The sequence below is a fragment of the Staurois parvus genome, unplaced genomic scaffold, assembly GCF_062004578.1.
Source record: "Staurois parvus isolate SC_StPar_1 unplaced genomic scaffold, SC_StPar_1.0 ptg000009l, whole genome shotgun sequence".
In the NCBI taxonomy this organism is placed as follows: Eukaryota; Metazoa; Chordata; class Amphibia; order Anura; family Ranidae; genus Staurois; species Staurois parvus.
In genome coordinates, this window is record NW_028317805.1 from 599789 (window position 1) to 743967 (window position 144179).

The window sequence follows — 144179 nt, forward strand, 5'->3', positions numbered from 1 at the left end:
GTTTTGTGGCCCCCTATAGTCCTGCATAGCCAGTCAACACACATTTTCCATACAGAGTTGCGTTCAGGAGATAGTAACCAGTCCTTGAGCTTGGTTTTTAAGTTTTATTAGGGGTATTGAATAATTTGGATGGGGTAAGGGGTGTATGTGATTCCCAAGGGAACAGCAGCTGAGGATAATCTTCCTGGAACTATGTACAAGTCTCTTTGAACAGCAAAAGAAAAGATTATCTTCTGTAGAGCTAGCCAGCCTCTCCTAGTGTACCACCCCAGACCCTAGATATTCCTCTATCCAGCTGTCTGAAGTAATCCCTGGGCACAGGATCCAGTGCCTGTCACTTTAAATGTAAGACAATCCCAGGTAGAAAGCTAATTCAGTTTCCCACTAGAGTGCTCCTTCCCCTTACTGGCCCAGGGGGTGTAGGTGTACTTACTCAGTCCCCTGTCAGCTGATGGGTCGATGACTGCTCTCAGGCCTTCTACTGGGCCGCTCCTTCCCTGCTGCACAGGTGGTCCTCGCTTTGGGGACCAATGAGGTCCTGAGCTTTCCTCCTTTCCAGTTTCACTGCCTGTAGGTGAGCCCCTTCACATCTTGGCCCCCTCACAGGCTCCTGCTCCTCAGCCTCTGATTTCATCTTCCACCCGAACTATCCTGCTGCTGAGCAGGCTCTTTCACATTTAAGGGCTACCCTGGTTCCATGCCAAGCCTTCTACTTGGGGATTGGCCAGGGTCCCCTAAGTGTGTAGACCAGCCTCTCCTCACCCCCGCCACTGGTTCTAGAATATTCTCCAAGATTCCAGAGCAGGGGGATGTATCAGGGAACTGACCTGCATAGCTTCTCAGCTCTGAACAAAATTTGACCCGACTAACTATCACACCCAGGCTGCTACTCAGCCTTCCTAACTGAAAACTGAAATCTAGCTCCCCCTGGCTATTTAGAGGGGTGATACATTATGTATGTATATGGAGGCAGCCAAAGGGTTGTGATCCTTATATCTTATGTTCATAGTAGTCAGAGAACATATGATTTTTGCCTAGGTTTTTGGTCACATGATAGAGCTCAGGTATGTTTTTTTATTTTTCATGGTAATGAAATGGTTCTGAAAATAAAAATGTAACTTGCTAAGTTGACATGTCCTACTGATTTAGATGACGTGTGAATTGTAATGATAGGCTCTTGGTAGCTGGAGTTCATGTGATTTAGGTTGCCAAGACTGTAGTCACATGACAGAGCTCACAGCCAAGTATTGCTTTTATTCATATAAAGTAATTAGTACCTTTTTACACAAAATTGTAATGTGCTTGGTATTCCCAATGTGATCCCTGTTGATTCACCTGAACTGTACATTTTTTATAATAGGTTCATTTGAAATAAGCCTATTATTGTGTAGTAGCCCAAAAGACACACCAGCACTCTCCAATGATGGGAATCCAATACTTAATATCCGATGAGTACTACCCCTACTCCACCATTTAAATCATCATGATATCATTTGTTCTATGAAGGAGGATAGGATTTGTATTGAATTATATTTGCAGTTGTTATAATGCCAAAATCTGTTCTGGAAACTAGGCTTCTAGAAGGAGCCATCTTCTGTGCCATCTTTCTACACACCCTTTACTGAACCAAACCTGCCATAACTCAGAATATTCTGAGCAGATGACCAGATGTGGCAAAGCTGGGTAGGTGGGTAAAGTAAGTCCCTAATGACTTCATACATTTTCATCTATCACATGGCTAAGCCCAGTGGACATATGTTCCCCTTGCTGGATGTGGACCTCTAGTCTGCACACCTCTGCTATCTAGCTCATCTTTTTTAGCATCATCAGTATAATGGTTAGTTCACAGAGGGCTGATAAGTAGGTGGAGTTCCCAGAACCCCAAAATTTGAGGGGATTTCCAGAATTTTCACTAGGGCCCTTTCCTGAGTAAGTGCTCTACTGCCAAATGCCAGTTTGCATCCTTATAAATATGGCTTTTATTTCAAAGGCTGGAAAGGGGCTTACTATAATGCAGAGTGCCTTGAGCAGATGGCCACATTGGGCAGAACTGTGTAGGGTAGGTCCCCCATGTCCCCTGAGCTTGGTCACATGACACCAGATCACAGAACTAAGCACAAGGGGAGTACTTGTCCACCTTGCTAGACCTATAGATTTCCTGCTCAGTTTTGCTATCAAGTTCTGTTTGGCACTGTTGTAGAATAGACCTCAAAGTCAATATAAGTAGGAAGAAATGTGGTTATTATAGTACGGCCAGAGGCACTTACATTGTGATGCACCACACACCAAGTCTAGGGAATCCCTGCACAGATTTAATACATTAATATTCTACATACATTGCTCTCCCATTGATGCAATAAACTAAGTTTCTACATTCTAATACAATTGTACATCACCTATAGTAGCATTATTGCTTAATGACAGTATATTACCACATTGGTAATAAATCTTTTCAGGAATCATTCTAAGACATGTGTCCCCTTTTCTGAAGGTCTTTATCTGCAAATGGCTCCTACGGTAAGATGTCACACACCATATGCAGAACATGAATTTGTTGATTCTGTATTCTTGTTGTCATCTGCTGAAGAGGATAGGGAAAAGAGATAGAATGAACAATATTGCTGCCTTTGAGAAAATCAGGAGGATACACCGTGTCAGATGAGTGTGGGTGTGACGTCATCACGTGGTGGGACAACTGCATGATGCACTGAAACTGAGACCTGATACACTAGCTGAATGGAGTGCTTTTAACATGCTATGATTTATCTATAATTGTGAGTGCAATTATTTTAATTAAATAAAATGAAAGGTGCAGCGCTAATATGTTCAAATGGTGAAGTATTAGAGTAATCTAATGAGAATACCACACATAAGAGTTCATAATAAATGCAACAATAAAAATGCAACAATAAAATTCCAAAGAAACAGTCAGACGTGAAGTCTGGTGAAGAGGTATCTAATGCAAGGGTGATATGTTTCCCAAAATCGTATGGTGATATTAAATAATAAATTGCGCACTCACCAGATGCGCAAAGTTATAGCACATTTTGAGAAGATAATCTCTCAGAAGATCAACTGGGGTGTCATTAATCGGGCCTCTGTGGATTCTTCCCTGGATGGCTCCTGGGTAACAGCAGCTACACTCTCTCCTTAATGAAGAATACTGTGGATGGATGGACTCATAAAGAGTCCAAAAAAAGAGGAGACCACATAGCGTGATACTGCTTCAAAAAACTTTAATCCAGTTACAGGTACAGATGAGAGGCAAAAATGAAATAAAATGCAGAAAAAGACACTAACCAGTGATGTAGCAAGATGGCTGCCGGACCATCACAGGGTCTCAGCAGCGTGACGTCACAGCGTTGTAGCTCCTCACTGACGCGTTTCGTGCTAAGCGCACATATTCTTAGGGGGTATGCTCTTTTTTTTAAATTATTTTAATTACTTTCTAGATAAACAGTGAGCACTATGAATTCTCTTTTATGAGCCATACTCTGTACTGAAGCAAAGCGGTTATGTGAGGCTGATGTGGCTGCTGGGGAGGAGTCCTTTGGAGGCTTTTTAAATTTATGCTGTATATGACCTCTCTTACAGTATACACTGAGGTCCATCCAAAGGGTTCAGGGTATACCTGAAGAACACTGTGGTGTTGGAAGTGGTTAATTGATGTAAGAAACACTGGATGCTATTCTAATAATGTGCGCAATTATTTCTGCAACTTTTTTTAGCAGTTTTGAGGATTTTGGAACCACTTTGGGATGATCACTTGAATTGTGCTATGCAAGTTCCTTTGCGGTTTTGCACTAGATATAATTTTAATTTGCTATAAACCTTTTTTACCAAATGTTATTTCACTGTATAAACTTTGAACACATGAAATTTCTGTGTGATCAGTATTTTATTCACTGGTATGTTATGATTTTGCATATGAGTTAATTCACATATTTGATTAATAGGAGCAGTGCACATATTTATTTACATATTCTTTACATAATATAATAATTGGGCAAACAGATGACTAATTTGTCTTAAACCACCATTTCGTATAGTACCTCTTATATAATGGTAAGTTCACAGGGAGTAGTTAATACTTGCCCTCTGGAGGGACAATTGTGCGGTCATGCAACGCTGCCCCCAAATTAAATTTATGTCCTTTTTTTCCCACAGGTTTTTTTTGTTGGTTTTTGATTTTTTTGGTGGTTGGAGCTTTTTATTGGTGGTATTTGATCACCTCTGCATTTTTTATTTTTTGCACTATAAACAAAAAGAGACTGACAATTTTGAAAAAAAACAATATTTTTGACTTTTTGCTATAAAACATATCCAGTAAAAAATCTAATTTCTTAAAAAATTTAGGCAAAAATGTGTTATGCCACGTCTTTGCTAAAAAAATCCCAATATGTGTAAATTAATTGATTTATGTGAAAGTTATAGCGTTTACAAATGGCGGTATATATACTGGAATATTATTTTTTTCTTAACTAGTAATGGTGGCATTCAGCCACTTTTTGTGGGACTGCAGGACTGCGGCGGGCATTCTGACACTGGGGGGAACTAACTAACTGCCACTGACATCCCCAATGACACTGGTAAAAAGCACTGACACTGTACTGACACTGGACAGGAAGGGGTTAACATCTGTGACGATCAAAGGGTTAACTGTGTGCTGTTTTACTATGTGTGCTGTGTACGTTTTAGTATGTAAGCATGCTGCTTTGTATTGCTCTGCTATGCAGAGCAGTATAAAGCAGCATGCTGGTGCTGACAGGGGAGAGATCTGTATTGTTTACATACAGACCTCTCTCCTGTCAGTGTTCCTCAGAGATTGCCGGGTTCCGGTAGGGAATCTCCTGCTGGGATCCGGTAATCAACAGCTGATGGCGGTGCGTGTAGGGCAGCGCACACTCTCACCTACCCGGAAATACAAAGTCAAGTATATATGTGTGATTTTGTGCAGCCCTGCCACCCTGTAGCAGTAGTTCTGTTATATGGCAGCGGGAATGCGGTTAAAGAGTAACTCCACTTAAGTGGGAAAAAAATTAGCAAATAAAAAAAAACGTGAGTAGGCAGGCTGTTTATCTGCAATAAAATAAATATACCTGCCTGCTGATATTCTTTCTTAGAATGTACATTGAGCTGTGCATGCATGGCTCAGTATACATTCTGGCACTGTGCCTTTGTGCCTGGATTACTGAACTGCTGTGCCTACTCAAGAGTTCATTCAGAGCCAGCCAATCAAGATGGCTGATGACCAACACCTGGTAGAAGCCAGGGAGAATATGCCAGCACTGGGAAGGAACCAAGCAGGTGTTCAACCACTGGAGCTATGGCAAGGGTCTCTTGCTCTAATTCCACTTTCATTCAGTTGAAGCCTGTAAGTGGAACATCACTCTCTCTCAATCAACATTTACTATTTGTAATCCTTGTGCTGCTAGCATTAGTAAATAGATAGAAAAATATATCATATTTACTTGTGTAGCTCTACCTCCTTAGGGGCCGCTCGATTTGATTTGGGTCCCCCTATGCTCTGCACGGCCAGGCAACAGCATTTTCCACACCTTGCACACTGGAGTCAAAGAACAGTCCTTGAGCTTGTTTTGTGATTTTATTGAGGGGTTAGGAACTTAGATGAGGTCTAGGGGTATATGGGATGCCCGAGGAACTGCAGAACTTGAGGATGAACTCCTTAACAACCGTGTACAAAAGATGTGGATAGTAACAGTCTCTTTCCTTGAAGAGCCCCAAAGACTCTTCTTAGTGTACCTCCCCAGACCCCAGATGATTCCTCCTCTTCACCCAGCTGCACTGAAGGTATTCCCTGTGCAAGGGGGCCAAGAGCTTATAATTTAGAAACAGTTCCAGATGAGAAGCTAGTTGGGTCTTGCACCTGACTGTCCCCTCCCCTTATCCAGCCCCGGGGATGTAAGAGTACTCACACTGTCCTCTTCTGTTAGCTTGGTGGGTTGGTGGCTGCCTTCAGGCCTTACGCTGGGCTGGCACCTTCCCTGCTACACAGGCTGTCCTCCCTTTGAGATGCTGAGTCAGTGGAGATCCTCCTTTCCAGTGACCTGCCTATAGATAGGCTCCCCTCCATGGGGCCCCCTCCCAGGCTCCACATTCCAGCTTTCCAAAAATCCACCTTCCACCTGACTGCACACCTCTTCCCAGGCTCAAAAAAATCTGAAAAAAAGAGAAAAAATAAAACAGTTGATCTCTCCTTTTAGCCCCCAAATCCAATCACTGTCCAAATCTTGTTGACTTCTCTAAAATTTGCCCTTTTTTAATTAATGAAACCACCAAGCTCCTAATTCACTCATTTGTTATTGCTCGCCTTGACTATTACAAATCTCTTCTCATAGGTCTACCTCTCCATAGGCTAACCTTCTTTTGTCCAACATGAATGCTGCTGCCAGACTCATCTACCTTACCAACCACTCAATATCTGCCACCCCTCTCTGCCAATACCTCCACTGGCTTTCGATTGTCTAGCAAATTAAATAAAAAATATAAAGTCCTTCACAACTCTGCCCTGAGCTACAGTACATCACCATTCTTGTCTCCAAATATCACCGAAATCATCTCCACTCCCCCTAAGACCTTCTGCTCTCTATTTCTCTTGTTTCTTTCTCCCATGCTCATTTGCAGGACTTCTCCAGTGCCTCTCCCATCCACTGGAACTCTCTACTTACTGGTTGTAAGGGCTTAATTCTATGCATGAAGGTAAAAACCTTCTGTGTGCAGCAGCTCCCCCAGCCCCCTCAATACTTACCTGAGCCTCATCGCAACCCAGCGATGTGAATGACAGCCTTGGCTGTCCCGGGTCTCTGCCTCTTCATTGGCTGAAACAGAAAGTGGGAGCCATTGGCTCCCACTGCTGTCAATCACAGCCAGTCAGACAATGAGGAGAGAGAGGGGGCAGGCCCAAGCCATAAATGGACACACAGAGCAGCAAGTGCCCCCATAGCAAGCTGCTTGCTGTGGGGGAACCAACAGACAGGAGGAGCCAGGAGAGCCTGTGGGGGACCTGAAAAAAGGAGGATCCGGGCTGCTCTGTGCAAAAGCACTGCACAAATAAGGTAAGTATTGCAAAAAAATTAATCTTTAGAATCACTTTAATCTGTCCAACTGTCTCTAGCTCTGGCCAGCTTTAGGTGATCCCTGAAAACTCATCTCTTCAGGAAAGCCTATCCCACCTCCAACTATCAAATGAACATTTAATTCTTCCATCAGCTCCTACCCCACAGTTATTACCTTTTGTACCACTTGCCCCACTCTATTAGATTGTAAGCTCTTATGAGCAGGGCCCTCTTAACCCTCATGGATTTTCTTGTATTTTAACTGTACTGTCTCCCTTTATATTGTAAAGAAAACATTTGGCACTATATAAATACTGTATAATAATAATAATATAATGTGTGGTATGGGCACATCCGTGGTTACAGCACAATGCAGCTGCTGGTGTGTACAATCCCTAATAAATGTGGCAAATTCAATTAAGAAGTTCAAATCTTCATTCTATTAATAGGCCAAGAGCAAGTTAAGATACTTTGTAGCAAAACATCTGCTTAGCCCACACAGCTCCCCCCCCCCCCCCCCCCCCCCTTATTCTCCAGTGAGCCCAGGCCCCCTGGTCCTCCAAGATTCTGCAGAGCTGCCTGTGGACTAATCCGGCACTTGGCCAGCAGGGGGCGCTCCAACACCAATTTCTTCCCTTTATTTCTCTTCTCAAGAGCCACTAAAACGTACAAATTCATGGCTGTTATTTTTGATTTTTATGAGTTATTTACCTAGTGCCCATATTAAACAATACTGTTAGCGTTTGAAAATTCGTTTTAGGAAACATTTTTCGTTCTAGAGCATCCATAAAAATGTAAAGAACTCCTACACACAAGAGGAAGGCATTCTTTGTGCTGTGTTGTAATAGAATTCGCCTATAAAAAGAACGATTTGGATTCCGAGAAGATTAAACGGCGCAGACATTTCCATACCATGGAGGGGATAAAACAAGCATTCCAGGGAGAACATTGTCATTCTTCCCGGCCCCAATGCTGTGTATGGATGGGGTGCCCCCAGAATAATTCAATCATGATCGCGAGCAACTGAGAGCCATTTATTCCAGCAGCCCGAGCATCTGTCACCCGAGTCCAAGCCAAAATCACTTTGTTCCTCGAGATCTGTGCCAATCCATAACATTCTCTCTGCAAACAACACTTCTTTTAGAGAGGGAGGGATGGATAGGTGGGTGGATGGATGGATGGTTGATAGACAAGAGAGAATGGTAGATAGATAGATAGATAGATAGATAGATAGATAGATAGATAGATAGATAGATAGATAGATAGATGTAAATATTTATGATAGATATATAGGTAGATAAAATAGAATGACAGATATAGATAAATAGATAAGAGATAGAAAGATAGACGAGAGATAATGGGAGATAAATATAAATAGATACAGAGATAGATAGATGATAGATAGATAGATAGATAGATAGATAGATAGATAGATAGACAAGCAATAATGGTAGATAAGGATAAATAGATAGCTAGATAGATAGATTAGTCAAGAAATAATTGTAGAGATTTATGATTAATATACAGATAAACAAGAGATAAGGGGAAAGAAGGAAAGAAAGAAAGAAAGAAAGAAAGAAAGAAAGAAAGAAAGAAAGAAAGAAAGAAAGAAAGACGCGAAGGGGTATTAATTAATAGTCGTGTAAATGTATAAAAAGCTGATAGCAATAGTCATAGGGTACATAAAGTCATGAAAAGTCAGGAAAGTCATGAAAAGTCAAAAGTGAGTCTATGTATGCGGATAAATAGATAGATAGATAGATAGATAGATAGATAGATAGATAGATAGATAGATAGATAGCTGAAAGAAAGAAAGGTTGACAGTTGACAATTATTAGTAAATATGGTTTCCTGTAAAGAAAGGATATAAGAGATGTGAACATACTGGATGGATAGATAGATAGATAGATAGATAGATAGATAGATAGATAGATAAAACAGTAAGCGAAAGTCATGGTGTTTTATTGGAAGAGAGATGGGTTGGTAGATAAATGATACAAGTGAGAGACTTGCTATACTGACACATAGATAAAGTCAGGGAATCAGAGATCGTTTCTGCTTGGAAGGGAAAAATTGATAGATGCAACGATTTACCTGGATAGATAGATAGATAGATAGATAGATAGATAGATAGATAGATAGATAGATAGATAGATAAAATTGAGGAAAAAAAAGATTGACCGATTGATTGATTGATTGATTGATTGTAGACAGATGAATACGCGCATGTACGTGGATGGATATATATCTATACAGGTAGACGGGTGGATGGACAGGTGGAGAGATAAATGGCAGACATCCATTGCTGGAGCTCCACAGATCATCGCATTCATTCATCAATGGATTGTTCCATGGGATGGGTATATGAGGGATCCCTGTGCCAGTCTGGAATGGCATCACACTCTCCTTCTCCTCTCTGATCATCCTCAGATTTCTCTGTCACCCTAGCTGTCACTGTGTCACATACACTTCAACTGGGTCTTCTCGGTATTCACAAACAATGCAATAAAAGTTTGTTAAAAAAAGCAATGACTTTGAGCCGGGTGAGCAGAGACTGAGGAAGGTCTGATCCCTGAGGACGAATTACAGGCACTGTCTCCACAATACTGACATTCATCCATCATCAGCTGGGTGACCACAGACACTTTCACTGATCTGCAAATGTTCTGAAAGATGTGAGCACAGACAGATCTCTGACTCTCACTAAGGCTCAGGGAGACCCAGGGCAAGACAGATATACCTGAACAGGACAAAAAGACCAATAAAGGACAAACAGACAAGGGCTGGATGGACAGACCAGGGTAGGACAGACAGACCAGTATAGACCAGGAAGACCAGTACAGGACAGGCAGACAAAGACAAGACAGTCAGACTAGTGCAGGACAGGCAGACAAGAACATGACAATCAGACTAGAGCAGGACAGGCAGACAAGGACAGGACAGTCAGACTAGGGCAGCAGAATAGTGCAGGGCATGCAGACCCGTGCAGGACAGGTGAACAGGGCAGGCAGGCCAGGACAGGAAAGGCAGACTAGGGCAGGACAGGCAGACAAGAACATGACAATCAGACTAGAGCAGGACAGGCAGACAAGGACAGGACAGTCAGACTAGGGCAGCAGACTAGTGCAGGGCATGCAGACCCGTACAGGACAGGTGAACAGGGCAGGCAGGCCAGGACAGGAAAGGCAGACTAGGGCAGGACAGGCAGACCAGTACAGGACAGGAAGACAAGGACAGGACAGTCAGACTAGTACAGGACAGGCAGACAAGGACAGGACAGTCAGACTAGTGCATGACAGGCAAACAAGGGCAGTCAGACTAGTACAGGGCAGGCAGACAAGGACAGGGGAGGCAAATTTGAGCAGCACAGGCAGACAGAGTAGGACAGATGACCAGTACAGGACAGGGAGACAATGGCAGAAAAGGCAAACAGACAGACCAGGGAATGTCAGGTACACAATGGCAGTAGAGAAGGTACATTGCAATATGGCCAGGCCAAGCTGATCAGGGCAGGACAGACAGACCAGAACAGGCAGATTAAAGCAGTAAAGACAGAACAGAGTAAGGCAGAGGACTAGTGCAGGGCATGCAGACCAGTACATGGCAGGTGAACAGGGCAGGCAGACCATTACAGGAAAGGCAGACCAGGGCAGGACAGGCAGACCAGTACAGGACAGGCAGACCAGTACAGGAAAGGCAGACCAGGGCAGGACAGGCAGACCAGTGCAAGACAGGCACCTCAGTGCTGGACAGGCAGACCGGTACAGGACAGGCAGACCAGGGCAGGACAGGGAGACCAGTGTAGGACAGGCACCCCAGTGCTGGACAGGCAGACCAGGGCAGGACAGGGAGACCAGTGCAGGACAGGCACCCCAGTGCTGGACAGGCAGACCAGTTCTGGGCATGCAGACCAGGGCAAGACAGGGAGACCAGTACAGGACAGGTAGACCAGGGTAGGACAGGTAGACCAGTACAGGACAGGCAGACCAGTGCAGGACAGGCAGACCAGTACAGGACAGGCAGACCAACACAGGACAGGCAGACCAGTGCAGGACAGGCAGACCAGTACAGGACAGGCAGACCAGGGTAGGACAGGTAGACCAGTACAGGACAGGGAGACCAGTGCAGGACAGGCAGACCAGTACAGGACAGGCAGACCAGGGTAGGACAGGTAGACCAGTACAGGATAGGCAGACCAGTGCAGGACAGGCAGACCAGTACAGGACAGGCAGACCAGTACAGGACAGGAAGACCAACACAGGACAGGCAGACCAGGGAGACCAGTACAGGACAGGCAGACCAACACAGGACAGGCAGACCAGGCAGACTAGTGCAGGACAGGCAGACCAGTGCAGGACAGGCAGATTGGGAAGGACAGTTAGACAAACACAGCAGGCAGACCAGGGCACGATAGGCAGACCAGTACAGGACAGACAAACAGGACAGTGCAGGCAGACCAGTAAAGCAAGGACAGGACAGGTCTGATTTTTCATACACCAGATCCATTAGATCTTCAGTTAAGAGGTCTGCTAGAGACCAGCTCTGTATCATATCTGTTGGAGTCCAATAACCAGTCCATAGCATTTATTTTAATTATCCAGTACTGCACCTCATTGGAGCGTTTTTTTTCAAGCTTTTTTTTCAGGTGTCTTTGAGCATTTTTACAAGCAGATTTGCAAATATCATAGGCGTTTCAGGTGTTTTTGCTATGGCCAATAGAAACAGCTGCTGTTTGAGCTGAAAGCGCCTGAAAAAAAACACTCCAAAAAATGCTCATTCCCACTGTTCAGGTGTTTTCCACTCGAGTCTATGGGGACAAAAAGATCAGATCTGCCTGAAAAGTAGCACAAGTACTTTTTTGAGCCACAGGTGTTTTCCTACAGGTGACAGAGTGCTTAAGTGTGAACAGGGGCTATTGGAAATAATGGAATTTTACTTGTTGAGCGTTTTTGAGTGTTAAAGCTGAAAAACGCTTAAGTGTGAACGGAGTCTAAAAAGGCACAAAAAATAGGTCTAGTGGGATGAGATTGAAAAAGGGAATGTACTAAAAAAAAACAAAGTGCTGAGAATCCTGACTCTGCGTTAGAACGCATTCCAACTGATCTGAGCGCATTTACACAGCGTTTCTTCTCAGTGTAGGAAAACGATTATTAAATGAGATTCATTATGTAGCAAAAGCGAAGTGATCAGCAAGTTTATTAATTGCTTAACTACAGCAAATTTATGAGTGTGAGAAGGGGCTCGTTTGATTTTATTTAGGTGATAAATTGGTGAGGCCGGGGGTGGGGAGGCTGATGATGACATGTGGATCGTTCTACATTTCCCTCCTCCAGATGATGATGAGGATGAGCAGCATGGAGGATGTACAGAAAACTTCTCCAACACTCAGAGACGTATCGTGTGTCTTGTGGCGCTTTCCTAAAGGCAATATCCTTTTTTTTGGGGGGGGGGGGGGTTAATAGCCCTTTCCTCATTTGCTGCCTAATTGAACTATATAAAGCCAATAAGAGGCGAGTTGTAGCAGAGTGAGTGAGTTGGAGTGGCCTGCCGAGTCCATCCCTGGTCCCTCCTCTGTTCCTCCACCTCCTGCTCCTTTCCCCTCTCCCCTCTACTCCTCCTCCTCCTCCTCTCTCCTGTTCCCAGTTGCTGTCATCCTCCTCCTCATTCAGTTCGCTGACTCTGACTTCCCGGATGGCTGTGTAAGTTGGTCACCTCAACCTGATGTCTACTGGCCTTCCCCATGTGGCTTTTGGTACCCTAGCCTGAGTCACCTTGCCTCCTCCCTAACGCCTCTCCTAGCTCTGGATTTGGGGGTGCCACCTGGAAAACAAGTGCTCAGTCAGCTTTTTTTTTTTTGGTTGATGATTCCAGCTGCTGTCAACCATGCCTGAAACTGGACAAGAAAGCAGCACCACCCCAGCCAAGGAGTCCCCCTTCTCCATCAAAAGCCTCCTGACCTGTGAACCTTCCAGAGCAGCCAGGCCACCAAAGGCTCTCTTCACCCCAATCAAGGGGACCTTGGATGGAGCAGCTTTTGCCCTGTCGCCATTGACTGACCTGTCCTTCCCTCGGCTGGAGATACCTACCCAGAGGTTCGCCTTACCTGCACATTACCTGGAGAGATCCCCAGCTTGGTGGTACTCGTACACCTTGACCCATGGAGGACACACACACAGGACAGAAGGTAGGGGCTCCCTCATGGACCACCATGAAGTTTGGGAAGGGGTTATCTAGACACCTACTTTATAACTTTTGAACATACATACCACCATGGCTTGCAGGTAGCAGTTGCTATTCAAGTCCTGGGACTTTTAGTTCTACTAAAAAATATAGATGACCATCGAGGAACATTCAGTTTTTATTTGTGCGCAATTGCAACCAAAAATAAAAAAGTGCATGCTAGGGAATTGTTTTAGGATATTTAACACAAGACATGTGGGGAAGCTGAATTTGTCATTTGGAATACTTTTATATTGTAGAAAAGACACTTCAATTAGCAGTGACTGCGATGACTAGACATAGGCTAATGTACTAATGGACAGGTGTATTAATAGGGATCACAGAGCCTTTTGTCGGAATAGTTTGATGGATGAAAAGAGAGATAATTAGATAAATAGGGATCGGAAATTGAACGATTTTGCAGCTCAAATTACCTTTTTTTTGGGGGGGGAGCAGATCTACCAATCTCAAATTGAGAACAAATCTAAAAATCATTCGAGAGTGCAAATACATCAATGTCTGCCTTTAACGTTGTATATCAAATGATCTTCTACCAAAAAGAATGAATACAAATACAACACTAGCCAAATAAAGAACGAATTGGCACACAAGGTATCAAATTGCCACTTTTTGTATCCTGGTCTTTATGTTAGCTCCTGGCCAGTATACAAAGGCGGTGATCTGGTGTATGTAAATGTCCAGCTAGCTTGGATAATTGGAGCTTTTTTTTTTTTGTCATTGAATGTAATGATGACAGTGATCATGTTATGGTGACAGTGACTGATGACTCGTTATTGCTTGTCCTCTTTAGTTCCTGAGAAGAGCCTGCTGCTGGGCCCCGCTTCCCCGGTCTCTGGGGGTGAAAGAGACTCTCCAGAGCCCCTCCACAGCCTCAAGCAGGACCTGGATCCCAAAGAGAGCGACTCCAAGAGCCCAGAGGAGATCATCCTAGAGGAGAGCGAACCTGAGGAGTCCAAGAAGGATGAGAGTGGTGAGGACTGGAAGAAGTTGGACGACTCCTCAGACAAGAAGCCCTGCAGGAAGAAGAAGACCCGGACGGTGTTCTCCAGGAGCCAAGTCTTCCAGTTGGAATCCACCTTTGACATGAAGAGGTACCTGAGCAGCTCCGAGAGGGCGGGACTTGCGGCCTCTCTACACCTGACTGAGACCCAGGTGAAGATCTGGTTCCAGAACCGCAGGAACAAATGGAAAAGGCAGCTGGCTGCAGAACTGGAGGCTGCCAACCTCAGCCACGCCGCTGCCCAGAGAATCGTCAGGGTGCCCATCTTGTACCATGAGAACTCCTCCAGCACAGAGAGTGCCAGCTCTGGGGCCAACGTGCCAGTTAGCCAGCCCCTACTGACATTCCCCCATCCTGTCTATTACTCTCACCCTGTAGTCACTTCAGTGCCCTTACTCAGACCAGTGTGAGGATTGGAGGACTCCTTTAATTAAGCTCCAAGGTTAGGGATGGACTCGTGTCAGGAGAAGCCACCTTGGTTGGGTGGAAAGGACAATCCACCAGACACCTAAAGCTGCAGGACTTGAAGAGAACTGGGCCCCTAGGGGCCACGCCAGAGCAGTGGTAAAAAAAAGAGGACACAATACAGGTCTAAACTCACAGCTTCTAAGTGAACAAAGCGCGCAGGTATTTGTCACTCCCCGTATTATTTTTAATTTTTCTTAAAAAAAGGGCAAATATTAAATATATTTACTGTTCAATTTGCCAAAATAAAATTTAAAAAAAACTTAATCCAATGACAAGAGTCACCCCAAACATGTCCAACTTCAATACTGTAATATTTTTGTTTTCTAAAAAAAAAATATATAAAAAAAAATGAAAAAAAATTGCATCATTTGTAAAAAAAAATACACATAATTGTTTTGCTCAATTTTGTAACTCCTGTTTCATGTGTTTAATTATTATTAATATTATTATTATTTTTTAACACTGACTTATTTATTATAAAGTCTTTACAGGACAGGTCCATGGTCATATTTTATTCCCAGTTTCCCCTCCTTTTCCAAACGGACATTTTGACTTGAAACAAACTGTACATTTCATTTTTTTTTTGTTTTAATTATTTTATTTGAAAATAACTGTGTTGTAATATATTTCTTGGATTGTGCAATAGGAAAAGGCAATTGTTAGCCCTTCGCTGATTCCCTTGTTATCTGTGAGCATTTACCAATGAATTAAAAAACAAAACAAAACAGTAAATATAAGACTATGACAACATAGAAAACTAATAACATAAATTTGGCAAAAAGTAAAAACATAAGACAAAACGTTAAAAAAAAGAATGACAGGGGTGTGGAACATGAGGGTGTCCTATTCCTTGAGAACTGAAGCTGGGCTTTGTACTAAAGGGACAATCAATGATGTAATTTAAGTTATTTTGTTAATGTACAGTATGTATACATGGTGGGAGTTGGGACTTTCGGTGCTACCTCCAGGATCCTGGCATAGCGCAGGGCACCATCTCCCCTCTTGTATCTGGGACAAAACTGCAACCATTTTCTTTTGGTTTTCTTTTTAAATGAGATATATTTGTAAAAATTAATGTTTGTTGTGAAAATGAAATAAAAATACACTTTCCTTATTCCTTAGTCTCTGTTTGATTCTAGCACGGGGCTGCCCGTTGTGCGCAAAGGTCAGGGCTCTCCAAAATTCTACAGGAGGTGTCTGGGATTCAGCCCCCTTATTTCTGCCTAATTAAATTCAAGATTTTTTTTTTTATTACAATTTGATTTATGTAATTTAGACAACATAGTGGATGAAAATGTAAACTATCAATAAGTAAAACGGATCAATAAATTAGTCCTTATTTTTATACTATATTTTTATTATGATTATTGTTATTATTATTATTATTATTAGTGGTGGTAGTAGTAGTAGCAGTAATATTAATATTTTCACTATTGTCGTTTTTAGTCTATGGGGTGTGCAATAACTACAAATATGATAATTGTACACCTTGTAGAATTTTCAGCATGTATATAGAACATTTTGCACCTTACCACTCCCGAGCCACCCCACATAAATGTATCCTCGCCTACTCCCTTCAATATTCCTAATTTACTGAGGCGTTGAGTTCAATAGCTGTGCATGCCGAAATTGAAGACATAAAAATATATAAGCCATTAGATCTGAATTTGGAGATGGATTTGAAGTGGAACAGGCGTGCCAGCTACAATTTAACGCATCCAAATAATAATAATAATGAAAAAAATACCATCTGCTGTGAATGAAAGAAACCTTTTCTATTCCACCTTAGACATTTTATTTTTAATAAATGGGGAGGTAAGTAGCTCTGCCCAAAATTCTGTGCTATGAGCCAAAGCCTCAAAATTAAAGGAAAAGGGGAAATAAAAGGATACTGTGACTCCAAAGTAATAGATAAAACAATAAGAGCTTCAGATGTCCAACAACAGAATATTGTGAGTAAATATGAATATATATATATATAATCATCACAAAAATACCTTTATTCTAATGGCTGTGCCCCAGACCTTTATCCAGAAGTTAAAAGCAAGTGAAATATGCTACCTATTGCCACATTTCCAGGAAGGAACCGATGGCAGATGATGTAAAGATGTAGACATTTTTAGCACTTCACTAGCACCTAACGATTTACTTTAGTATACTTTGAAGAGGTGAGCTTTTTAGGTGCCAAAATAAAAATGGACTTCTACATCCCAATGCAATGCAATACACTGAGCCTAGTTAATAGTTGTTTATGGAATATATGTGTATATATATATATATATATATATATATATATATATATATGTGTGTGTGTGTTTGTGTGTGTTCCATAAACAACTATTAACTAGGCTCAGTGTATATAGATATATAGATATAAATATATTTATATATAGATATAGATAGATGGATTAGATTGATAAATAGATAGATAGATAGATAGATAGATAGATAGATAGATAGATAGATAGATAGATAGATTTTTTTTAATCCACAAAACTATTAATCTCCCCTAAAACGGGCAGAGCCCACAAGTCACACCACTCTCTCCCAAAAGGCAACGACTTTAATATTGGATGAGCCTAATATATATATATATATATATATATATATATATATATATATATAACTTTTTTTAATCCACAAAAAATTGACCTGTCCTAACATCCTAACAGCAAAAAAATCTGGCGCATGGATGACATTTTGTTTCCTCTCCTCAACTTGTGTTTTCTGTACACACTTTAAAAGGTGTACGTGTGTGTGTGTGCAGTTGTCTACAATCCTTGTCCTATTACTCCCAGCAGTTCTAGTAAATACCGGTGCCTGTTTTCACGTTGTGTCATCCCCTCTGCTCCTGGCAAAGCATTTGTTATAGCAAAAAAAAAAAAATGCCATCAATTCTGCTTGATGGAAAAACCCTTGAAATAATTGGAGTGTGTATGTTCTGGTTAAATGTTTTCACAATAGCCCCAAATCTTTTTTAAAAAATGAAAAAAAAATCAAAGTTTATTTGCAGGGAGTTTGAAATGAAAACCTTGGCATGTGACCTAAATGGAAAAATAAACATTTCGAGTCAAACTATGTCCCCTGTGTGTGTGCTCACAACATTGGGATGCGTCCGTTTGTTTGCAATGGCAACTTTTGTAGAAGTCAGAGAGCGCTCATTAAATTGTGTCAATCCCAAACAAGCGTCAGATCGAACCCAGAGATTCCCATGTTACCAAATCAGAAGAAAATAACTTCTTTATTTGGGGTTTGTGTCTTCTTGACTCAGCCAGTCTTCACTAGTAAAGGGTGAGGATGGTGGAAGGAGGACAGGCTGTGCCTTTGTGGCCTCTCCTGTAGCAAATTGGATTGTTACTTTTAGCGCAGCGCTAGGACACAAAGGCGGTTTATTGCTTCAAACCGGTTCCAGAACTGAACACAGAACAATAAAACAGACCCTGCTCAATCTGCAGATAAACTGTACACTGTATTTATCTACAAATAGCTTTAATTCTTACAGGTGTCCTTTGTGTTAAATAAATGTTGTGAATGACGCTTGTATGTATAAACACAGTTTATAAAAAAAAGAAGATAAAAACGTGAAGAAATAAAGCAGGAGAAGTAGAGATGATGCCCGCAGGAGTCAGGTGAGTCGGGTTTGATCTGACTCCCAGGACTCCTGATAAACACGCGCTGCTCCGCGCCACAAGATGCATCATGACGCTTCCCTTTATCTTCTTGACTTTATTTTATTTGTTATTTTTATTATTATTTTATTTTTGCTAGCTAAATATTGTAGGATCAGATGCCCAGATTATAAAAAAAAAACCAAAAAAAAGTAAATATTTTAAGATTTCTGATCCACCTAGGCGATGCTGTGACATTTTGTGATATCCCATTTATGGAGGAACAATGTACTGGGATAGAGAATCTCATTTACAGAGTAATATTCTGGGATACAGAATCCCATTATTGGGGGGGCAATGTACTGGGATACGGAATTCCATTTATAGAGGAGCAATGTATTGAGATGCAGAATCCTATTTATGGGGGTGTAATGTATTTGGGATGCAGAACCCCATTTATGGAGGAGCAATGAGTTGGGATATAGAATCTCCTGTATGGAGGAGCAATGTGTTGGGATATAGAATCTCCTGTATGGAGGAGCAGTGTGTTGGGATATAGAATCTCCTGTATGAAGGAGCAGTGTGATGGGATATAGAATCTCCTGTATGGAGGAGCAGTGTGATGGGATATAGAATCACCTGTATGGAGGAGCAGTGTGATGGGATATAGAATCTCCTGTATGAAGGAGCAGTGTGATGGGATATAGAATCTCCTGTATGGAGGAGCAGTGTGATGGAATATAGAATCTCCTGTATGGAGGAGCAGTGTGATGGGATATAGAATCTCCTGTATGGAGGAGCAGTGTGATGGGATATAGAATCTCCTGTATGGAGGAGCAGTGTGATGGGATATAGAATCTCCTGTATGGAGGAGCAGTGTGATGGGATATAGAATCTCCTGTGTGGAGGAGCAATATAATGGAATATAGAATCTCCTGTATGGAGGAGCAGTGTGATTGGATATAGAATCTCCTGTGTGGAAGAGCAGTGTGATGGGATATAGAATCTCCTGTGTGGAGGAGCAGTGTGATGGGATATAGAATCTCCTGTGTGGAGGAGCAGTGTGATGGGATATAGAATCTCCTGTGTGGAGGAGCAGTGTGATGGGATATAGAATCTCCTGTGTGGAGGAGCAGTGTGTTGGGATATAGAATCTCCTGTGTGGAGGAGCAGTGTGGTGGGATATAGAATCTCCTGTATGGAGGAGCAGTGTGTTGGGATATAGAATCTCCTGTATGGAGGAGCAGTGTGATGGGATATAGAATCTCTTGTATGGCGGAGCAGTGTGATGAGATATAGAATCTCCTGTATGGAGGAGCAGTGTGATGGGATATAGAATCTCCTGTATGGAGGAGCAGTGTGATGGGATATAGAATCTCCTGTATGGAGGAGCAGTGTGATGGGATATAGAATCTCCTGTATGGAGGAGCAGTGTGTTGGGATATAGAATCTCCTGTATGGAGGAGCAGTGTGTTGGGATATAGAATCTCCTGTATGGAGGAGAAGTATGATTGGATAAGGAATCACATTTATGGAGAAGCAATGTATTGGGAAATAGAATCTCATTCAGGGTGGAGCAATATTCTGGAATATAGAATCCTGTTTATGGAGGAGCAATGTTCTGGGATTTAGAATCTTAAATGTATTGAGATGCAGAATCTAATTTATGAGGGAGTAATGTGTTTTGGATGCAGAACCCCATTAATGGAGGAGCAGTGTTTTGGGGCACAGAACCCCATTTATGGAGGGGTAATGTTTTTGGGCACAGACCCATATTTATGGAGGAGCAGTGTGTTTCGATATAGAATCTTATGTATGGAAGGAGCAATGTGTTGGAATATAGAATCTTTTTTATGGAGGAGCAATGTATTGAGATACAGAATCCTATTTATGGGGGGAGTAATGTATTTGGGATACAGAACCTCATTTATGGAGGAGCAATGTGTTGGGATCTAATTATTTATGGAGGAACAATTTGTTGGGATATAATTATTCATGGAGGAACTATGTGTGGGGATATAATTATTTATGGAGGAACAATGTGTTGGGATATAGAATCTCATTTATGGAGGAGCAATGTGCTGGGATATAATTATTTATGGAGGAACAATGTGTTAGGATATAGAATCTCATTTATGGAGGAGCAATGTGCTGGGATATAATTATTTATGGAGGAACAATGTGTTGGGATATAGAATCTCATTTATGGAGGAGTAATGTGTTGGAATATAGAATCTATTTTATGGAGGAGCAATGTATTGAGATACAGAATCCTATTTATGGGGGAGTAATGTATTTGGGATACAGAACCCCATTTATGGAGGAGCAATGTGTTGGGATATAATTATTTATGTAGGAACAATGTGTTGGGGTATAATCATTTATGGAGGAACAATGTGTTAGGATATAGAATCTCATTTAAGGAGGAGCAATATGTTGGGATATAATTATTTATGGAAGAACAATTTGTTGGGATATAATTATTTATGGAGGAACAATGTGTTGGGATATATTTATTTATGGAGGAACAATGTGTTGGAATATAGAATCTCATTTAAGGAGGAGCAATGTGTTGGGATATAATTATTTATGGAGGAACAATTTGTTGGGATATAATTATTTATGGAGGAACAATGTGTTGGAATATAGAATCTCATTTAAGGAGGAGCAATGTGTTGGGATATCATTATTTATGGAGGAACAATTTGTTGTGATATAATCATTTATGGAGGAACTATGTGTTGGGATATAGAATCTCATTTATGGAGAAGCAATGTATCGGGTTATATAATCTCATTTAGGGAGGAAGAATGTGTTGGGAAATAGAGTCTTATTTATAGTGGAACAATGTCTTTGGGATGCAGAATCCCACTTTTGGAAGAGCAATGTCCTGGGACATAGAATCCAATGATAGGAGGAGCAATGTCTTTGGGATGCAGGTTTTGGCATGGAATTCAGTTCTATTCTGGCTGCATTATGCTGTACGTTAAAACCTTTTCTATATTAATGACCCTGCAATTAGGTGCTGGAGTGTCATGATTAAATGTGTGCGGCGTGCTTTTAATGCAATAGTGCAGATTGGAAGGTAGTCAGGGATGAGGGATAGTCATGATACAAAGTCTAAAAAAAGATTTTTTTGTATTATTTCCAGATAAAAGACTCAAGTCAGGAGCCCACATTATACCACCTGTGAAATTTTCGAGGTAAATACCCGGCCCCCTGAATAAGCAAATTAAACTATTAAAGGGGACAAAGGGGAGCAGAAAATGAAGATCTTTGTGTCCAGAGCGCAGAGCCACAAGTGCGTTCCTGTTTATTATACTGACAGCTGCCTTCTTCTAGAGCAATGCAATTACAGGGCTGGGATAAGGACTCTTCTCCCTTGTCCCTTGCTTGGATATGGTGGGGGGGGGGGGGAAGAAGGCTGTGTTCCCCCCAGAGCAACCCTTTCCAGATTTTGGGCAGACTGGCATGGCACAATCAGAAGGTGGCACACGTTCCAGGCTGTATACCTGGCACATATAACTACTGTATACTGTGATTTGCAGTATTGCCCACCTGCTTATTGAATTAAACAGGCATGGGGGTGCTCTGTGTCATCCTTACCAGCTTCCCCAGGATTGTGATTGCCAATCATTCATCTGCGTTATGGAGTGGCACAACTGGCCCTTGGCACAGAGACTGGCACATGGTGATTGGATGGCACATATCCTAAATAGAGTCCAGGGTGTAAGGTCAAAGTGCTATAAGATGATAAGGGCAGAGGGTCAGGGCTACTAAATATCAAGGGGTGGGAGGGGTTGTTAAAGAGTGCCAGGGGGTGCTATGTGCCATCCTTGCCAGTTTCCCCAGAATTGTGACTGCCACTCATTCATCTGCGTTATGGAGTGGCACAACTGCCCCTTGGCACAGAGCCTGGCAAATAATAATTGGAGGACACAGATCCTTAATAGAGGCCAGCCTGAAAGGTCAATGTACTATAAGGTGACAAGGGCAGAGGGTAAGGGCTACTAAATATGGGAGGTGGGAGGAATTTATTAAAGAGTGCCAGGGGCTGCAGTGGTGCCGGGTGCCAGCAGCTGCATGTGCCAGGAAACGCCAGAAAGAGTAGAATAGGAAGGAATCTTTATTCTGGAAGGCAGGTCACCATGGTCAGTTGAGTAATGATGACCCTGGCACAGAGAAGGCATCCCTGGCACAGTGCAGGGCGCATTTGTCTCTGGGCGCCCCATGCAGCCGCCTCCTCCCTTTATGGCTGAGCGCCTGGCTCTCCCACTCTTTGATCAGGGCAATCCAGATAACCTGCCCTGCTTCCCCTCCCAATCTCTTCTTAAATCCCCGGCCACTTGTGATGATTCCTGAGGTTGGCTTCTCAATCTGTGCGTTTGTTTCCAATTAAAGAGATGGAGCCAGGGCCAGTGTCCAGTGTTTTGAATCAAGCTGAGCAGATCTCGCTTCGCCTGTTTGTATTAACAACACACATGTATTTCTTTTATTTGATAGTAAATACTCCGCGTCTTTGTATAGCAAACAATGGCAGAAATATATAAACTTCCAGACAAGCAAGGTGTGCTCTGCACTCAGCCAAGAGACCGCATGCTGCTGCCAACAGGCTTCTCAGCCAACCCCCAGCCAACCTCACCCGCCAGCACTCCTTGGGCTCACCCTCACCTGGACAGGTCAGTGACTGCATGGGCCATACCAACCGGGGATGGGGGGGATTTAACCTCCTCTCTGCTGCAGCTCTCACTAGTGCCACCGGGATGGCCAGGATTGGTGCTGCAGCAGATGCCAGCTATGGACCATTCTCTGTAGGAGAACTAACAGCTGATGGTGGCCACAGCAAATTTCTGGGGGTGCTTTGTACTTTTTGCGAGACCCTCTTACATGGCACATTGTATTTGCAATAGCAAGCCATAAAGTAAGCCACATTTTGGGGGACATACAGCCTATGGCGAGTCCTTTACATCTTACAGGGGGTTAACTCAAATATATATGTTACATTTTACAGAGAATAGAGCAGCATGTCTTTTCTCTTCTTGGTTCTCTGTTGTCTGAGCTTCCAGCAGTCTTGCTGGAATTTGGATCTTAAAAAAGAAATCGAAAAGGTGATTTTGTTTTCCTATAATTCATTAAAAATAGCAGCACAAAGGCTAAACTGTATATTTTATTATAGTGTTTTATATGTAATTGTAGCTAATTAAGGGTTATGGATGATGTGATTGTTCCTCCTTTGCAATTTATTAGGGCTCATCAGAGCAGGAATTTGGGGAAGTATTTGTTAAAGAGAAACCCCACACATATCATTCATTTGCAATACTTGTATATGATTGATATTATATATATATATATATATATATATATATATATATATGTCTAATTATAATTAATTCAAGGGTTTACTGGCTAAGGCTGCCTCTCCTTTGTTAGGACTCACTAGAGGAGGAATTTGTAAAATAGAACCCCTACATATGTAAGTCTCTCTCTCTCTCTCTCTCTCTCTCTCTCTCTCTCTCTCTCTCTCTCTCTCTCTCTCTCTCTCTCTCTCTCTCTCTCGTGTGTGCATATATGTATATGTATATATATATATATATATATATAATCTATTTATTTTATTAGCAGCTAATTAAAGGGTATGTATGCTAAAGCTGATTCTCATTTGTTAGGGCTCATCAGAGGAGGAATTTGTAAAAGAGAGCCCCTACATATATAAGTATATATATGTCTCCTAGATTGTAAGCTCTAAGAAGCAGGGCCCACTGTTTCCTCTTGTACCACATTATATTGTAACTGTTATGTCTACCTTCACTTTGTAAAGCTCTGCGCAAACTGTTGGCACTATATAAATCCTGTATAATAATAACAATAATGATAAATATAAATATATATATATAATTTTATTTTTTTTTACAGCTAATTGTATGCTAAAGCTGTTTCTCCTTTGTTAGGGCTCATCAGAGAAGGACTTTGGGAAGGGGAGCCCCACACATAAGGGTTTATTTACTAAAGCTGGAGAGTGCAAAATGTGGTGGGTGCAGCTCTGCATAAAAAACAATCAGCTTCCAGGTTTTATTGTCATAGCTTAATTGAACAAGCTGAAGTTAAAAGCTGATTGGCTGCCATTCACAGCTGCACCAGTATTCCTCAGCAATACTTTTATCCCAATGCTGTCTTTATATTGGGAACTAATAATCAGATGTTCAGATTATGTATAAAGAGGGGGTTCATTTTCCTTCATTCTGTTGGCTCAGCAGACATTGTCCTAATTTTGCATAGGGAAGTGTCCCCCTTTAGTGAGGATGGCAATGACAAGGCAGGGGACAGACATGACCCTTTCAGTAGCTTTGCATATGCTAACCCCCCATCATCATCATCATCATCCTCCTCCCCTTCCTACCGACTATGAAGCCGGAGTGTAGCAGCAAATAATCACTTTAGTCTATCGACTGGGAAGAGTGTGCGAAGCCAATGAGCAGCCCATTAAGAAACATTAACAGATTGCTGCAGCATAATGCTCCGGTCCATATTGATCGTCAAATGTCTGTAAAATATTGTTTCAAATGAATTGTTCCATGCTATGCTGTCACTTATAGTGACCTTGGTTTGTTCTCCAGCAGCCAAATGAGCCTTTCATGGCTGTTATTAGATTAACAAGTTTTAACAAACAGCACTGCAGGCTAGGAGGCTGTGTGAATCAGGGTCACCATCCAGGAACAGGGGCCATATTCATCTGGGTTATGTTTTCAGGATTTCCACAATCACCCCCTCCCCTCCCAAACAGCACTTAGTTAAATGTCCCCTGTAATATTATGCACCCCCCTCCCCACAATAACTCATCCTATGTGACCTTCCCATCAAGCAGCAAATGTTTCAATTCCAGGGTAAAATATTCCATTGTGGAGAGGGAGGGGGTGCTTAGAACACCTGCACTGATCTAGCACACCATGAAATACCATTTAAATGAAAGGTCAGTCCACCAAACCTCATATTACAGTTGTGGGTGGAGACTGATGGGCTGTGTCGCCCATGGGTTCTTCACATCTCTTGGGGGTCACTATATCAGCTGTTCCTGCCCATAGCAAAAAGTTAAAGTGACCCTAAACTCTAGTTTTAAGAAAAATCTAAAAAAAAAAAATTGTTCACAGCCTCCACCAAATCTTCAAAAAAATTCCTTTTTATTTATTTATTTTTTTTTTTTTTTGCTGCCGTGACCCTATTTTCTGTTAGAGGGTGGCTATATTTGTTCTTCATGGTCCCACTGTCTAGGAACTTAGCTACCCTCTTTTGTGCTCCTGTGATGGACTATGGGAATTGTAGCACGCATAGAGCAATGTACATGACTGCAACTAACGTGCAATGCTTACTACAAACAAAAGGAAGTGAGGGTGAAAAAGAGGGGTTGAGGAGTTCATGGAGGACATTTGGAGGAGACAGAAAAACACAGTAGGGCTAGGTTCACACCTGTGCGAGTGATTTCCGCTACGGGGCCCGCACTTGTTCCTGCAGCCACAACCACCTTCACAATGAAATGTAGGGGATGCAGGCAGGTACCCTTAATCCTAAAGGTATACCGCCTGCACTAGAAATTGCACCTGTGTTGGGAAAAGCACTGTACTTACTGTTCCCATGTGGGCGGCAATTCCAAAAATGGTGCTGGGACCTTTTTTCCTGCATTTCAGGAGACACAGCAGCCAATTCAAATGAATGGGCTGCTGTGCCAGTGCAAACCGTAGCTTGCAGAGCCGCACTTATGTAAACCTAGCCTAAGAAACGATTTACTGTAACATAGATTACAGGGCCATTAAGTAGTGGATGTGTATGGATTATTTTTGGAGAATAAGGATATTGTTTAGTGTCACTTTAAAGGAATTGAATTACTAAATGCACAGAGATCTTTTAGTTTGCAAAATTAATATTTGTAAATGAAGTGAAGCTGTATCGTGTGCAAGAGAAATTGCACAAAAACATCGGGGTAAATGTACTAAAGCAGGCTATCTCAACCAGGGTTCCATGAACCCTAGGGTTCCTTCAGGAGGTCTTAGGGGTTCCTTGAGCAATAAGCAATTTCCAACTCTCAGATAAGAAACTATTGACACCAGAAGTCTTTTAGCTATCTGTAAAGGGGGCACCAGTGTAATAGGGCCCTTCTCCCGCTCCCTCTCCCACTGATCATCAATTTAATAAGACTTTTCTCCACTGATGACCATCTCAAGGGAGCATCACTCTAACCAATAGTGTGTGCAGGGGTGAACTGCCTACTCATGGGGCCCCCGGGAAATAGGGGATCATAAGACCCCTGTGTCCTTGCCCACACTCAAACCACACCCAAAAAGCTCATGAAAGGTACCAGAGGCATCTCATGGGGCCCCCTACTGACCCTGGGCCCTTGGGCAGTGCCCGAGTGCCCGAATGGTCAGTCCCCCCCTGACTGTGCGGGCCACATCAATGTAACTGAGAACTTTTCCATTGACCGTTATAAGAAGCAGCCATTTTTCAAAATACCACCTAAGGGAACACTGCAATTTTCACTGTCATATATTTTCTGGCTATTATTCATAAAGAGCTTGTGAAATTTGTGGCAGCCCTTGCCACCCCTTTGAAAAGTGATCTGCATTAGATTCCTTTTCATAGAGCTATTGAGAGGCATCTGGAAAGTGATATGTTGTCTGAGAAGCCCACACCACCACAGTGCAGCAAAGTGAATTGCAGGGTTGTATTACATGGGGTTGCAGGGTAGTTGCAGCATGGCCCCATTCACTGTCGCCATACACGACACAGGGTAAAATTTTGGCAGCAGCTTCAAAGTATCACAGCCATGGTATGTGTACAACCCCATCTGGTGGTAATTGCAGCTTAAGGAGGGCAGCTGATGGGGCAGTATAACCACAGTTCAACCAACTATTTTTACTGCCCCTTCCAGGCTGCCCATTGTGAAAGAGCCATTAATTTAATTTAATTTCAGTTATCACTGAAATTAATTTTGTTGTGTAGAGCAGGCTGGCTGAAAAATATGTTAAGTAAGCCACATTCCTTATTATCATATCATAACTTACTGCCAGGGGCGGACTGACCATTCGAGCACTAGGGCACTGCCCGAGGGCCCGGGGTCAGTAGGGGGCCCCATGAGATGCCCCTGGTACCTTTCATTGGCTTTTTCATAGGCTTTTTGGGTATGGGCAAGGACACAGGGGCCCCATGAGTTGTCAGTTCGCCCCTGCTTACTGCTCACGTTGATGTACCATTAGCTATAGATATAGTAACTATTAGCAGGGGTTCCTGAATTATGAATGTTAAAAAAATCTGCGAAACACTCCACACGGGCGTTCTGTTTTTTTTCATCAGTTCAGTCATGTTTTTTCAAAGAAAAAAAACGATCAGTTTACATCTGTTTTTCATCAGTTTAGATTTGTTTTTCATCCATTTACATCAGTTTTTGTCATCCATTTTTCATCCATGTACATCCATTTTTCATCCGTTTACATCTGTTTACATCAGTTTTTCATCTGTTTACATCAGTTTCTGTTCTTTTTTTACCCATTTACATCCATTTTTCATTCTTTTACATCCATTTACATCCGTTTACATCCGTTTTTCATCCTTTCCATTTTCTTTTACGGTTCGTTAATTAAAACGGATGTTAACAGATACAGACATTTACGGAAGTAAACAGATGGTCATCTGTTTACATCCACTAGTCCATAGAAATACATGGGTTTCTGTTTTTCATCCATAAATGGACAGGTGAAAAACGGACATACGGAACGCCCGTGTGAAAGCAATGTACTAAAGGAATAGTGCATGGTCACTTTGTAAAGTGAATGTCTACTTAGCTTAGTTAATGATGCAAAGCTGTGTTCACTTCAATTATCCAGTCGAGAGCACATTTTTTATTTTTTAATTTCCCTTGTGATGGGGCATTTATTGTGAACACAGCTTCAAATACAGTTACTACTGCTAGTAAACGCCTCTGTTTCTATAGTAAATCAACCCCAATTTCTTCTGAATATTGAAAGGATGTCATATATCTGGCTTCAATGGAACAACGTTTTGTCCAATCCTATAAAGACCTATATAAGATCTTTGAGAATTATTGTTACATTTTTATACCTTTTGATGGTTTCTGCCAGTGATGTCACCAATTTTTGCACAGATGTCACAACAATTCCAAGACCCCTCCACTCTCTGTGATTGTTCACATTGATAATGTCTGTCATTAATTATCACCTGACCAGAATGACTTCCCATCCTGTACAAGGTCTACCAATATATTTTGCAGTCATTTTTTTAATATGAAACTGACCAATTATTGGTAACAATTTGTCAGATTTTTCTTGTATCATATGAAGACAATTCCCTTCTAAGACCAACTGTAGTGCTGGAGCACAGGGTTATTTTTATTTGGCCTCAAAAAGCCAAACTTAATCTGATCTTTAAGCTTTTATTGCAGATAAAAAGGTCAGCAATTTTAGACACACTTTGGCCAAGCTGGCCATACACTATACAATTTGATTGTCCAGTCTCTGCACAAATCCCTTTAGATTTACCAAAACTGTGTAAAAGCAGGACACACCTGAACAACCCATTCAATTTGTATCAAATCAGGCAGGCCCTTGCACTATATAGTTGATGGTAAGGGTCCTTTCACACGGGTGTGCCATTTTCAGTTCAGTCATGTTTTTTAAAAGAAAAAAACTGATCAGTTTACATCCATTTTTTCATCAGTTTGTATCAGTTTTTTTCATTTGTTTACATCAGTGTTTTCAAATGTTTACATCCATTTACATCCGTTTTACTCCGTTTACATCTGTTTTCATCCATTTACATCAGGTTTTTTGTCCGTTTACATCCATTTACGTCTGTTTTAATCCAGTTACATCCATTTTTGTCCATTTACATGTTTATTTTCCGTTCTGTTCTTTTTCACGGAAGAAAAATAGGGTTTTCTTCCGTTCAAAAAAAGGATGTTAACAGATGTAAATGGATGATCATCCGTTTACATCCGCTAGTCCATATTAATACATGGGTGTCTGTTTTTTATCCTTAAACAGACAGATGAAAAATGTACATATGGAACGCCCACGTGAAAGAGGCCTAAGAGCTAAAGGAGAATGTACAATCAGATCGTATAGTGTACGTTCACCTTTAGTCTTTAGTTAGCCTGTATCTAGCATCTATTCATTTTTATTTGACATGCTGCAATAAAAACATAAAAATCAGATCATTTTGGACACCGGCATTTTTGGACTTGGAGTACCTCCAGCTTGGGTCCAGTCCTGATAGTGCACAGGCCAGGTGAGCTGATTAGTGTCTTCCTTGCCCAATCACAGTACTAAAATCACTGAGCGTAGTAATTAATCGCTACACAGATGGAACAAATGGCTCCATATAGGGTGAGCTACATAAGCAACAGTGGAGGATAGAACCTCACAGACAGTTCTGACTGGGAAAGCAATATTGATAGTCTTGTCCCTGAAGAACACTTGGTCAGAGACACCATGCAATGCCCCATAGGTGCTGGATAGGTGCAGTAGACTGGAATCTAATGTATGTTGGTACCTCTAAAAGCTCCTACACACTGTAAATTTTTTTCATTCAACCCAGTGGACTGAACAAAAAATAAAGTGACAGATTGCTGTACTAACACAAGTGATGTTAGTACAGCGATTTCCCCCACTATGCTATTGTGTTCTGACAGAGGGACTACCCCCCCCCCCCTTCCTGCCAGAACACACCAAGCCAATCGGCAGACCTTTTTCCGGTCGTGTCCCTTCAACAAAAGTAAGACTGGCTGCCGTACACATGGGCCGAATGTGAGACGGTTTCTGTTGAAGAAGCTGATACCGCCCAATATGTGTACTTAGCTTTAGGCTCACCATGCACAATACAATCTGACCACACAATCTGTGTACAATCAGCTTTAGATTTGCTAAGGATATATAAAGACTAAAATGAAATATAATCAAACAGTGCTTGCAATTACAATATAAATAAATAAATGAACTCTATTAAAAGTATAAAACACAACATATGCCCAAACGTCCCATAAATAAATGTGTAAAGTGATCCATGTGCATAAATCACCCACGTGCTTCTTCAAAATGAGTGCTCCACTTCCGCTGGGCTAACACCAAAAATAAATCAACCGCACTCACCATACCGATATTGCTTGCAGATAAATCATCACTTGGACCCAGACCCAGTCTAGAAGGAAGCCCACAAACATTTCGCAGCCAAAGGTGGTATCCCCACAGTATTTCAAGCACTACTTCAAATAGCCCCCTCTTCACCTTTAATTTGGTCCTCTCCCTAGGCTTAGCTCCCTTGTAGCATTATTATAAAAAGAAGGGGAAGGATAAGCCTCCCATAGTGTAAAACTGCTTTATTTCTTCAAAATACACTAAAATTGCACTTATTCCAAAGCAGAAGAAGGTTGCATGTACATAGAATGAACTAAGAAGTGCCCTAGACTAAAGCAGCCCATAGATTAAGTGGAAAGTGGAAGGAAAGAAAATCGCACGACAACACTGACTGTGTTGATGGGGGAATCCCTCTCGCAGGGCTAATACAATGATCAATACAACCGGCTATAGCAGCTGCTACTAATCGCATGTAAAAAAATAACTTGAAAGGCTGGTTGTACCCAAGTCGATCGATCGATCAACTTGGGTACAACCAGCCTGCCCATACCTGGATCGAATCTTGGCTGGTCCCCCTAAATGGGTTGAGATTTTATCCATCGATGGTTGGCTTTAACTGAACTATCCAATCAATTTATGTTCAGTTAAGCAGGCCTTTACTCTACATATCTATTGGAAGATCTAAAGAAGATTGTATAATCAGATTGTAATATGTATGGTGACCCCCAAGGATCAGGCATGAATAAGGGCTGTCTTTAGAAACCATTGGTTGAAGCTAGTCTGGGGAAATATTGATGAAATAGGTTGAACAGCTTGCCTTATTTCTATTTTCTCCGCCTCATACACCAGATTCATACACAAGTCTTCATTGGGCCTCTTCCACCTCCTTTTATAGGGCTATATATGAGTGATCACCTGATGTATATAGGGACCCATTGAAAAGTGGAGGTGCCTACGTATAGGTGAATGTTGCCTGCATGTTCAACAACCCTTTGCTCACTATTGCTGACTTTTAGGAAGTATTTGCCCGATCTGTTGGCCAGACCATGGAGCACTCAAAGTGTGTAAGTAGGTCCTTTTAAACACCCTCTGGTCATCAAGGCTGCCTTAGACATCATGGTATCCCAGGCACACCAGAATAATGGTGTAAAACTCCATGTCTTGTGCCATGTGATTCCAATAAAACCATTGCTAGTGGAGATAACATGGGCTCTGCTTTATATTTAGACCTACTGTCAAACTATATAGACCACCATACAAGAGAAAAAGTAGATGTTTCATGTGTATAGAATTATAGTGAGTCTTATGACTCCTCTGAATATTTTCCTCTTTATTTTTAGTTCTGATAGCAATCATTCAACTTCAAATACGCAGTTCACAGTTCAGGTTTGAAGTGAAATCAAGGAAGCTGATTGGCTGTTTTGGGCATCAAGACATACTACCTTTAGTACACTTTTCTTATGGCAGGCCATTTGAAGTGAAGGAAGGATCACAATGACCCCTCTTGAGCCTATACCTTTAAAAAAAAAAAAGTCTGCAGTATATTTTTATCCTGTGCAATCTTAAAGCGGAGCTCCATCCAAAAGAGGAAATTCAGTTTTAGGTACTGGTCCCCTGCTTCCTGTGAGGAATTGGCACCTTTGGGGAGCTGGTTCCGGATTTTGACAGGTACCCACTCCCACTTCCGCTGCGATCGCATAGGTGATCGGAAGCGGAAGTTGTCCTCCCCCCTCCCTCCCTGTAGTCTTCCGAAACATGTCACAGGTCCCAGAAGACTATGGAACCATTCACAAGGTGCAGTGCTACTCGGGCATGCGCAGTGGGCACCCGGCTGTGAAGCTGCAAGCTGTCACAGCCAGGTGCCCACACTTAAGATGCCAGTACCGTTTTTGGAGAGCTTTCTAGTTTACCGACTCCCAGCATGCAACTGTGAAACATGGACATCAAATAACACACCAAAAACACAGATGCTGTGCACTTTTAAAGTGTTCCAATTTACTTACAATGAAAGGTGAGTTTTTGGTGCACTTTTGAAAAGAGCATCAAAGATGCCGCATGCAGGACTTTTCAAAACACAGTGCAGCATTGAGAGTGATTGCATCTGATTTTAAGAGGAATCACTTTCGTGCGCTTTTGTCATGCTGGGAAGTGCTGCAAAAGTGCACCAGTGTGAAAGGGGCCCAATAGCGGAGACATTTTCCCATGGGGACCCTAGTTCTGGTGACCCTCTCCCTTTGGAGGGATTTCCTCTCACTTTCTGTTTTGTCTATGGGACAGGAAGTGAAGGGAAATCTCCCCAATGGGACACACAAACCTGACAGTGGTTTTAACCCTCCCTTACTCTATCCAAAATGAAAAAAAAATGCATTTAGTTACACTTTATTTGTGCTATTATGGGAAATCACTTCTTGGTTTCCAAAATATAATGTAACTGTCTGCTTATAATAAATGGTAGAATAATGATTTGACGATCGATACACCTACCTTCAGAGCCATACCCCTATCAGACTTTCATTGCTGTCTGTATCCCCGCTGGGTAGAGTCACCCCTCTATTTGTCTTGGTGCCCACTGTCTGCAGAGCAGAAAGTGAGGGGTAATTCAAAATGTATATTTCACCATAACAGGAATAGCATAGGAAATCGTATAGCGGATACACCTGCTCCAATGACAACTGTCTAAGAGGGAATTTCTCACCATGCCCTGCTCCAATGACAACTGTCTAAGAGGGAATTTCTCACCATGCCCTGCTCCAATGACAACTGTCTAAGAGGGAATTTCTCACCATGCCCTTGTTCCAATGACAACTGTCTAAGAGGGAATTTCTCACCATGCCCTTGTTCCAATGACAACTGTCTAAGAGGGAATTTCTCACCATGCCCTTGTTCCAATGACAACGTCTAAGAGGGAATTTCTCTTGACATTTAAGAGATTTTCTTTCACTTCCTTATTAGGAGCTATGCCCCTTCCGCCAGCCATGATCTGCCTGCATTGCCTAGAGAAGCAGAGACCCAGTGATGACAAAAGAAGTATGCAGTGAAAACTAAAAAGTCTTTTTTGATATTAGCACATTGAAGGGGGAAACTCAAAATATAATCAGACTAAACTTCCACTTAAAAATCTTCCAGTTACTTGTAAATGAAAGAATGACATCATAGTAAAGCGAGCAGCCCTGGATGGCCATCTGCTAAAGCACAGCTCCCTGTATGCTTTGCTGGGAGCCATTGTCTGAGTTTTCATTTAAAGATTTATTTCTAAGAAGTATAATGAGAGCACTAAGGCTGATTTATTAAAAGGCAGTGGAGCAAAGAGAGATTGCAACTGTTTTCCACAGCAGCCAATCACATAGCTTATATTTATCAAACTCAGCTGAGAAAAAATCAGAAGCTGAAATCTGATTGGTTTCCAGAGCCAACAGCCCCCCAGGTACACAACAGTTGTTGTCTATCACAAGTCGTTTCTATGGGCAATAGCTCCAGTTCTCATAAATCTGCATTGGTTGGTGCAAGAAAAAAATCCCAGAATCCTCTGAAACCGTCCTTGACTTCTGTCTAATTGTGGACCAGTGTTGCATGTCAATGGACAGACAAGCCCATTTATTCTATTGACTCTTCCAGCTACCCCTTTAACCCCTTGTGCCCCACCCTGCAGCTTCACCATGCCCTGATGTCACCTGGTGCCTCCTATGACATCCCACAGAGATGGAGTTCTGCCTGGCAGCCTGCCCCCCTCTTCCTGCCCTGGGCTAGGCTCCTGCTGTACCATCCCAGCCTGGCCTGTCTGCTCAGCTTCCTGTTGATAGAGCACAAGGCATCAGAATTTCATCAAAGTTCTATTAAGTGAAACATAGGTTGGAGGGCAGCCCCTGATTGGAACAGTTTAAATTTTAATTGTGTTTTTAATTTGACATATAGTTGCAGAAAAGAATGACACTACAACGCCAAGGGCCGGTCGATTTTCTTAATTCCTCCCAGAGGAATTGATGGGTTTATCAGGCAACTAGATTGGAAAGCCATTAAAAGGCATTCTCTGGCTGGACTGTTAATTGGAACTTGATGGATGGAGGGGGAGGCAGGCTAAAGCAATGCTGATCCAATCTGTAGGACTTTCTGTTTTCCAATAAATTACCCAATTCATTATCCAAGCACAGATTACATAAATTGTACACCTCTAGGGCTCAGGGTTCTCCAAAAGACCCCCCCCCTTTCCCTTCCCTTCTCCCTCCTTCCCCCTCCCTAGCCGGAGTGCCATTTGCTCCAAAATATCTTCTGAATGAAAATCGAAAAATAATCAACGTTTATACTTAGAAAATTTATTGCAATCATTTTCTCTGGTAATTTCCTTATTTTAAAGTTTGGACATGTCATATATCATAACCTCAGTCCCTGTTAACAAAGAAAAAAATCTAGGAGAGGGGGGACAAGAGGGAGCAGGCTGTGCTTAATATTTAGTAAAGCTTGATTCCAAGATCAAACGTGTTTATGATTCCATCTGTCATTTAGCCCCATAGACTTCTCCCAATATAACAGCTGAGCTACAAGCCTATTTTCTAAGTGCAGCAAAAAAAGAGGAGGAGAAAAAGATCAATTTTTATTAAGGCTTCATGAAAGCTCACAGCTAACCTCGATGGGAACAATATTGCTGAGCCAATACACGTTAACCCTTCCCTGATAGCGATGAAAAGATACTGCGGAGCATTACTGCCAACTGTGCTGCAGAGGGAGGCCTCTGATTGGATGGCTTGTACACCCCTGAACAAGCTGGAAGTGTAGATTATTGGCTAGGCAAGCTGACCATACACCAATAAAATTTTGTTTGAAAAATTTTCAATTTTGAAATGTTTGTTTGATTTTTTAATGATTAGTGGGGTCAAATCAGATTTTGTAATGAGAACGGGGGAAGCCTATAATTCAGGGGTGTCAAACTGGTGGCCCTTTATCTGTTGCGAAACTACAAGTCCCATCATGCCTCTGCCCTTGGGAGTCATGCTTGTTACTGTCAATCTTGCAATGCCTCATGGGACTTGTAGTTTGGCAGCAGCTGGAGGGCCGCCAGTTTGACACCCGTGCGCTAATTGGATAGCCTGTACATCTCTGGACAAGCTGGAGGTACAGATTATTGGCTAGGCAAGCTGGCCATACACCAGTAGAATTTTTTTTGACATTGTTTCAATTTTGGAATGTTGGTTTGATTTTCTAATGATTAGTGGAGTCAATTTGAATTTTGTAATGAGACCTGTTTATTATGTCTGGGATTCCATTCAAATAGTAAGTCTGGATCAAATTTCAAGACCTTTTGAATGAGGTGATTGTAGCCGTATTATTGCACTTGCGACAGAAACAATTGAGTACTGTCCGTGATACTTTTTTTATTTGCACTAACATACAATTCTGAGGACAATCTTTCGGGGAATGTCCCCTTCTTCAGGTCCAAGCAGTACTGATCACAATGTTTTCACATTGTGATCAGTACTGCTTGGACCTGAAAAAGGGGACATTCCCTGAAAGCTTGTCCTCAAAATTGTATGTTTGTGCAAATAAAAAAAGTATCACGGACATTACCCAATTGTTTAAGACCTTTTGAATGAAATTAGTTGACTCCATAATTCCAAGAAAGAATGTTCTGATGAATGATTTATCTATGAAGGTTAAAAAATACCTCTAACCATATATGGCCAACTTTAGACTATTTCAGACCTCATTTTCCAATATTCTTCATGTATAGGAAGTCACAGTTCTCTGCCCAATCACTTGGGCTGATATAAGCACCACATGTGGAAGGAAAGAAAATCGCTTGATAACCCCATCAACACAGTCAGTGTTGATGGGGGAATGCCTTCTGCAGCGCTATTGTGTTCTGCTGCTGGGGAGCCTTCCCAGCTGGCAGAACACATGATTACTGCTAGAGTCTATAGCCTCCGGCAGTACTCAAATGTAAAAAAAACAACAGGTTGGTTGTACCCAAGTCGATCAATGGATTGGCTTGGGTACAATCAGCCTGCCCATACATGGATGAAATCTCGACTGGTCCCTGATGAATTGGCCAAATTTTGATCCATGTGTGCTCGGCTCTAGTTAAAAGAGAAGTCAAAAACCTTATAAGCTAACTAAAATTTTAAAGCAACAGTGTAAAAATATAAATTTAAAAGAAATAAATCTTAAAAAAAGCATCCCCATTCTCCCATGCTCACCCACAAATGCGAAAGTGCACATTGGTCCCACATGCATATGTAAATGGTGATTGCACCACACATGTGAGGTATTGTCATGAATGTCAATGTGAGAGCAATAATTCTATCACTAGACTTCCTGTGTAACTCTAAACTGGTAACCCCTAAAGACTTTTAAAGTGTTTCCTATGATGATTTTTAAAAGAGAAGTATGGGGTCTGTTTTTTTTTTTTAAATCATACTCACCTTGGTGGATGCAGTATCAGTCCGATGCTACATCTGTTACCCGCTGGTTCTAAAGGTGAGAACTCAGCGTTCACATGACCAGGGGCTGACTGACAACTCATGGGGCCCCCGGGCAATAGGGGATCATGGGGCCCCTGTGTTCTTGCCCAAACTCAAAAAAGCCTATGAAAAAGGTACCAGGGGCATCTCGTGGGGCCCCATACTGACCCCGGGCCCTCGGGCAGTGCCCGAGTTTCCAAATGGTCAGTCAGCCCCTGCACATGACCGCTGATCACTGAGTTCTCACCGCCGCTCTGAGCAGAGAGTGGTGACTGTCAGGCATCACTGTCTGCTCCCCCACACCCCGCGCTCACAGGAGCGCTGAGCTATGGCAGGGGAGGGAGCGGCTGGCTCAGGCTCTCAGCAGATCACTGATAGGCTGAGCCACTGAGCCAGGTGTCACTCCAGACTCTGGGGTGGAACCCCACTTTAAAATCGGGATCTTTCCCAACCTGGACCAGCTAAGTGTCGTCAGCCGACAGCAGGCTTCAGCCCGCTGTCAGCTCACAATGTGTCACAGGAGTGCAGAACGAACTGCACTCCTGTGATCCAAGTACAGCCAAAAGAGCTTAGGCTGTACTTTTCCTTTAAGTGACATGTTAGGTATCTACAGTATTTAGTCAGCGTAATATCATATTTTTTATTTTACCAAACAATAGGGTTATATATTGTGTTTGTGTGAAGGAAAAAACATTAAAGTGTATTTTTTTCCAAATTTGCATTTGGAAAATCACTGTGCAAAAATGGTAACAACCAGGGCCTAGTAAAAAGTGATTTTTACATGCACGTGAGAAGTGTCAGGATTGGCTTGGGGGTCAAGTGGTTAAAGCTGCTTCCATCTCCATTCTAAGCCCTATGCTAACTACCCTGGAAAGGAAAGATGTGTATGCTTACCTAACCTAAGAGTGCTTCCATCCGATCACTTGATCTCCCCAGCGGCCGGCTTCAGGGGAGAAGAGAAATCACTGACAATGGCTACAGAGTCTGGGCAGTGACATCATCTATAGACTGACTATGGGGCATTCATTGTCGACTGTCCCTCCTCTCCATGGAAGCTGGCATTGGGACCCACGTGACCAGAGCGCCCTAAGATTGGGTAACTATATCATCTTTCCTATGCAGGGTAGATAAATAGGGCTTAGAATGGGGGTGGAAGCAAGTTTAAGCTTAGTTAGGTTTTGACCGGACTTTTAGTTTAAAGTGTTTGTTAAGCTTTGTTTTTTTTTTGTTTTTTTTTACTGGAATAACAAAAATGTCATACTTACCTGCTCTGTGCAATGGTTTCGCACAGCGCAACACCAATCCTCCTCTTCCCAGGTCCCCTGTCGGCACTTTTGGCTCCTCCTCTTCATTTAGTGCCCCCATAGGAAGCCGCTTCCTATGGGGGAAGTCATGCAGGCTCGCTTCCTTGACACAGACAACAGGGAATGGCCACACCCCTGCTCCCTGGTCCCAGAGTTTGATTGACTGCAGCAGGAGCCATTGGCAACTACTGCTATCGATCTGCCCTGTGAGGAGGAAAAGAGCCTGGAGAGCCACTGCTCTCATGCACAACACTGGATCATGATGGGGCTCAGGTAAGTATAATGGGGCAGGCTGGGGGGAGGGGGAATCCCAGGCACAGAAGTTTTTTTACCTTAATGCATGGAATGGATTAAGGTAAAAAAAACGTTAAGGCTTTACAACCACTTTAAGGAATAATGCATGTTCACGTTTCAAAATGTACATTAATTTAACTTATTAAGTGAGCTATGTTCACTTCATTCATCCAATCATCTGCAAGCAATTTCCGTTGCAAATTATTGAGTATTTAAACTGAACATAGTTTCACCTTATTTACTAAGGCTGGCCATGCACTTTAGAATTGGGGCTGAGCAAGAGAAATCACTTGATTCTCCCATCCAAGCTAAACAGCATAAATGGATAAATCTGTATTGCCAGCTATTGTATTCTGAAAGCCAGCACCCATGGCTGAATACCTGCCTAGTATCTGCATCTAATTGGATGCAGGTGCACTATGGATGAAAATTCCCCCCCCCAGATACTTCAACATAATTTAACTGGAAAATAGAGTTTTGTCGAGCATCGTGGTGTTGACAGTTCCACCCACCAAATGAATTTTAGATGATTCAGCGGGAATTGGCTGAAATTCAATTAGTGTTTGGCCAGTTTAAGCTAACTGAACCTAAAACTTTTACATTTAAAGTGGAACTAAAATCCGCAATACTTACCTCTGTTTTAGGGGGCCAATGCCCCTGAGCTCCCTCGCCGGTGCCAGCATTTACTCCCAGGCTTCTTCATGTTGTTGCTCTTTGGCTGTTTTGATTGGCCGAAATGGGCTGATGCCACTCCCACACATCATCCAGGCAAAGAGGCACTGTGTTGGGATGTAATTTGAAGTGAGATCAGTGTACATTCTATAGAGGATTGTGAACAGGCAGGTAGGTGTATTTTATTGCAGAAAAGACATTGCATGTCTCTTCTGTGAAGAAAAAAAAAAAAAAAAAAGGAGCCTGCCTGCTTGCAATTCTTTTTCAACTTTAGTTCCAATTTAACAAAACAGTATAATATAAGGACCCACCTAAACTGTCCAATCAATTCGTATCTAGTCACACAGCACTACATGGTTGTTGGTAGATCTGAAGGAGGTTGTACAATCTGATTGTAATGTGTGCAGTGAGCTTAGGCTACATTCACACTGGTGATTTAGGACAGTGCCAATTGCAGCGGCAGGAATCTTCTGATTCCTGCTGCAGCTATGCGTGGCTATGTGCCACCGCAAGCCCCGTTTACCATAATCACGGGTTGCTGGTGGCAGCAGCTATTTGTGGATCTTCGCACAGCCAGTAATTACCTGCGGTGATCACTGTTGGCTACACAAAGGGTGTGTAATCTCTGGCTATGCGGAGATCTGCGAATAGCTGCGGCCATTGGTGACCTGTAATCAGGGCTGCTGTTAGAAACCACGGGGCCCCATACAGCCAACCTGACAGGGCCCTGCCCCCCCAAACCCCCCCCCAATGCTTCAGTTATGAATGAACACAGTGAGTGATCAGTACTGATCACTCATTGTGTTCATTCAAGAAAGGAAAGGGCTTGCAAATGTGACATATTAACTGGACCCTTTCCCACTCTCCATCCTGAATGATCCTATTGTGTGCTTGCAGCTGCTGGTGGGAAAGAGAGGAGGGAAGCCAGCAGCTGTTGGGGGGGCACACAGGGGGGCTTGGGCAGCAGAGGGAAACATGTGGTGCACAGGGAAGAAGATGGGTGTGGTGGGGGGTGGGCAATTGCTGGAACCGATCCCCTGTATGGCTTTCTCTACAGCAGGTGAAAGCCAGCGGGAGAGAGAGGAGGAGATGCCAGCTTTAGGCTGCTGTAAAAAGAGCCATAGAGGGGATCGGTTCCAGTAAATGCCCTCCATGCTGTGCTGATCACCCTCCCTGCCAACATCCCATCACCTAGTTGCCTGGGCCCCCCTGCTGGCCTGGGCCCCGTACAGGAGGACTGGTGGTACCACCTTATCCACGGTCCTACCTGTAATTATAGTGAATGGGGCTGGTGACCGCACCTAGCTGCTTACGAGTGCAGCAGAAATCAAAAGATTGTCGCTGCTGCAATTTGCACTGGCCTAAATTGCTGGGGTAAATGTAGACTTAAAGGAAAAGTTCACTTAGCACAATGTATGTTCCCTTTGTAAAGTGAATGCTCACTGAGCTTAGTAAATAAGGTGAAGATGTGTTCACTTGAATCAGCCAACCATGTACGAGAAAAAGCCCTGTTTCTTGTTTCAATTTCCCATATGGTTAAGCATTGAAAGTGAACACAGCTTCACCGTATTCACTAACATTCCCTTTATAGCATGAACAGCCTTTAGTAAGTCAACCATGTTGCCTTAGCTGAGCCCTGTAGCTGGGTAATTGCAGAAGATTCCAACAGTGTGCATGCAATGTTTGGCATTTTCCTTAGTAAATTGGGGAACTGTGCTCTAAGCTCTTGCAATGCTGGGGCTCTCAGAGCCAGCCTAAGCTCAGGATCAATTTGCAGGCTCTCAGCTAGGAAGGACTCGACGCTTCTTCTTGGATTACACCTGAGCAGCTACAACCCCCTACACACTTTCTTGGACTTGTAAATATTTCATCACACTTCAGAATAAAGTGTGGATTCCAAAGGCTCTGCCTGGCAATACGTGGGTGCTGCCCAGCAGCAGGATCCAGAACACACCAGAAAACTGAAATACTATCCGGATCACTGTACTCTTTTTACTTATCATTAGTCTTTATTTACTCTGTCGACCCAAAACTGATATCTAAGTTATGAGCGGAAGCTGCCTAGTAGACTTCACCAGCTTTTTATATCTCTTTTGGAGTCTAGTAGTGACATTGTCCTGCCATTATGGCAGGGATGTGTGAACAACAGGATTGGCCAAACAGAATTACAAATATGTTAGCAGGCAGAACAGTTCAACCATGCATATAGCTGCTTGGCCAGAGTTCTGCTTCAAATAACTATTCTGTTTTCTAAAGTCCTCATTTTTACATTGTTCAGTTTAGCCAGGCCTCCATCTAGTTATTCTGGCTATTTATGAAACAGGCCCAGCGCTCAGGTTTTAGTAGCGGCTGTCCAATGGAATCAATTTTTCATAAGCCTCCTGAATTAAGTGAGAAGTGTGCGTTTCACTTTCCCCTGCAGAAGAGCCCGGGCTGCCACCGTGTAGACGCGGCTGCTGTACGGCCTGGATATGAGGTGTCTAAAATGGGAATAAGACTTTGATTTGTGGAGTATGCCTAGTTACAGAGTTGAAGAACCAGCCCGAAAGGCCTTTGAGATCCTCCGCTCAGCTGACAGATGTGCTCATTTAACAAGCTGAAGCTGAAATGGGTGTATAAAACCTGCCCATTTAGCTCTGACAGAGGAGATTTCACGGCCTGTCTAGAGAGGTTGTAAATTCTGTCCCCAACTGTGCCACAGCCAAGTAGCCCGATGTATCCAACCACGGCAGGCAGGGACCCCCCGCTTCTAACATATGCCTTGCTATGCTGGGTGCTATTGACTGGCAGGCCCATTACAAACCATCTTCATTTTATGAACCTTAATGTCCCCTGAACAGGTTCGTCTTTCCCAGGATAGGAAGGCCTGAAACGCTGATCCATGTACTCCGTCATTATGTATGTCTGTCAGTAGGATGGCTGTAGCTGGCAAAGTCACACTCATGGTCATTATCAAACCTTAAGCAAGCACTTATTTTATACAAATAGACTAGAGCAGCCTTTCTCAACCTTTTTTTCAAGAGGAACTCTTTAAATAATTTTCAGATGTTGGGGAACCCCTGCTAAAAATTCATTGTGGGTAGTGGACAAATGTCCCCCCTTTACAGTGGTGGTCAGAATTCCCCCCTCACAGATAGCTAAAAAAGATCATTGGTGTCATATTGCTGACTCTGCCAACTGGCCTTGGTGCTGGAACCATGCAGGCACCATCAAATAAGAGGTCAATCAGCTACAGCTCAAGGGACTCTCAACAACCTCAGGAAGAACCCTAAGGAGAATGGAACCCTAAGTGAGAGGTCAAAGAACCACAGCTCAAGGGACCCCGAGCAACCTCTGCAAGAAACCTAGGGAGAAGGAAACCCTAAATGACAGGAACCACCAGAAACTTCAGAAGGAACCTTACAGTTCCACAGAACCCTGGTTGAGAATAGCTGGACAATCCTAACCTTCTTCTGACGTTACTAGTTTCCTGGGTGTCTTTGTCTCCAACACTTTTAGTCATTGACCCTGTTGAAAGCAAATATGGGCAGATCTGCATATTTGTTCCCAATCGGAAGTCATTGGATCAGCATGACAGCCAGTAAATTATTATTTGCAAAAGGAGAGGTCAGCAGTGGAGGGAGGGGGGCATACTCCCTTGCTGCATGGATCCAAGTCTGCATCTTCATGTCTCTTGGAACATCAATGGCTGTTGTTCAGAAACCCCATCCAGTCCCCCCAAAAAAGTCAGAATGCCACCGGTTACCTATAGAACTCATCTTAGGCCTGTGGATATCTTAAAGGTTATTACAGAATAATAGAATTTAAATGTATAATGTTAATCTGGAGATCCTTGTTGGGGCAAATTGAACCACACATAATAAGGGTTTTTACCTTCTTCTGGATTAACTCAGCTTTGAGGATTTTCGTGGGTTGAACTTGATGGACATGTACTTTTTTTTCACTTTTACCAATTTTGTAAACCCAACATAATAATGCCAACCAATATGTTGAGCTATTCTGAAAGTCAGTGTTTGCATAGAGTCGGGCATTGCCTCTGCCTCCCACCTAGGACCCACTGACAGGTAATTTACATTCTAAGTGATGTACTGTGCCTGTCTGTGCAGATGAGTCCCATACCCAGAGATTTAGCTCTGTCAGGGAATATTGGAGTGACTTATCTGAACACTGAGCATGTAGGTGTGGGCACATAAGGATGTAATGTGTTTTTCTGCATTTTTATGCGTTTTCATGCCTTTGGCAAGCTGTTTCATAGTATTCAATGGGGCCAGAAACACCCATTATCACACGTCTACTTTTTTTCCAAGATGTGCAGAAGAGATATGTACAGATGTGATAGAAAATAATGGTAACTCAAACATTGGCCAATGTGTGTAAAATCGCACTGGTGTGAACGGGGACCTAAAATGGTTCTAGACTGGACATTTTTTACCTTAACGCATTTCCTGTGTTAAGTTAAAAAGAAGTATCCCTGTATTTTCCATCACCCCCTCCCCTGTATACTTACCTGAGCTGAACTCGATTCAGTGCTGTGCCTGTCTTCAGCGTCTCTATCCTCTCTCTCTGAGAGGAGCCATTGGCTTTTTCTGCTGTCAATTAAATGCTGTGAGCAGAAAGAGGGGACAGAGCTGAGCTGCACAGTGTGTATCAACAGACACACACAGCCCAGCTTGAGAGTGAGCCTGCAGGTGTGCCCCCATGAAAAGTGGCTTCCTATGGTGGCACATGGGAAAAAGGAGGAGCCCAGAACACAGTGGGAACCCTGAAAAGAGGAGGTTTGGGCTGCTCTGTGCAATACCATTGCACAGAGCAGGTAAGTGTGACATGTTTATTATTTTAATTAAAAAAAAAGTTTTACAATCACTTTAAAGAAGGACACCTGGCATGGATATTTTATACATAGTTATTTTGGTTCAGCTTGGAATGATGTAATTATACATATACCATACTTGGCTGATTCCCGTGGAAGCTGGAAATTACTGAAATAGACACCACTACTCCAGTGATCTATGCTATCTTCTGGATCCTGTGCCATGAGGCTGACCTGCTGCATTGTGAACACAGGAGCTCAACTGCTGGACATGGGCACCATTCAAAGAGCTCTTTTTATGTCCTAAGAGAATGCAAAGCATTCTCTGATTGGACAAGGCAGAAAATATGATGTCACCACCCTGCCTCTCCCCCTTATTGTCACCTTAGTACAGGAAGAGAGTTATTGGAAGGATTGCGAGGGCAAAATAAAGGAAAATAAGTGTGAAAAAAACTATTGCAGCCACCACATCTAAGGACTGGTGAACTGCAATTATATCAATTCTTGTCTTTGGGCTTAGAGATGCTTTATTAACACAGCACAAAAATTATGAGGCACAGTGCAAACAGCTTTAACACAAGGATTACATTTTTTTATTTTTGCCAGGTGATTCTCAACTCTCATTGGCTCAACTGAAAATAACTGTCACTTTTTGAAAATACAGATCTTTATCTTGGTGTGTTAGCTTTGTGAATTGAGCATTTGGTGTGAAATTGAACTAATCCATACCAACCAATCAGATCTCTGTTTATATAGGTCAGATCAATAAATAAATGCTGAGTAGTTCCTATTGGTTACTGCACTTTACACCGCTTTCTTCGCCTTATTAAATAAACCTGCTAGATTTTTATAAAATTGCAGGGCAGATCAGAGTTCTATTAATATCTGGAATAAAAGGCCTAAACTGCACTTCTGACCCCCCCCCCCCCACGTCTTCACATTTTGGCCGATCATAGAGTTCAGCTTTTATCCATACCCACCTTTTGGTTACTTCTCACCAAAGGTTATTAGATATGCCTTTATTGCTTGTGTTTCCCTGTCCATTGTGCATAATAGCTGTCCACAGAACTGACAGGTAATTGATACAAAGACGTTATCACACATTTAATTACTGTAACACCTTATCTTGACAGCTGAGATACCAGGGCCGGACATATGCTGGATTGGCTTTATGCTGTCATTGCTGCTGGGACTCTTATTTAATTACTTGTCATTACAGTAAAGTAAAAGTGAGTGTGAGGGAATATGCAGCTCATGAAAAATATATATAGACTTGCACCTAAGAAGAAAAATTGCAGCTCTTACAAAAAATGTATATATATCCTTTTCTGCATGCTTGATCCAAATAAGTAATGCAAAGTACTGAATTTAGAAAGCCACCATTAAGGCGCAGGGGGGTAGCATTTCCATAAAGACTGAGCAAAGGTAGAATATGTTTCTCCCTGACAGGTGTTCTTCAGGCTCCATTCATGATTTGAAATCATGTGCAGAATCCTGAATCCAAATCGCACGGCAATTGATGCACAACATGTGTTTGGGCATCCTTTAATGGCACCCCAAACACATTGCAATTCTGCAGTGATGATTGAGCGACAGGATCACACAGTAATGGTGGCAAACTGCGCCTTTACAAATCATTTGCATATTCCATACATACACTATATTGCGAAAAGTATTGGGATGCCTATTTGAACACATACATGAATTTTAATGGCATCCCAGTCCTAGTCCGTAGGGTTCAATAATGAGTTGTCCCACCCTTTGCAGCTATAACAGCTTCAACTCTTCAGGGAAAGCTGTCCACAAGGTTTAGGAGTGTGTCTATGGGAAGGTTGGACCATTCTTCCAGAAGCGCATTTGTGAGGTCAGGCACTGATGTCGGACAAGAAGGCCTGGATCGCAGTCTCTGTTCTAATTCATCCCCAAGCTGTTCTGTTGGGTTGAGGTCAGGACTCTATGCCAGTATCAGCATTAGGCCTCTTGCACACTGCAGCTTGAAAAAGCTCAGTACAGCGTTTTTCTACTGATCTAAAATGCAGCCAATTTTTTACTATGTGCCTCAAACATCAGTACCGTGTGAAAGAGACCTTAGTGTGTCAGTGTGTGTCTCAGGTAGGATTGCGGTTTGTTTGAATTTGATATCAGTGTTAGCGTCAGAGTACAAAATGCGCACTAATGTTTCTGGGCCCTACTATGGGTACAAACAACAAATAATGCACACATACCCATACATGTCAGGAGTAAGGGAATTTATGTTTGTTTGGTTTTTTTTGTGGTGATAAACAAATTTACAGCTAAAGTCTAAAAATTATATATTCTTACTTTGCTATTTTGGGACTGTTTTCCTTTGCTTTAACTTTAACATTTACCACCAGGTAAGCCCCATTAGGGGACAATTTGCCCTGAACAAAACAAGGTATAATTCACCCAGATACACTAAGTACTGTAATTGAAAAGATATGTAGAGCTTTACTAACACATACCAAAGATGTGAAACCCCATTCGAGCGATGAGGTTTCTTTTTACCTTTGCACTAACTGAGGCCTGACAGGGGTTCTAAAGTAAAAACCTGACAGGGGTTCTAATTTCAAAATCAACTCAAAAATTTGATTCTGTATGTTTTAAAACCTAACATACTGACTATTATTTTAGATAAAATTCTGAATCTGAAGACGAATATATATATATATATATATATATATATATATATATATATATACTTCTACCTAAAGCAGTTGTATTTCTGGCTTACTCTACCTTTAAGTTGATATCACCATGTTCCTGCAGATTGTAAATTACAATTTAGCATGCATGTGGAGAGAACAGACACAACTCAAATTTCTCAGTGTGCTTTTTCTTAGGCTGAATAACAATTGGTATCTGATTCCAGTAACTCATGCCCTCTGTAGAAGATAAAAGTTGAGCTTTCTAGAGATGCCCCTATACAAGAATTTCCTCTGTCCAGGATCATGTTTTAGAAACAAGTCCTCTTTGTTGTATAATGGAATTAACCTGCCACACGTTTCCACTGGAGACACAAATTATTTGTGTGGCCACTGGAAATTCTTGCAGGAAACGTACTAAAATAATGAAACTGCTGCAATGCTGATCATAGGTGGAATAATGTACTGGATGATAGAAGAAGATAGATTTAACTTCCTCCTACAATAATTATTATATGTATGTATAGATAAGCAAATGGAATTTTAGATTTCGCCTTGGATCTATGTGAATACATCTATTGTCTTTTGCCTCTCACAATTTGATTGGTTGATGTGGTGGATGAAGATGAAAGTTGACAAGACACCACAGTGCTGTAGCAAACCAAGTACAAGTGGTACAGGTGTCTGTGTTTTGGGCATCTAAGTTTAGAAAAACTATATACAGCAGACACCCATTAGTCTGGTATGTTATTACTGATTTACTAAAGAGGTCATTTTCACAATACTCCTAAAGTTTAAAATTAATATATTTTGAGTTCGCTGGGTTCCCTTCCTCCACCTTTGTCAACATGCTAATTAATTCTTTAAAATAAAACCTTTCTGTTTTCATTACATTTCTTATTTCAGGCCCAGTGAAGTCATCACTAGTCTCTGTGTTTCTCTATGCAGTGTAGACAGATCATGGTTGGTGGGAGGGGCTGGCAGGGTGCTCTACCTTGGTTCAAGAAAGCATAACAGCACACTGCCTCAGTACTCCTCTTTACAGCCTTTATGGCCCTGATGCATGCAGTAGGCTGACCCTTTGAAGGTGTTATGCAAATATCAAAATGTATTGATGGGTGGGTGTCAGGAGTGATCATTCCTGGGCAGCCTGCATTTGCATGCAAACCACCTTAGGTAATGGCCACTTCTGATGTCGAGCTTTCATGATTGAAACAACCAAAATCCAATAAATGCAAGGGGCAGGCCAGATACAGTAAACCTTGGAAGGAAAGCGCTAGATGATACTTGACTTCCTTCAACCAGGAAATGAAAACGGCTCTATCTGACTTGCTGCAGCTTCTAATGCACACTGTGAGAAGCTCAATGTGTACAGTGAAATCAGAGTACACAAATATTGCTTGGTCTACTGTTGTATATACAAATGTTCATTGTTCCACTGTCCTTTATACAAATGTTCCTTGGTCCACTGTCCTTTATACAAATGTTCCTAAGTCCACTGTTCTTTATACAAATGCTCCTTGGTCCACTGTCCTTTATACAAATGTTCCTTGGTCCACTGTCCTTTATACAAATGTTCCTAAGTCCACTGTTCTTTATACAAATGCTCCTTGGTCCACTGTCCTTTATACAAATGTTCCTGGGTCCACTGTCCCTACTGTATACAAATGTTTCTTGATCCACTGTCCTTTATTCAAATGTTTATTGGTCCCCTGTCCATTGTACAAATGTTTCTTGGTCCACTGTCCCTACTGTATACAAATGTTTCTTGGTCCACTGTCCTTTATTCAAATGTTCATTGGTCCACTGTCCATTGTACAAATGTTTCTTGGTCCACTCTCCATTCTACAAATGTTCCTTGGTTCACTCTCTATTCTACAAATGTCCCTTGGTTCATTCTCCATTCTACAAATGTTCCTTGGTTCACTCTCTATTGTACAAATTTTCCTTGGTCCACTGTCTATTGTACAAATGTTCTTTGGTCCACTGTCTATTGTACAAATGTTCCATGGTCCACTCACCTTTCTACAAATGTTCCATGGTCAACTGTCTTTTATACAAATGTTCCTAGGTCCACTGTCCTTATACAAATGTTCCTCGGTCCACTGTCGTTATACAAATGTTCCTCGGTCCACCGTCCTTATACAAATGTTCCTAGGTCCACTGTCCTTATACAAATGTTCTTTGGTCCAATTTCCTTTATACAAATGTTCCTAGGTCCACTGTCCTATATACAAATGTTTCTTGGTCCACTGTCCATTATACATATGTTCCGCAGTCCACTGTTTTTATATAGATGTTCCTTGGTCCACTGTCCTTTATACAAATGTTCCTTGGTCCAATGTCTTTATACAAATGTTCCTTGGCCCACTGTCCTTTATACAAATGTTCCTTGGTCCAATGTCTTTATACAAATGTTCCTTGGCCCACTGTCCTTTATACAAATGTTCCTTGGTCCAATGTCTTTATACAAATGTTCTTTGGCCCACTGTCCATTATACATATGTTCCTTGGCCCACTGTCCTTTATACAAATGTTCCTTGGTCCAATGTCTTTATACAAATGTTCCTTGGCCCACTGTCCTTTATACAAATGTTCCTTGGTCCAATGTCTTTATACAAATGTTCCTTGGCCCACTGTCCATTATACATATGTTCCTTGGCCCACTGTCCTTTATACAAATGTTCCTTGGTCTATTGTTCATTGTGCAAATATTCCATGGTCCACTATACAATATACAAATGTTCCTTAGTCTATTGTTCATTGTACAAATATTCCATGGTCCACTATACAATATACAAATGTTCCTTGGTCCACTGTTCTTTATAAAAATGCTCCTGGGTCCACTGTCCATTATATAAATGCTTTTTGGTCCAATGTCTTTACTTAAATGTTCCCTGGCACTGTTCTTTATGCAAAGGAAGGCTAGCACCTGCCTAACATGCCTGTTCTCTAGGCCATTCACCTACATCTCTGGGTTATGACTTCAATGGCCATATTATCAGGAAAGGAAACTCTTACCTTTGTATGAACAAAGCTACTAAACTACCACTGTATACTTCCGTACTTTTGGCCTGCTGGCACTATCTTTAGCAGTAGTAACATCTCTCCAATACTTATAGTATCTCTCACATGCCAGCACTAACTTGCATTTCTGGTCCAAAATACATTTTTGCAGCTTTAGCATCTCTTGTACTGAGCAGCGGAGATAGATAATTCAAGGTTGAAGAAAATAAAAACAAATTAAATGAATCTTATAACTCCTTACAACCTCACTGATACCTACTTAAAGCTAGCCATACAGTGGTAGAATTTTCAAAACGTTCGTTTTATTTTCTAATGATTAGACAATCATTTTCTACTGCAGTGAAGGTGAAAATTGAAGGAGGATGGAAAATTTTACTCATCTCTTCTGATTGAACAAAATTGTAAGCATGACCATGATGCTTGTTTGGAATCACATTCACTTTCTTCTATCTCAAAATGGAATATTAAAATCTGCAACCTTGTTGTGGAAATTGAACAAAAAATTTCAGGACTTTCATATGAATTTTGTATAGTCATTGAAGGTATCATTGAATGTTCTGACGATGATGTTTGAGTGAACCTACGTATAAAAATCTATGGCCAGCTTAGTTTGTGGTTTTGGTACATTTTGTATTTCTTGTAAAAGAAAATGTTAAAATCTGGAATTAAACTTTAATGTCAGAACCAAAGATTTGTAGGTACAGACGGCACGGCAGTAATATTTCTGGAAATCATGGACAATTATGGTAAGTGCACTCAATTTAAGAGATTCAGCTGACGTGTTCCTCTTCTTGCAGACTGCTTAGTGTCAAAACTTCTGTTGACAGGTGAAAACTAGTTAGCGGTATGAGCTGGAGATTCAGGAAGGGTCTGAACTAGTACAAAGCAGCTTCTGGTTCGGTAATCTGAAAGGTTATTTAAAAGTTGCATTTTCTATTTTGGGTATATACAGTAAGGAGGCCTCCTTGTGTGCATATGTGCATTCACCTATTTACCCATACACACAGTCAGCTGAGTATCTGCTGGGACATCAGTGTTTGGGTTATCTTCTCCTGTGTCATGTATCTCACCCCATACTAGAAGATAAGAGATGTCTCAGACACTCTCCAGTCTTTTGTAAATAACTTCTGATTATACCAGTAATTACACACCTGTTCTTGCACTTGTCACAGTGGCTGCACCATACAAATGCCTGATGTTAGAGATCTGCCAGACGTCTGACATAACCTGCAGGAATGCTACAGGCGAGTTGCTATTACCAAAGCTGGCCATATACTATAATGTAGCCAGAACAGTGGTATAGAAATTCAGAAAAAAACATTTCAGAACATTTGATAATACCATTATGGCAAATTTCATATGAAAATTCAAAAACATTTTTGTTCAAGTGTCAAGCCAATTTTTTTAATTCTATGTTTGCTTTCACGTTACAATGCAATTATTTTTCCAAGAAAACCACATTCACTGTTAGAATTTTGTTTATTTAAGAATAATTTTTCATCCTTCTCCTTCACTCTTCCTCAACTCCTTGGTCAAAAATTGGATTTAAATGGGATATTTTTAGTAGCTCTGTCACGCTACCAAAATTGCCAGGGAATAATTGCCATAGTAGCGCTAAGCAGATGGAACAAATGGCTATCTATTGAGTTAGCTACACAAGTAGCTTGCAGTAACTTGTAGTGGTGATCAATTATATAGAATTGGAACACTGACCATAGAGAATGATCACTATGACATATTTGTTTAGTTTGCATTCTAAACAGCCATTTTTTCAATCTCCTTAAAGAATAAGTAAACCCAACATTTCATATTCATGATATGTACCTGTATGAAAAAGTATACTGTTCTTTCGTTTTCTTCCTTTGTGTGAAATCCCTGGTGTTCCTGCCAGTCCCTCTGGTTTCCTATCAAACACTGACCACATTAGGCATGAGATCACAGCGTGGTCAGTTATCTGGCTGTGCTGGGAATTCAGTTCTCCCCCAATGATCAGACATGCCCTTACACAACCCCCCAACCCCAACCCCCCCCCCCCTGCACAGCCATTCACTGGGAAGGCCAGTTTGCTGCTGTTTCTCTATCCCAAGCTCTCTACGCTTCTAGGAAAAGAGGGTATGTGATCACTGATAAAAGAGGGAAAACAGGTATTTATAATGTTTTAATATCTACACACAGATGCTTATAGTGCCTTTCATCTCTATTTTAAACTGTGCGGGTTTACGTATACTTTAAAGTACTTTAGTATAAAAATTCAAAATTTTGGAGCAGGAAGGTTATTTATTGCAGAGGAGGTACAATTAGTTCCCTCTGCAATTAAATATCCTCAGCTACTTCCTCGCAAACTGCTTACACTTCATGCATAGCTCAGTGTACAGTTTGGCATGTGCCGAGTGGCAGGGTGAATTAACTCACGTGAGCATATGCAGAACTTTAATCACCCAGGCCTAGCCAATCAAGATGGCCAAGGATAATTAATTTTCTGGGGATAGAAGATGCTGCCCAAGGCGGCCATTTTTGGAAAACCCCACTACACTGAGGCCTCAATGGCACCTCCCACTGTACCTTTATGAGTGTTACCATAGACTGCTGTTTTTATTGGACTCATAGACTGCAAAGCACTATTGAAGATCTCACACCCAGAAGAAGCCACCAAGAAGATGTCGACTGTGGCAAGGGAGCTCACACATTGCTGGAATGGAGGTGAGTATAGTCCACTTTAACAATCAATCAATAGTCCTAGTGGTTGATCGCTAGTGATATTAATGGCGGGATTGAACTCCAAAAAATATTTTTAAAAATAGCTCTAGACTGAAAGGAAACTGGACATCAAACATGCAGGCTATCATTGTTGAGCTTTCCTGCTTGAGCTGGCTGGTTGTCATTTTGACCCACTCACTTCATGGCTTTGATCCACTAAAATGCTGTTTCATTTTCCTTATGTGCAAAAACAAATGGAATAGATAAAATGAGCCTTCATAACTCTCAGGAGCCATTTAAAGCACACTGCACCATTAAAAAGGTCCATAACCACCTTAATTATTTCTTTCCCTTTGACTCCAATACATTTCTCAGAAATGGAAAAAATGATGACCCTAACCCAAAATAATCCAAAATAACTAAAGAACTTGGTGCACAGCACTACAACGCCAGGGGTACCTGGGGGTCCAACTCTGATCCTGTTCTTGCCCTACATTGTACCCATGAAATCAAGCATATGGATATCTTCACCAATGGCTTTCTGGCTCATGTTTTTCTATTGTGTGTGGCGGTTCAAATTATATTAAGATTTAGGCACAGAGACCTTTGGCTACACTCATGATAAAATTTGGTTTGACATGGGACATAGTTGCAAACTGAAGGACAACTCCACACAAAAATATATTTTGTTTGTAGATGAAGCCGGGTGAGCTGAGCCACTCACTGCCTTCCTTGTATTTCTTGAGGACTTTAGCAATGAGATTACCACTGTTCTAGTTCTTAGTTCTGTTCCCATCTACCTCAATGTCTTAACATTCTTAATATATTTGATTGATGTTCTTATCCTTACTCTGCTTTTTTAATAAAATAAAATGTATTCATGCTCCAGAAAGAGAAGGGGTCTCTTTAAATCCCAGGGCAGATTTGTGAACCTAGGAGCGCAACTGCAAAGATCTTCTTGATGAGGTCATCAAGATACACTGGAAACCCTTATGCAACGCAACTCTCCACCATCCACCCAAAACTAAAATGGGTGCACTGACCCTTTAAGTACCTTTTTTAAAAAAAACAAATCTGTTATATGGTCCCTACATTTTTATATAAACTGGCCTAGGAGAATGCCTACGTTTTTGAATATGTGAATGAATTTGGGATTGCACATGGTCTGATGAAGGACAGACTCCCTGATAGTTTTCAATGAGAAGGTCTCCCAGGGTTAATGACCTGACATCATGATTAAAGCTGACCATTTGTAATGTGTCTGGTCCATGGGGTAGAGTCCTGAAAAGGTTAATATTCTAAAAGAAGAGGCCTTTTTATCCTGCACCTGCCCCTCTTCTAGGCAGAGAAAGGGGGCGACGGGGCCTGGGGAGAATAACAAAAGGGTGGAAGATACACTATTAGAGAAGAAGGTGAGAGGTCTAATAGTATGATCACAAGGAAGACACTGACGGAGATAAAGAACTCCTCGTTTACATTGACAGATTAAGTTGGAAAACGTACAGGATCCAATTGGGGTTAGTAATGAAGAAAATAAATGAAATGGTGTAACTATTCAACCACAAATGTAGGGTTAAACATTTTCTACAGTTTGTTGGCTTTCTGTGCCAGGAGATCAAGGCTGTTAGCTTTTGTCCCAGGCATCCTGAATGATGCACAGTGATGCCCTGTCAAAATGTTCCTGACACATTAATCCTCATTACAACCTAACACTAATCCCAACACTAATCCTGCCTGTAACACTAATCCCTACACTAACCTACCCTATAACATTAATCCCTACACTAACCTACCCTGTAACACTAATCCCTACACTAACCTACCCTGTAACACTAATCCCTACACTAACCTACCCTATAACATTAATCCCTACACTAACCTACCCTGTAACACTAATCCCTACACTAACCTACCCTGTAACACTAATCCCTACACTAACCTACTCTGTAACACTAATCCCAACACTAACCTACCCTGTAACACTAATCCCTACACTAACCTACCCTGTAACACTAATCCCAACACTAACCTACCCTGTAACATTAATCCCTACACTAACCTACCCTGTAACATTAATCCCTACACTAACCTACCCTGTAACATTAATCCCTACACTAACCTACCCTGTAACACTAATCCCTACACTAACCTACCCTGTAACACTAATCCCTACACTAACCTACCCTGTAACACTAATCCCAACACTAACCCTGCCTGTAACACTAATCCCTACACTAACCTACCCTGGAACATTAATCCCTACACTAACTAACCCTGTAACACTAATCCCTACACTAACCTACCCTGTAACACTAATCCCTACACTAACCTACCTTGTAACATTAATCCCTACACTAACCTACCCTGTAACACTAATCCCTACACTAACCTACCCTGTAACACTAATCCCTACACTAACCTACCCTGTAACACTAATCCCTACACTAACCTACCCTGTAACACTAATCCCTACACTAACCTACCCTGTAACATTAATCCCTACACTAACCTACCCTGTAACACTAATCCCTACACTAACCTACCCTGTAACACTAATCCCTACACTAACCTACCCTGTAACACTAATCCCTACACTAACTAACCCTGTAACACTAATCCCAACACTAACCTACCCTGTAACACTAATCCCAACATTAACCTACCCTGTAACACTAATCCCAGCACTAACCTACCCTGTAACACTAATCCCTACACTAACCTACCCTGTAACACTAATCCCTACACTAACCTACCCTGTAACACTAATCCCTACACTAACCTACCCTGTAACACTAATCCCTACACTAACCTACCTTGTAACACTAATCCCTACACTAACTAACCCTGTAACACTAATCCCTACACTAACATACCCTGTAACACTAATCCCAACACTAACCTACCCTGTAACACTAATCCCTACACTAACATACCCTGTAACACTAATCCCAACACTAACCTACCCTGTAACACTAATCCCTACACTAACCTACCCTGTAACACTAATCCCAATACTAACCTACTCATTAACACTAATCCCAACACTAACCTACCTTGTAACACTAATCCCTACACTATCCTACCCTGTAACACTAATCCCTACACTAACCTACCCTGTAACACCTGTAACTAACACTGACCCTCCCTGTAACCATAGTAAAACTAACAATAATCTTCCCTGCAACACTAATCCAGCCCTCACACTAAGACCCCGGTCACACAGGGTGCGACTTGGCATGTGATTTGCATAGTTACATAGTTAGTCTGGTTGAAAAAAGACAAAAGTCCATCCAGTTCAGCCATAAAAAAAAATTTATAATCCTTTACCCACAGTTGATCCAGAGGAAGGCAAAAAAACCCAGCAAAGCATGATCCAATTTGCTCCTGCAGGGGAAAAAATTCCTTCCTGACCCCCCGAGAAGCAATCGGATATTTCCTGGATTAACTTTACCTATAAATGTTAGTATCCAGTTATATTCTGTGTATCTAAGAAATAATTCAGGCCTTTTTTAAAGCAATCACTGAGCTGGCCAGAACCAACTCTTGAGGGAGTCTATTCCACATTTTCACAGCTCTCACTGTGAAGAAACCTTTCTGTGTTTGGAGATTAAATTTTTTTTCCTCCAGACGTAAAGAGTGCCCCCTTGTCCTCCAGACGTAAAGAGTGCCCCCTTGTCCTCTGTGATGACCTCAGGGTGAATAGCTCTACACTGATATCACTCTATGAACCACTGATGTATTTATACATGTTGATCATATCCCCCCTTAATCTTCTCTTCTCAAGAGAGAATAAATTCAGTTCCTCTCATTTTTTCTCATAGCTGAGCTCCTCCATGCCTCTTATCAGTTTGGTTGCCCTTCTCTGTACTTTCTCCAGTTCCCCAATGTTCTTTTTGTGTATTGGTGCCCAAAACTGAACTACATATTCCAGATGAGGTCTTACTAATGATTTGTACCGGGGTAATATGATATCTCTCTCTCTGGAGTCTATACCTCTTTTAATACAAGAGAGGATTTTGCTCGCTTTAGAAACCGCAGCTTGGCATTGCATGCCATTATTAAGCTTGTGATCTACCAGAACCCCCAGATCCTTCTCCACCATTGATTCCCCCAGTTGTACCCCCCCCTAGTATGTATGATGCATGCATATTCTTAGCCCCCAAGTGCAGAACCTTACATTTATCAACATTAAACCTCATTTACCACATAGTTGCCCAATTAACAGTGCAGTGAGGTCGGCTTGTAAGTTGGAGACATCCTGTAAGGACGTTATTCCACTGCACAGCTTGGTGTCATCTGCAAAGACTGAAATGGGATTTTTAATCCCAGACCCTATATCGTTTATAAATATATTAAAAAGTAAGGGTCCCGACACTGAACCTTGGGGTACACCACTGATGACCCTAGACCAGTGATGGCGAACCTTTTTGAGCCCGAGTGCCCAAACTGCAACCCAAAACCAACTTATTTCTTTCAAAGTGCCAACACTGCAATGAAACCTGAATATCGAGCTTTTGGTTTAGAAAAAACAACTCGTACAGTAGTGCAAACTAATTAACAGTACAGGGATGACCAGAGACTGCGGACACAGTACAGGGATGACCAGAGACTGCGGACACAGTACAGGGATGACCAGAGACTGCAGACACAGTACAGGGATGACCAGAGACTGCGGACACAGTACAGGGATGACCAGAACTGCGGACAGTACAGGGATGACCAGAGACTGCAGACACAGTACAGGGATGACCAGAGACTGCGGACACAGTACAGGGATGACCAGAGACTGCGGACACAGTACAAGGATGACCAGAGACTGCGGACACAGTACAGGGATGACCAGAGACTGCGGACACAGTACAGGGATGACCAGAGACTGCGGACACAGTACAGGGATGACCAGAGACTGCGGACACAGTACAGGGATGACCAGAGACTGCGGACACAGTACAGGGATGACCAGAGACTGCGGACAGTACAGGGATGACCAGAGACTGCGGACACAGTACAGGGATGACCAGAGACTGCGGACACAGTACAGGGATGACCAGAGACTGCGGACACAGTACAGGGATGACCAGAACTGCGGACAGTACAGGGATGACCAGAGACTGCGGACACAGTACAGGGATGACCAGAGACTGCGGACACAGTACAGGGATGACCAGAGACTGCGGACACAGTACAGGGATGACCAGAGACTGCGGACACAGTACAGGGATGACCAGAGACTGCGGACACAGTACAGGAGATGACCAGAGACTGCGGACACAGTACAGGAGATGACCAGAGACTGCGGACACAGTACAGGGATGACCAGAGACTGCGGACACAGTACAGGGATGACCAGAGACTGCGGACACAGTACAGGGATGACCAGAGACTGCGGACACAGCACAGGGATGACCAGAGACTGGGGACACAGCACAGGGATGACCAGAGACTGGGGACACAGCACAGGAGATGACCAGAGACTGGGGACACAGCACAGGGATGACCAGAGACTGGGGACACAGCACAGGGATGACCAGAGACTGGGGACACAGCACAGGGATGACCAGAGACTGGGGACACAGCACAGGGATGACCAGAGACTGGGGACACAGCACAGGGATGACCAGAGACTGGGGACACAGCACAGGGATGACCAGAGACTCGGGACACAGCACAGGGATGACCAGAGACTGGGGACACAGCACAGGGATGACCAGAGACTGGGGACACAGCACAGGGATGACCAGAGACTGGGGACACAGCACAGGGATGACCAGAGACTGGGGACACAGCACAGGGATGACCAGAGACTGGGGACACAGCACAGGGATGACTGCTGACCTTTGGGGAGGGAGGGGGAGCGGGTACCTGAATTTGACAGGTACCCGCTCTTACTTCCGCAGAGTTTTTTTTTTTTATCTTACCTGTTCCTCGATCCAGCCGCGCGCTGTCTTCCCGGCTTCTGTAGTGTGGGCGCTCGTCGGACAGCCGGATGCCCAGTGCGCATGCGCGAGAAGCGCTGCGCTTTGTGATTGGTCCGGCGGCTTCTGGGATCTGTCATGTGTCCCAGGTACCGCCTTACCATTCACAAGGAGCACTGCTTCTTGTGCATGCGCACTTGGGACCCGGCTGTCGCGCACACTACAGCCGGGAAGACAGCGCGCCGCTGGATTCTCCTGGCGTGCCCACAGATAAGGCTCGGCGTGCCGGCTGTGGCACGCGTGCCACGGGTTCGCCACCACTGCCCTAGACCATTCAGAGTATGAATCATTAACCACTACTCTCTGAATACGATCTTTTAGCCAGTTTTCTATCCATTTACATACTGATTTTTCCAAGCCTGTAGAGTTTACCTTACACATTAGCCATGTGTGGGGAACTGTGGCAAACGCTTTTGCAAAATCCAAGTATACCACGTCCACCGCCACCCCTCTGTCCAAGGTTTTGCTCACCTCCTCATAGAAAAAAATCAGATTTGTTTGACAACTTCTGTCTTTCATGAATCCATGCTGTCTGTTGCTTAAAATACTTTTCCAGCAAGAACTCATCTACTGCATGTGGACTTTTATTAAACTCTCCAGTATATTCCCAATTAAACTAACAGGTCTATAATTTCATGGTAAAGATTTTGACCGCTTTATAAATATTGGCACCACGTTGGCCTTGCACATTGCATGCCAAGTCACACCCTATTATCCGCAATTGCAGCGGTCATATCGGTGCGGTTCCGATTTCTACAGTAGCGCATGCACTACTTTTGGCACTATTTGCATAGACATGTGTCAGATGTCTTGCAAATTGCACCTCAAATTGCAATGACATCCCAACTTTTAAATCGTGTGACTTACAGTGAAGTCGCACAATTTCAAAGTCAGGATCGATGTGATGGGGGTGTAATCCTCCTTGTGATGCTAATGCTAATCTACCCTGTTAGACTAACACTAATTCTTTCTGTAACCCTAACACTAAATCTCCATTTAACCCTCACACTAATCCTTACTGTAAACCTAACACTGATCTACCTTGCAACCCTCACTTTAGCCCTCACACCAACCCTTCTCTGTAATGCTAACACTAACCCTCCCTGTATCCCTAACCCCGATCCTCCGCAAAACGCTAATCCCTTACCTAACCTTCCCTTTAACCCCAACCTCCCTGTAAGCCTCACACTTTCTGTAACTCCAATGCTATCCCTGTAACATTCACACTAGTCCTCTCTGTAACTCGAATACTACACCTCCATTTAACCCTCACAACCCTTTCCTGGAACCCTAATCCCGCTGTAATAATAAGCCTTCCTGTAATACTCACATTACTCCTCCCTGTAATGCTAATGCCAATCCACCCTGTCACGTTAACACTGATCCGCTCTTTAACCCTCACACTAATTCTTCCTGTAAGCCTAACACTAACCCTCTCTAGAACCCTAACAATGGTCACCGATGTGACAGGAAGTGCAGGGAAATCTTCCCAACTGGGACACACAGCAACAAAAATCTGAAAGATGTCCTAACCTATCCACACGCTAACCAAAGTGAAAAGAAGAAGTTTTTTCTATAGTTTCACTTTAAAGCTATGTTATGGTTAATGAACTTTATGTCATACAGTGTTAAAACAAAAGAAGAAATTGCATGCATGTTTCTGCATTTATGCAGTAGTTGCTAAAAACTAGCAGATATCTGTGTGACTTACGAGCCAATTTATATCCACCCAATATTAACCTCCCAAAATCATCAAAAAAATCAAAAAAATGGACACACACTGTCCCAAATATAAATAGGATCGCTAACACTCAACACTCTACTACCTCTGTGTCCATAAAGTTAATAATTCATATTGTGTTGCGCTCCCAGTGAGAAAATCTGTGATATTAATAACTCTATTTACCCTTGGTGAACAAATATATAATCAGGGGATTTTACAAAAAATATACAGAATAAAAAATATATATATTATTAAAAATTTATATATATATAATCCACTGATGAAAATATAAATGTGGAAATAATATCCCCAGAAACAATAAGTGATAAAATATTGTGTACTAAAACATAAATATAAATAAATCAATATGCATCATGATTGGTGAATAATCAAAAAATACAAATAACTTAAAATATATATATGTACTGCAAATTAATTTGTGATATTAATGTCCTTTAAATTCAGTGACTTTGTGCTTGATTAAATCTTGATTTGGTTACTTATTGTGAATCCGTGACTCTCTTTGAATCCTTAATTAGTGAAGATGTATGCTCACCTCCTTATTAGCCTGCAATTAGGCTATACACACTTGTGGTTCACCTCACCTGTGAGGTGAACCACAAGTGTGTATAGCCTAATTGCAGGCTAATAAGGAGGTGAGCATACATCTTCACTAATTAAGGATTCAAAGAGAGTCACGGATTCACAATAAGTCACCAAATCAAGATTTAATCAAGCACAAAGTCACTGAATTTAAAGGACATTAATATCACAAATTAATTTGCAGTACATATATATATTTTAAGTTATTTGTATTTTTTGATTATTCACCAATCATGATGCATATTGATTTATTTATATTTATGTTTTAGTACACAATATTTTATCACTTATTGTTTCTGGGGATATTATTTCCACATTTATATTTTCATCAGTGGATTATATATATATAAATTTTTAATAATATATATATTTTTTATTCTGTATATTTTTTGTAAAATCCCCTGATTATATATTTGTTCACCAAGGGTAAATAGAGTTATTAATATCACAGATTTTCTCACTGGGAGCGCAACACAATATGAATTATTAGTTGCTAAAAACTATATAGGAGGGTGTTCCCGCATCACAAGCAGATGTGTTCCAGCATCACTAACAGATATGTTCTAGCATCACCATCAGGTGTGTTCCAGGATCACTATCAGGTGTGTTCCAGCATCAACATATGTGTTCCGGGATCACTATCAGGTGTGTTCCAGCATCACCAGCAGGTGTGTTCCAGGATCACCATCAGATGTCTTCTAGGATCACCAGCATATGTGTTTCAGGATCACCAGTAGGTGTCTTCTGAGATCCCCATCAGATGTGTTCCAGGATTACCAGCAGGTGTATTCCAGTATCACCATCAAATGTGCCCCAGGATCACCAGCAGATATGTTCCAGGATCACCACCATGTGTGTTCCAGGATCACCATCAGGTGTCTTCTTGGATCACAAGCAGATGTGTTCCAGAATCACCATCAAGTGTGTTCCAGGATCACCATCAGATATGTTCCAGGATCACCAGCAGGTGGGTTCCAGGATCACCATCACATGTGTTCCAGGATCACCAGCAGATATGTTCCAGGTTTACCATCATGCATGTTCCAGGATCACCATCAGGTGTGTTCCAGGATCACCATCAGATGTCTTCTAGGATTACCAGCATATGTGCTTCAGGATCACCAGTAGGTGTCTTCTGAAATCACCAGTCGGTGTCTTCTGAGATCACCATCAGATATGTTCCAGGATCGCCATCAGATGTGTTCCAGGATCACCAGCAGGTGTGTTCCAGAATCACCATCAGGTTTGTTCCAGGATCACCCTCAGGTGTTCTCCAGGATCACCATATTACTGTCAGTAGACAATAAGAGGGACTAGAGCTTTACAGCAATGTCAGTTTGTAAAACTGATTGACTGTCTGTGGACATCTTAAAGGAGAACTGCACTGAGAAAAATACAGCAACTGCCAATGCTGGACCCTTTCTGAAAGTGCTAAATACGTTGCTGTATCTAGCTTCAATTATGTGAATTGCTGATCAAAACAGACATCTGATAAAGTCAAAGGGAACTCAGAACTCCAGATCTACGTATTTGTTCTGGGTCATTGATTCAAAAAGCATCAAAGCCAGGTAACTAACATGAGTTCAGGCATTGCAGTCTAAATATCTTCTCAGTACAGTTCATTTTGCACAGAAATGTATTTATTTCCATGGTAAATAATTGGGCCTATTATAAAAAATAAAGTTAATGAAAGAAATTAGACCATAACAACCAATCAGGTGCTAGCTGCCATGACACAATGTAACGAAGGGGATATTATTGGGTTACTAAAGACGCAGCAATCCTTTACATATTTCAGTGGCCTCATATTTAATTAATGTTTTACTGTATTTAACGAGACTGAACTAATTACAAATCCATAAAAAAGGGTGCCTATGGAAGGACTGATGTTTAGTAACCCTAAATCTCAGATTAACCTTCTTGGAGACTATCATAAGAAATACTGACATCTACAGGCAATAGGCTGAAAACTGCTCATCAGCAATCTGGGACCTGGACAGAGGGTGGGCTACTGCATCACCGGGGCAAAGCGGCTAAATGCTGGAGACTGACAGAGCTAGGAGACACTAGGAGGCCTATTTATTAGGCTCTGTAATTTGTTCTCTGACACAAATTCACTTTCTGTGACCATTTTTTCATTGTGTTCATCACAGCATTTTTACGATCAATATCGATGTTCTGTGGTTTCATTTTGCTGCTCTTTGATGGCCCCGTCATTCTACATCTTTGCAGCATTTGGCTTGTTTTTTTCATTTTGGATAGTGCTGACAAGTGTAAGAACCCCTGTCAGGTTTTTGCTGCTGTCTGTAATGGGGAAATTTGCCCTCACTTCATGTCTTGGGAACCGCTTAAATCCTCCCATTTGTCCATTTTCTCTCTTTCTTTCTTTCTTTCTTTCTTTCTTTCTTTCTCTCTCTTTCTTTCTTTCTTTCTTTCTTTCTTTCTTTCTCTCTCTCTCTCTCTTTTTTTCTTTCTTTTGTTCTTTCTTTTTTTCTTTCTTTCTTTCTTTCTTTCTTTCTTTTACTTTCTTTCTCTCTTTCTTTCTCTCTCTATTTCTCTCTCTCTCTTTCTTTCTTTCTTTCTTTCTTTCTCTCTCTCTCTCTCTCTTTCTTTCTTTCTTTCTTTCTTTCTCTCTCTCTGTCTCTTTCTTTCTTTCTTTTTTTCTTTCTTTTTTTCTTTCTTTCTTTCTTTTACTTTCTTTCTCTCTTTCTTTCTTTCTTTCTTTCTTTCTTTCTTTCTTTCTTTCTTTCTTTCTTTCTTTCTTTCTTTCTTTCTCTCTTTCTTTCTCTTATTTTTCATTTACATTTACACATGAAAATGTAATCTTTAATCTTCTGACAGCTTTATAGAATCTATTGAAACAATGCACAAATCACTTTCCATTTTTAAATCCACCCTGTTGTTGCTGAGTAGTCAACAGTGGAAAGTTGTCAGTTTTAATGACTGTGTGCAGCTAGGAGCTCTTGATACTACTTGGTATCTAGTCACTGCTGAAATATAGTCAAAATAGGTGCACTACTTGTAAATTAAAGTGAATGTTACCCCAACATTTTATATTCCTAATATGTGTCTGTTGTACTATCTACTTGTATTAAAAAGTATCCTGTTTTCTTTGCATTGCTTCCTTTGCGTTAAATCCCTGGTGATCCTGCCAGTCACCTTGCTATCCTTTTTCAGACTGACCACTCTAGTCAGGTCCGTGGATAAGGGGGTACCACCAGTCCTCCTGTACAGGGCCCAAGCCAGCATGGGGACTCAGGCAACTGGGTGAATCGGATGTGTGCAGTGAGGGTGATCGGCATGGTGGGGGGGCAATTACTGGAATTGATCCCCTGTATGAGTCTCTCTGCAGTAACTGAAAGCTGGCTTCTTCTCCTCTCCCTCCCTCTGGATTTCAGCTGCTGCAGAGAGAGACATACAGGGGATCGGTTCCAGTAATTGCTCACCTGCCGCACCCATCACCTTCCCTGTGCACCATACAATTCCCCCTGCTGCCCAGGCCCCCATGTGTGCCCACCCCTGCTTATTTCTCTCCTTTCCACAGGCGACTGCAAGCACACAATAGGATCCATCAGAATGGAGAGTTGGGGAAGGGACCAGTAAATATGTCATGTTTATTAGCTCCTTCCTTTGCTAAATGAACACAATGTGTGATCGGTACTAATCACTCGCTGTGTTCATTCATAAATGAAGCATAGTAAACTTTGTTAGGTTTTTTTTTTTGGGGGGGGGGGCTTTCAGGTTGTCTGTATGGGGCCACGTGGTTTCTAACAGCAGCCCTGACTCTAGGTGTAGAAGCACATCTATTCCAGCAATCTCAGTTTTCTGGCTGTGCTGGGAGCTCAGCCTGCCTGTCCTCCAATGGCCAAGACTTGTGCTGAGACACCCCTCCCTGCACAGCTCTTCAATGGGTATTGCTGTTTCTCCGCCTCCTGCTGACATGCCCACAGCAGTCTCCACCCCCATCATCAGAAATAGAGCTGGGGAAGTCAGAGAGACAGAAGAAGGTAAAGGGTGATTGATTTCAGTGGCATTTTTCAAAACATAAATCATTAAAATATATCTAGAAACAAAACTTTTTAAGGGTTTGAACAAATGGAATAGAACCTCTGTCAGGTTTATTTCCCTGCCAGGGAGATATCCCCTCTCTATTTGTCTGGGACTGAAAGTCAGGGACAATTTAAAATTCTGAGTTATCATTAGAACAGCAATAGAGGGAAAGCTTTCATTTCCTGATTAGGTGACATCCAGCATCATCTAGCCCTCTCCAGCATGATTGTCCCTGGCCCACCCATTCATTCTTTGGATTCCAGTCATGGAGACACAGCATCACATGCAGGCTCATGTGTGGTCTTGCATGCAAATTTAGGCTGCCTTGGAACACCTACTGCTCCAGACTGGCACCAATCAAGGTATTTTGATATTTGCATAACCCCTATCAAAAGACAAATCATTGCTTGCACTGGAGCTGAGGGCTCTTGAAGAGTACTGGGGCAGGGTGCTGTGATGTGTTTAGGAAACTATGTACAGTACCCTGCTGTCCCCTCCCACCAGCCATGATTGACTGCATTGCATAGAGAAGCAAAGAGACCCAGTGATGATGTCACTATGTCTAAAATAGAGCATGTAATAAAAAATTGATTTAATAATTTCACTGGCATGTTGATCAGGCAGGGAAAGGGGCCAGATAAGTTAAAATATAAGCAGACTAAACGTCAGCTTGATACTGCAGTGATTGGGAGAGGAGGAGATGTAGACCCTGCTATGTCTTCTAAAGAGGACAAAGAGTTTCATGATAGAAAATGAACAAGATTTTTTCCATATTTCATTACAAAGATAATACAGTACCTGGAAATACAGCTTCCCTAGATCTATTCCCATATATTGTTTTCATATGTAACCCTTTCCATTTTCTCATATGAGAAACTCAGCTTGTGATGTGGGCGCAATGTGTAGAGACACGAGCGGGAGGAGGGAGGCGTAAGCTAAGCCTAGTTCACTTTTTTCTTTTCCTTTTCGAATCAATTAGTCCATTAATTAAATCTATCAAGTGAGTATTTAAAGATTCTACTTCTGGTCAAAGAACGGTGCTCATGTGACGGACATTTAATAACATTACCGGCACTTTATTCGATAAAGCACGCATAATAGACCGGTTTGAAGTTAATGAAAATATCATTTGAAAACACCCCGACATTTGTCTTTATCGATTTCTATAGTGTCCACTAACTTTCTTTTTTTAATGAATGTGGAATATAAAGATGCGGAGTATTTTTTCAATAGGCACAAAAATATACTTAAAGGAAACCTGAACCGTCAAATCATAAAGCCTCTTCTATTGCAAATGCTAGTTCCCTGGTTTATGGGCTATGAGCCAATGACCTGCAACAAGTATGCAGACTAGGGGCGCTGACTTTCAATTGCTGTATGTTTATGCAATGGGATTCACTTACTAAAGCACACCATACATGTACAGATCGCTCTTGGTCAGTCCGAGGGCTGAGCAAGGGAAATCTAATAGATTCATCCATCCATAAACAGTGAGGATGGAGGAACCTCCCCTGTTGGCTATTGTATTTATCAACCGACCCCGCCAACATCTGAATACCAGAACTGGAATTGGATGCAGTCACTGTTCATGTGACAATTTCCACCTGACTCCTTCAACAAAATTCAATTGACAGGGTGGTGCCAACAAGGCCACCCACAACTCTAAATTTGGCCAGTTCAGTAGAAATCAGCCACAATTCAAGCTGTGCATGGCCAGCTTTAAAGTAATTGTAAACCCTTACATATACCCAGCGAAGTGATTGGCCTCAGGTGATACACAGAGATGAAACAAATCCTCCTACATGTTTTACCTGTTTATCTGCAGTCTTCTCTTCTCTACATCCATTCAAAGTGCAGAATTTAAAAAGCCGTGTCCCATCAGCGGTGTCATCGGGCCCTATTGGTGTAATTTGGAGAAATTGTGACCCATTGTTGGCATCATTGGGAGGAATTGTGCCCCATAATTGGTGTCATATGGAGGAATGCCGTCCCATCATTTGTGTCAGTAAGGGGAATTATGCCCCATCATTGGTGTCATTGGGAGAAATTGTGCCCCATCGTTGGTGTCATTGGGAGGAATTGTGCCCCATAATTGGTGTCATATGGAGAAATGCCGTCCCATCATTTGTGTCAGTAAGGGGAATTATGCCCCATCATTGGTGTCATTGGGAGAAATTGTGCCCCATCGTTGGTGTCATTTGGAGGAATTGTACCCCATCATTGGTGTCAGCGGGGGGAATTATTCCTCATTGTTGGTATCAGTGGGGGGAATTATGCCCCACTGTTTGTATCAGTGGATGAAATAGTGCCACCAAGGGACAGATAAAAACGAGCAAAGGGCCACATCTGGCCCAAGGGCTACAGTTTGAAGACCACTGATTTAGCTAATTGAGCAGTCACTGAGCTTAGTAAATCAGATGAAACTGTGTTCACTTTCATCAGCCAATCACATGCTAGCCCAAATTCAGCGCAGTATCTAAAACCCAATGACTTGCAGAACCAAGAATACACATTTATGTTGAAGGAAGACCAGAAGGAGCAGAAGGACGTTTGCCAGGGCTGGTTTAACAAGGGGAACCAATAGCAATGGGAAAAGGTTGAATAACCTGTCCAATTAATAAGCCCCCCCCCCCCCCCAGTAGTAGGTGGTGGTGTCTGTACTCATACACATGACACAGGTCCCCATTTCCTGCAATCTGTCATTTTTTTTCCATTGGGTGACAGATAGGGTGACCAATGGGGTAGACATGTTTTTTGGTCATATCTTGGATTTGTGCATAGCCAGGCATGACTGTATCCCTGACATAGACATAACAGTAGTCTAATACCTATGACTACCTTGAGAAGCCTGTTAATAAGTCAGATATTTTACTACAGAAGCCAGTCCGTGGACGCCTAAAAATAGCTCGCCGTTCCGACCAGATAGGGGCATTGTGGGAGGATCAATAAACCATTTCCACCAAATGCAACATTAATTCATGAATCTTTTTCTCTTACTCCCCAATAAAGATGACAGGTAATCCGATGAGCTGGGGGCTGGGTGACAGGCACGGCTGCTGGCATTGGGTGATGGTGTAAGAGGGTTCCTTTATGAAATAGCATTGTCTCAGGTTCCAGGCGCCAGACGCTCGTCTCTCATCCAGAAATCATACACACTAAGAGGGAGGGGAGGGGGGATATTAGGGACGAAAAATAAAACTTATATACACAATCTCTGATTTTTTTTTTTTTTGCTGCATCTATGTCCTTGCTTGTTTTTAAAGGACCAGTACAACTAAAATTCAAACGGCTGCTGAAATGTATATATTCCACCCGTGGAACACCCATATCTGTCAGACTTGGCAATCTTCATGACTTCGATAACAGGACTTGATAACACAAGATCTGAAATAGGGACTGTGTAATTTCTCATTATTAAATATAATAGATATAAAGGAGGTCAGATGAAGCTGCTTTCACTGGGATTAGTAACAGGAAGTCATGGGTGCGTCACCAAATAGCTCCACTCAGCAGCAGAAATTTGCTATACGCATGTTCAGTTTTGGGATGCTCTCAGAATTTTAACCTGAGATGATAGCAATTAAATTTCATTTTAAGGAAAGATTTCAGTTATGTGCAGCAGATGCCATTGTACTATTTAAAGTCCTGCTGTCATTGCCAAGTAGTTACATGCAATGGAAAATCAATGGTGCCTTTTAAATCTATGACTGTATGACAAGAAGTTGGGAGCTCTGCCCTGTGCCTGGACAATTATTCAAAATGGCTTCAACCATATTACCCACACGCCTATACATTCAACGTAAATATGTGATTTTACCTGACTATTGAACTGTTGTATGCTTAAAAAAATCTGCATTTTATTTTTGGTGGTAGAACGCTACAAACATTATATATAACTGATTTTTTTGTAATTTTAATTAAAAATAAAAATTAAAATCATTTAATTGTGCATTTTGTGCAATTTTTTTGAATATATTTTATATCATGGTTTACTAAGCTGGTTCATTAAAAAAAATGTGCAAAGTGAATTAAAACTAAATTAAACCTAATAGCAAACATTCATTATATTTCAGCTTCCCAATTTTTTGCCTGCAGTTTTTTTTTATTTCTTTCCATTATTTTCACCTGGTGGTCAAGCCAGAAATTCTGTTATTTTTCAACAGAACTAGCTGTTCTGCATATGTAACAGTTACAGGATTGAGACAAACCGTTTAACACTGACAGGGGTGCTTACAATGATCAGCATATATTTATTTTTGTAAAACCTTTATCACAAAAGGAAAATAAAACTGCTGTAACTGCCTAAAAAAAGTATTAGCTGGAGTTTGGCTTCAATTTGTTAGTGTATCTAAATCTGCTAGTACATCCAACACTCCCCTCTCCCTAGAATGACAATGCCACTGTTCAAAGGTGTCCATGTTTTCTAATGCAAGAGATATGTTACTAGCCAGATCACCAATTGACAAAGGGAAAAAACCTAAAAAAAAAAGAAAACTAATGCAGCCACTGCATCTAATGCTTGTTAATTGGTAAGCTGCAATATATGACATTTTGGGTTTGGGGGTTATTACCACTTTAACAAATTGAAACAATGTATGTTTATCTTTGCTTGTCCTGACTGATACACTGATTCATACAAAACAGCCCTCTATTTTACCAGAGTCTATAAAAAATTTGCAGTGCTTCGACCAATCAGGTTTTAGTGCAAAGTGCGGTTCTGCAAACACGCTTTTGTGCAGTTATAATGCATTTTTGGTGCATTTGCACTGTGTTTTTATGCATGTTTTATTGAGTTGCATTTACATGCATTTGGGTGCATTTGCAGTCCATTTTTTTTTTTATTGTTCTGCATTTATGTGCTTTCACATGCATTCCGGAGTGTTCATGTGCAAAAAAATGCAGAATGCTGTACCTTTTTTATTTATAATTTATTTTTTGTATATGAAAGCACTGCAATGGTGTAAAACAGGCTAACTCAACTAGGCACATTCATTTTTCTTGCATACGTGTTTGTATTGCGTTTAAAAATGCGTTCTGATATAAACTAGCCATTAGACTATATCTCATTTGCTGCACATTTTTGCTGCTTTTGTGATGAAAATGCTACAAACCATCTCTGGTGTTTAGTGTGAGTACATCACTCCTGGGCCAAAAGCTTTGGTTACAATCCTCTCCATATGCTCTAAGGCTGGCCATACATTATACAAATTTCTTGTACAATTTTCATTTAGATTTACCAAAACTATATAATATGAGGCCAAACCTAAACCTTTTCAAATTGTATGTAATCAGGCAGGCTCTTGCACTGCGTAGTTGAAGGTAAATCGAAAGGAAATTGAAGAAGAGAATTGTATAATGTAGTGCCAGACTAACTCAGCAGGCGCTTCCATTTCTCACTTTAAGCCTGGGTTCACACTTGTGCGGTGCGGCATATCGCATGTGATTCGCACAGGAACCGCACCGCATTTCTGTGCAAATCACATGCGAATTCTGTGCGGTCTGCTTTGAGCCATACATTTTGTATGGCTCACATTGCACTGCAAAAGGTGCAGGACCCTTTTTTTGGTCCGCACTAGAATCGGATCATATGGGTATTCACACCTATGCAATCTGATTCTGAACATCGTACCGTGTTTTGCAGACTGATTTTGGGGTTTTGTTAACTTAACATACACACCTGCAACGGTTCGTATGAATGGGGTGCAATTGTGATGCGGTGCGGAATTCGCACAGAAGCCACTGAAAATTCCACACGCATCAGAGTGAACCTGGGCTCAGATAATATGAGGTAGGTCCAATGAGCTCACAAATGACCTGGAGAGAAGGCTGGTGGATTTAGGAAATGGGGTAAACCTGGCTCTTGCATCTAATGCATGTTTTTTATATGTTGTACTTTCTGCATACTACAAATATGTACTCTTGTATTTTTATACAATTTTTTATTTTTTCTATAGCAATAAATAGAATTTAATTTTGTTTTATAAAAGAACACTTGCAACAAAATGTACAAAATCACAGCTAAAACTAAATAAAATTTAAGTAAAGTTCTGTAAATGGTCAATAAAACAACAACATACCAACGTGCGACCTTTTTACTATTATTGTATGTTTTTATTATTATTATTTATTATCATTGTTGTTATTATTTATTATTATTGTTATTTATTATTATTATTGTTGCTATTTATTATTATTATTTTTATTATTTATTAACTCGTGTGAATCCTTTCTAAATGCTTTACTATGTAGGCAGCTGACACAGTGTTATGCAATGAACCAGGTTTAGGGATTCATTTATGGAAACAAAAGTGGCGCAGAGGTGGTGGCGTTGTCAATAGCAACCCGGCAGATTTTATCTTCCAAATGAGAATAGATGAATGATAAGAGCTCCACTTGTTCCAATCCTATAGTAAGACAGAGCTGCCTGTGCAGATTGTTCCCTCCTCTTGCTCCCAGTTGGGCACACAGAGGTGACGTGTGTTGTTTATGTAGGTATTTATGGAGTTCATGCAATTTTACGTGTTGTACAATCATATCAGTCCCTGCCCTCAAGAGCTTACAATCTAAGGTTCCCATCTCATATATAGAGAGCCAATTTAGACTGCATTCACACTTTAGTGTTTTGTAGCTTGAAGCTCCAAAAACCCTCAAACTTAAAAAATCAATTGTTCTCTGTGGTGCCTGTTCACGCAATTAAGTGTGAACGGGCACCATAGAGAACAATTGATTTTTTTTTAAGTTTGAGCTTTTTTGGAGCTTCCAGCTTCAAGCTACAAAACACTCACGTGTGAATGCAGCCTGAGACAGGAGTTAATTAACCTACCAGTATATCTTTGGAGTGTGGGAGGAAACCAATGCAAGCACAGGGAGACCATGCAAACTCCATGCAGATAGTGTCCTGGTTGGAAGTGTGAACCTGACACACACAGAAGTCCATTTACCTGCAGATGCCTCCACATCCACTGCTATGCCATCCCTAGCACTGACATCAGGTGCATGGGGCTGTGAGCCTACCCTGGAATTTCAATTTTTCCGGGACTGTCTGCAGCCTGTGATTGGTCCTGCAGAGCTGTGAGTGTCATGCAAATGTAGCCACACCAGCAGGCAGTCTGGAGATCAGTGGGGACTCAGTGCTGAGGAGGGGAGGGAGTGCAGGCTGTGTGTGCAAACTGGGAGCCAAGACACCCCCAATAAAAAGAAATAATAATAAAATATAGCACCCCCTCCCCCCCTCCCCTCACCACACCTTCTCCCTGCATCTCCATCATCCTCATCCTCTCTCTCCTCTTTCTTCCCATGTACTCAGGATGAGCAGCAAGGAAGAGGTCACTAAGTGCGCCCCAGCCTCCCTCTCCAGCTTCACCATCCAGTCCATCCTGCAGGGGACCACATCTGAGCGGGGACGTGGCAAGCCTTGTGCCAGGGAGCCCACCACCAGCAGAGAGCCCAGCCCCAGCACATCCTCAGAGGACGACGAGCACGACGACGGATGGACTGCACACTCCTGCTTCTGTTCTCAGCCAGCCAAGGAGCCCAGGGAGCAAGGAGCACATACCTGCGGACAGCACAGGTGTCTCAGTGAGTACCTACCTATACTGGGCATGGGACACCTTGGGGGGGGGGGCACTCTGGGCCAGTGACCACCTACCTATACTGGGCATGGGGCAACGGTGGGGAGGGAGCACTCTGTGCCAGTGACCACCTACCTATACTGGGCATGGGGCACCAAGGGGAGAGGGGGCACTCTGTGCCAGTGACCACCTACCTTTACTGGGCATGGGGCACCAAGGGGAGGAGGCATGCTGTCCCAGTGACTACCTACCTAAACTGGGTATGGAGCACAGGGAGGGAGAGGGGGCACCCTCTGCCAGTGACCACCTACCTATACTGGGCATGGGGCACCGAGAGGAGGGGACACTCTGTGCCAGTGACTACTTACCTTTACTGGGCATAGGCAACCAAGGAGAGGGTGCACTCTGTCCCAGTGACCACCAACCTTTATTGGCCATGGGGCACCGAGAGGAGGGGGCACTCTGTCCCAGTGACCACCTACCTATGCTGGGCATGAGACACTGAAGGGAGGGGCACTTCTTCCCAGTGACTACCAACCTTTACTGGGCATAGGGAACCAAGGGAAGGGGGCACTCTGTGCCACTGACTACCTACCTACCTTTATTGGCCATGGGGCACTGAGGGGAAGGGGCACTTTGTCTCAGTAGGACCTACCTATACAGGGCATGGGGCACCGGGGGGAGGGGGCACTCTGTCTCAGTGACCACCTACCTTTACTGGGCATGGGCACCAAGTGGAGGGGGCATTCTGTCCGAGTGACTACTAACCTATACTGGGCATAGAGAACCAAGGGGAGGGGGCACTCTGTCCCAGTGACTACTTTTCTTTACTGGACATAGGGAACCAAGGGAAGGGGACACTCTGTCTCAATGACTACCTACCTTTACTGGCCATGGGGCACTGAGGGGAGGGGGCTCGCTGTCCCAGGGACCACAAACCTTTACTGGCCATGGTGCACTGAAGGGAGGGGGCACTCTATCCCAGTGACAACCTACCTTTACTGGCCATGGGGCACTGAGGGGAGGGAGTACACTGTCTCATTAACTACGTACCTTTACTGGGCATGGAGAACCAAGGGGAGGGGGCACTCTGTCCCAGGGACAACACAGTGGGAACCAACCTATACTGGGCATGGGGAACCAAGGTAAAGGGGCATTCTGTCTCAGTGAGCACCTACCTTAACTGGGAATAGGGCACCCAGGGGAAGGGCACTCTGTCTTAGTAAGTAGCTACCTTAACTTGGACCTTAACTGCACTTTGTCTCAGTGAATACCTACCTTAACTGAGCATGGGTCATCCAGGGGAAGGGGCACTTTGTTTCAGTGAGTACCTACCCTAACCGGACATGGGTCATCCAGGAGAGGGGGCACTTTGTCTCAGTGAGTACCTACCTTAACTGATCATGGGTCATCCAGGGGAGGGGGCACTTTGTCTCAGTGAGTACCTACCCTAACCGGACATGGGTCATCCAGGGGAGGGGGCACTTTGTTTCAGTGAGTACCTACCCTAACCGAGCATGGGTCATCCAGGGGAGGGGGCACTTTGACTCAGTGAGTGCCTACCTTAATTAGACCTGGGGCCCCTAGGTGAACACCTACCTTATCTGGCCATGGGGCATCTGTCATCCACCTGTCGCCCCCCCTGCCAGGACCGAGCCTGGGTTTTATTAAGCCTGGCGCGGCGTTTAGTGCTGTGTACCGTCCGCTTTTATATTTGGCCGTAAAAGCGATGAGATGAAAATGTCAGGAGGCTGAGCTCTGATGGAGGCTCTCTGTGACACCGACCTCCCGGAGTCCTGCTCAATCTGCCCAGCGTGACACCACTGAGCTTCCTGCCCTGAATAATTCACCAGACAGGATAATGTGCTCTCATCGGGCCCCCATTCATCTCCACCGCAGACAAGTGCACCGGGGCTCTGGGGGGGGGGACAGCACAGGGTTAATGGAACATGGGGAGAAAAAAAATGTCATCAATCAAACCCAGCTTATCCTTCTCGGTGGATCCTGCTGCTTACTAATAAAGCAGAGAGATAAGGACATACATTACATGATAGACAGATAAATAGATAAGTGAGGGGATGGATGGATGGATAAAGATAGAAAGACAGATAGAAGGATACATTGATAAAAGAATAGAAGAGAGATTGATAAATAATAAACAAATATAAGGATGTATCGAGAGAGAGAGAGAGAGAGAGAGAGAGAGAGAGAGAGAGAGAGAGAGAGAGAGAGAGAGAGAGAGAGAGAGAGAGAGAGAGAGAGAGAGAGAGAGAGAGAGAGAGAGAGAGAGAGAGAGAGAGAGAGAGAGAGTAGATATCTGTGAAGGTGAGTCCAGAGATAAAAGATAAATTGATAGATAAAAGAGGAAAGATAGAGAAGAGATGATAGATAAATAGATACAATATAGATAGATAGATAGATAGATAGATAGATAGATAGATAGATCATAAATAGATATCTATAAAGGTGGATATAGAGATAAAACGATAGATCGATCGATCGATCGATAGATAGATAGATAGATAGATAGATAGAATATAGAGATAAAGAAATAGCTAATTATTTTTGGTTTTGCAACAAATCATATGTATTTTACTAAGCAGACGTAATATATATAAGTATACTATATTCTACAGTAATTCGAGTAATTGAGAATTCACAGGAAAAAACAAAATGTGCAAATGCTGAATCCATTTCTGTATATATATTCTATTGAGTATGTTTCGTTTCTGACAGCATAAAGTGTATTATCTCTGATTCATAGAGCAGGCACACATACAGGAGGGGGGATGCTCTCTGAGCTTTATGTGGCCCTCTTGTTGTGGCCCCTAGCTCAGGAAAGTGGCAGGTTAACCGTTTAGACACCAGGTGCTCCCTGTAGCCCCCGATGTCTCCGCTGAGAGGGAATTGGCGACCTCTGTGCCCGGAGGGGCTGCCAGGGTGACACTGACCGGCTTCTTCTCTTTCTTTCTGGCAGACAATTCTCGGGGATCGCACAGCTCGGAGAGGAGTCAGCAGGACTATCCCAGGGACCGGGAGAGACATCGCACCCCTTCATCTGGGGACAAGCAGGGCGGCTCCAAGAAGAAGACCCGGACCGTGTTCTCCAGGAGCCAAGTCTACCAGCTGGAATCCACCTTTGACATGAAGAGATACCTGAGCAGCTCGGAGAGGGCTTGCCTGGCCTCCAGCCTCCAGCTGACAGAGACTCAGGTGAAGACCTGGTTCCAGAACCGCAGGAACAAATGGAAAAGACAGCTGTCCGCCGAGCTGGAGGCTGCCAACATGGCCCACGCCTCTGCACAGACTCTTGTAGGCATGCCACTAGTATTCAGGGACAATTCCATCCTGAGGGTCCCAGTGCCCAGGTCTATAGCCTTCCCTGCCCCTCTCTATTACCCTGGCAGCAACATGTCCCTGCCACTCTATAATTTATACAACAGCAAGCTGGACTACTGAACGGTGCCCCTGTTCTGCCTCTGGACTACTGAACACCGCCCTAGTCCTGTCCTCTGGACTACTGATCAGTGCCCCAGCCCTGCCCTCTGGACTACTGATCAGCGCCCCTGTTCTGCCCTCTGGACTACTGAACAGTGCCCCAGTCCTGCCCTCTGGACTACTGAACAGTTCCCCAGTCCTGCCCTCTGGACTACTGAATAGTGCCCCAGTCCTGCCCTCTGGACTACTGAACAGTGCCCCAGTCCTGCCCTCTGGACTACTGAATAGTGCCCCAGTCCTGCCCTCTGGACTACTGATCAGTGCCTCAGCCCTGCCCTCTGGACTACTGAACAGTGCCCCAGTCCTGCCATCTGGACTGTCAAACAATGTCCCTTTTCTGCCCTCAAAGCCACAATGGAAGATACACCATGTGTATGTGCCCTATAGGTCTCCTTTGTCCCGCCTTGCTGCGACAATTTTTTATGTATTATCATTTACAAAGGTATTCGACATTTTTATTATATATAATTTTTTATTACCCCTCCCTATCCTTTCCCTTCTCTGTACAGAAGGACTGCACGAATATTTAACCCTTGTCCTGACAATGGACTGGCACAGATGCCTATGTGGAATAAGGGAAAGCGTTCATTTTTGTATATAGTATTTTTTTTTTAATAAATATGTTTTAAACTGATTTGGCACGATGGCTTTCTAATGTCTTCAAGAAAATGATCGGCGGAGAGAAGGAGAGGGGTTGACTAAATGCTGTGGGTTTGATATATATACATATATATATATATATATATATATATATATATATATATACAGATAGATAGATAAATATATATATTTTTTAATATATATATATGGTTACATTATATATTATTATTTCTAAAAAAAGAAATATATATATACATATATAAATACACACACACAAACACACACACACACACACACACACATATATATATATATATATATATATATATATATATATATATATATATATACTATATTTTTTATGAATATTTAATTTTGTATTTTAATTCTATGCAACAACAATTACATTTTTCGTCATTATTTTTTTATTTCAGAGGTAGAAATGCTCAGATTGTCTTAATAATTTTAATAGGATCCACTCCCCTTCACCAAGAATGTGGTTATATATACAAAAATCATCATTTTAATTATTTTCTACTGGCAGCTAAAAAAAAATATTTCTATATAAAGTGAGATCCATTTTAGCTGTGAACGATCCAGACACAAAACTGAATGCCAAAAGTCACCAATTATATATAATCGAATCCCAAAAAATAGGTAATAAACACATTATTTTCCGATTAGTATAACAGTCTAATGATTCATTAATTTAATATTTAATGCTAGTTACATTTATTGATTTGATTGAAATAGGCTGTATTTATTCAGAGAATCGAAATGATTGTGTATATGCTGTCTCCTGGAAATGAGGAGTCTGCTAAGACGATCATTTTATTGTATTGTATTGTATCTCCCTATGATAGCGATGCGGTGGGTTGGATGTCAGTGTGTGGGGTGAACGCCCTGGCAGCGCTAGGCACCGCAGACACCTGTTCTATCGCGGCTCTTTTTTTTTTTGGCTGAAGACATTGGCAGATAAACAATGACCGAGCCAGAGATGAGGCTGACAAACGTGTCATTCTCTCTCCTCCCAAATCCCGATTGTGAGGGTAATGAGCTCTGTCAATGAAGCGATTTGCATGTTTACCTTCCTCAGGAAATCAACCATTTTAATATGCGAAACGTTTAAACCAAACTGTGCGATAAATTGTGCGCTGAGAGATGCGGAGATTTTTTTTTCCCCTTTGCCATACAGCTGCCAGGGACATGTGACTTATCAATGTGACTCACACAGCAGCTAGGATGATGGTAATAAAAATTGATGAAGAGAGTAACAACAATTATTAATCAACGGTATTGGCAGAGATGACAGCAGAATAAAAAAAAAATAAAATCAGTATGTTAATCATCTTTATCATTTTTATTTGTTTAATCGTTATTTTTCCCAATTTTCTTTTTTTTCAAATGATTTATTCTTTCACCATTTTCACTACTAATTATTTTGAGTTTCTGTTTCATTTTTGTTTTATTTACTAAAATAATAACATATTTACCTTTTCACTTCATTTTTAATTTTCATTATTTATAATAATAATAATAATAATAATAAAAAAAGAAATAATACTACTAATAATAATATTTTTATTTTATTTATTTTTATTTATTTCAGGTACTTATATAGTAATTTACACAGCGCTTTACACATATATATTGTACATTCACATCAGTCCCTATAATAATAATAATCAAAATAATAGTAATAATGATGATGATGATGAATATTATTATTATTAATACAGAAAAAATTCAGTAGCTGTAATATGCATAAAATAATATCATTACCATCACCATTTATGTTATTTACTACATGGTATTACTTTTTAGCTTGTCATAACTTTCAGCTTATTTTATACACAGTAAATATATATATATATATATATAAATATATATATATATTATGTATAAAATATATATGTAATATATATATTTGGCTGTTAAATTATATTAATATTTGTCAGAATAGTTCATTTTTAAAGCTACTATTTTTATGCAAAGTTCAGCTTTATAATATATATATATATATATATATATATATATATATATATATATATATATATACATATATATATATTGTCTATAGATATAAATGTAAATATATTGAATGCTAAATAATATTCATATTTGTCAGCATAGTTCATTTTAAAGCTACTATATTCATGCAAGGTTTAGCTAAGATTTTAGTTTTAAACCAATACTTGAAAATTCTGTACCATAAAAAATAGTGAAAGTTAGGATTTTATTAACATTGTAGGATTAATAAAAGTAAAAAGTTCTTCCACAGCAGGAAACACCTTTTGACAGACTTTACTGACATCTAATTTACTCACTGTCTGTCAGTAAATATTCTACTTCAAGAGGGGATTGGATACGTTAAGGAAATGTAAGGTAATACATTACTGTCTTGTATGCCATTTTTAATGATGTTTTAATGATGATGTTAATGAATGATTTTATGATGTAATAGTAAAAAATTGGAGTTATAGAAGGTCCAATGTTGCAATCTATAAACAATGCACAGATCCAAGTAGAGACTTAGTTAACAATTAAACTCTCATGTTATTGATGAGCCTTGATCAATGATAATCTGTTGTGTTTTATAAAGATGTCTGCATTTTAGCTGAGGAATAATGGTGTTGTAATGGTTATAATAATTACAGTTTTTGGCCAATTTTAGTTTATGGAGAAACGTTCGCCCAAAGTATTTTGCGCACCAACAGATTGTTTATATTGACATTTAAATATAAAAAGCAACAGCTGAAAGTTTAGGTAGTGCCTCAAGTACTCTTAATATTAGAGATACCAGGAGATTAAAGATTTTTTTTTCAATTAGGTAAAGTCCTCGTGAACAGGAGTGCTCTTGTTAAATTTCTATGTGTATCTGTTTGTGATATTTACTAAAGGGAAATCGTTGGGTATGTAAAAACAACAAAGGTTTGTTCGGCTGATGAAACATTAAAAGCCTTTTTAAATAGGAACTTCACCTAAAATGAAAAGTTTCGCTTTATGTTCTTCTTCACCCCCCTTCTGTTTTTTTTTTCTATGGAGGGGGTACCTACATTGGATAGGTACTCACTCCCACTTCTGCTGGAATCACCTCGACAAACCCAATAAAAGTTCATTGAATTACCCCCGCCTGCAACCTCCTGGGACCTGTAATGCTGCATGTCCATTCACAAAATGCAGCAAGACTTGCATACACACAGCTGGGCGCCAGCTGTGAAATTGCAAGCAGTCACAGCCAGTTTCCCATAGTAAACATGCCAGTGCTGGGGACCTGAACCCAGCAAAGAACTGGCCTAGGTGAGGACAGTGCTGGATCCCTGGACAGGTAAGTGTCCTTTTAATAAAAGTCAGCAGCTACAGTATTTGTAGCTGCCAACTTTAATCACTTGCCCTCCAGAGGATTTACCCCCCTTCCTGACCAGGCCATTTTTTGTGACACGGCGCTGCATTATTTTAACTGACAATTGGGCGGTCATGCAACGCTGCACCCAAATGAAATTTATGTCCTTATTTTACCACAAATAGAGTTTTATTTTGGTGGTATTTGATAGCCTCTGTGGTTTTTATTTTTTGCGCTATAAATAAAAAAACCGACCATTGTGAAAAAGAAAAACAATATTTTTTACTTTTTGCTATAAAAAACGCCCAGTAAAAAAATTTAAAAAATAACATTTCATCATAAATTTAAGCCAAACTGTATTATGCTACATGTATTTGCTAAAAAAAAATCCCAATACATGTAAATTAATTGGTTTACATAAAGGTTATAGCGTCTACAAATGGCAGTATATATACTGGAATTTTTTTTTTTACATTTTAATACTAATGGCAGTGATCAGCGACTTATAACGGGACTGAGACAGGCATTCTGACACTGGGGGGGGAACTGACTAACTGCCACTGACATCCCAATGACACTAATACAGTGGCCAGTGCTAATAAAAAGCACTGACACTGTACTAATGACACTGGGCAGGAAGGGGTTAACATCTGGGGTGATCAAAGGGTTAACTGTGTGCTGTGTTCAGGGGCGGACTGACCGGTTTGAAACTCGGGCACTGCCCCAGGGCCCGGGGTCAGTAGGGGGCCCCATGAGATGCCCCTGGTACTTTTTTCATAGGCTTTTTTTGAGTTTGGGCAAGGACACAGGGGCCCCATGATCCCCTATTGCCCGGGGGCCCCATGAGTTGTCAGTCTGCCCCTGGCTGTGTTTTACTGTGTGCTGTGTGTGTGTTTTACTATGTAAACATGCTGCTGTGTATTTCTCTGCTGTGCAGAGAAATACCCAACAGCATGTTACTACTGGCAGTAGAGAGACCTGTGTTGTTTACACACAGGTCTCTCCCAACACTGTTCCTCAGCAATCGCTAGGTTCCGGCGGGGAATCTCTGGCCAGGACATGGTGATCAACATCTGTAGCTGCCAATGGCAGCGCGGGTAGGGAAGCGCACTCGCCCCCTTCCCAGAAATATATACATGATTTTGCACAGCCCTACCGCCCTGTAGCAGTAATTCTGCTATAGGGCGGAAGGGAAGCGGTTAAACAATTTGTTTCACACTGAAGGGCCTCTTTAAATTCACATTCAAAGCAGAACGCCACTCCAGCTTAAAAAAAAATAAATAAACCTGATTAGTCCAGTAAAAGATAAAATACCAAAACCAGCTTGTTTTTCTATATTAATCCAGAGATTTCCCCTGCAGTACTTATCTTCTGCCGCGTGATGTTGTTACTCTGATGACCAGCATCCTTCCCCTAAACCCAAATCACCCAGGACCACCCCAGTCTGTGATAGGAAAAGCAGCAAAGGAATGAACTCCCTTTGTCACTCTGCTTTCTCCTCCTATCAATGTGCTGTTTTCTCAACACATAAACTGACTGGCTTCTTGTACTGCTCCTTCCTCCCACACTCAAGTTCTGCTGTATAGGGACTGCAAGAAGTGGATATCAGGTCAAATTCAGGTATTTTCACTGTTTGCATTAAAAAAAATACATTTAATAATGTAATAATGATTACAGAGCTGCATTCATTTGAGTCTTTTATATCTACCTAGGGTTCCACTTTAAGAGCAATTGATGTGTAATGTGGGCACTTTTTTGCATTGTATCTTTATAAAGATGAGACCAAACAGGCAACCCAAGCACAAACATTTACTATATTGTAGCATACTAATCCTTGGATGTTGGCTTTATTTTTCTTAGGCTTTTATTTCTTTATCTTCATCTGGTGATCAGGCCAGTAACACACTTCTGCTGTTAGGGTGTCTCAGTGGATCAATGGAGACATCTTTGGACAGCAGTATTATCACTGGGGGGGAGGGTAGTACTAGGAGGACTAGCAGATTTAGAGGGACTTAACTAACAAATTAAAAGATTAGTATGACCAAAGCTTTTTTGGCCATAGTTCTATTGTGTGTCCCAGGAGTACATTTAGTTCTGTACGCATGTGATCCTGATTCAGCCAACAGCAGGCTAAAGTCCACTGGCAGCTGTCATCACAGAGACGGTCCAGGCTCTGCATGGATCCCAACCTTAATGTCGGGATCAGGGGCGGACTGACCATTTGGAAACTTGGGCACTGCCCAAGGGCCCGGGGTCAGTAGGGGGCCCCATGAGATGCCCCTGGTACCTTTTTCATAGGCTTTTTTGAGTTTGGGCAAGGACACAGGGGCCCCATGATCCCCTATTGCCCGGGGGCCCCATGAGTTGTCAGTCCGCCCCTGGTCGGGATCTACCCAGATGCCTGACTGGAAGCTGGCTCAGCCTCTCAGCATGCTGCTAAGAGCCAGACAATCCCGCCCCCTCCACAGCGTGGTGCTCCAGTGAAGGTGGAGGCACAGACTGACAGTCACCTCTCTCTGCTCAGTGAAGCAGTGAGTGATCAACAGTGATGTGATTGCTCAGTTCAAGTTTTAGAGCTGATAGGGGATAGTTGCAGCATCAGATCAAGGCTGTAGCCATCTAGGTGTGTGTGTATGTTTATATGTTCTCCTTTAAAGCTGAACTCCAGATAACACATTTTAAGCAGTTACAAAACAATTTTGTTATCTTTTGTAATTTTTGCTGGACAGCTTGGTCTCTTAAAAGATGTTACAAAAATAACAGACCTACTGGCTGGATCATATAAAGGAATAAAAAGAAAATGAATACAGCCACCACATCTAAGGATTGGTGAACTGCAATATATTAAACTTTTGTTTTTAGGTTTAATAATGCTTTAAAGGCGTTTTTTTTTTTACTAGAATAAGCAATTTGGTTAATTTCTTTCAATCACTGATTTTTGTGAAAATACCCTACAAACTGTCTCACATGCATCTTAAGGATTCTGTAAATGTAAATGCAGTGTTGCACCTAGTTGGATACTAATGGGTGATTTTGGATGGATTAATCCTTTAAAAAGCAATACCAAGAAACAAGTGGAAATTCAGTGAATTTTAAAAAGCAATACCTTTAAAAAGCAATACCAAGAAACAAGTGGAAATTCAGTGAATATCTAATACTGTCCAGTAAACAGAACAACTGTGATAAAGTGACCATAATCTGAGTTCTGTACAATCCCCTCTACAATAGACACACACACATACAGGATAAGTAGAAGGGCAGTAGGAGTATAAATCTGGAATCCTGTACTGTATACCTTCCTCTCTCCTCTCCCTGCATCACCAATCACAATAAACTTTCAAGGTAGGTTTAAATCTGATTGGTCCCAGCTAGAAACTTTTTAGACCTGGAATGATTTAACTATCAGGGTTCATATATGTAAGGACCCTGGAATTCCAGCATCCCTATAGGTGTGTTCCAGGATCACCAGATTATTGACAAAAGAGAATGAGGTAGACTGGTGCACTGACAAAATGTCTGAATATAAAACAGAACTACTTTCCAGGTAGGCTATGCTCTCCATATGGATCTTAGCCCTGGTTCACATTTTGACAGTTCCAAATCGCATGATAAGTCTCACCCTATTTGTGCCTATGGAACCGTTCGAACCGGTGAGGCTCCGAATTTGAAGAGTGGCACCAATTTTGAAAAAAAGGTTCCTGCACTAATTGTGGTGATTTCATGTGTGACTTGCATATATCTGTGCATGAAGTCACACAGATGTCAGGCAAGTCGCACATGAAAACGCATTGGCCAGCGGCTTTGAAATCGCGTGACTTCAAGTGAATTTCAAAGCCGCATTAAGTTTGAATCAGGGCTTAAAGTGGCGTTCCACCTGAATAAAAAAATAAAAGTCAACATCTACAAAAACTGTAGCTGCTGACTTTTAAAATACAGCCAATTACCTGTCCCTTGGTCCAGCGGTGTCCTCACCACCGCTGATTTCATCGGCTGTCTTCTCTTCCTGCCGCCGGCATCTTCAATGTGGGCACCCGACTTTGACAGTTTGCGGCTTCACTGCTGGGTGCCCACTGTGCATGTGCGGGAAGTGCTGCACTTTGTGAATGGCCCCGTAGTCTTCTGGGACCTGTCACATGGGTCACAGGGAAGGAGGGGGGAGGACCAACTTCCGCTTCCAATCGCCTAGGCAATTGCAGCGGTAGTGGGAGCGGGTACCTGTCAAATTCGGGTACCCGCTCCCCAAAGGTGCCAATCCTTATTGGGGAGCAAGGGGCAAAGGCTTAAAGAGGAACTTACCATTTTGGATGGAGCTCCGCTTTAAGGTTTTGTTTTTACATTCAATTGGAGCATGTCTCAAAGCAGAGCTAAACTCCACGATACTTACTCATCCATGAATAGTCCAACATCCCTTACCGGTGCTGGGCATCTTCTACCCAGCTTTTTCCGGGTATCAGACTGTGGCCATCTTGATTGGCCGCTGCAGAATGATGTCACTCCTGCACACATGCAGGAATGCAGTCATCCTGGCACATGGGCACTGTGCCAGAATGTAAGCTGAGCTGTGCAAGACCGCAAACAGGCAGGTGGTTTTTTTTATTACAAAGAAAAAGTGCATGTCTCTTCTGCAATAAAGAGCATGCCTGCTCACAGTTTTTGAAAGCAGGACTTTAGTTCCCCTTTAACACGAAAATCTCAGCATGATTTCTCCACACTGAACTGATATGTGCAATGTTTCCTCTGGACAGGTTCCAATAGAATTCACCTGCAATTTGCTATTGTGATCATCAGATAGAGCCATACGCCAATAATTAGGTCTTTTTTAGAGGAACTTCCAAGTTAAGACAAGAAGGTTTTCAAACATAGTTTTATCACTTTTAATTCTATAAGAATGTGTTGAGAAGTATGGTACTTAACTTGCTGCATATAAAAAAGAGTTGGTGTGGGCAGCTTCATGTGACTAGTAAATGCCATTTTTAAGACTGATTGTCAATGCTATTGTAGTGGTGTGAGGTTAACATGATCCATTTTGAGTATTTACTTTGTATTCTGATGTTACACTTTATGATCAATAGCTTCTTCCTTTAGCTGGCCAAAGCAGTGCCTAAGTAAATATGGCCTCAAGTTTCATCATCTCCTTTAACTAATATGGCCGTGTTTCTGTGCATGCTGAGAAATTTGGAATAATCACTTATTTCCCCAGCTGCCACAATAGTGATTTGGTACAGGCCCTGCAGCTGGCCATTAGTTGGAGTGACTGGCAGTTAATTTTGTTGTGCCTTCCAACTGACTACCCAATGTTAAAAGATCTCCTGCAGATCATTTTTAGATGACTTTAGATGTTGTCAACAACAGCGCAAAGAGCACTAGAGATGGTAACCCATTGGACCAATTTAGATTTCAGTTTAATAGCATCAGATCAGCTAAGAAGTGATTTCATTTCTGTTTACTTTCACATTAATACACTTTGGGGGAGATTTGCTAAAATTGGAGCGTGCACAATCTGGTTCCAGTTTTTTTTGTCAAAGCTTAATTGAACAAGCTGATGTTAGAAGCTGATTGGCTACCATGCACAGTTGCACCAGATTTAGCATTCTCCAGTTTTAGTAATTCAACCCCTTTGTGTATTTTGGCTGTGCCCTGCCTATCTGAATAAGTCACCCAGCTTATTCTTCAACGTACAGTAAATGGAATCAAAAGTACAGGAGGATTATGTCATGAGAACATCACTGGGATAATGAAAGTGACAATTCCAGGAGCAAGTGGGAATGGAGGTCATGATAAGTCAGGGATGGAGGTGGGTGAAATCCCCAGAAACTCTATATTACCGAGTTAGGCATAAGGAGAGTGGTATCTTCAGGTACAATGGACTGCTGAGCCAAAGATGGAGCAACAAATATATTACCTGGCATATTCAGCTGGGTTTGAGGGGTGAGGGCGTATTGGTATTTGCAGTGGAACTGTTGAACTGGGGGACATAGAGATTTCAAGGTACAGTGTGCTGCTGAATGAAGGATAGGGGGAACATGGACATGGTCACCCTAAGGGTGATTAGGAAAATTGTAGTGGAAAAACAAAGGTTCTAAACAAAGTGTAAAAGTCATTTTTCCTTCCATTTTACCATTCAGTGAACTGATACACTTATGCTATATGTAGAAAAAATTGTCTATTGATATTGGTAGCAGCCAGATCATGCAAGAACAATCCAACGGCAAAACAATAATTTTTTAACAACGTCTTTGGGTATGTATTTGGGGTGTTGTCATGTGTACAGAGTCCAGTCAATCTCCTTCCTACAATGTACTGCCATAAACAGCCATCATCCCTGTAATCAAGGGCAGACACTGCAATCTTCTCACCCTTCATTCAATTAATTCAAACAGGCTACCAACAAACCACCTTTTATAGACACTGAGAGTCCACAAATCCACCTAGATCCAGGCATTAACACCACCTTCTCCACCCTTATGTCGAACACAATACTTCACCCTCAGACCACCGACAGCATACCCACACAACACATACAGCACATTTTACCCGTACAACAGATAGCAGCCCCCCATACAAAGACAGCTCCCCTACCCTATACCATGGACAACACACATCCCTATACCACAGGCAGCACACTATCACAGACTGACATGTAGCACCTCCTTCCTTGTAGCGGCCCGTAAGTCATCACAATCACTAAAGCCCTCTCTCATAAATGGACAATTGCCCCACTATACTCTCTCCTCGAGATCCTTGAGAACCATATTCTATGTTGCAAATGCTTCTGCTGCAGGGTGAACTACAAATTTTATTACTCTGGAAGGTTAGTGCGTCCTTAGGGAGCAGAGAGTGCAAAAGTGAATCTTTGACCACAATTGCATCATACAGATGCAGAAAGTGCAAAAAATGTGTGTGATGACAGAGTGAGAATACCGGAAGTGAAGAGAAAGACTAGTTAGGTTTCAAAGAGAATAGGAGACCAGGGTCTAGAGGTGAGATGACAAAAGTTTGGAGGAGGAGTGAAGAGAAAGACAATCTATGGTTCAAAGAGAAAAGGAGACCAGGGTTCAGAAGTGGGGCAACAGAGGTTTGAGAGAGAAGTCAGAGAGTCTTGAGAGACAGACAAAGATTTGAAGATGCAAGCAGAAGGTTTGAATGATACCTCAGTGGGAAGATCGAGGTTTGGAGAAAGAGTGAAGAGTAAGACTAGCTAGAGTTTAAAGAGAATAGGAGTTGGGATGACAAAGGTTTGAAGGAGTGAAGAGAATGACAATATAGGGTTCAAAGAAAATAGGAGACCAGGGTTCAGAAGTGGGGTAACAGAGGTTTGGAGGAGGAGTCAGAGAGTCCCGAAAGACACGCAAAGGTCTGAAGAAGGTTTGAATGACAAGAATGTATGGGTAAACAAATGGCAACTTGCTAGTGTTTGGAGAAGACAAAAGGAAGATGAATGAGGTATAGAAAAGGAGTAAGAAAAAAAGACTATTCGAGTTTTAAATTGAATATGTGACTAAGTAAAGAGGTAGGAAAACAGACGTTTGAGGAGAAGTGAGGAGAAAGTTTAGCTAGATTTTAAAGAGAACAGGCAACCAGGGTTCAGAGAAAAGATTAAAGAGGTTTGGAGGAGGAGTGAAAAAAAGGACTAGCTAGGGTTCAGAGTTGGAGACCAACATTACGAGATGTGACAACAGAGGTTTGAAGGAGGAGTGAGAGGAAAGACTAACTGGGGTTCAAAGAAACCGGGGTTCAGTGGTGGGACAATAGTGATTTGGAGGAGGACCCAGAAGATCCTGAGAGATAGACTGAGGTTTGAATGCTTGTGAAGACAGTTTGAAGGATAAGAATGTCGGATGTAGGTCCTAGAAAAGACACAGGACATGCAACATTTTTGTGTTTCCTTAACAGGATCTCATATTTTGATGCTCTTGTGTAAATTTAGCTTTTTGGTTTCCCTAACAAAACTGGAACTGAATGACATGCTGAATTTCATAAAACTCCTAGCGATATTAATAACGTATGGCTGTATATATTATACATATGTATATGTCTTTTGTCTGCAGAACCATATATATTACAGGTAGCACAGTATACAGAGTTAATTGTATTGATCATATAATATACAGCACAGACTATAGAGTAGAGCACAGGTCCAGTCTAAACAATGCCCAGCACAATGGAGTAGTGTTGCTTATGTATTATACATACTGTATAGTACTCTGTACAATGTGGAGAGTTCCATATTGTGTCTCCATGGCTATATGCTAAAAAATGTATTTCAGCATTCACGGTAATATGCCATTTAGTAAGCTATAATTATTTCCAGTGATTCAAATTATATTGTCTTCATACAACATCTTAGCACTTGTAATGGAGCAATTGTTGTTCAAATACAGTTCATAACACTAAATATGTCCCCGTAATTCTAACAACCTGTGACTGGTGTAACAACTGGTGTGTCACATACATTTTCTATCATTAAAAATATTTATTACTCCTAGCTAAAAGGATGAATAACACTGCATTGTGCTACCTGCCAAAACCAAGGAAACTTTGAGCAAACAGCAACTTCAATAATGCAAGATGAGCAGACATCTGAGAAATTGCAGTGGGCTTTCCATAGCTTTACTACCAGCACTGGAGAGGTAAGGCATAATGTAACTACATCAGCATACTTGCCCTCCCTCAGCTTCACTGATGAATGGTACCAAGCAGGAAAGGGGCAGTTGATACCAAAACCAAAATAGTGACTATGGTCCAGGATCTACGGTACAAAAAAGTGATGCAGTGCATGAGATTCTGTAGTTTGAGTCTAGTGGTGCTCGTGTATAACACAAGTAATCACTACACAAGCCATTTTGTCACTTAAAATGTTTCAAATAACCTTTATATAGTAGTCCGTAGCCAGTTCTGATTACTATATCAAAAATCTAAATTATGTTTCTTGCAACCAATGCATCAGTATGAAATCTGTAGAAAGGATTCCCCACCACCTGGCCCTGTAGCTTGCTTTCCACTTCTCCAAGATGTTGGCACAGAGCTTAAAATGGATCTTAAGCCTGTTGGGTGTGCTGGTGGGGAGTTTTTGTAATTTGCACATCATACTGGCAAGTTATGGCACACTTACCTACTAGAATGTCCTCCTCCAGCCCTTAAAGGTCTAGGGTCACAGTTGTCATCCCATCCCCTGTGAACACCACCTTCCCCATTGCTTCTTCTGAGTTCCATGTAGACCCTTTTTGGTCATTGCGTGGCCACTGATGACTGGGTGCATGTGCCCAGGAGTTAGATTATTCCCAGCACCCAGCTTCATTCTTGCCATTTTGCACATGCCAGGAGTAAGTAGTGAATAGAAAGTGAACTGTGGTTGTGTCATGCAGTGTGCACACAAAATAAAAAACTTCTAGAAGGAAAAGAAAAAAATTATTTGGCAATCTCTGGGGTGGGTATTGAGGAGTGCCTAGTACAAAAATGAACATCACTCAGAGGTATTTTAGAAACATTCATTGGTTAAGAGCATCAAATATAGACAGTGTGTTTTGGGTCAAAGGCCCCCCCCTTTCTCGAGGCTTGAGGAAGACCTATATTAGGGCCTAATAAAGAATGTCAAATCTTGACTGTAGTATGAACTGAAAATCCAGCCGGCAGTTTATAGTGCCATTACTAGTTTAGAGTCGGAAGAATTTTTCCATTTCTCTTCTGTCGAAAACCTCTACCCCCTAGAAATTGTGTTTTTTCTTGACTTTGAATCCACTTTAAGATCAATTTATAGGCATCCCACCAAATAGACACTGGAACAGAGTGCTTCACATAGGGATACCAAGTTCACTGTTTTCTAATAGAGTACTGGAATTCATTGTTTACCTACTGTATATTAAGGCAGAACGCACAACTTCGACATCTAGAGGACGGAAAATAGTTAAGGATCTGCAAAACATTTTCTAAAGCCTTTCATATACTTGACCTAGAAGAGTTTTTCTCCCAACTAAACTTAAGTTTTATTAAAACCTACTGATGATGCCAATTGAGTAACATTTGGACCTGATGGAATCTATTTGCAGTATATTTTCTGTTTGCAGCTTGTTCCAGAAAGGAATGTGCTCTCATTCATGTACTGATTCATTTGCTGGATTCTTTTTTGTTGAGAAGTGCTCATAAAGGTTTCTAACTTTACAGAGAAAAAAATACATGGCCCATTGAGCTCACATTGGAACAGTTTAAGCATAAGCTCTAGTTTTGGTAATGTGAATCAGAAAATGGTGATTTATGAAGTGCTTTTATTCTTCTTTTAACCATGATAAATTAAATATAGTTTTTGTTTCTGCAGTGAAAGCATTAGTACCGTTCAGTGTGTGGAACCAGGTCCTTCTGAACAGCTTCCACATCTACTCTGTGCATTAACTGGCTCTCAGATATACTGTATGAATGTTTGGTAGTAACAGCATCATAAACCAGCATTTGTTTCAGCATGGTCTGTTCTGGCAGAGTTCCCATGACCTCCCCATTCTATTCGCAACAAAATACATTTTGGAAGAAGTTCCACTTTTCTTTTCCTATTCTGTTGTAAAAAAAAACGTAAAATGTCTGCCCCCTGGTGCAGACATACTTAAGTCCTCATGCACACTGGACGTTTTTACAGCTGCTGCTTTTGGCTTTTGGCATTTTTTTCTACAGCCAGTAAACTCCCCAGCATGTTATCCTATGTGTCCATGCACACATAGACTTTAATCAGTGTTTTTTGCCAGGGGTGTTTTTTTTGCTGGAAAAACCCACCAGAACTAGTAGGTTTCTAGAGAAGTTTTTTAGTTGTAAAAACGCTATAATGCTGATAAACACAGAAAAATGTGGTAAAACACGGCAAACCAGCGTTTTTGGGCTTTTTTTAAGCAAAAATTTAATTTTTTTCTCTAAAAACTGCAAACGTGGAAAAACGCAGCTAGACGCTAAAGCAAAAATGCTAAAAAACACTGAAAAACTTGAGTTTTTAACATGGCTTTACACAGCTAATGCTACCAGCGTTACTAAAACACTCAGTGTGCATGGAGCCTTAATGTTAAATAAGACATTCTTCTGACCTCTTGTAGCCAGGGCCACTGATAAGGCTGTACAGCTGGCTCTCCTGTAGTGGGCCCGGGCCCCAACACTTCAAAAGTGGGGCCCGGGCATCTGCTGTGCGGGAGGGACAGCTGTACAGGCTTATTATAGACACTGATTCTCTTTTGCCTCCCCTGCAGCGCTGCCAACTTTTCCTCCACTCCCTTCCTATGGATGTGCTGTGGGGGGATTGGTTCTAGTATGTGTGCCCCCACCCCCCTGCTGCCTGGAACTCCTGTGTGCTCCCTTCCCCTGAAATGCTGCCGACTCCCCTCCTCTCCTGCTGGCAACTGCTGCTAGCACACAGGGGGATGTTTCAAGATGGAGAGTGGGGGAAGGGGCTGGTAAATATGCCCCCTTCTTTTTCTGAATGAACACAGTCAGCAATCAATACCGATTGCTCTTGTGCCCATTCATCACTGAAGCATAGTAAACTTTGTTTACTATGCTTCAGTTTGTAAATGAACAGAAAACCTCAGAGCACTTTCTATTTACTCATCTGTACAGCTGAGGCTGCAGAGGAAGGGACGTGATGAATCTATGTCCCTAGTCCTTTTCTCAGTCTCAAATGTGCGACATCAGGGGTCTGTTTCGACCCCTTTAATTTCACCAAAGCCCCCCAACAGGGCAGTTAAAAAATTGTAAAAATAAATATAAAATAAAATTCTAAAAAAATTTGCTGTTTTGTTGTTAACTATGACAGGTACAGCAGTTCCTATAAATGTATTGCAACTGTGTTTTTATTTGTTTTCCTGGAGTTCAGCTTTACAGTGAAACTGGTCTCATACTGGTCCCATACTTTGCACACTAAACAATTTACATATTCTAAACAAGCAGTAAATACAAATTGTGATTCATCTCTGTAGCCATAGGCATTATGGAGAAATTAATTTTTAATGTTTTCAACAGATGCACAGAAATCTTAGCTATTTTTCCAGGAAGTAAAATCATAGCAGCCTGCCAGCCCTCCCATGTAAACATATAGCAGGTGTAAGATGTTAGAAACTGACTGAAACCCAAGGCTTTGTTGGGATCGTTGAGAATTTATTGCTTGATAGTACATGTAGCTAGAAAGATTATTTACTGTTACTTCTACTTTTGGTTAACAAAACCTTGATTGTTTATAGTCCAGGCACAGGTGCACTTTAAAAATATTTTCTATATTCTGACTGAAGGTGCAAGTCCTGTTATGTTCTCTTGCCATTGACAGTGGGGTTAACCTTGCTTGGAACCTTTGTTGATCAATTATATCACTCAGCAGTGCTGTGTAAGGATCTGGTCATCAGGGTTTCTTTGTGGTGAGAAACCTGCAGGTCACCAAAATGTATTTCCCTTTAGAAGGTAAACCCTTCTAAACAGGGGCGGACTGACAACTCATGGGGCCCCCGGGCAATAGGGGATCATGGGGCCCCTGTGTCCTTGCCCAAACTCAAAAAAGCCTATGAAAAAGGTACCAGGGGCATCTCATGGGGCCCCCTACTGACCCCGGGCCCTCGGGCAGTACCCGAGTTTCCAAATGGTCAGTCCGCCCCTGCTTCTAAATGAGACCTTCAATGACAGAATGTCACTTCTCTGGAACACCAAGAGTCAGTTTTGTCATTTTCTTGGGACCTTGAAAATATTTATTTATTGCAAGTACTTACTGTATATAGCACCATCAATTTATGCAGCAGTTTAAATAAATATTTTGTACGTTCACCCTCAAGGGGTGTACAATCCCTAATCACATTCATACATACACATATTAGGGTCTAGACAGGATACAATTAGCCTACCAGTATGTCTTTGGAGTGTGGGAGGAAACCAGAGTACCTGGAGGAAACCCACGCAGGCACAGGGAGAACATGCAAACTTCAGGCAGGTAGTGCCGTAATTGTATTGGGATTTGAATCAACAACCCTAGTGCTGTTAGGTGGAAGTGCTAACCACTTAGCCACTATGCTGCCCAAAACTACAAAAACAAAACACTGCAGATTAGGTGATGTGGGGCTCTCAAAGATAATGGTACTCTAAATAACATGTTTGATGGAGGGACTATCGTTCTTGTTTTTGCGTTTCGGATTCAAAGGGGGTTATTTACTAAAAATGAAGAGTGCAAAATCTGGTGCAACCCTGCTTAGAAACCAATCAGCTTCCAGGTTTTATTACCAAAGCTTAACTGAACAAGCTGAAGTTAGAAGCTGATTGGCTACTATGCAGAGCTGCACCAGATTCTGAGTGCTCCAGTTTTAGTTACTCTCCCCCAAAGTGTATATAAAGTCAAGACCTTTTTCTTTTAGTTTTGGCTAGAGTAGACCAGGAGTCTCCAAACTTTTTAAACAAAGCGTCAGTTTACTGTCCTTCAGACTTCAGACTGTGGCCAGTGGGAGTGGAAAATGTCCCGACGTAAGTGGAAGTAAACAATAGGCCTGATGGTAAGTGGGAGTAGAAAAATGACTGCCTGTGGTCAGTAGGAAGAGGAATCGTGCCCCATCATTGGTTTTAGTCAAATGGAATAGTGTCTCATTTTTGTTATCAGTAGGAGGAATTATGCCCCATCGTCAGTGGAAGAAATAGTGCCCCATTGTTAGTGTCGGTGGGAGGAATAGTAGCCCATCATTGCTGTCTGTAGGTAGAATTATGCCCCATCGTCAGTGTCAGTGGAAGGAAAAGCGCCCTATTGTTGGTGTCAGTGGGAGAAATGGTGCCCAATCATTGGTATCAGTGACAATAGAAGGGATGGTGTCAATAGAAGGAATTATGACCTACTGTTGGTATCACTGGGAGGAATAGTGCCTCAATGACTAGATGAAAGCAAGCAAAGGGATAAATACAGTTCACGGATTGCAGTTTGGAGATCACTGCATAGACAAGGACCCTCTCACAACATTTTGCTGTGCTAAAATGTGGAATTGCACGTTATCTGCATTGGTGCAGTGTGGTGCTATTGATTCTAAATGGAATTCCAATGCACCTTCCCAAAGTACATGTGTTATAATGTGCGTTGTGGTGCTCTGCTGGTAATTGAGACATTTGGTCAGTTGGCTCTGAGGAAGAGGCAAGTCCTCGAAACGCGTCAGTCTTTTGGATGTCTAAACTCCCTATTGCGGACTGTTACTCAGCGCGGTGTTGACCCAGCTGTTCTTTTATGATGTGCCTTGGCTATATTGTCGTTTGTGAGTACAACACCTACTTTATTTTTTATTAAACATTTTTTATGGTAATGCACTAGGCCTGTGCGCCCTCTCTTTGTTCTTTCCCCGCTCTGCTGGTAATGTTGCATCCATAATTTTTGGTCTGTTGTAGTAAACTGGATATCCCATTCAACTAATAAGCTACCCTAATAGAATGAACATTAATGCACAACAAAAAGATTTTATCACACACTGCATTAAACCAGCCTGGAGAGAGCGGGTCCCAAAGGGACTTGCAGTTTATTTATTCACTGGAATCTATGAATGAAAAAATACAAGTCCTGTCTGGCACCATGGCAGATGGACTTGCAGTTCTCAATGGACTATGAGGGTGCTGATGAGTGCCTTTGTAGTCCATTGGCACTTCCTCCAGCTTTCTAACAGAAAGCCTTGCAAAGGTACGGGCAGAAAGCTGGAGGATGTGTCTGCAGGAGGCTGACATTGCACCCACAATACACTGATCTTAGGTGCAATGCGTTGCAGGCTTCTCAGCGGAAAATAATATATGAACATTTTTTTTTACTGCAAAAATATGTGCATTTATTATTTTTTCCTAGCTGCTCCATTTGGGTGCTCTGAGCAATGCTCTCATCATCTTTCACTAGTGCAGCATGAGGAGGAGATCACCAGAAGAATTTACAGTGCAGGATCTTCAGGGAAGACGTACAAAGACAATTACGAGATTAAAAATTGGCTGCTTTATTCAGGCTGCTTTGAGCAAGGCTTTCAACTTCTTCCACTAGTGCAGGAAGGGATGGAGATCATCAGAGGAACTTTCAGCTGCTCTGAACATGCCTGTAAGCAACCTGGATTGGCTCCAGGGACTCTGCCCCCACATCTTCCTAGGATAGGGTATGCACTTACGTAACTTTTGGAGAAACTTTACATATTGTGTTACCTACATTCCAGGTCCAAGGCCAATCTTTTTTGTAGTTGTATATCTACTCCCCGAAAAGCCACTGATATGTCTTGTGATTTCTTTGGACACCTGAAGATGACACACCTAAATTTATTAGGTCATGCAAAGCCTTAAGCCCCTTTCACACAGGCGGATCACATGCGCCCGCATCTGATCAGATTCACCAAAAACAGGTGGATGGGAATTTGTCTAGTGGACCGGATGACAGTTTACATTCGACCACCCATAGAGGAGGACGGGCTGTGTCTATGTCCATTCTGCATAAGTGTAGCTGATATGAACCTGTCATCCTCCTGCTCGGTGGGGATCAGTGGACAAATCCCCGGGTGAGCAGGTGGATCCGCTGGCAAAGTTCACCCGTGTGAAAGGGGCCTTAAGGAAGAGAGGATTAGCAAGTGTACTTATACAAACAATCAATAAGACAATAATGTTACTCTGAGAGAAATGGTTAAAGACCTGCAATATTCTGAATAGTAGTAACTAACAGAACTGAACTGCATTTACCTATCAACAGTATATAAAGACAGTCTTACTATAACAGTCCCTGTTTTTTCACACTTGTCAATGAAAATGTTGGCCAGCAAATTTTGGGCCTTTGAAGATAACACAACAGTTCCCAGCAGACAACAGAGGAACTTGTGTAGCAATAGTCTCTTACCAGACCTAGGGTGCCCTCTTCTGGGTCTCCTAACATGTGCTCTGTTTCAGAAAAAGTCAAGTTCAAGTCAGACAGGGATAAACGTTGCTGTGATTTCTCCCAATCCTGTTGAGACAGTCTACCTTTTCCTTCCTTACAAGTGGTGCTCTCGAGTACAGTCTGATCACACCAGGCTTCCAAATCATACCTCAAACACTCCCAGGGAGGAAGTTCCTGGTCTCTGAGGCAAGGTCATGTGTGATGAGCAGTTCCTTTGCTTCTCTAAGGTCTCGCCTAATTGTGGTCAGCTACTGTATAGCATTGTTCCATTCAGCCAGAAGCCCAGTCTCTTTATTTTAACCTCTCCGCTTTATCACTGTCCCCTCTTTTCCTCTCAGCAACCTGCAGACACACAATCCTCTTGCTTTGTTGGATCTGCCAATCACCATCCTCCAGGATCGATCCAGATCTAGCCAAGATGGCTGCTTTCTGCACTGAATACACTCTATAGATGAGCATTGCAAAGTGGTCTCCTTAAAGATGGCTGTTGTATTTCTGCATTAATGAATGATCAGTTTAACCCTGACCACACTGCAGAAGGATAATACAGCAGCAACAAAGCAAGAAGCTCCACAGCAGTTATCAGCTACAGTTCAGGTTACATATTACCCCCACCAAGGAATCTTTGGTCCTCCAAAAAGGTGAAAGGCAACAATGAATTAAGTGTGAATTATTAAACAAGTTACCTAGAAACTAAGCTGATTTTATGACATTCTCTAACAAACATATCAGGTAATGGAGACCGACCACCAAGGTGCGTCAGGGGAGAAGCAAGGGGTCCTCACCTGTGGTGCTGTTATAGGTAGCAGTGAAGCGTCAGAAGACTGATGCACAGTCAGGATCATGTCTTCTGAACTGTTGCCCTGTGAGTAATACATGTACATAGAGTACATACATGTACAGTGGGGATCGAAAGTTTGGGCACCCCAGCTAAAAATTTGTATTAATGTGCATAAAGAAGCCAAGGAAAGATGGAAAAATCTCCAAAAGGCATCAAATTACAGATTAGACATTCTTATAATATGTCAACAAAAGTTAGATTTTATTTCCATCATTTACACTTTCAAAATAACAGAAAACAAAAAAATGGCGTCTGCAAAAGTTTGGGCACCCTGCAGAATTTATAGCATGCACTGCCCCCTTTGCCAAGCTGAGACCTGCCAGTGTCATGGATTGTTCTCAATCATCGTCTGGGAAGACCAGGTGATGTCAAGCTCAAAGGTTTTAAATGCCCGGACTCATCTGACCTTGCCCCAACAATCAGCACCATGGGTTCTTCTAAGCAGTTGTCTAGAAAACTGAAACTGAAAGTAGTTGACGCTCACAAAGCTGGAGAAGGCTATAAGAAGATAGCAAAGCGTTTTCAGATGTCAATATCCTCTGTTCGGAATGTAATTAAGAAATGGCAGTCATCAGGAACAGTGGAAGTTAAAGCAAGATCTGGAAGACCAAGAAAAATATCAGACAGAACAGCTCGCAGGATTGTGAGAAAAACAATTCAAAACCCACGTTTGACTGCACAATCCTTCCAGAAAGATCTGGCAGACTCTGGAGTTGTGGTACACTATTCCACTGTAAAGAGATACTTGTACAAATATGGTCTTCATGGAAGAGTCATCAGAAGAAAACCTCTTCTACGTCCTCACCACAAAAATCATCGTTTGAACTTTGCAAATGAACATATAGACAAGCCTGATGCATTTTGGAAACAAGTTCTGTGGACCGATGAGGTTAAAATTGAAGTTTTTGGCCGGAATGAGCAAAGGTACGTTTGGAGAAGAAGGGGCACAGAATTGAATGAAAAGAACCTCTGTCCAACTGTGAAGCATGGGGTTGGATCAATCATGCTTTGGGGTTGTGTTGCAGCCAGTGGCACAGGGAACATCTCACGAGTAGAAGGAAAAATGGATTCAATAAAATTTCAGCAAATTTTGGATGGTAACTTGATGCCATCTGTGAAAAAGCTGCAATTAAAGAGAGGATGGCTTCTACAAATGGATAATGATCCTAAACACACCTCGAAATCCACGGGGGATTACATCAAGAGGCGTAAACTGAAGGTTTTGCCATGGACTTCACAATCTCCTGACCTCAACATAATTGAAAATCTATGGATAGACCTTAAAAGAGCAGTGCGTGACAGACAGCCCAGAAATCTCAAAGAACTGGAAGACTTTTGTAAGGAAGAATGGGCAAAGATGCCTCAAACAAGAATTGAAAGACTCTTGGCTGGCTACAAAAAGCGTTTACAAGCTGTGATACTTGCCAAAGGGGGCAGTACAAGATATTAACTCTGCAGGGTGCCCAAACTTTTGCAGACGCCATTTATTTGTTTTCTGTTATTTTGAAAGTGTAAATGATGGAAATAAAATCTAACTTTTGTTGACATATTATAAGAATGTCTAATCTGTAATTTGATGCCTTTTGGAGATTTTTCCATCTTTCCTTGGCTTCTTTATGCACATTAATACACATTTTTAGCTGGGGTGCCCAAACTTTCGATCCCCACTGTAAGTCTTTGTGGGGGTCATACCATTTTCATGACCCACTGTTCCCTGGTTTTAGAGGGCTCTGGGGTAGAAACTTTCAGCAGCAACAAAGCAAGTCGTTCTGCAGCAGTTATCAGCTACAGTCCAGGTTACATAGTACTCACATTTTTCCGGCCCACCTTTTTAATTAAAGATGCCTTTTCATCGATTTACTGAATAACATCATAATAACACAACAGCTTCTTACTGCACCCTTTTCCATTCACAGTGTAGAACATATCAGTGCCACCAACTCAAAGTTCTAAAGTCCAGCCATCTTCCCAAATGGTCTTTCATAAGTCCCCAAGCAGTGGATTCTCACATGGAGCCCTCCAGGCTACAAACCTACATGTTGTAAATCATGAGAAGTCAGTTGCCATCCACCTTCTACCCAGAGCCCCACCCACACCAGATTATAAAGGCCACAGTACTCCACCCACTAACATCACCAGGGGAGTGGTCTCTCTAAAAAGGGGTACTAACACCTACTTACACTGCCTTCATCCTCTTCCACTAGTGCAGCAAGGGGAGGAGATTGCCAGAGAAACTTTACAGTGCAGAAGAGATACAAAAGCACATATAACATTACATATAAGCTGTTCCTTTCAGGATGCTCTGAATAAGGTTTTCATCCTCTTCCACTAGTGCAACAGAGAGAGATCACCAGATCAATGCAAAGCACATATTTAGTGAAATTCTTCCAGAAATACATTCACAAATCAGAAAAGGAATAGCATCTTGATAAACAGCATGCTATTAATGACCCCTCCACTTAAAGGCCATCTGCGAGTATAGAAATCTGAAACCCACCATTGCGGAATCGTGGACACTGACCATTCCTGAGAAAGCTAGTTTCCTGGTTGTAATGCTTATGAATTGGCTTTAATGCTTTCTTATTTACCAATCCAAACCAAAGAATTATTTTAACTAAACACTTTTCCAGCAATCATTAACAACATGCATATTTCATTTCAAAGTATTGATGCCAGACATAGCCAGACAACAAGCATTCTAGGAAGCCAGCAATGGCAACTCTTGTGCTTCTTTCATTATTGGACCACTTCAAAAAGTGCAGACTCTAGTGCTCACCCTGATACCAGTTTGACCCCCTGGTAAGTGGCTAACCTAAAGCAATCATAAAAGATGGCAGTTCAGTCTTCACTAGAAGTATGCTTGTTCAGGGTCAGTAATCTCTAAATAGCAAAGCCAGGGACTTGTTTGTTTTAAAAACAGGTCATGTGTGTTACTCTGGCCATACACAGAGCCATTTTTGGCCAGTTCCTGATGAACGGGACACAAATTTGCTAAGTGGGTGGTCCTGTCAGCCGCCTCCTGCAAGACATCCCTCAATTTAAAAATTGAAGGAGACAGAAAATTGTCAGTCAAATATCTGCTGCATCCAGGTCAGCTGTCAAAATACAATAGCTGTAGCAGCAGTTTCTTCCGTCTGTGTTGTGTAGTGTAGATGGAGGAATCTTAGCCTGCTTCAGTCCCCAATATTGCATCACAATCCAAGGTTTGTTTATTAATGCGGAACTAAACCCAATGATTTAACAGTTCCAAAAAACAGTTACATTCCTGACATGCGGGGGGGATGCAGCTGTCACATTTGCTTGTGTTCTCAAAAAATGTCAGACCATCAAGTAGATGGTGTCATAACTGATCACATGTGCAGCACCATGACAGTTGCAGATCAAACAGAGGCTAAGATGGCAGCTTCCTTGGCTGAAAAGGATAGGAGGGTTTAGTTCCACTTTATATAATTCCTCCCACCCTGTGAAAAAAAGTAAAAAGTATACCTACTTAACACCTGGCGTCCACACAGAACAGGGTGAAGTTAGTACCTTCTGGCAGTACAGATCTCTTCTTGTTAGATCTGGGATCTCTCAGGGTTGTAAGGATTTTGTTGGAAGGTCTGTGATGGCATCTTTGCCTAGGTGCAATGTGTGTTTTGTAAAGGCAAATTTGTCTTTATTACATTTTTGCATTAAATTTTACAGAACAAAGCAAAAGGAGTAGTGATAAAATGTACGTGTAAGTAAATGTACAGAAATCACAAATGTGGAGATGATCCACGGGAGAAAGTATAAATAGTGCCATACAACAAAAAGATGAAAGGATCAACAGCATTTGTTACGGAGATATAAAAAAAACATAGTTTAAAGGAGAGTATCCCTGGGTGAGATTTTGGGAAAAAAAAGAAATACCTCTGTATAACTCAGTATATAAACCCAACTAGGAAAAAGATAAAGGAGTATAGAAAGAATAGAGAGAAACCACTTTTAGAGACAGTAAAGGACAAGAAGGGAGACAGTCGGGAGGTGGGGACAGCAAGAAGCAGAGTCAAAGTGGTACCCAAGAGGGACCCCATTGGTGCGACACAGCAGCCTGCAACCAAGTGTGGGCGGTAAGGTCAAACTGGTGGTCGTTGCAAAATGAACCAGGAAGATGAGGCTCAACTCTATTAGGACACAACAGGGGAGCACAATTCTCTGAGGAATGTGTGTTTTTTAAATGTTTTCTCAGTTTCTTTTATTGTTACCATGGGAGTGCGGTGTCACAATTTAGGGTAGAATCACACTTTGGCATGGTGTACTATGGTGCTCATTAAATCCATATTCAGATCTCTTTCCAGTAGACATTTGACAGGTGGTAAGGAGGCGTTATATCACCTAAGCGAGAATACAAATACGCAGATGTGCCGTAGGGCTTGGGCACTGAGAGAGCTCTGCGGCACATCTGTGTATGCACTGGGTAGTCCAGCCATCTGCGCATATTCAGGGTTTCACAGGCATGCACAAAGACTGTTGCTGGGGGAGTTTGAAACCTTTCCTGTCTTTGCACTTACGTGGAAAATCCCCTTCCTGTGCACAGATGATTTGACAGGCTCTGTCAGAACCTAAAGGCCTGGCAGATTCTGTGGGTACATCTGTGTATGTGCCATTCAAATGGACCCTATCAAGAGGTTGTCAGGAAAGGCTCAGAAACCGAAGGAATCGGTCACAGAATGGGTGCACATGTGGGTGCACACACACAGGTGCGCATTTGCCTCAGATGGGCTATTTAAACTGTACTGGTTCCTGTTTTCACTGCGACTTGGTCTATATCGTTTATGTTAACCTGCTACCTGTGTTCTGATCTTCTGTTGCTGACCTGGTCTGCTTTGACCACACTTGTATTATGCCTGCACCGACCTTTGGCTTGCATCTGGACCATGACTCTGTCTGCTCCCACTGCCTACCGTTGCCAACTCCGGCCTGGACTTTGACCAATCTTCTGCCTGTCGTCTTGTACCTGACCTGGCTTGCCTGACCCTACTATTATCTGTACTCTGGCATCTTCCAGCCTGCTGTAATACGGCTGTGCACAGCCATCCAGAGCAGTGTGCCTGAGCTGACAGTGAGGAGGACTGTTAGTAAACAAAGCAATCCTCCTCGCCATCAGTGATCGTCAGAAATCAACGGGCGCCGGCGAGTAATTACCGACTATGATTGACAGCCGTGGCTGGGAATGGTGGCGCGGGTAGGGTGCGCGTGCGGCTCGTGCGTGCCCCATACCCAGAAATGCAAAATCATGTATATATACGTGATTTTGCACACCCGTGCCAGTATTTCTGCTGTAGGGCGGTGGGGATGTGGTAAAAAAGGAGATTAATAACCACTTGCCGTCCTGAGGATTTACAGTGCATCCAGAAAGTATTCACAACGCTTAACTTTTGCCACATTTTGTTATGTTACTTATTCCAAAATGGATTCAATTCATTTTTTTCCTCAGCATTCTACAAACAATACCCCATAACGACAAAGTGAAAGAAGTTCGTTTTGAAATCTTTGCAATTTATTAAAAATAAAAAATGAAAATAACTCCATGTACATAAGTATTCCCAGCCCTTGCTCAATACTTTGTTGAAGCACCGTTAGCACCAATTACAGCCTCAAGTCGTTTTGAGTATGATGCTACAAGCTTGGCACACCTATTTGTGGGCAATTTCTCCCATTCTTCTTTGCAGCACCTCTCTAGGTTGGATGGGGAGCGTTGGTGCACTGACCTCTCCACTGCACTGTACCCCCATTCCTGTCCAAGCCATTTTTTGCGTTATGGCGCTGTGTTACTTTGACTGACAATTGTGCGGTCATGCAACGCTGCACCAATATGAAATTTACGTCCTTTTTTTCCCCACAAATTGAGCTTTCTTTTGGTGGTATTTGATTGCCTGTGCGGTTTTTTATTTTTTGCACTATAAAAAAAAAAAAAAAAGACAATTTTGAGAAAAAAAACTATATTTTTGACTTTGTGCTATTAAACATTTTTAGTAAAAGAAATTTTAAAACTCAAATTTCGTCATAAATTCAGGCCAAATGTATTCTGCTCCATGTCTTTCCTAAAGAAAATCCCAATACATGTAAATTAAATGGTTTACAAGAAAGTTTTAGAGTTTACAAATGGCGGTATATATACTCAATTTTTTTTTTCTTACTAGTAATGGCGGCGATCAGCGACTTATAGCAGGACTGTGGCAGGCATTCTGACACTGGGGGGAAGTGACTTGATGTCACTGACATCCCCAGTGACACCAATACAGTGCTCAGTGCTAAAAAGAAAGCACTGACAAATGGCACTGGGCAGGAAGGGGTTAACATGAGGGGCGATCAAAGGGTTAACTGTGTCCTGGGAGTGTTTTACTATGGGGCCGTGTCTGTGTGCTTCACTGTAAGCACACTGCTTTGGATGGCAGTGCCTAAGCTGATAGAGAGAACTGTTAGTAAACAAAACAGTTCTCCTCCCCGTTGGAGATTGTCGGAAATCACCGGGCGCCGGCAAGTAATCACCGTCCCAGACCCAGTGACTGACACACGTGGCCACGAATGGCGATGAGGGTAGGGCTCACGTATGCCCCCTACCCGGAAATGCAAAATCACGTATATCACGCCCTGTAGCAGTATATTTGCTATAGGGCGGACATGAAGCGGTTAACAATGACTTCAGTGAACTTTTTATTGTGCATTGAAAAGTAGAAAACGACCAACAGATTATTAGGCTGCATTCAACCTTGAGCGATTTGTAGCTTGAAGCTCAAAAATGCTTCAGGAGAAAAAATCAATTACTCTCAATGGAGATTGTTCACATCTCCACTCCAAGTCACCTGAAGCCAAACGTCTAAAGCTCAAACAAGGTCTGGAACTTTTTTTGTCACTCACATTGGGCAGATTTTTGTGTTTTTTAGTGTTTTAATCCAATGAAAATGAATGGAAACATGCATTTTTGCACATTTTTGTGCAAGTTTGTGCGCAATTTTCAGTTCAAATGAAATTTAAAAAAAAATAGCAATAATTTATGCATTAATGAATGTAAAATAAATAGAATACACAAAAACATTAAAATCATCATAAAGAAATAAAATAAATTAATAACATGTAATGATAAATAAATTGTAATTAACCCCAACACTTAACCCCCTAACCCTAAAAAAAAAAAATATATATATATATATATATATATATATATATTGTTTTATTTACTTTGTGTTAGGTGTAGGGGTTTTATTATTATTATCATTACTATTATCATTAATATATGTTTTTTAAGGGTTAGGGGTTCATTATTATTACATATTATTCATTTATTGTATTTATTTATGATTATTTTTATTTATTTTACATTTATTTAATAATTTATTATTATTATCATTATTACTATTATAGTAATATTATTAACACCCTAACCCTAATAAAAATATAATAAATGAATACTAATAAAAAAAAGAAATATAAGCTGATGGAAAAGCTAGAAAAGCTGAAAAGCATAGCAACAGATGATATTTTTCAAAAGCTCAAAAACACCAGAAAAACGCTGTATGAAACATGCATAAACATGCAAAATTTGTGCGCAAATAACACTGAAAGATACTACACTCAAATGTGAGCCCAGATCCAGCCTTAGTTTCTAGCAACTAAGTCTGTAGAAATGTTTCCACAACTACAGCCTGTCTGGGGATACCAGGATAAATCAGTGAATGAAATGTTCATTGTACTCTTCTCTCCAATGAAACTCACAGTCCGCCATCCACAACATGGCCGCCTCTTATCAATTCCCTCAGCGCTATGCCAACCAACCAGTGGCGTAGCCATACTTCCGGCCTATAAGACTCGCCTTTTCCTGCCAGAAGCCGCTCGGCTACCAATAGGGGAGAGGGTAACTTTTCAAACCGTTCTGTCCGGAAGCCGCTTGTTGGAAGGTTTCCGGCTGAAGTGAATGGTGGCGGTTTGAAGTAAGGGGAAAGGCATAGATATCAGCGGCACGGTGAGTGAGGTGCGGGATGGAGGAGGACGGGGGTGGGAGTATGAACGCCGTAGAAGCCCAGGCTGTGCGCTCCCCGGTGACCTGGCTTGGTACCATGGCTGCCTATGGGCACACTGTACGCTCCTTTCACATGGCTATGGCAGCGTGTAATAAGTATTGGAGCCGAGAGTCACATGGCTGGAAATAAAGCGGTGTATCCTCCTGGTGTGATCTGTGGACGGGCCCTGTGTGGGATCTATGATGAGGACAGCAGGCCAGAAATAATGAGACCTCCTCATCATTGTCCATACAGGTCATAACATTCCGATCTCCATCACTGTATGCTTCAAACCTGGCCAGACTGTGGCCCCCGGGCCATTCGGCCCTTTGGCTGTCCCTGTTTGGCACTCGAAGCTTCCACTGTCAGCATGTCTCTCCGAGTCTGTCCTTGTGGAGGGATGGAAGGACAGAGCCTGAGGAGCTGATCAGTACAGTGGGGAGGCTCGGATCTGCTGGGAGAGCGTTGCCCAGGAGATGTCCCAACTTCCCACCTCTCTGTTACCTGGCCAAGGCCTTCCCGTGTTAGTGCTTGCATGCTGCAAACCGCAGGAACCGCCCGCCTGTACGCCATCCATATTCCATCGTACACCTGCCTGGATAAGGCTCTAGGCCAGGGGTCTCCACACTTTCTAAACAATTGTCACTTTAGTGTCCTTTAGACTTTAGGGGGGCCGGACTGTGGCCGGTGGGAGTAGAAAATGCCCTGTTTCAATATGTCCTATCATTGGCGTCAGCGGGAGGAATAGTGCGCCATCATTGGCGTCAGCGGGAGGAATAGTGCGCCATCATTGGCGTCAGCGGGAGGAATAGTGCGCCATCATTGGCGTCAGCGGGAGGAATAGTGCGCCATCATTGGCGTCAGCGGGAGGAATAGTGCGCCATCATTGGCGTCAGCGGGAGGAATAGTGCGCCATCATTGGCGTCAGCGGGAGGAATAGTGCGCCATCATTGATGTGGGAGGAATAGTGCGCCATCATTGGCGTCAGCGGGAGGAATAGTGCCCCATCATTGGCGTCGGAGGACGAACTAGTGCCCCATCATTGGCGTCGGAGGACGAACTAGTGCCCCATCATTGGCGTCGGAGGACGAACTAGTGCCCCATCATTGGCGTCGGAGGACGAACTAGTGCCCCATCATTGGCGTCGGAGGACGAACTAGTGCCCCATCATTGGCGTCGGAGGACGAACTAGTGCCCCATCATTGGCGTCGGAGGACGAACTAGTGCCCCATCATTGGCGTCGGAGGACGAACTAGTGCCCCATCATTGGCGTCGGAGGACGAACTAGTGCCCCATCATTGGCGTCGGAGGACGAACTAGTGCCCCATCATTGGCGTCGGAGGACGAACTAGTGCCCCATCATTGGCGTCGGAGGACGAACTAGTGCCCCATCATTGGCGTCGGAGGACGAACTAGTGCCCCATCATTGGCGTCGGAGGACGAACTAGTGCCCCATCATTGGCGTCGGAGGACGAACTAGTGCCCCATCATTGGCGTCGGAGGACGAACTAGTGCCCCATCATTGGCGTCGGAGGACGAACTAGTGCCCCATCATTGGCGTCGGAGGACGAACTAGTGCCCCATCATTGGCGTCGGAGGACGAACTAGTGCCCCATCATTGGCGTCGGAGGACGAACTAGTGCCCCATCATTGGTGTCGGAGGACGAACTAGTGCCCCATCATTGGTGTCGGAGGACGAACTAGTGCCCCATCATTGGTGTCGGAGGACGAACTAGTGCCCCATCATTGGTGTCGGAGGACGAACTAGTGCCCCATCATTGGTGTTAATGGGAGGAATAGTGGCCCATCTTTGGTGTTAATGGGAGGAATAGTGGCCCATCTTTGGTGTTAATGGGAGGAATAGTGGCCCATCTTTGGTGTCAGGGGAAGGAATAGTGCCCCAAGGGCCAAATAAAGTCAAGCAAAGGGCTACGTCTGGCCCCTGGGCCAAATTTTGGATACCATTGGCCTAGGCGATCACAGCGGATGTAAGAGTTGGTACCTGTCAAAATCAGGTACCTGCACCTCAAAGGTGCCAATCTTTAATGGGGAGCTGGGGGATGAGGCCTTAAAGCAAAACCTATAAATCACACTTTAAAATTGTGCACACCCATATAATGGCAACAGACTAGGTACATTTGATTTATCCATAGGTGATGCTTTAAAAGCCTTTACAGGTTACCACTTTAGATTTACACAGGAGGTCTGGTGCTAGAATTATTGCTCTCAATCTGATCTTTTCAGTGACACTTCATATGTGTGGTACTAACGCTGTTTACATGGCGACATGTGCGTTCATTTTGCGTGAGTAGGGGGAAGGGGACACTTTAAATAGTTTTTTATTTTTACACTGTCTTCACGTTTTTTATCACTTTTATTCTTATCCCAAGGAATGTAAACGTCCTTTGTGATAATCCACAGCGAGAGGTACTCTTTACTGAGCGATCTGTGGTTAAAGATATGTTCACCTTAAAAGAAAAAATAATAGATGCACATTATTTTCAGGTAAAACATGTTCATTTATATAATTTTTTCTAAAGAGCCTGTAAAGCATTGCACTTGTGATCAGCAGATTGTTAGTGCAATATCAGGCTCCTGCAGACTGTCAGCTGTCTGCCCATACCTCCTAAGTAACTGCCTGCTCATATCAGAAGTCCAGGAAGATCAATGAACTTTGAGCGTTCTCACCAGCGCCCTCATAGTTAATTGAGAACTATAAGCTGTCTGCCGCAATGGCCGACAGTAGTTGTAGTTCATTAATTCATTCACAGAACACTATGAATGAATGAGGCTGTGTGGGCGGAGCCCCGCTCGGCCACACTGTTTTTGAGTTATGAGAGCGGGTGCTGGGAGAGGATCTCGTACTCGCTGTCTCAATGAGGGATCAGGTTGGGGTGGCAGCAAGTGACACATATGTGATGTTACACCCTATATATTGGTGTAACGTGTTACTAAAGGTGAATTTACCCTTTAATTGCCCACCCCTGGTATTATTCATGTGGATCTGGCTTGCCACACCCATGTATTGATAACTGTGTACTATTATTCCATATTAAAAGGGTTAGTTCACCTGTTCAGAAAAAACGAAAAAGTGAACTAACTACATCTTCCCCACTCCCTGGTTCTCGCTATACTTACCGCTGTGGATGCTGAGCTGTCATTGCCCATGCAGCCAGTCCAGTGGTCTACGGATCTGAAATCCCTGCTCTTCTATGCATACCGTTTACAGGACGATTCTGATTGGTCAGCTCTGTCACAGAAACTTTGCATAGAGAAGGAGAAGAGTAGGGATTTCATATCCCAGGTTAAAGAAGCTTGGGGTGTAAAAAAAACCCCTCACATACACACCTCTATGCTGCAGTGTTGGTTAGATTAGGTTTTTTTTTCTGTAAGGCTGCATTCACATCTGCACAAAACAGGGACTGAAATGTCATGCTTACACTTCCATTAATTGTTAATAGCACCCCAAATGTGACTAACAAACAAGAAGAGCCCTGCACCAAGAAAAAGGTGCAGGAACTAGGTATGGCGGGCAAGGGCAGCCCATTCAAGTGACTAGGCTGCTGTATGCTGTTGCATGAAAAACATTCAAAAAAATGTTTGCAAAATGTGAAGTGTGAATGGGGCCTAAAGATGAATGAACACTTTAAAGACATAGTCCATCTAGTTAATAAATGCACCAGCACAGATGAAATATAAAAGTGCATTTATGAAATGTTTGCATTAATGCCTACAGAGCAATACAATGGTGATCTATGTGTTCGGGGTGCAGTGCCCAGGCTCCTGCATTGCTTACTCCCAGCCCTGTATGGATCTTTTGTTATGGGGTGGGAGTAGTTATGATCCCAGCTGTGATGGACTAGGACCTGAACTAACACGTGTGATCCCGCCAGGAAGCTGTTATCTGTACGGTCCAAACATCTGTGGCCGGGGCATTCCCCACCCTGTAGCTGCATGCCTACAAAGGCAGAGAAATGCCTTAGCTGCAGATGATTGACTTGTATAGGTGACAGTTTCAGGTCCTATTCCAAACATGCCCAAGTTTATTACTGGCTGTGAGCAGGGATGATCTCAGGTGTGTTCACACGCAAATGCGAACCCATCTGAGCTATTCTATCTAGGAGCAATCACTACATTCATAAGCGGCCTAGGCATTCCCTGCCCCACTGTTGCATGTATACAAAGGGCGTGTATATATGCAGTTTCGGGGTGGAAACCGGTTCTGCTGCTTATGATTGGCTGTCTGCAGTGACAGCTTCCTGACTGCATAGCTCATTTGCACTTGCATTTGCAGTGCCATTCATTGTTGATGGCACCCCCAAACATGGCATGCAGATGCACTTTTTTCATGTGCAAAGCTTGATGCCTACTATGGAACCTGAGCTACTTTAGCATTCATAGGGAATCCATAAACTAGTATGTGTGCTGGTCTTCATATCCCAACAGTAGCTGGCATAATTAGTTCACAAGTGTTTTGCAGTCCAAACTCAGTTCCCAGCCAGGCGTATGCACAGTAGGTCCCGCACACTCAGCTGTGTGGCAGCAGCTTCACCGGCGGTGGATGGAAGGCCGAGGCTGGTCTCTAGCAGCCTACTGTTACTATCACATATGGGCATCTCCCCCATGCACTGCAAGTATGACCACTTAGATAAGGGGCAGAGAGCTTACAGATGTGCCTGTATCTCTTCACCGAATGTTGTTTTTATTCAATTAATAAACGTTTTTACACAAGGGCGACCGCGCTCTTTTTGTTTTGTCTTTGGCATGCATAGTGCAGCCCATTGAAATGAATGAGTTGCCCCATTACATCTATCATGAAAATGTGCAAAAATGCACATTCACAGAACGCTTGGTGTGAACGTAGCCTTAGGACTTGTTCACATCATTTCAGTGTGGTAATACATGTTTGTGTGATGCACTGTCAGTCAGTCTTAGTAGCACCCTGGCGTACCTTATGAATCTTGATATCTAGTGATGGGTGCAACATTATGCTGCCTCAACAACTGAGGGAGCAATTCCATAGGACAGACAGGCAGCCTCTTTGTGATTCTGCTACTGGTAACTTCAACAAATAACCAACAGCAGGATTGCTAGCTGCAGCGTTGCCCTCCTGACATCAGCCTCAGTGGTGCTGAGCTCCTCCATCTGCTTTCAGCCACTTCTGACCCACATATGCTCTCTCCTATGTCCGCTGCACATCAGTGCTCTGTACCAGCTTACTGACAGTTACAATGGTGGGCCAGTGATGTGTACATTGAGGCTGAACTCCAGTCAGATATTATCACCATTTAATCAAGCTGTATTTTTGTTGACCTGTATAGCTACCTTCATAATTTTCTTTAGTTTTGAATTGAGTATGGAAGTTTAAAACCCCCTGTCGGTTTATTTTTACTTTCTGCGTCCAGGAAGGGAGAGGAAATCCCTACAAAGTAAGAGGTAGTCTCCTTTAAAACCTGGTCACACCGATTCCGACCTTGAAAACGTGCGACTTACAGTGAAGTTGCTTGATTTTTTGTTGGATGACATGACAATTTGAGGTGCGATTTGCAAGACTTCCGCCACAGATATATTGACAAATCGCACAAAAAGTAGTGCATGTACTACTTTAGAAATTGGTGCAGCCCCCACCAAGTCGGAACCACACTGATATGACCGCTGTAATTGCAGACAATAGGGTGTGACTTGCCATGCGATATGCAAGTCATATGGCATGCAAATCACATTCCAAGTCGCACCCAGTGTGACCAGGGTCCCCATCTGAAAATGTATTCTTTTTTCTTGTGGTGTAAACTACCTCACTTTCTAACTTAGTCGCATGCGGTAACAAAACAAAAAAGAGAGAATAGGCAGGAATCTTAACGCAGAAAAAAGCAAGTTAATTACCTGCCTGTCTGCCCCTGTACAGTGAGCCGCGCATGCGCAGTTCACTGTACAAATCCGGCAATTCCGAATCTGAATGAATTCTCACGCATGCGCAAGAGTGATGTCTTTCCCGCTTAGCCAGTGACAGCGATCGAGATCTGTAACTGACCGCCGGAAGATGTCAGCGGCCGGGTGGGGAGCAGCAGGACGCTGAATCGCTGCAGTCAGATGAGTATACTTCCGCTTTAAGCTCTTGAGCGCTGTGTGCAATTTTACTGTAAGAAGGAACTGTAAATTGCAGCGTAAGGCCTATCCACACTTGTGTGCTTAAAAATGCGGTATGTATTTATCAAAGATACAGTGCATTTTTAATACGTTGTGTTAAAATTTAATGCCACACATATACATTTTAGAAGTGTTTTGCATGCATTTTCATTCCTGGTCACCTGAGAAAAAATTGACACCTGCCTCAAAAAAAAAATGCTCTTAAACACCGTTCGGTAGATAGTTTTTGGATAAAGTAGGCCAGGATTAGAAATCCTGTCAGCCTTCGTTATTGGGAGCTAAATTCAGCGAGAATGCACTCCAGCCCCTTGTAATGCAGGCCATAGACGGGGAGACAAACGGCCGATTTTTCTTTAAAAAAACGAAAAATCGGTCGTTCAAGCGGCCGACGTTACCACCAATGGTAAAAAAAAATCGGCCGATTTTCATCCCGTCTACAGCCGGCAAAAAGTGTCCCTGCAGAGAGCTCCGCTATTTCTTTGACAGTTCTTTGACATTTACAGAGGTTGCAACAATGTATCTATTTGTATCCATTTAGGATACAGATGTTTTTATTCGGAAACAAATAGATACATTGTTGCAACCTCTGTAAATGTCAAAGAACTGTCAAAGAAATAGCGGAGCTCTCTGCAGGGACACTTTTTGCCGGACTGGAATTCCTCCTTATTTTTCATCCTCTTCTTCTTCATCCTCTTCTTCTTCATCCTCTTCTTCTTCATCCTCTTCTTCTTCATCATCTTCTTCTTCATCATCCTCTTCTTCATCATCCTCTTCTTCTTCATCCTCTTCTTCTTCATCCTCTTCTTCTTCATCCTCTTCTTCCTCTTCTTCTTCTTCCTCTTCTTCCTCTTCTTCTTCATCCTCTTCTTCTTCATCCTCTTCTTCATCCTCTTCTTCTTCGTCCTCTTCTTCTTCATCCTCTTCTTCTTTTTCTTCTTTTTGTCTTCCTCTTGCAGGTCACTGCTCATGCGCAGATTTTTTTTATCGGTAAAAAATCGGCCGATTTGCCCATCATTGCCGCGAAAATCGGCCGATCGGCAAATTCGGCCGATTTTTTTCCAACTTTACCGATAAAAAAAATCTGCCAAAATACCGAAAAACGGCCGAACAAATAGCCCACTAACGATCCGAAAATCGGCCGATTTTATTTTCGGCCGAAAAATCAGGCGATTTTCGACCCATCTATGGCCCCCATAAGGATGCATTATTGCAGGATTTTGTGTGCCACTATCACGGGAAGTGGCGATGAGGCGTGGTGCCATCATCCATAACTCCTGGAAGTTATAGGCTAAAGTATTTTTTTGTGTACAGGGGATCTGTTTGTTTACAGATGTCTTTTTAAAGCCATTTGTATTCTTGGGGGCTCAGGGCTTGCAAAAAAATGCAGACCTTCAATTTAGTATGGAAAGTCCACTTTTACATTTTTTTATTTTTTAAAAGGATCCACAGAAATATGATGATTGCATACAAAATGAAGTAAATCCTTTAGGGGTGTAGTATTTTGTCAGTAACTGGTGCTGTTCATCTCCATAGGAGCTTTTGTTCCACCAACAATCTATAAATAGTGGAATTTGGTGTCCAGCCTGCTGCCCGCTGACAAGATGCACCTGTGTATTTATGGGGACTGCCCGAACCCTTTGATATAATGAGGCTGGGCTGCTGTACAGCACAATTACCAGCAGATCTCTGGAACAGAGCAGGGTTAATTGAGATGGTCCTGTTTATGCAGGCTGTTTTGTAGAAGAGAATCTGTGAAATTAAATTTGCTTGAAGCCACTGGCATATTTTTATTTAAACGTCTGTAGTATATAATTACTTTATTGATCTGAGAGGAAATGAGCTGCGTTAGTGGGCCTTTTTTTATTTCATTAGTGGCTTCATAGAGGCCTGAGCTTATTAAAGACATATGTCTTGTTTAAACCAATCTTAGTTTCTCGTAATTTAGGAGGTTAAAATACTTAGTAATTAGTGACAGATCTTGTTACAGGGAAGACATTCCTGGCTCATTTATTAATATAGTTGCCACCAGAACAGGCCTCATTATGAAGATTCACTATGATAGCTAGCATCTTTCAGAAAATCCACCGATCCCGGAGCAGATTATCTGCTTTTCTTAGGCCTCATTCACACTGGCACTCCTGTGTTTTGCTTTTTTAAATCCTGGAGAAGTGATTTTCACTTTTTCTGCATTTAGATGTTTCTGCTGCAGCCCCCGGTCACATCAAAGCCGATTTTGAAATCATGCGTCTTACAGTGAAGTCGCACGATTTTAAAATTTGGTGACCTATCGATTTCAGTTCTGATTTGCAAGACATCTAACACAGATGCCTATACAAATCGCAACAAAAGTACTGTAGAAATAGGTGCTGCGCTAACCAATCGGAACTGTACCGATATGACCACTTTAATAGTGGACAATAGGGTGCAACTTGGCATACGTTTTGCAAGTTGCAGGGCATGAAAATCGCATACCAAGTCGCACCTGATGTGACTGGGGTGTAAGGGCTGGTCAACACCTCATGCAGTCTATTTTTTTCCCCCCTCCATCAAAAATGCATCAATAGTAGGCTATATGGTTTCCAGTCAGGGTGGATAAAAATCAATGATTTTTAAAAAAAAAAATAAAAAAAATCAGTTTTTTTGATTTTAATCGGATTTTCTTTATTTAAATCGGATTTTTTAAAAATAAAATGCTTTTTGAGGAAAATATATTACCATCCAAAGGTTATTCCATCATGAAATAAAGATTAGTTTTTTAATTATGTAGAATAAGGCTGTATATGTTAAATTTTTTTGGTAAATAAATTCCATGAATCCATTCACAATGTCATGCTCTTCCAGAGGTTTTTGTAGGATTATTGGGCAGTTTTTCTGCCTACAAGATATTATCACAGATGATCGGTTTACTTTGCAGTTCTCAAAACTGAATTTGACTCAGCGGAGATCACAGCCTCTTCTTCACAGCAAAAATGTTATAACATGAACAGAGTTAAGAAAAAGACCTTCATCCTAACTTCTACAAACCTAAAATATATAATATATTCTAAAATATATATATTTTGTTTAGCCGAATTAGTTAACAAACATGGATGTTTGTTTAAGCAAATACCATATGCTGGAATGTGATTGTTTCAGTTGAATAAATCTATTTAAATTGTTATTAAGGTAATTATTTTTCTCCTTCCTAAGTACAACAGAAAAGTTGTCCAAATATGAATGATTAACCTATTAAACTGGGGATAAAACAACTAATATGAAAAGTTGCTATTCTAAAAATCTTCATCTACTTGCATATTAAAGTTATACCAGCAAGAATTAGTCTTTATGTAGAAAACTAGGATTTAAATCAAGCCTTACTGACTAGTGATTTAAATCGTGATTTAAATCAGTTTGATTTAAATCAAATCCACCGTTTCCAGTAGTTCACACCAGTGCGCTCAGATCCAGCGTGTTTCAGAAAAAAAGAACGTGCTGCATTTTTTTCTGCACTAAACTGTACTCTGATGCAGTAAAACGCATCCGGACTACATTTCTGTGGTGTGAACCGGCTCTTAAAGCAGGCTTAGCAGAGTTTATGTGCATTTAGACTATAATTGGATCTTGGATACACAGAATTCTATTTTTTCTATATGCAACTAAACTGACGTCGTCTAAACTCGGGTAAATAGTGTAAATGGCACCATTAAAAACCATGGCACCCATTTGTAAATGTCCTCTAAACACATATAAGTACAAGTCTGACAGCGATAGTGTGCAGGAGGACTACGGTTGGGGCGTGGTATAATTAGGCAGTCAAAGTGATTTGTAAACCTTTTACTGCACCTTGCACACTGAGCTGCACATGCGTAGTTCATCATGCTTTCCTGGTACACTCCAGCTGTGCCACAATGGCCCCTTTGATGGAATGAGGAGGTGAGTGTTTTTGTGAGTTTAGACCTTCTTTAAGCAGCAAAGGTTGTACGCAAGGCGTTGCAAACATTGTGGTTCTGCAAAAATAATCCCCATCTCTCCTCAAAAAATCCCCCCTCAAAAAAAAATTAGCTATCAAAACAGGTATTCAGCAGCTGAAGGTGTCACCTCCAGAATTCCTGCTAGTTGTGTCTGCACCGCTCTCTGAAAAGTGATCCATTGCAGATTGCTCTTCAGAGATCAACACAGGTATAAACAAGCCCTAAGGCTTGTTTTGGAGGGAGAGATTAACTATTTTCTGGCTTTAGATAGGACAATGTATTTAGCAATTCCAAACCAACAAATACAAAAACCTCTTTGTATGCCCACTTTTTCCCTTCAAAGTGATAAATATGAAACCCTATTTGTTCAATATTTCTTGGAAAGTCACAAAGTTTGCAATTTTTTAAAGGGCTGTTTGTTCTGCCAGCCGGATGTTGCAGTGACTGTCTTCTTTGTGAGCTAATAAAGAGGTACTTAGATTAGTTTGCAGGAAGGATCTTTTAGATTGGATATACAAATATTTACAAATACATACAAATTAACGATTTTCAAATAAATGTTTATCTAAGAATCTCTTACATTGAAACACTTTATTTGTGTGTCTCACTCTCCTGTGACCCGATCTGTACCCAAATACCATCGTTTCCCAGCAACTCTTGTGAAAACCAACTCTTCACATTTTTGGATGCAGTAGAGTAGGATTAGAACCCTAGACAGGCTTTTATTGGTGTCTGCCATCTTCTCTTTGTGCTGATGACTATTATTATTATTATACAGTATTTATAAAGCGCCAACAGTTCACTCAGCGCTGTACATTACAAAGGGGGACAGAACATGCGTACAGTAACAATACAATGCGATACACGAGAGGTTAGAGGGCCCTGCTCTTTCGCGTTTACAATCTAGGAGGGAGGGGATAGTGGTACAGGTGGAGATAGCTGTGGGGGATGGAGTGGTAGGAAGTGTGGAGGAAGTCGGCAAATTAGCAGGGGGTGGGGTAGGCTTCCCTGAAGAGGTGGGTTTTCAGGGTGCGCCTAAAGGAGAGGAGAGTAGGTGATAATCTGATGGGTTGGGGCAGGGAGTTCCAGAGGATGGGTGACACCTTGGAGAAATCCTGGAGGCGGGCATGGGAGGAGGAGACAAGGGAACTAGAGAGAAGGAGGTCTTGTGAGGAGTGGAGTGTGCGTGCTGGGCAGTACTTGAATATTAGGTCGGTGATGTAATTTGGGGCAGTATGGTGGACAACTTTGTACGTCAGTGTTAGGATTTTGAATTTGACCTGTTGCGCAATCGGAAGCCAGTGGAGGGATTGGCAGAGGGGTGTAGCGGAAACGGAGCGGTTGGTAAGGTGAATGAATCTGGCTGCCATATTCAGGATCGACTGAAGTGTGGATAGCCTGTGGCAAGGCAGGGCAGTGAGGAGAGAGTTGCAGTAGTCGAGTCGTGATATGATGAGGGAGTGGATGAGCTGTTTAGTGGTTTCTGGGGTTAGGAACGTGCAGATTTTGGCGATGTTGCGGAGGTGGAGTCTGCATGAGTTTGTTAATGATTGGACTTGGGGCTGGAAGGATAGGTTGGAGTCCAGAATGACACCAAATACTCTGGCCTGCGGGGCGGGCCTGATAGTATCATTGTTGGACGTGATGGAGAAGTCAATGGGGGGTGGTGTGCGGGCTGGGGGGAAGACTAGGAACTTGGTTTTGGAGAGGTTCAGTTTAAGGAAGTGGAACGACATCCAGTCAGTAGGTTTGTGATTCGGGCGGAGACTGAGGGGGTGAGGTGGGGGGTTGAGAGATAATTTGTGTGTCGTCGGCATAGAGGTGATAGTTGAAGCCATGAGAGTATATGAGTTGGCTAAGGGAGGAGGTGTAGATGGAGAAGAGAAGGGGCCCGAGGATGGAGCCTTGAGGGACCCCAACAGAGGGGGGGAATGAGGGGGAGGTGGTAGCGTTCTATGTAACGCTGAAAGAGCGTTGTGATAGGTAGGATGAGAGCCAGGAGAGAGCGGAATCTCTGAGGCCGAGGAAGTGTAGTTTTTTGAGGAGGGGGTGGTCAACTGTGTTGAAGGCTGCGGAGAGGTCAAGGAGTAGGAGCACTGAATAGTGGCCATTAGCATTGGCGGTTAGAAGGTCGTTGGAGAGTTTGAGTAAGGCAGTTTCGGTGGAGTGTAGGGGACGAAAGCCGGACTGTAGGGGATCGAGGAGGTTGTTGTCGAGGTGAGAAGGTTGGAGCGGTTAGGGTCTGATGTTTCGTGTGGTTAAAGGCGCTAGTGAGTCAAGGGCTATTTACAGCGCTTTATAGGTGGGACCGGGGGGGGGATGCTGTCATGGAGTTGATCAGCTGCAGAGTGGAGGGGGGCAGGGTTCAGGTTGCGGAGGTTACGGCTGGGGGTAGTATGACATTTGGAGGGGTAGGCGTTAGAGGACGAGGAGACAGAGAAGGTAATAAGGTTGTGGTCAGAGAGAGGGTAGGGGGTGTTTGTGAGGTTGTGGGGATCACAGCTATTGGAGAAGACTAGGTCCAGGATGTTTCCGTCGGAGTGGGTGGTTTATTGTATGCACTGTGCAAGTGCAAAGGAGGAGGTTAAGTGGAGGAGTTGCGATGTGGCCGGGTTGTCAATGTTGACGGGGATGTTGAAATCTCCAAGGAAGATGGTGGGTAGCTTGGAGGAGAGAAAGAAGGGTAACCAGGAGGAAAAGTCATCAAGGAAGCGGGATACGGGTCCAGGAGGCCGGTAGATTACGGCAATCTTCAGGAGTTTGGGGAGAATAGTCGGACGCAGTGGGCCTCGAAGGAGGAGAAGGATAGAGAGGGGGGGGGGGGTTTGGGAGGACTCGGAAGGTGCTCTGTGGTGACAGAGCACCTTCATGACTAAGAGTCCATTTATACTGCAATGTGTGTTCAGTGCACATAAACACGTGTGTTGACATGCATTTGAATGCTGTGTTGTAATGTAAAATGCTCTGAAAGATTAATTTGTAAAGAACAATTCCAACTGACCGTTTTTGACTCTCGAAGCGCAGTGTTTCTGCACTTTGCAGTGAGCTTATATGCATTTTACACATTGTGCTGAAAAAAGTAGGGCATGTTCATAGTAATGAAAACAATGGGGTTCAGTGGTGCTTAGGGAATCAAATAGAGGCACCAATATAAATCCACTGCTTAAAAAAAATTAAAGCAACACTTTGAAAACACATCAGATCTTAATGGGGAAAACTATTATGTTCGATATCTATACTGATATGGACTGGATAATGTGTTAGGAACATAAGGATGCCCCATTGTTTGATGGAAATGAAAATTAGCAACCTACAGAGGACTGAATTCAAAGACACCCCGAAAATCTAAAGTACAAAAATGATGCAGCAGGCTAGTCCATTTTGATGAAATGTCATTGCAGCAACTCAAAATGGTACTCAGTAGTTTATACGGCCCCCATGTGCTTGTATGCATGACTGACAACATCAGGCTTACTCCTAATGAGATGACAGATGGTGTCCTGGGGTATTTCCTCCCAGATCTGGACCAGGGCATCACTGAGCTCCTGGACAGTCTGATGTGCAACCTGGTGGTGTTGGGTGGACCAAAACATGATATCCCAGAGGTGTTCTATTCGATTTAGGTCATGCGAGCGTTGGGGGGCCATTCAATGGTATGAATTCCGTCATCCTCCAGGAACTGCCTGCATACTCTCGCAACATGAGGCTTGACATTTTCGTGCTCCTGGAAGAACCTAGGACCCACTGGACCAGTGTAGGGTCTGACAATGGGTCGAAGGATTTCATCCCCATACCTAATGGCAGTCAGGATGCCATTGTCTCTAGCCTGTAGAGGTCTGTGTGTCCCTCTATGGATATGCCTCCCCAGACCATCACTGACCCACCACCAAAACGATCATGCTTAATGATGTTACAGGCAGCATAACATTCTCCACGGCTTCACCAGACCCTTTCACGTCTGTCACATGAGAGCAGGTTCACCCTGAGCACATTTGAAAAGCACAGGGCACCAGTGGTGGACCTGCCAATTCTGGTGTTCAATGGAAAATGCCAATCGAGCTCTATGGTGCCGGGCAGTGAGCACAGGGCCCACTAGAGGAAGTCGGGCATACACATCCACTACTTGATGGCCCTGTAATAATAATATAATTAAATTATACAGTGAAGGAAATAAGTATCTGATCCCCTGCTGATTTTGAATGTTTGCTCACTTACAAAGAAATGATCAGTCTAAAAATCGAATGGTAGGTGTATTGTAACACTGAGAGACAGAATAGCAACAACAAATTCCAAAGAAATGCATGTCTAACAAATTATGCACTGATTTGCATGTTCATGAGGGAAATAAGTATTTGATCCCCTTCACAAAACATGACTTAGTACTTGGTGGCAAATCCCTTGTTGGCAATCACAGAGGTCAGACATTTCTTGTAGTTGGCCACCAGGTTTGCACACATCTCAGGAGGGATTTTGGCCCACTCCTCTTGGCAGATCCTCTCCAAGTCATTAAGGTTTGGTGGCTGACGTTTGGCAATTCGAACTTTCAGCTCCCTCCACAGATTTTCAATCGGATTAAGGTCTGGAGACTGGCTAGGCCACTCCAGGACCTTAATGTGCTTCTTCTTGAGCCACTCCTTTGTTGCCTTGGCCATGTGTTTTGGGTCATTGTCATGCTGGAACACCCATCCATGACCCATTTTCAATGCCCTGGCTGAGGGAAGAAGGTTCTCACCCAAGATTTGACGTACATTGCCCCATCCATCGTCCCTTTGATGCGGTGCAGTTGTCCTGTCCCCTTAGCAGAAAAACACCCCCAAAGCAGAATGTTTCCACCACCATGTTTGACAGTTGGGATGGTGTTCTTGGGGTCATAGGCAGCATTCCTCCTCCTCCAAACACGGCAAGTTGAGTTGATGCCAAAGAGCTGGATTTTGGTCTCATGTGACCACAACACTTTCAACCAGTCCTCCTCTGCATCATTCAGATGTTCAGTGGCAAACTTCAGATGGGCCTGGACATGTGCTTTCTTGACCAGAGAGACCTTGCGGGCATTGCAGGATTTCAATCCTTGTCGGTGTAGTGTGTTACCAATTGTTTTCTTGGTGACTGTGGTCCCAGCTGCCTGGAGATCATTGACAAGATCCTCACGTGTAATTCTGGGATGATTCTTCACTGTTCTCATGATCATTGACACTCCACGAGGTGAGATCTTGCATGGTGCAGCTGACCTAGGGAGACTGACAGTTGTTTTGTGTTTATTCCATTTGTGAATGATTGCACCAACTGTTGTCACCTTCTCACCAAGCTGCTTGGCAATAGTTTTGTAGCCCAGTCCAGCCTTGTGTAGGTCTACAATCTTGTCCCTGACATCCTTGGATAACTCTTTGGTCTTTGCCATGGTGGAGAGTTTGGAATCTGATTGTTTGATTGCTCCTGTGGACAGGTGTCTTTATACAGTTAACAATATGAGATTAGCAGCACTCCCTTTGAGAGGCTGCTGCTAATAGCTTGTTACCTGTATGAAAGACACCTGGTAGCCAGAAATCCTGCTGAATGATAGGGGATCAAATACTTATTCCCCTCATGAATATGCAAATCAGTGCATAATTTGTTAGACATGCATTTCTTTTGAATTGTTTGTTGCTATTCTGTCTCTCAGTGTTAAATACACCTACCATTCGATTTTTAGACTGATCATTTCTTTGTAAGTGGGCAAACATTCAAAATCAGCAGGGGATCAAATACTGATTTCCTTCACTGTAGTTGTTTCTTACTGTGTTTCTATCCCACTGTAACAGTGTCCATGAGCTCCTGAACCACTACATTTCCCCCTCACTTTTGGAACAAGCTGTGCACATTATTTGTGGTATAGCCACCCTTTAACAGGAAGCTGAAATTCAGAGTCAGAGCAATATAAGATACTTTTTGAGCTAAGAGTATATGCATGATTAAAAAATTTTTTTTAAAACCAGAGCTTATGCAGGCCATAGATGGGGAGAAAAACTGCAGATTTTTCTTTTAAAAAACGAAAAATCGGTTGTTCAAGTGGCCGACGTTACCATCAATGGTAAAAAAAATCGGCCGATTTTCTACCCGTCTAGAGCCGGCAAAAAGTGTCCCTGCAGAGAGCTCTGCTATTTCTTTGACAGTTCTCTGACAATTCCTTGACATTTATAGAAGTTGCAACAATGTATCTATTTGTTTCCATTTAGGATACAGATGTTTTTATTCGGAAACAAATAGATACATTGTTGCAACTTCTATAAATGTCAAGGAACTGTCAGAGAACTGTCAGAAATAGCGGAGCTCTCTGCAGAGACACTTTTTGCTGGACTGGAATTCTTCTTATTTTCATCCTACTTCTTCTTCTTCTTCATCCTCATCCTCTTCTTCTTCTTCTTCATCCTCATCCTCTTCTTCTTCTTCTTCATCCTCATCCTCTTCTTCTTCTTCTTCATCCTCATCCTCTTCATCCTCATCCTCTCCTTCATCCTCTTCTTCTTCTTCATCCTCATCCTCTTCTTCATCCTCATCCTCTTCTTCATCCTCATCCTCCTCTTCTTCATCATCCTTATCCTCTTCTTCTTCATCCTCATCCTCTTCTTCTTCTTCATCATCCTCATCCTCTTCTGCATCCTCACCCTCTTCTTCTTCTTCATCATCATCATCCTCTTCTTCTTCATCCTCATCCTCCTCTTCTTCATCATCATCATTCTCATCCTCTTCTTCATCCTCATCCTCTTCTTCTTCTTCATCCTCATCCTCTTCTTCTTCTTCATCCTCATCCTCCTCTTCTTCATCATCATCATTCCCATCCTCTTCTTCATCCTCATCCTCTTCTTCTTCTTCATCCTCTTCTTCTTCATCCTCATCCTCTTCTTCTTCTTCATCCTCATCCTCTTCTTCTTCTTCATCCTCATCCTCTTCTTCTTCATCCTCATCCTCTTCTTCTTCTTCATCCTCTTCTTCCTCTTCTTCATCGTCTTCCTCTTCTTCTTTTTCTTCTTTTTGTCTTCCTCTTGCAGGTCACTGCTCATGCGCAGATTTTTTATCGGTAAAAAATCGGCCGATTTGCCCACTAATTGCCGCGAAAATCGGCCGATCGGCAAAATCGGCCGATTTTTTTCCAACTTTACAGAAAAAAAAAACGGCCAAAATACCGAAAAACGGCCGACCAAATCGCCCACTAATGATCCGAAAATCGGCCGATTTTATTTTCGGCCGAAAAATTGGCCAATTTTCGACCCATCTATGGCCTGCATTAGTGTCCCTTTTGCTGCCTGAGTGAAAGAATGTTTTTAGCATGTTTTTTTTTTTCTTTCTGAATTCCAGGACCATCCACAACAGTAAGCCAGTCTGTGTGGCTGCTCACTTGGGTGATGATGGACCTTGTTACGGCCCTTTGATTTCCTTACAGGTTAATTGGGCCAATCTTTTGTTTTGGTGTACTATTCTGTATGGTTAGGAAATCCATACTTTGGTTATGAATGCTGTTAGCTGCATTCTTTTGCTGATTCTGATTTGGAATTGTGCAGTTTTGTGGTATCCTTCCTGCTCTTCAAAGTTCAGGTTTGTGAAGTGTGCGTACACAACATGTTTACATAATTAACGACTTATCCAAACAGAGTTTTGGGGTGATCAGCTCTTGGGATCTCATTGAAGATAATAGGACAGAATATAGACACAGTATACACCGAATGCACTGTGCACAGAGGGTATACAACATGTTAGTGAGCCATTTGTTATTATACAGGATTTATATAGCGCCAACAGTTTGCTCAGCACTTTACAATATAAAGGGAGACAATACAGCAGCAATACAGTTCAATACAAGAGGGATAGGAGGGCCCTGCTCCTTGGAGCTTACAATCCTTTTTCAAAAACAATTGCTAAGTTAGCTGGATCTTAATTGTACATTTTTATTCATTTTATATTGATCTGCTTTGTCTGGAGACACAAGTCCTTCTGTCTTTTTTCAGGGAACAGATTAGCATTGAACTTTGTAATCCATGTATCCACGTTTAAAGCTGAACTCCAGTCAAGCAGAAAAACACACAGATGGAATGCATATATGAGCGGTCTTACCTGCCTGTCTTTCCATCCAGTCCTTAGATTTACACAGCCCTGGCACACAGCTCAGCCCTATCTAGCAGGGCATAAGACCTGATTTCTCTCTGCTCTGATTCAATGAAACATCTTTTGTCCCTGCCCCACCCTGTGTCTGAATGGTAAAAGCAAAAACTGCAGCCTGGTGAGCTTATCTTTTTTGCATCTCTGCTCTCTCCTCCTATCAGCATGCAACTTACACTGCAGCACAACCGGTTGGCTCCTTGTGCTTTTCTTCTCTCACAGTCTGAATGCTGTTATATAGGAGATTGCTAGAGGCCGTTACCAGGTCAAATTCAGGTGCTTATATTTCATTTTTTTTTTCTAAATGCAAGCAGTAAAAGTGTGCTTTCGGAGAGTGGACACTTCTGTTTGTTCTTTTAAACTGACCTAACAATCCCCCCCCAACCCACCAGAAGTGCATACGTGCCTCGATCCAAAGTCTGCAGTGACTGGGGTTGGTTTACATCCTGTGCCACAAGTTCTCATTAATTTGTCTGTTTTAAATTTGACTAGGGTTCAGTTTTTATAAAGCAAGACCCCCTGGCAGAAGTTATTACATTTACACATTATCAATTATGTGTATGTATCATTGTATTCGGATAGTGAGCTGCAGCTATACCTGTAATCTGTACAGCAAATCCCTTCTCTGCTTCTAAGGGGCAGTTCACTGTCAGATGGAACTGTTGTGTATAATAGCTATGTTTTCCAGCCATGCCAAAAACCCTTTTAGTGAGTCTGGAATTTCTTCTCCCTTGCTGTCACTTTTCTTTTTGGTTTTGCACTCTGAATGTCACAAAGATCTGACTTCCGGTTATCCCTGAAACACAAGTGCAGTGATCACCATACTTGTAGTTCACTTCTATTTCCTCCAGATCCATATCCGTACCTCAGTATGAACATGGAGCTGAAGGAATAGTTTGCATGTGCATTGCACTTCAATCCACTGATCGCAGGCTTAAGTGCATGTGAGTGCATTTCTTATATTTTGCAAAAAATGGACTTGGTGTTCACAGTAATTGCCAACAGAAAGTAGCAGCATTTTAAAGAACAAACATTTTGGATGATTTTTGAGTTGAGCTTTACATACAGTATACTGCCAATAAAGATAACGCCTTTAGAAGTTACGTTGTTGTGATTGCTGAGCATCTGGGAGGACTAGATTCTTCATCAGAATATTTTAGAAGTGTGCTCCATAATGTAAACCTGTGGGTATCAAAGACCTATTGAATTTGCACCTCTGGGTGTATCCATGCGTGTGTTGCTGTCCTGTAGGCTATCCCTGAAACCCAAAACACTGTTATTTATAACTGGTGACTAGTTCTTGGCCCCCACCCACGCCTTACAATTAGTGGGGCTTCCTACCACATTGCTGCACTAATCAATATCTTTTATATAATCACTTTAAAGTGGTATTAAACCCAAAAGCAAACATTATATTTCATCTTACCATTTCTTAGATGTGATGCTGCAGTCATTTTCTTTTTTAGGCTTTTTTTTTTCTAGTGATCCAGCCAGTAAATCTGTTTTTTTTGTTTTTGTTTTTTTTTACAAAAGAACACATTATTGCAGATGTAGCAGTTAAAGGGATGAGACAAACCATTTACCACTGATAGGGGTGCTTACAATGGTCAACTTTTTATAGGTCTGTAAAACCTTTATCCCAAAAGATGAAAAAACTGTTTGCTGTAACTGCTTATGATGTATTAGCTGGAGTTTGGCTTAAATGTATTAATGTATTTAAATCTGCTAGTACATCTTGGGCTCCTTTCACACAATACGTCCGATTTTTCAGGCAGACCCAATTGGACCCTCCATTCTCCTCTGTGGAGCGTCGAATGTAAACATCCAATCCAATTCGCTAAAAACAAATGGAAGGGATCAGTTCCCCTCCATCTGCGCGGATCAAATCAGGGGGCAGTTGGAGGTAAGTGAATAGCTGGTCTGTTTACATTCGACCATCTATGGAGCAGGCTCTGACCGTGTCCGTTCTGTATACGCGGAGCTGATACAGGCCTGTCATCCACCTGATTCGCTCTGCTCAGAGGAGGGTCAGTGGGCAACCCCCCACTGAGCAAGCAAATTCATCTCCATGTGAAAGGGGCTAACACTCCCCTCCCCTGCTATCCAGAGTGGGGGCAGTCTAATACAGGAGGTGTTACTGGCCAGATCCCCAGGTGAAAACAAAGGAGGGAAGAAACTGTTGCAGTCACCATGTCTAATGATTGGCAGGGTGGATAAAAATCAATGATTTTTAAAAAAAAAAATAAAAAAAATCGGATTTTTTTAATTTAAATCGGATTTTTTTAAATAAAATGCTTTTTTAGGAAAATATATTACCATCCAAAGGTTATTCCATCATGAAATAAAAATTAGTTTTTTATTTATGTAGAATAAGGCTGTATATGTTTAATTTTTTTGGTAAATAAATTCCATGAATCCATTCACAATGTCATGCTCTTGCAGAGGTTTTTGTAAGATTATTGGGCAGTTTTTCTGCCTACAAGATATTATCACAGATGTTTGGTTTACTTTGCAGTTCTCAAAACTGAATTTGACTCAGCGGAGATCACAGCCTCTTCTTCACAGCAAAAATGTTATAACATGAACAGAGTTAAGAAAAAGACCTTCATCCTAACTTCTACAAACCTATGAATACAGAATCAACCCCTTCAGTGCTAAGTTTCAAGAAGTTCAGTGAATAGAATAGAAACAATATTTTTCTGATTGTTTGGAGTGGAATAGATCTGCACAAGAAGAAAGTGAAGCTAAGTGTGAGGAGGAAGGGGCTGACAGTCTAAGTTTCTTAAAATATATATATTTTGTTTAGCCGAATTAGTTAACAAACATGGATGTTTGTTTAGGCAAATAACATATGCTGGAATGTTATTGTTTCAGTTGAATAAATCTATTTAAATTGTTATTAAGGTAATGATTATTTTTCTCCTTCCTAAGTACAACAGAAAAGTTGTCCAAATATGAATGATTAACCTATTAAACTGGGGATAAAACAACTAATATGAAAAGTTGCTATTCTAAAAATCTTCATCTACTTGCATATTAAAGTTATACCAGCAAGAATTAGTCTTTATGTAGAAAACTGGGATTTAAATCAAGCCTTACTGACTAGTGATTTAAATCGTGATTTAAATCAGTTTGATTTAAATCAAATCCACCCTGATGATTGGTAAGCTACAGTACATTACATTTTTGGTTTTGGGTTTAATACCACTTTAAAGAAGGAGACTGTATTGTTTATATCTAACATGCTTTAGAACTTGGCCACAGACATGACTCTCACAAGCATGATGGGATTTGTAGTTTTATAACTGCTTGAGTGGCGAGGCTGCATACCCATCACTGTTGCAATAACTCATGGGACTTGTAGTTACGAAACATCTGGAGTGCTCAGGTTGCCTACCACTGTTTTAGAATTACTACAGCCCTTTGCTGAGTCTGTTAGCAGTCTGGAGCACATGGACAGCATTTTTTTAGAATCTCCTCTGCCCTCCTTTATTTCTACATGTGCATACCCTGTTAAAGGTAATGGCTCAAGAATTTTGGTGGATTCTAAAGTGCCGTATTTCCAGCAAAAAGTAAGAGCTGTAAATAGTTTAAGTTCCTATTCATGTTTAAAAAACAGTATACATTTTCAATTCAATATCATTCATTATAAGTGTTTTTTTTTTTTTAATACAAGGTTTTCCTTTTTTTTCTTTACAGATGACTGGTTCTAATGAATTTAAGCTAAACCAAGCCCCTGAGGATGGGATTTCCGCTGTTAAGTTCAGCCCAAACACCTCTCAGTTCTTATTGGTCTCTTCCTGGGATTCCTCAGTCCGCCTGTATGATGTTCCTGCAAACACCATGAGACTGAAATACCAGCATGCTGGTCCTGTCCTAGACTGTGCTTTCTATGTAAGTATTTCAACAGCTCTTGTTCACTTTAATAGTTCAGCTTGATTCGGCATCTGTTTCATTCAACACTAGCTCATTCTAATTCTGACCAGTGAAACCACTGAATATCCCTTTGTGTATTGCAGGATCCTACTCATGCTTGGAGTGGTGGTCTGGATCATCAGCTAAAGATGCATGACTTGAATACTGATGCAGGTAAATGTACCCATGGGTGGAAGTATCCCCAGATAAAATCTATTTGCATGGTATTACTAGCATTCTTTTTTTTTTTTCTTACCTCACACATGACTTCCCCTTATAACCTGTGGACAGTGCTCTCCACAAGAGGGTAGCCACGAAGACTGGCCCAATATAGTTCCCTACCTCTCGTTGGTAGATCAGCAGAAGGGGAACATCAGACTGTCAGAGAGTCTAAAGCTGACTTGTTCCACCCACAATTTAGGAACGTATAGATTTTCTTTAAAGTGGTTGTAAACTCATACATATAACCAGTATATGACTGGCCTCAGGTGATGCACATAGAGAGAACAATTTCTGCATAAGTTGTAACTGTTTGTCTGCAGTCTTCTTTTCTCTAAATCTTTTCAAACTGCTGAATTTATACAGCTTGTCTGAGTTTTCAGAGATCAGGGGGCAGGGAGCTGAAGTTACACTCTGCAGATCACAGGGAGAGCTAATTTGAAGAAAGGGACACCCCCGCCCTGCACACAGGAACAGAGCTGAGGCAGGCTGGAGGTTTCTCCCTTGTCACCATTTTTGTCTTGACAGGAAAACTTGTCAGAAGTGACTCATGCTGACAGAGGACTGAGGCAGCAGACAGAAATAACATTTAGTGCTCTGGCTTGAGACAAGTACACACTATAGAGGGATATGCTTTGTTCATATTTCATGTGTGAGGTTTACAACCACTTTAAAGTCATGATCTACTGTAAAGTTGGATGATACTTAACTTTACATTCCTGGGAACCTTCATGTGTCTTCCACTTAGCTCTGCTGATTCATAGAGCAGTCTGGAAGCCCTGAAAGCAGCTTCACTTTCTGGCCTGCCCCTTATGCATCCTTTTCCTCACTATTGGATCATCATCACAAAGTGTGACCTCCATAACCAACAGAGAGGGATGGTGGAAGGGGCTGGCCAGAGCTACATTAGTATATTAGTCACTCTTTGCAACAGAGTTCTCTACGTTTTAAGTGAGTGGCACGATCTCAGAGAAATCTAGAGAAATTGCACTGGCCCAGTATACAATGTAAATGCCACTTTAATTGGTATATTTTGTCCACTGCTTTGGTTTTAGGTTATATACACATGTGAAATGTATGTTTTTTTTGCTGTGCTTTGAGTGTGTTTGTTATTTGGCTTATCACATGGGTTTTAAATCAATGAACACAGTTTAGCTTGCACATGCAACTTGATTTTCCACAATATACATTATATTGCTAAAAGTATTGGGACACCCCTCCAAGTCTTTGGGTTCAGGTGTTCCAATCACCTCCATGGCCACAGGTGTATAAAATCAAGCACTTAGGCATGCAGACTGCTTCTACAAACATTTGTGAAAGAATGGGTCGCTCTCAGGAGCTCAGCGACTCCAAGCATGGTACTGTGATAGGTTGTCACCTGTGCAATAAGTCCATCCGTGAAATTTCTTTGCTACAAAATATTCCACAGTCAACTGTTAGTGGTATTATAACAAAGTGGAAGCAACTGGGAACAACAGCAACTCAGCCATGAAGTGATAAACCACGTAAAATGACCGAGCGGCGTCAGCGCATGCTGAAGTGCGCGGAAGTCGCCAACTCTGCAGTCAATTGCTAAAGACCTCCAAACTTCATGTGGCCTTCAGATTAGTACAACAGTGCATAGACAGCTTCATGGAATGGGTTTCCATGGCCGAGCAGCTGCATCCAAGCCTTACATCACCAAGTGCAATGCACTGATGCAGTGGTGTAAAGCATGCTGCCACTGGACTCTAGAGCAGTGGAGACTTGTTCTCTGGGATAACAAATTGCGCTTCTTTGTCTGGCAATCCAATGGATGTGTCTGGGTTTGGCGGTTGCCAGGAGAACGGTATTTGTCTGACTGCATTGTGCCAAGTGTAAAGTTTGGTGGAGGGGGGATTATGGTGTGGGGTGGTTTTTCAGGGGTTGGGCTTGGCCCCTTAGTTCTAATGAAGGGAACTCTTACGGTGTCGGCATACCAAGACATTTTGGACAATTTCACGCTCCCAACTTTGTGGGATCAGTTTGGGGATGGCCCCTTCCTGTTCCAAAATGACTGCACACCAGTGTACAAAGCAAGGTCCATAAAGACATGGAAGAGTGAGTTTGGGGTGGAGGAGCTTGACTGGCCTGCCTGTCCTGACCTCAACCCAACATGACCCCTTTGGGATGAATTAGAGCGGAGACTGTGAGCCAGGCCTTCTCTTCCGACATCAGTGCCTGATCTCACAAATGTACTTCTGGAAGAATGGTCAAACCTTCCCATAGACACCCTCCTAAACCTTGTGGACGGCCTTCCCAGAAGAGTTGAAGCTGTTATAGCTGCAAAGGGCAGGGCCAACTCAATATTGAACCCTACGGACTAAGACTGGGATGCCATTAAAGTTCATGTCTGTGTAAAGGCAGGCACCCCAATTTTGGCAATTAGTGTATTTGTTGTCACCAGTGCCTTCCGATTTATTGCGTTTTGCAGTGCATTTGTATTGGCTTATTATTTTAAGCTTAGAAAAAAAATATCTAGCAAGTTTAAAATGTTAGATATGTGGACTTGTGTACCAAATGAAAAGCAGTGTAAGTGTTTAATATTGTACCAGATTAGCCAGATGCATGAGAAACTGCACAACTGCAGCAGTGTGTGTAGTCGGGAGTCCCTCTGGACTTTATTGATTTTGTCTTTTGTTATGACTGTTTTCAGAGAATATGGTTGGGAATCATGACGCCCCCATTCGTTGTGTTGAGTTCTGCCCGGAGGTAAATGTTATGGTTACTGGGAGCTGGGACCAGACGGTGAAATTATGGGACCCGCGGACTCCATGCAATGCCGGAACCTTCTCTCAGCCAGATAAGGTGTGTACCAATTGTATGTAACCGTTAGGCACCACAGATCTCCCCAGCATTGTCTGAGTTATACACAGGGCGTCACCCTACACTAAACTTGTCTGTGAAGTTGTGCTGCACAGCAGCGTCCCCTCCACGTTATGAAGTGCAGTTTAGAGCACTGCTAAAAGCAATTGTTTCTTGTGCGGACCTCACATAAGATTATAGTGCTAGCATTTAAGTTATTACATCCTTTTCTCCTTCATATTTTCCACTAAGTTCCCGTGTCAAGATGAAGCAGGAAAGCTTTTCCTTCCAGTAAATCAACACAGCACTTCTGTGCCTGTGCTTCCCCTTAAATATACCGGCCAGTTTGGAGGCATCATTACCGGCTCGGCACTCCATCTAAATGGCCGTCATTTTTACCCCATCACGACTGAATCTACTTCTGGCGAGACCTTTGTGCAGGGCAGAATAATTGCATTGTTTCTCGGTTTGATTTATGGGTGTATGTGGCCAGTAAAAGCCTGTGATGAATAGCTGACAGGACAGCACATAATAGACAGCCACTGGGAAGCCGCCTACCTATTGGCGCGGACAGCTTGGCATGTCAGGGTTTTTCATAGGGATTTTTTTTTTCCTCCATACTGATAAATGTGTCCACCCACTCGGTTGCTTGACATGCCGGTTTGGGGTGATTGATGAGCCCGCTGGCCAGAAAGACTACTTCCAATCCAGGTGTGACACCAGTTTGTAAAGAAGATTTAGGATTCTCAGCAAGATTGTTTCATTAGGCCTGTTCTTTTTTTTTTTTTTTTTTTTTTCTTTCCCCTCCATGCGTGCTTTAGCTGCAGTATGTCTTGGTAATGGTAGCAGAAGTCGTACCTGTAGCATTAGTGTAAAGTGGCTGCCGCAGCTGCCCTCATTTATAATTTTACTCCAATTCTCTGTGGTGTTGGACCAGTGTAACTTTTTCCTTTCTGCAGTTTGTGTATGAAACTCTGTAACGGGAACCTCATTACCTTTTAAGTATTCTATATCCCTTCATTTGTTCTGCAGTGCCAGCCTTTTCCTAAACCGCCTGGCTTATCTGACATTAAAAGTTAACCTGTCTTTACATTTTAAAGTGGAACTAAAACCACCGGTTTCCCAAAAGAAACCTCAAGTTGGAAAAGTTCAAAAAATGTAGTTTAATTCTTAACCAAGCATACCTTAGAACATTTGCAATATGTGTACATTTAAAGTATATTTCCACTTTTGTAGTCCAATTTGAGAAAACTGTCAGCACACTACAGTCATAACACAGATCCCTCATAAACACAGAAAACAAAGTGCATTTCTTTTCTATGCTGGAATTTCCAGAAAAGAGTATAAAAGTTTTACCGTTCTGATGTGTGAATGGGAACAGGTAACATATATAGAAGGTGTTATTCCAAATTGGCTTCAAAATGGAATTACAATTTAAGACATACCTCTGTCAGCTGTCACAATTGTCAATATGCTTATGTCAGCCATCAACTGAACTTTCAAGGCTTGTTCACACCATGATGCAGAGACGTCAGTTTTTCTGCACGCATACTGCAAGGGCACAACAAAATCATTTGTTCTCCATGTGCCCTGTTCACACCACAGCACTGGTATCACGTGCAAATGGTTTTGCAGTTGAAATCAGCATGTCAGTTTCCAGTTTTTCTGCACGTATGGTGTGAACACGACATTAAGCCTTCAAATGGCTGGTGACCTGTGCAGCACTGTGGTAACTGCAGAGCCAAATAGTGTCTGAGATAGCACCCTCTTCAGCGGATAGAATGCTTCAGTTAATAAACTGCCAGCAGCCATGAGAAGCATATAGGCTGAGCACTGTATTCATAAATTTAGCATAAACTCACCAAAACTGTTATTTTAGTAAGAACTACAAGCTCTTTTGCTTATTAGATCCCCATGGCCCTAACAGTCACACATGTGAAAATAAACCTAAAAGAAAAACATGTTTACTTTAACCCAATTTGCACTTTAATAAGACTGACCCTACGGCAGGCCGTACATGATTTATTTCAGCAGGTTGAACGAAAGAAAATGAATTCATTCCCCACCCACACATTCGAGGTGGATGGGGAAATCCCTTCCACAGAGCTGACAGCGGGGAGCCTTCAGCGGTGGCACTTATCAAGTGAAAATTTTCCAAAAGGCTGGTTGTACAGGAGTCGGATCGAGAGATCAACTTCTGTACAACCAGCCTTCCTATAGATGGATCATAATACAACAGGCCCTACTGAGCCAGCTGAATTTCTATTCACCTGTGGCTGGCTTAAATGTGTTTGGTTATATTTTAGAGATTCAGCTGCTCCTGAGTTTCAAACCATGCCTCAGTTTCCATTTCTTGATTGGGCCAGTGGGTAGCCCCCCCCCCCCCCCCTTCTTCTTTACATTTTCTACTCCTCTCCCCATCCTGTAGACCCATCACTCCGCCTTAACCCAAAGCCCCACCTATCCCATATTTTCTATTTTAATGGTTTTTATTAATTTTTTAAACAGTATAAAACAAAGGCAATAAAACACGCCCATGCAGGGGCTATCAATTGCACAGATAAACAAAATGCAAAATAAAAAAAAAAGGAAAAACAGTGCTCTAACGCCAACAGGGCAAAAGGTACGCCCACGCAGGGGCTATCATTGGCACATAAGTTACAAAATATTAATGTAACTGACTATAACAACTAAATGCAGCTGTCCAGTCACACCAAAAACAGAGAGAGAGCGAAAAAGGAAGAAAGAGGAGGAGAAGAAAAAAAAAAAGGGGCCTATCCCATATTTTGACACTCCTACAGTGCTGCAGGCGAAGACACCCCTCTCCTTTGTTCCCATTAAATAAGGAGAATTTGGGCAAAATAAGGAAACCACAAGTGGCATTCTAAAATGTTTATTGTACTTGATCACTGAATGTTTGATGACCATGTAAACTTCTTTGTCTTTTCACTTTGGAACACACAAACCTCACTTGATATGTCTTGTGTAACTGTCTCGTGTTTTTGTTGTACTCTCTAAATCAAGAATCTATAAAAGAGATACATTTCCTTTTCTGCCTCAGATATAAAGCAGAGTAAAGCCTTTCTAAAACAGAACGTATCTGCATGTCTTACATCTGTCAAAGCAATATGGGGTTTACTTATAATTATTACATGGTACACAGATACAGCCTGTTTAAATGATGGTGATTTATTCCAAGCTACATATGGCTGTTTCCAGCGTTTTGGCCATCATCAGTGCAATTTATGTAAACAAAGCTTTTCTAGAATAGGCCTAGGGATTCAGTTTAACAATATAAATAGACAGTGGTGGGATAAAAAGAACCAAATAACCACCCATTAAATCAATAGGAATACCGGTAAATTATTAAGCTGGTACCATTCTGTACTGTATAAGAAGTCATAGTTTCTATAAACTGTACTAAGTAACTGTTTACTAGGTTTCAGTGACTACAATCCCACTGACATGTTGGTAGCTTTTTTTTTTCATATTGATATTCATATTCATATATTTCATATTCATATCACGACTCGACTACTGCAACTCCCTCCTCACTGGCCTGCCTCGCCGCTGGCTATCCCCGCTTCAGTCCATCCTGAATACGGCTGCCAGACTCATTCACCTTTCCAACCGCTCCGTTTCCGCCACCCCCCTCTGCCAATCCCTCCACTGGCTTCCGATTGCGCAACGGATCAAATTTAAAATCCTAACACTGACGTACAAAGCTGTCCACCATACTGCCCCGAACTACATCACTGACCTAATATCCAAGTACTGCCCAGCACGCACACTCTGCTCCTCACAAGACCTCCTTCTCTCTAGTTCCCTGGTCTCCTCCTCCCATGCCCGCCTCCAGGACTTCTCCAGGGTGTCACCCATCCTCTAGAACTCCCTGCCCCAACCCATCAGATTATCACCTACTCTCCTCTCCTTTAGGCGCACCCTGAAAACCCATCTCTTCAGGGAAGCCTACCCCGCCCCCTGCTAACTTGCCGACCTCCTCCACTCTTCCTACCACTCCATCCCCCACAGCTATCTCCTCCTGTGCCACCATCCCCTCCCTCCTAGATTGTAAGCTTGAAAGAGCAGGGCCCTCGATCCCCTCATGTTTTGCATTGTATTGGTATTGTTCTGTCACATGTTCTGTCTCCCTTTGTAATGTACAGCGCTGAGCAAACTATTGGCGCTTTATAAATACTGTATAATAATAATAATAATATTGCCTTCATCAGAGTTTGTAAAAGTAACTTTTTTCTTTTTCTCCTACTAGGTGTATACACTGTCTGTGTCTGGGGACAGGCTAATTGTGGGTACAGCTGGCCGAAGGGTGCTGGTGTGGGATCTGAGGAACATGGGTTACGTACAACAGAGGCGTGAATCAAGTCTTAAGTACCAAACACGCTGTATCAGAGCTTTCCCAAATAAACAGGTAATTCAGACACTTCACTAACAATTCAGGTAAAAAACTTGTACCATGGTCAAGATCCAGGCAAGTGAAAAGGATTTTGTGACTGCCAGCTTAAGCGGCTGACTGATAACAGGTTGCTTTTACAAAACCAAGGCTCTTTGTTTCACAATAGAACCTCACTTGAAACCTCCAGCACAGGGTTTTCCTCTCCCTGCATATAAGACTTTTTGTTCTTTATCATTGCCCCAGGCAGGGAAAACAGATCGATGTGGTCACCTCACTGATTGGCTTTGTGCAGTGGGATTCTTCTCTTCATTACAACTTGTTAATTAAATGTCTCAAACTTGAAAGTGAATACAGCTGTGGCTTTATTATTAAGCAAATCCTTGAAGACAGTTTAGCAGGGATCACTTCCTGATTGAAATAAACGCTGATGGGTCTAATTGCCACCTTGTCACACTAGGGCTATGTGCTGAGCTCCATCGAAGGAAGAGTTGCCGTTGAGTATTTGGACCCGAGCTTGGAAGTTCAGAAGAAAAAATACGCCTTCAAATGTCACCGATTGAAAGAGAACAACATTGAGCAAATCTATCCAGTCAATGCAGTTTCCTTCCACAGTGTACACAACACCTTTGCCACAGGTTAGTGTATAATCTCTGCTTGTATAGAAATGGCATAAACATGTGCTGAGAGCAGAACTCCAGATATAAAAACATATGTAAAATACCAGTGTGTATCGCATGTTTGTATATCTATACTGTAGTGAATACTTTTACAAATGTAAATGCTTTTATAGCTTTTTCCTACTTTTGTGTTGGTGATAATTCCAAATTTATAGCTAAACTGTGATAGGGGCTGGTGCTGGAGACAGTTGGCAGTGGCTGAAGCTTGTGGATTGTACTCAATTTGTCAAATAAGATGCTATTTCAATTCTTCACTCTGGACAAATGGCTGAATACAAATTTTAAATTAATTTATGTGAACGGTTTTACTCAGCAAAGAGATTGTAATATTTGCTCAGTCTTGTAATGCAGCCTACACAGCCAGATCATGCTGTTATCTCTGCAGGTTACAGTGCATTTAAACAATACAGCCTGGTCTAGGACCCACCCCAGACATGAAAAGGAGCAGCAAATTGAATATGTCCTGTTTTTGCCCTCCTTTCCTGGGAACTTGCCTTTGCAGAGCAAAAAGGCTCTAGTTGGCTTCCCCTCCCAATATCTAAAATCACATAATCTTTAATGTTAGTCATTTTTTTTTTTTTTTGCCTTGAAGGCCATGTATAGGCACTTATGTTATAGGACAAAAAGGTTCTGCCACGTCTCTAGATTGTTCTCTTGTGTTGTCACTGTGTCACATGATCTGCCAATGGCAGACTGCATGTGGCTGTAGTGACCCATATTACACAGGCATTTTCTGCTAATAGGCCACAGGAGATTAGTAGTGTTGATATGCAACAAAGGATGAAATAAAGTGGAAACAGTATTTTATTTAATCACTTGACCTCCAGAGGATTTACCCCCCCTTCCTGACCAGGTCATATTTTGCGATACGTCGCTGCGTTACTTAAACTGACAATTGCGCGGTCATGCAATGCTGTACATAAATGATTTTTTAATTTTTTTCCCCACAAATAGAGCTTTCTTTCGGTAGTATTTGATCACTTTTTTTGTGCTATAAACAAAAAAGACTGACCAATTTTGAAAAATAAACATGATTTTGAATTTTTGCTATAAAACATATCCAATAAAAATATAATTTTTTCATAAATTTTAGGCCGAAATGTATTCCGCTACATATTTTTGCTAGAAACCCCCCCCCAAGAGTGTATATTAATTGGTTTATGTGAAAGTTATAGCGGGTACAAATGGCGGTATATATACTGGATTTTTTTTTTTTTTTAATACTAGTAATGGTGGCTTATAGCGGGACTGCGGTGGGCATTCTGACACTGGGTGGAAACTGACTAATGGCCATTGACATCCCCAGTGACTCTGATACAGTGATCAGTGCGAATAAAAAGCACTGGCACTGTACTAATGACACTGGGCAGGAAGGGGTTAACATCTGGGGTGATCAAAGGGTTAACCCCGTGCTGTGTGGGTTTTTACATTGTGGGCTGTGTTGTGTTTTACTATAGAGGCATTCTGCTTTGTATCTCTCTGCTGTGCAGTGAGATACAAACCAGCATGTCCATTCTGATAGGAGAGAGATCTGTGTTGTTTACAAACAGATATCTCCCCTCTCAGCTTTGCCGACGATCGAGTCCTGGCTGGGAAACTCCGGCCAGGACCTGGTGACTGACATCCCCAGCAGCCAATAGAGGCGCAGGTAGGGCGCTCACGCACCCCCTTACCCGGAAGTGAAAATCATGTATGTATATATACGATTTTGTGCAGCCGTGCCACCCTGCAGCAGTACTTCTGCTATAGGGTGGAGGACAACTGGTAAAAGGCCATCATTTCTGATACACAGTGATGCACAATGCTGCAGCACACTAAATGTCATTCAGTTAGGGTTTACATCCACTGTAATGTTTGTAATTATTAATTAATGATGCCCCAGTTATAACTAAAACAGCAATAGGCCTAAGTATCAGGCACAGAGTAGCAAAAGAGGTTGCTAACTAATGCGTGCTACCCCTGCAGGAGTCTGTGCTGCCTTTGATCACTATGTCAGGGTAGAGGGCTGCCGCCTTCTGTAGTAAAGTGGAAACTGATGGTCTCCTGTGGCCTATACGGTGCTCCTAGGCAAAGCCAGGCAGTTGGACTTCTGGTCAGAGAGATTTGAGATTATATTTTGAGAGAGAAAGATTTATGCTGGCAAAAATGTGTGGCAAGCCAGTGTGTTGACTAAAGAATCCATTGTTCTTTGATACTCTATGTACCTCAGTCCTTTTCACTCTTAAGTCCAGTAAAGGCCTTTCCTAGAAGTAAGTGTTTGCATTCTCTTTTCACCCTGCAGGTGGCTCAGATGGCTTTGTCAATATTTGGGATCCTTTCAACAAAAAACGCCTGTGCCAATTCCACCGCTACCCGACCAGCATCGCCTCCCTGGCCTTCAGCAACGACGGCAGTACTCTGGCAATTGCTGCCTCCTACATGTACGAAATGGATGACATTGAACACCCTGAAGATGGTATCTTCATACGGCAAGTGACAGACGCTGAGACAAAGCCCAAGTGAGGCAGCGTCACCTGCCTTCCCTCCCCCTGCACCAAGATTTTTTATTAATTTTCCTTTGCCTCATGAATAGCGTTATTGATGGTAAAGACAGATAAGTATGGCTGACTGTAGGGCTGGGGGAGATTTTATCACATCCTCCCAAGCTTTCAATATCCGTCAGTTGATAGACGTCTGACAGATAAAATTATACTCAGTTGTTTTATACAGAAGCGTGTCGACCTCCTCTGCATTTCTTGCCCTTCATTATCGGAGGACTTCTTACTGTTGACTTTGCTTCAGATCTACTGAGGAGACGGCTGTTGGTTAGTCCTTATATTGCCTCATGTCTTGTCACTTTCTTTGTTCTTATGTCTTTTATTTGTATGTGAAGTTAATTTCCCTGTCAGGATTGTAAGTCTCTTTTTTGTTTTGTGTAAATAAGCTTTTTCACACAAATAATAAATACAAGCTAGAACCTTTTGTGTTGAATTTTTAGTGTGTGTGCTTATAGCAGTATCTTCTGCACTGTGAAGCAAAGTGATAATCTCTTCCATGGACAATATTTTATTTGGAATTCAAGTAGTGTTGGTGTATAGATGCTGAAGGAAATAAAAATGGAAGAAGTGTGTCACTGTAACAGGCTATATTACAGAGGGCACATAGACGTGGGCTGCAACCAGCGGTGTTACAGAGGGCACTTAAATGAACACAGACTCCAAAAAGCTATAGTACAAAGGGCACATATACAGACGTGTCTCCAACAGGCTATAATAACGAGGATATATAACCAATCATGGGTTCCAACAGTCTGTCGTACAGAGGGCACATGTACAGACGTGGGCTCCAACAGGCTATAATACCGAGGACATATAACCAATCATGGGTTCCAACAGGCTGTCGTACAGAGGGCACATGTACAGGTGTGGGCTCCAACAGGCTATAATACCGAGGATATATAACCAATCATGGGTTCCAACAGGCTATCGTACAGAGGGCACATGTACAGGCGTGGGCTCCAACAGGCTATAATACCGAGGATATATAACCAATCATGGGTTCCAACAGGCTATCGTACAGAGGGCACATGTACAGGCGTGGGCTCCAGTAGGCTATAGTACAGAGAACATATAACCAATCATGGGTTCCAACAGGCTATCGTACAGAGGGCACATGTACAGGCGTGGGTTCCAGTAGGCTATAGTACAGAGAACATATAACCAATCATGGGTTCCAACAGGCTATCATACAGAAGGCACATGTGCAGACGTAGGCTCCAGCAGGCTATAATAACGAGGACATATAACCAATCATGGGTTCCAACAGGCTATCGTACAGAGGGCACATGTACAGGCGTGGGCTCCAGTAGGCTATAGTACAGAGAACATATAACCAATCATGGGTTCCAACAGGCTATCGTACAGAAGGTACATGTACAGACGTGGGCTCCAACAGGCTATAATAACGAGGACATATAACCAATCATGGGTTCCAACAGGCTATCGTACAGAAGGCACATATACAGACGTGGGCTCCAGCAGGCTATAGTACAGAGAACATATAACCAATCATGGGTTCCAACAGGCTATCGTACAGAAGGTACATGTACAGACGTGGGCTCCAACAGGCTATAATAACGAGGACATATAACCAATCATGGGTTCCAACAGGCTATCGTACAGAAGGCACATATACAGACGTGGGCTCCAGCAGGCTATAGTACAGAGGGCACGTAAGCAGAAATGGGCTTCAACAAGCTATATTACAGTGGGTACAAAACTGGTCATGGACTGCAACAGGTTATTTACATAAAGTGCATAAATGGGCTGGGGCTCCAACAGGCTATAGTACAGAGCGCACATAAATGCCAACATAATACTAGAATAAGAGATTTAATAACATGGCTTTGAAGTGTGTAGTTTTTTTTTTTCCCTAATTAAAAATGCTCGTGTGTCTGCACTTTCAACATTTAAGTTTTTACAATTTTCGAAAGTGTAACAACGCAAACCTTTTTTTTTCTCTTGCATAGGATTAAATTGACAATTGTCATAACAATCAAAGCTGTTGGGCAGCAAACGGTTTTGGCTTTGGATGGAGTGGAGAGGGATTAGAAAAACTGCCAGATTTAATTGCTGTCTGTGTCCCCATTAGGGAGATTGACCTTTTCTTTTTGTTCTGTGTACCAGTATCACCGAAAGTAAAATAAAATGCCAAAGATTGAGTTGACACCAGGACAGTAATAGAGGGGAAATCTTCCAAAGGGGGACAAAGCAAGTGAAATCTCCATATGGGACACAGATGACCGTAAACCTGATGTGTTCCTCTACTGTCCCCAAAATGGCGGGTGGGGTGGAGTTTGCTTTTAGTTACACTTTAATGAACACTAAAAGAGATTTAAAAAAAAAAAAAAAGCTTTTGTCACGTATGGCCAGCATTGTAGACTCTGTGCAGCCTACAAGACAGGTGTAAGCCCTAAGATGAGCTGATGTGCAGAGTGTTAGGAGCCACTTGGTATTCACCAGCAAACCCAAGGAGGAGTGATGGCTATGAGGCCTTGATCAATAACTGGGGAGGCAGGAACATGGGATCACGAGTGCACAGGAGTGTAGGGCTTAATGGAGGCATAGAGTGCAGAAGATGCTGGAGTTGCATGAGGGTAAAATGGTTAAGAATAACCTATTTCTACTATATTGGAGCTTAAAATATGAAATTTGAGCTTTCTAGTTCAGGGTACAATACAGCCTCCAAGGCCCTAGTCTCACAACACTAATCCTTTTTTTGCTTTACAGCGAATTGAACTTATTTTTGTGTTTTTTGCTTTATAGCAATAACCATTATTTTCCAAAAAAACCCTATTGCTTAGGCCACAGATGATCTGAATGCAGCTTAACCACTTGCCCTCCAGAGGATTTACCCCCCTTCCTGACCAGGTCATTTTTTTTCAATACGGCACTGCATTACTTTAACTGACAATTGTGCGCTCATGCAACGCTGCCCCCAAATTAAATTTACTTCCTTTCAGTGTTATTTTATCTCTTGTGCGGGTTTTTTCTTTTTTGCGCTATAAAAAAAAACCTGACAATTGTGAGACAAAAAACAATATTTTTGACTTTTTGCTATTAAACATGTCCAGTAAAAAAATTTAAAAGATCAAATTTTGTCGTAAATTTAGACCAAAATGTATTCTGCTACATATCTTTTGCTAAAAAAAAAAGATAATCTCAATACGTGTAAATTAATTGGTTTACGTGAAAGTTATAGCATCTACAGCAGGCGGTATATATACTGGAATTGATTTTTTTTTATATAGTAATGGCGATCAGCGACTTATTGTAGGACTGCGGTGGGCATTTTGATACTGGGGGGGAACTGCCACTGACATCCCCAGTGACACAAATACAGTGATCAGTGCTAATAAAAAGCACTGACACAGTACTAATGACACTGGGCAGGAAGGGGTTAACATCTGGGGCGATCAAAGGGTTAGCTGTGCTGTGTGTGTGCTTTACACTGTAAGCACACTGCTTTGTATGGCTCTGTGATTTTGTGCACACCTGCCGCCCTGTAGAACTATTTCTGCTATAGGACTGAGGGGAAGCGGTTAAAGAGGGAGAGGTAGATTTGACAGGCTGGACAAGGGACTGGCCAAGTAGTTGCATATATCAGCTGGTGTAATGCAGTGACACCTATAGCTTCTACACCAGTGCAGCAGCAAGGTAGGAGAAACACGTTTGTAAAACTACAAGTAACAGATCAGCTTTGCATGTTTGTAAACAAAAAGATGACATCAGGGGGTTATTTACTAAAGCTGGAGAGTTCAAAATCAGACTCCCTTCTGCATAGAAGCCAATCAGCTTCTAACCTCAGCTTGTTCAATGAAGCTTTGGCAATGAAACCTGGAAGCTGATTGGTTTCTATGCAGAAGGGAGTCTGATTTTGGACTCTCCAGCTTTAGTAAATAAACCCCCAGCTGTCCTGAGACGAGCATTCCTAGGGAGGCAGTGATCTCTGCAGAAGTCCTACACACACCATACCAAGTTTTCTGGCTCTGATTTAGAAAAGGAAATATTGGGATCTCTGCTTCTCCCCCACAGTGAGAAAAGGCCCCACTCTGCAGCTCTCTGGCAGGGGACAATCTTTTCTTTCCAGGCTGTGGCTGATTTCTAAAGAAAACAAGTTGTAGGAGTTTAGCCACCTTTTTGTTTTGATGCTCCTGGAATGTATTTAACTTGTTTACTGATTACTGCCTAGCATACACATATAAACATCTTGAGCAACAAATGATTATACCAGCATCATTGCTGCTACTGGTACTGTTTTTTTCAAAGCCAGCGATCTGCTTTCCTGTAAGGCCCTTTTGCACACTGCAGCTCAAGGAAGCTGCTCCTACAGAAGTTTGAGCTGTTTTGAGCTTTTATTTCCCTTCCATGTGTCCACTATAGGTCCATTCAGGAGTTTACAGGCAGAAGAAAAAAACAGCTCACGTGCGTTCAGGAGAGGAACTTCTGAGCAAAAAAAAAAAAAAACGCTGCAAAGTGAAAAAATGCTAATTAGTGCATGTTAACATGTACCGATGCAAGGCGGGTTGATGTATTCTAATGGCCAGAATTCTGCCAAATAGAACGCATTTACGTTCAAAAACATGGCTTTCTAATACATTTTTGATGCTGAAAACACCTGTAGTAGAAAAAGCATGCATAAGGCCTAAAAGTGATCCAGGTGCCTTCGCAGACACCCAATCACTTTTACAGAGCTGTTGGGACTTCCTCCTGTTGTTCCTGGCCTCTCCTGTTCCACCAGGAGCCTGGGACCACAGTAGGTAGTTGGCGCGGCTGCCCAAAGAGGAGATCGAAGGAACATCTGTTCCCTCAACTCCTCTGATGCAGAAATCGATGAGGATTTTGTCACTTCTGATTTCAGAGCTGTGTTATCAGCAAGGGAATCAGCTCATCAAACATATCTGTGTAGGTTCAGCCGCTTTAAAGAGCAGAGAAGGCATCAGGGGTCTAATAAAACACAACAGCCCTGGCAAAAATGCAGCTGCACAGAGACACGCAGGATCTGGCAGAGGTGGTCTGTCCCCTTCTCTTCTGCCGCCTGCTGGTAAAGTGTGTGGGGGGCTGGGAGCTAAGGGGGTGCTGCAGGAGAGGTGCGGGGGCCATATGAATTAACCTGGCTGTCCAGATTCGGCCTGCGGGTCTTGTGTTTGCAAAGCAGGGACAAGAAACAATGATCTGTAGTAAAATGTAGGGCATATTATACACATTTCACATTATTGGGAACACAATCAACCCTTTGATTGCCCATAGATGTTAACCACTTCCCAGTCAGTGTCAGTAGAGTGACAGTGTATATTATTAGCACTGATCACTGTATTAGTGTCAGTGGCAGTTAGTGACAGATTGCCTACCGCACTAGTCCCACTGTAAGGTGCTGATCACAGCCATTACTAGTTTAAAATTTCAATATACAGTGCCTTGTAAAAGTATTCATACCCCTTGAAATGTTCCACATTTTATCACGTTACTACCAAAAATGTAAATGCATTATATTGGGATTTTATGTGATACACCAACACAAAGTGGCACATAATTGTCAAGTGGAAGGAAAATAATAAATGGTTTTCAAACTTTTATACAAATATCTGAAAAGTGAGGTGTGCATTTGTATTCAGCCCCTTTACCGCCGATGCCCCTAAGTAAAATCTAGTGGAACCAATTGCCTTCAGAAGTCACCTATTAATAAATAGAGTCCACCTGTGTGTAATTTAATCCCAGTATAAATACAGCTGTTCTGTAAAGCCCTCAGAGGTTTGTTAGAGAACATTAATGAACAAACAGCATCATGAAGACCAATGAACACACAAGCCAGGTCAGGGATAAAGTTGTGGAGAAGTTTAAAGCAGGGTCAGGTTTTAAAAAAAAAAAAAAATCCCAAGCTTTGGACATCTCATGGAGCACTGTTCAATCCATCATCCGAAAATGGAATGAATATGGTATAACTGCAAACCTACCAAGACATGGCCATCCACCTAAACTGACAGGCTGGGCAAGGAGAGCATTAATCAGAGAAGCAGCCAAGAGGCCCATGGTAACTCTGGAGGAGCTTCAGAGATCCACAGCTCAGGTGGGAGAATCTGTCCAGAGGACAACTATTAGTTGTGCACTCCACAAATCTGGCCTTTATGGAAGACTGGCAAGAAGAAAGCCATAAGAAGTCCCGTTTGCAGTTTGTGAGAAGCCATGTGGGGAACACAGAAAACGTGGAAGAAGGTGCTCTGGTCAGATGAGACCAAAATTTTACTTTTTGGCCTAAAAGCAAAATGCTTTTCATGGCCAAAAACTAACACTGCACATCACACTGAATACACCATCCTTACCGTGAAACGTGGTGGCAGCATCATGTTGTGGGGATGCTTTTCTTCAGCAGGGACAGGGAAGCTGGTCAGAGTTGAGAAGATGGATGGAGCCAAATACAGGGCAATCTTAGGTGAAAACCTGAAAAGACTTGAGACTGGGGCGGAGGTTCACCTTCCAGCAGGACAAAGACCCTAAACATACAGCCAGAGCTACAATGGAATGGTTTAGATCAAAGCATATTCATGTGTTAGAATGGCCCAGTCAAAGTCCAGACCTAAATCCAATTGAGAATCTGTGGCATTACTTGAAATTTGCTGTTCACAGACGCTCTCCATCCAATCTGACAGAGCTTGAGTTATTTTGCAAAGAAGAATGGGCAAAAATGTCACTCACTGGATGTGCAAAGCTGGTAGAGACATCCCCAAAAAGACTTGCAGCTGTAATTGCAGTGAAAGGTGGTTCTACAAAGTATTGACTCGGGGGGGCTGAGTACAAATGCACGCCACACTTTTCACATATTTAT

General features: G+C 42.2%; 3 protein-coding genes across 3 annotated transcripts; all 3 read left to right on the forward strand.

Moving 5' to 3' along the window:
• Positions 1 to 12590: 12590 nt before the first annotated feature.
• On the forward strand, positions 12591 to 15898 carry HMX3 (H6 family homeobox 3). Its single transcript, XM_089668955.1, has 2 exons — positions 12591 to 13260; positions 14107 to 15898. The coding sequence occupies exons 1-2, from the start codon at positions 12960 to 12962 to the stop codon at positions 14724 to 14726; spliced, it is 921 nt and encodes a 306-aa protein (XP_089525081.1). The 5' UTR covers positions 12591 to 12959; the 3' UTR covers positions 14727 to 15898.
• Positions 15899 to 22977: 7079 nt separating this feature from the next.
• Positions 22978 to 76502, forward strand: HMX2 (H6 family homeobox 2). Its single transcript, XM_089669791.1, has 3 exons — positions 22978 to 23071; positions 72106 to 72377; positions 75348 to 76502. Exons 1-3 carry the CDS (start codon positions 22989 to 22991, stop codon positions 75827 to 75829), a joined length of 837 nt encoding a protein of 278 aa, XP_089525917.1. The 5' UTR covers positions 22978 to 22988; the 3' UTR covers positions 75830 to 76502.
• A 27870-nt stretch (positions 76503 to 104372) lies between these two features.
• BUB3 (BUB3 mitotic checkpoint protein) lies at positions 104373 to 137775 on the forward strand. Its single transcript, XM_089668957.1, has 7 exons — positions 104373 to 104507; positions 126471 to 126665; positions 126791 to 126860; positions 129580 to 129731; positions 133999 to 134157; positions 134600 to 134777; positions 137101 to 137775. Exons 2-7 carry the CDS (start codon positions 126471 to 126473, stop codon positions 137319 to 137321), a joined length of 975 nt encoding a protein of 324 aa, XP_089525083.1. The 5' UTR covers positions 104373 to 104507; the 3' UTR covers positions 137322 to 137775.
• The last annotated feature ends 6404 nt before the right edge of the window (positions 137776 to 144179 follow it).

Bases quoted from the DNA above. Each gene is read 5' to 3' on its own strand.
- HMX2 (XM_089669791.1), top strand. From the start codon at position 22,989: ATGCTGCTGCCAACAGGCTTCTCAGCCAACCCCCAGCCAACCTCACCC. The intron at 23,072-72,105 runs GTCAGTGACTGC...CCATGTACTCAG, and splicing joins GCTCACCCTCACCTGGACAG to GATGAGCAGCAAGGAAGAGG. The intron at 72,378-75,347 runs GTGAGTACCTAC...TCTTTCTGGCAG, and splicing joins CGGACAGCACAGGTGTCTCA to ACAATTCTCGGGGATCGCAC.
- HMX3 (XM_089668955.1), top strand. From the start codon at position 12,960: ATGCCTGAAACTGGACAAGAAAGCAGCACCACCCCAGCCAAGGAGTCC. The intron at 13,261-14,106 runs GTAGGGGCTCCC...TGTCCTCTTTAG, and splicing joins ACACACACACAGGACAGAAG to TTCCTGAGAAGAGCCTGCTG.
- BUB3 (XM_089668957.1), top strand. From the start codon at position 126,471: ATGACTGGTTCTAATGAATTTAAGCTAAACCAAGCCCCTGAGGATGGG. The intron at 134,158-134,599 runs GTAATTCAGACA...TTGTCACACTAG, and splicing joins GAGCTTTCCCAAATAAACAG to GGCTATGTGCTGAGCTCCAT. The intron at 134,778-137,100 runs GTTAGTGTATAA...TTCACCCTGCAG, and splicing joins ACACAACACCTTTGCCACAG to GTGGCTCAGATGGCTTTGTC.